Source organism: Antennarius striatus, chromosome 9, assembly GCF_040054535.1.
Source record: "Antennarius striatus isolate MH-2024 chromosome 9, ASM4005453v1, whole genome shotgun sequence".
NCBI classification, from domain to species: Eukaryota; Metazoa; Chordata; class Actinopteri; order Lophiiformes; family Antennariidae; genus Antennarius; species Antennarius striatus.
This window is the reverse complement of record NC_090784.1, coordinates 609,679-753,857: the sequence shown is the minus strand read 5'-3', so window position 1 is coordinate 753,857 and position 144,179 is coordinate 609,679. Positions and strand designations below refer to the sequence as shown.

Sequence of the window (144,179 nt, the reverse complement as noted above, 5' to 3'; positions counted from 1 at the left end):
ATCTCAAATGATCCAGGACGGATGGGATGACGAGCCAGACACAGTCACTGACTCAGATTCTGACGTCTCAGATATGGAAGACCCAGCCTACTGTCCCCCCACTGAACAAGGGCTGTCAGACACACACGAGTCCCCTGACGAGTCGTCTGAAGAGACCGTGGATGTTGTACCGGACCGACGGAGCCACAAGGGCTGATACTGGACAGAGTTAGCCCCCAGACAGGCTGCAGCACCAAGTCACAGTTTGATACGTGTTCAGCCAGAACCTGTACTTGGGTTTAGGACTGTCTCCCCAATAGATGCATGGAAGGAGTTCATGTCTGATGATGTAATAGAAGAGATGACATGCACTAACAAGAGGGAAAGAGGGAGAGGAGAGACACAGGGAGAGAGTGGAGACATGTAACCAAAGATGAGCTGGTGGCCTTCATTGGATTGACCGTTCCTGCAGGAAGTGAGAAGAACTGTGATGTGCCAGTACATACGCTTTTCGGGAGTCCTCTGCAAAACCCGTTGTTCAGGTCACTATGTCAATTCAAAGTTTTGAAGACATTCGCTGACTGCAAATAGATCCCCTGGCAGCTTTTGGACACATATGGGACCTGTTCCTGATCAACTGCCAGTTCAAATTCATCCCCAGTGATTGTTTGACAGTGGATGAACAACTCGTGCCTTTCAGAGGGAGGACCCAGCTTCTGCAGTACATGCTGAGCAAGCCCACCAAGTATGGCATACAGATCTGGGTTTGTGATGCACGTAGCCCATATGCAGTTGATGGGATCGAGTACCTAGGGAGACAACCAGGGAAAATGTCCAGAAGAATCTGGGGGAAAACATTGTCCATCAGTTGTGCAGTGGATTCAGACACACAGGTCGCAACATCACCACTGACAACTTTTTCACCAGTGTGCCTCTTTTATGGTCTTAGGCCAATGGAATATTCTTGACTGGAATGGAGACGACTGGTATGACCAGTATGATGAGTAGTATAAGTTACTTAACAGGTCATCTCGCACAATGCTTGTGAAAGACTAATCAAATTACAATGGATTACTAAAAAAATAATGTCCCTACAATTAGTAACCTATTTAAATACATATAACATCATGTATTTACGTGGTTTTATTTGTATAGAAGATCAGGGCTGAAATGATAAGTAGAGAGGTTGCTAAATGTTCAGGAAACTCAGCTCAAAGAGATGGATATATGGGTTTTCCTAGATTTTCTTTTGTGTTATATTCAATGTTTATTTCTATTTATGTTTCTTTATTACTTACAATGTTTTCTTTTGTAAATTCACGATACACATTGTTGTAGGTAGCCAGAGAATTTGAAATCTTAGCACCTAGACTCCCTGGGCACTTTATTAGGCACACCTGTCAAACTGCTCAATAACCTGAATTTCTAATCAGCCAATCACATGCCAGCAACTCAATGCAAGGCATGAAATCATGGTCAAGATGATCTGCTGCAGTTCAAACCAAGCATCAGAATGGGGAGGAAATGTGATTTAAGTGATTTTTAACGTGACATGGTTGTTGGTGCTGGACGAGCTGGTCTGAGTATTTCAAAAACTGCTGATCTACTGGGATTTTCACCAACAACCATCTTTAAGATTTACAGAGAATGGTTCGAAAAAGAGAAGATATCCAGTGAGCGGCAGGTCTGTGGGCAAAAATGCCCAGTTGGTACCAGAGGTCAGAGAAGAATGGCCAGACTGGTTTGAACTGATAGAAAGGTAACAGCAACTGAAATAGCCACTTGTTACAACAGAGGTAGGCAGAAGAGCATCTCTAAAAGCACAATACGTCAAACCATGAGGCAGATGGGTTACAGCAGCAGAAGACCACCCCTGGTGCCCCTCCTGTCAGCTAAGAACAGGAAACTGAGACTAAAATTCGCACAGGATCACTAGAATCAAGCAAAAGATTTAAAAATCATTGCCTGATCTGATGAATATTGATTTCTGCTGCAACATTCAGTTGGTCGGGTCAGAGTTTGGTGTGAAAGCCTGGATCCATCCTGCTGTGAATCAACGGTTCAGGCTGGTGGTGGTGTAATGGTGTGGGGGATAGTTTCTTGGTAGACTTTGGGCCGCTCAGTACCAGCTGAGCATCGTTGCTACGCAACAACCTGTCTGAGCATTGCTGCTGACCATAACGCCCCATGTCATAAAGCTCAAACCATCTCAGACTGGTGTCTTGAACATGACAGTAACTTCACTGTATGTAAATGGTCTCCACAGTCACCAGATCTCAATCCAATAGAGCACCTTAGGGATGATGGGCAACAGGAGATTCACATCATGTATGTGCATCCAACAATCTGCTGTCAGGACCGAGACAGGAGCGGAGACCAGGTGCGTCTGAACTAAAGTCTTTATTCCAGCAAAGGCACACGAGGGAAGCACGGGAAAGACCGGTGCACGAGTCCAGGGAAACAGAGCGGGACGGGGGCGTGCAGACATGGGAGGATACAGACAGGACTTATGGGGAAACAGGCAGGCAGGCAGAGGTACAAGTCTGAGAGGCAGAGTTCGTGGTCGGGGACAAAGCAGAGTTCTAATACTGGTCCAGGCAGGCAGGTCGGGGTCAAAAAACAATCCGGTATCAAGGTAGGAGTCGGGATGAACTGGTGACAAACAAGGCATCTACACAGAGGATATGATGCTGGGTCCATGCTCAAGTCAGGTCTTCATAGTCCGTGATCAGGGGTAAAACTGTGGCAGGTGTGTCTGGGATGATCGGACACAGGTGTGGGATCTGTGCCGCGGGAAACCCAGCGCGAGGCTGGGGGCGGACCCCGAGCCGGGTCGTGACATCTGCAGCAACTGTCTGATGCTATCATGTCAACATGGACCAAACTCTGAGGAATATTTCTAGTACCTTGTGGAATCTATACCAATACGAATTAAGGCAGTTCTGAAGACAAAAGAGGGACCAACCCAGTACAAGCAAGGTTTACCTCATAAAGTGGCCAGTGACTATATATTTGAATCCACTATCCATCAGATACATATGAATAATAATCCAAACTTTTTTTTTTCATTTTATTTTAATGTATCTCTATACAGATTTGAGGATAGTAGACACTCTACACAGAGGCCTACCCAGGGAACGGGAGGACTAGCTCCAGATCCCCACAGGTTCAGCCAGACCATCACTTGGAGCTCTAGAGAACTAGAGACGACCCTGACACTGCCCATTGTATAAAGTTTGATTACATCTCAATTGTCCCTTAATGTTACACTTGCTCTATTTGAGGATGTAATATTACATACTATTCATGTTAGCAACCTATCCAATTTTTTCATGTAGATGAAGTTGTGCTGAACAAAAAGATACCAAGAATGAGTATGTTAAACATGTTCTTTTTTTATGTGGTATATAGCGAGAAAAAACAAAAGTATGGCCAAAATAGGCACAAGGCCCAGAGTGTTCAGACTATGGAGTTGCTGGGTGGGAGGATGAGGCTTTCAGTTTTCTCTGAGATGTTGATCTCAATGTCAACGTGACAGGACAGGACAGGACAGGAGTCTTTCATGGATAGAGAATTTGTACATTAACTTGAAAGATTCATATTAAAAAAGAAGAGTGCATACCTGTATGCCAAAATCTTTTTTCTACCAGATGTCCTGGTGCTATCCAAACCTAAAGAACAGTAGAAGACTTCAGGTGTGAAGTAATCTCTCCAGGAATTGCAATGATCAAGGTGTCATATTATATATTTGCGTTTTTTTTCTATGTTTCTGCGTGTATTTTTCTAACGTAAAATTAGATAATGTATAGTAATATGCTAGTGTACTCCAGGGAGGAGTTGATGTCCATGAGGGTCAAAGGAGACCCAGCAACACGCGATCTCATCCCCGCTGAGCTCCGACGGAGGTATCGCGGATGCCGAGCAGGTCGCGTTGAAAGGACTAGACTAACGGCTAGAGCCGCTAACCGGAGGAGAGTCAAGCCCTCCGTCCCCTCCGTCATCATGGGGAACGTGAACTCTCTACCCAACAAGGTGGACGAACTGACGGCGCTGTGCAGGACTGATCATCGCTACCGGGAGACCAGCTTGTTGGTGTTCTCAGAGTCGTGGCTAACTGGCGACGTGCCAGACGCTAACGTTCGACTAGCCGGCTTCTCCTCCGTCCGAGCGGACCGGGACACGAACACCGCCGGTAAGAAGAAAGGAGGTGGATTAATCATCTATACCAACGATAGATGGTGCCATCCGGGACATGTGACGGTGAAATCAACACTGTGTAACCGCGACCTGGAGCTAACAGCTGTTAGCATCAGACCCTACTACCTGGCGCGTGAATTCTCACACGTCATCGTCCTCGCCGTCTACATCCCTCCACGGGCGGACCCTGAGACGGCACGAGAGACCATCTGTGGGACCACCTCTGCTCTTCGGACCCGGCACCCGGAGGCGCTCGTCATCATCACCGGTGACTTTAATCACGTCACCCTGGACTCATCTCTCCCCACAATGGTCCAGTGTGTAGACTGTCCCACACGGAAGAACAGAACCATCGATCTGTTCTACGCTAATGCTAAGGAGGCATACACCGCCACCCCCCTCCCTCCACTAGGTAAATCAGACCACAACCTAGTGTACCTACAGCCCACCTACATCCCGCTGGTGAAACGGCTGCCAGCAACAACACGACAGGTCAGGAGGTGGTCCCCGGAAACAGAGGAGATGCTGAGGAACTGCTTCCAGATCACCGATTGGGATGTTATTGTGGGCTCACATGGGGAAGACATTGAGGGGGCAGCTCAGTGTTTTACAGACTACATAAACTTCTGTGTGGACACCGTGGCCCCTGTCAGGACAATCAGGTGTTACCCCAACAACAAACCATGGGTAACCAAGGAAGTCAAGGCTGTCCTGAACAGGAAGAAGCGGGCGTTCAGGAGCAAGAACAAGGAGGAGATGAGGAAGGCCCAGAAGGAAGTGAGACTCTGCCTGAGGGAGGCCAAGGAGGCGTACAGGAGGAAGCTGGAGAAGCAGCTGGGGCGCAACCAAGTGCGGGAGGTCTGGAATGGGATGAGAACCATCACCGGACACGGGAAAGGGCGCAGCACTGTGGAGGGGAATATTGAACGAGCGAATGAACTTAACAGCTTTTTCAATCGGTTCAGCTCCCCCACCACTCCCGGCTCCTCGTCCCAGGCCTCTCCTGGCCTACAGACCTCTCCTGGCCTACAGGCCTCTCCTGGCCCTACAGACCGCTCCACTGATGCTCCCTCCTCCTGTGCTTCCTCTCCTTCCACCCCTGCCACTTCTCCCGAGCCCACTCCAAGAAGTGCGAAGCTCAACGGCCCCACCTCAACCACTGGACTTCCAACCTCGCCACAACCTCCTGCTCCCACCACGACCGAGACCATCATCACTGCAGACCTGGTGACGACAACGCTGAGGCTCCGTCCCTACAAGGCGGCTGGACCAGATAAGGTCTCCCCAAGACTCCTCCGAGCCTGTGCTTCGGAACTAGGGGACCCCCTGCAACAATTGTTCAACCTCAGTCTGCGGCTGGGGAGGGTCCCGTCACTGTGGAAGACCTCCTGCATTGTCCCTGTACCCAAGAAAGGACGCCCTACTGAGCTCAACGACCACCGACCGGTCGCTCTTACCTCCCACGTAATGAAGACCCTAGAGCGACTGGTCCTGGAGCTCATGCGTCCACAGGTGCAGGGTGCTATGGACCCTCTCCAGTTTGCCTATCAGGCCAAGGTTGGGGTTGACGATGCTGTCATGTACCTCCTCCACCGCACACTCTCCTACCTGGACGCCGGGGGCTGTGCCGTCAGAGTGCTCTTCTTCGACTTTTCGAGTGCCTTCAACACCATCCAGCCCCAGCTCCTGCAGGATAAACTGACCTCCATGGCTGTGGACCCCTACCTCGTGAGCTGGATTACAGACTACCTAACGGACAGACCCCAGTACGTCCGTATGGGGGACTGCTTGTCTTCTATGGTGACCAGCAGCACGGGGGCGCCACAGGGGACCGTTCTATCCCCCATTCTCTTCACCCTCTACACATCAGACTTCAAGCACAACTCGGATACATGCCACATACAGAAGTACTCCGATGACACCGCGATAGTGGCATGTATCCGGGAGGGTTATGAGGGGGGGTACAGGGCATTGGTGGCTGATTTCGTGGAGTGGTGCCAACAGAACCAGCTCCAGCTCAACGTCTCCAAGACAAAGGAGATGGTTCTGGATTTCCGGCGGGCACCTCCCTCTCCACAGCCGGTGATCATCAATGGCAGTGAGGTGGAGGTGGTAGAAAACTATAAGTACCTGGGACTGCAGCTAGACAGCAGACTGGACTGGTCACTCAACTCCAACTGTGTGTACAAGAAGGGGCAGAGCAGGATGTACTTCCTAAGGAGGCTGGCCTCCTTCAACATCTGTCCTAAGCTCCTTTTCATGTTCTATCAGTCCGTAGTCTCCAGTGTGCTGTCATACGCCATTGTGTGTTGGGGTGGGGGGGCCAGGAAAAGAGATATGGACCGTCTGAACAGACTCATCCGCAGAGCGGGCTCAGTGGTCGGGCTGAGCCTGGACTCTGTGGATATGCTTCTGGAGAGCAGGACCATGTCTAAAATTAAGGCCATCATGAACAACACCAGCCACCCCCTACACACCACCTTCTCCCAGCAGAGAAGCACCTTCAGCGGCAGACTGCTGTCACACAGCGCCTCCACAGAGAGGCTGAGGTCCTCCTTCGTGCCCCGTGCCATCAGGGGGTACAATGACTCTCTCAGGAGGAGCGGGGGGGAGGTGGCGAGGTCAGCACGGGGTTGAAAATGGATTTAATTTAATTTAAATTTAATTTTATACTGTTGTATATATATATATATATAAAATTTATTTATTTATTTTTTATACTGTTTTTATATTTTAATTCAATTTTATACTGTTTAGATTTTATTTTATACTGTTTATATTTTAATACTGTAATATTTTTAAATTTTATACTGTTTATATTTTAGTTATAGTTTAGTATATAAGTCCTGTTAGTGCTGCATGTGTCTGTCTGTTAGTGTAATGTATGTCTTGTGGTATGTCCTGTGATGTCAGTGTTTCCTTTTCTCCTGGTGTTTATCCAGTATTATTTGTTATGTAATGCCTGAGCAGTGGATATATGCAATTTCCTCCGGGATTAATAAAGTATCTATCTATCTATCTATCTATCTATCTATCTATCTATCTATCTATCTATCTATCTATCTATCTATCTATCTATCTATCTATCTATCTATCTATCTATCTATCTATCTATCTATCTATCTATCTACCAGTAACTCATTCCTTCCTTGATATTTGTCCCACACCAAAAATGGTGGGAAGTTAAGGGAATATTTATGTCTAAGTGTATTTTATCTTGTAAAAATGGATATTAAAACGTGTATATTAGTAATTGAAATTATTATTTATTTTATGTAAAAAAGAACAAAAAAGGTATATTAAACTTTTCTATGACATATCTTTTGAGAACCTGAAAGGACGACGCGGACCCAACCTCCGATGGACTTACCACCGACTGAGGGAACCGTAGGGGACGGGTGAAGTGTGGATTAGGTGGCAGTCGACAGCATGGGGATAAATGACCCAGAAAAGGAGTTGTCTCTTGGGACATGGAATGTCACATCGCTGGGGGGAAAGGAGCCGTAGCTTGTGAGGGAGGTTGAGAGGTAGTAGATATAATCGGAGTCACCTCCACCCATAGGTTGGGTTCTGGAACTGAAACCCTTGAGAGGGGTTCGAATCTTCACTTGTCTAGTGTTGCCCAAGGTGAGAGGTGCCATATGTTGGCAAAAGGCAGTGCAGAATACCCGGCCTTCTTGGATTCCCTGGGAGATTTACTAAATAGTGCTATGACTGGGGACTCCATGGTTCTCCTTGGGGACTTCAACGCTTTCGTGGGCAATGACAGTGAGACCTGGAAAGGGGTAACTGGAATGAACAACCTCCCCAATCTGATCATGTGGTGTTCTGTTATTGGACTTCTGTGCTGGTCACAGTTTGTCCATAACTAACACCTTGTTCAACCACAGGGATGTCCATAAGTGCACATGGTACCAGGACACCCTAGGCCGGAGGTCGATGATCGACTTTGTTGTGTTGGACACTCGGGTGAAAAGAGGGGCAGAGCTGCCAACTGTTCATGGCAGTTTGCTCGAGGGTTCATGGGAGTTTGCTCGAGGGTTCATGGGAGTTTTCCCAACCAGTCCACATGTGTTTTGTGGGTCTGGAGAAAGCATTCAATCATGTCCCTCGTGGTATCTTGTGGGGAGTGCCTCGGGAGTATGGGGTTCGAGGCGCTTTACTGAGGGCTGTTCCTGTATGACCAAAGCCAGAACTTGATTCGCGTTGCCAGCAGTAAGTCAGACCTGTTCCAGGTGCATGTTGGACTCCGGCAGGGCTGCCCTCTATTACCGGTTCTGTTCATAATCTTTATGGACAGAATTTCTAGGCACAGCCAGGATCCGGAGGGAGTCCAGTTTGGGGACCAAAGGATTTCATCTCTGCTTTTTGCCGACGATGTTGTCCTGTTGGCCTCATCAAACCTGGACCTTCAGCTGCACTGGGACGGTTCGCAGCTGAGTGTGACGTGAGTGGGATGAGGATCAGCACCTCTAAATCTGAGGCCATGCTTCTCGACCGGAAAAGGGGGGTGTGGCCTCTTCACGTCGGTGGAGAATCTTTGCCCCAAGTGGAGGAGTTTAAGTATCTTTGGGTCTTGTTCACGAGTGAGAGAAGAACGGAACGTGAGATTGACAGACGGATTGGTGCAGCTTCTGCAGTCGCTGTGTAGGTCTGTCATGGTCAGGAAGGAGCTGAGTTGTAAGACAATCTTTCATTCATAAATAAAGTATTCACAGTGAATGGTAAACAACACTGAATTGTATTTGTAAATTTAGATTTTTTTTTCTGAGCTATCCATCCATCCATCCATTAGGGACGCCTCCTTGGGGAGGTGCTTGGGGCATCTCCTACATGGAGAAGGCCTCGGGGAAGGACACCCTGTCTCTGGGCTGGCCTGGGAACACCTCTAGATCCCCTCTGGAAGACCTGGAAGAGGTTTTTGAGGAGAAGGAAGTATGGGCATCCCTGCTGAACTTATTGCTTCTGTAACCTGGCTCCGAATAAGCAGTTGGGGATAGATGGATGGATCTTTTGAGATGCATGCGTACTGCCTGTCTGCATTTGTGTTTTGACTACTAGCCAACGAAAGAGCCTGCAAGACCAAAATATTCATTCATTCATTCATTCACTCATTCATTCACTCTTTCATTCATTCATTCACTCATTCATTCATTCATTCATTTATTCATTCATTTACTAGACCTGCTCCATCCACTGTCATGGGTGCTGGAGCCTATGCCAGCCGACTGGGGGCATAAGGCAGGGGACACTCTGGTTGCGACGCCAGTGCACTGCAGAGCCACACACATACACGGACAAACACACACGCACACACTTACACCTATGGTCAAATAAATCAATTGGGCTTAGGCAGTTAGATAATGCTAAGTTGTAGCACATTCAGCCAATCAATGTACAAAGAGTCAGCTAGATAATTGTCAGTGTACACGACTTATGTAATATCCAGAGAGGCTGAGAATATATTGGATCGAACCACTGCAGCAGAGATGAATTTTTAACAAGCAGGTGCCTTTTATGCAAACTAACAAAAATGACTACTGAAAAATTATGAAGAATTAAAATACATAATAACCTAAGAAAATGACAATGAAGCTCCCACAACCGAAACCAGGGACAAAGATCAGCAAAAACACAACAAACAATTTTAATTGTAAGAGGCACAATGCTGTCTCTGAGCTAAACAATGCCATCTTTTCTTTATTCATTAAAAAATAAAAAGATGAAAACCAAAACATGAATAAGTTAAATATTCTGATTTGATACAACCTAATCATAGGTGATTAAAATACACAATCACAATCACATTGTTTAATCATCTCAGCTTTTGTCACTGTGCTATTAACATAATAATGTAGCTAATATTAAACAATTTGTGAACATTTGATTGACATTTTATGCCATATAGCGCCAACTCCCTTATAGAAGGTATTTTATTCATCTTCTTGATGACATGACCACTGTAATCACCTGAAGTCACCTGTGTCACTGCAGCCTATCACAGCTGAGTACGAGCAAGAGGTGGGATATGTACCAGATTGCTGGATGGAACCTGTTCCTGGGCCAACCTGACCTGGAACATGGAGATGGACAGAGTACTTGATCCCAGTACTTGAGTAAGAGTACAAATACTTCTGGTCAAAATTTACTCCGCTACAAGTAAGAGTAGCCCAGTCAATACATTACTTGAGTAAGAGTAAAAAAGTACTTGCTTTTAAATGTACTTAAGTATTCAAGAGTAAATGCTTTTAAATGTACTTAAAGTAAGAGTCAGAGTAAAATTCCTTTTTTTTTTATCTTTGATGAGAATGGACCTGACTGAATTACTGTCATTTTACAGTTTTATATATAGTACCTTGTAAGTCTTGTTTCAGAGAAAACTCTTTGAAACCACCTGCACTGATGGTCTTGCCTGTAGAACCATCATGTTATACTGAACCAAGCCCTCCCCAACATCTATAACAATGGAAATAAAATTAATGGAATCATCAAAGAGGACAATAATGTCCTTTTCACATTTTATTAAACAATTCCCCCCCCTTCCATACACACACAAGACCAAATGGAGCCATACAGGCCCAACCAACTGGTTTAACTGGGGACCAACTGGAACCCCTAAAGGACACCCTGGTGGACCACTGGTTGAGAACCACTGCTTTACAACAAACTAAATCTCTGCTTTCAACAACTCAATGTTTACAGGAAGGACATATCCCAGTACCACAATATTGTCTCCCCCCACCCGTCTGTCTGTCTGTCTCCCCCCCCAATCTGTGTGTCTCCCCCTGCCCCCCAGTCTGTGTGGCCCTGTGTCCTCCAGTCTCTGTCAGTCTGTAGTTCTGTAAAATGAAGTGACCAGAGGTCTCTAGGTGTGACTTTTGTTAGTTTTTCTTCAGCGAACACAATAAGTATTTGAAAATGTACTTTTTCTTGTCTGAGTCTCCGTTGTCCTTTTTCACTTCTACAAACATATCTTTAAGATGATCAGATTCAACGGAGGCTTCTTCGGCAGTCGCCACCGTGGTCTAGTTTTGAGCTGATTGGGTAGGGGATGACGTATTTCCGCTTTTACGTAAATCCCAGTTGAGAACGTGTACTGTGATAGGTTTCCTTCTTTGACGAATATTGCGTGTGGCCAATCGCATTTTGGGGGGGGGGCAAAAACAACAACAGGCAAACTAAAAGTAACGAGTATTCATGAGCCTTCTCAGAAATTAACTCGAGTAAGAGCAAAAATCTTTGCCTTGGAAATGTATTTGAGTACGAGTAATAAGTATGAAAGAATTCTGGTATTTGAGTAAAGTAAAAATCCTCAGAATCTGTACTTAAGTACAGTACTTAAGTAAATTTATTCCGTTACTGTCCACCCCTGAACATAGATTCCTGCAGTGCCTCCCAGGGTGGAGGAGTGTTAGTAGGCAGTGGTTGGGTTGGGGGTGCCACATGCCTGTCCTAACCTTTTGAACAACAGAGAAATGAGAAGGGACAGTTTATTAGATTACGACTGATTTCTGTTGATGGACGACCCTCCAGATATTATGAGACAGACTCATTTACAGCTTAACGGTGCCACCAAGTGGAGACAGTACCTCCTACATATCTACCGTTAAATGTTCAAGCATTTGCATTGGGTAACAGTGTCTGAACCAGTGCAAAGCAGCAATGTGCAATACTTGGAGATGGTCCTCATCAATAAATACTATATAATGTAACTATTGATAAGATAAGATAAGAGCAGTGCTGATTGTTAAGTCAGTAGAAGAAATTACTTGTCCACTCTGGTGTTAGTTATTTTTTTGGTGTTAATTCAAGTGCATACACACACACACACACACATACACACACACACACACACACACACGCACACAAAGGGGCCTGTAGGCATACAGGCAGAGGTAGAGCAGCAGCCAGCTCCATCGTGGTGCGCCCAATGAGCAACTTATAAAGGGGACGACGCATTGCTTGAGGGCACCTCGGCAGTGATCAGGAGGTGAATTCACACCTCTCCACTGCCGGTTCACACTCCAAAATGTTTTTGCCCAACGTGGGTCTTGACAGGCCACCCTCTGGCCCCCAGTCTAAGACTTACTGGACCGAGCCATCCAGCCATCGTCCTCCTCCCCACCACCTCCCTGGGGGGCCTCCAGGGACCCAGCTGGCCCTTCTAACCAGTCCGTCCAGTGTCTTTCTGTCCTGTGATGTTGCTGACAGTTGATCAAATCTATTGAAGAATTTGTTCAGCTTACCTGCCTATTTTTGGTCCCCAGCAGCCTGGTGGGGGGGGTCCTTATGGCCAGAGATGGCTTTCAGGCCTCTCCCCACTCCACTGATGTTGTTCCGCTGAAGCTTGGTGCTCCATGTTGCTTCTGGAGATGTTCTTCCTCGCTCTGATCTTCCTCATCAGCTTCCTCTGGTTGGCCTTCATTTAGCAGACCCCAACTCCTGGAGGATGGTCGTCTGCCTTGACCAGTTGAACGTACAGAGAGGAGGAGAGGGAGGGGGACAGAGAGGGGGGGTAGCAGTGAATGAGTGAGTGACCCACTGACATAAGATAATTTAAGATAAGATATACTTTATTAATCCCAAACTGGAAAATTCTCATGATGCAGCAGCATTCAGACAAACAGAAACAGGGAGAATATACACTGAAGAAAATGAAGACATCAGGGGAAAGAGAATAATAATAATGATAATAATAATAATAATGATAATAATAATAATAATAATAGTAATAATAATAATAATAATAATAATAATGATAATAATAATAATGATAATAATAATGATAATAATAATAATAATGATGATGATGATGATGATGATGATGATGATGATGATGATGATGATGATGATGATGATGATGATAATAATAATGATAATAATGATAATGATAATAATAATAATAATAATGATGATGATGATGATGATAATAATAATATAATAATAATAATAATAATAATAGTAATAATAATGATGATGATGATGATGATAATGATAATAATAATAACAATAATAATAATAATAATAATAATGATAATAATAATAATAATAATAATGATGATGATGATGATGATGATGATGATGATGATGATGATGATAATAATAATAATGATAATAATGATAATAATGATAATCCTTCCATCCATCTTCTGAACCACTTTTATCTGCTGTTGCGTGGAGCTGGAGCCTATCCCAGCTGGTTTAGGGTGTAAGGCGGGGGAAACTCCGGGCGTGACGCCAGCGCATCGCAGAGCTATACAGAGACAAACACACACACACACACACACCTACGGTCAATTTGGGACCGACTAATCAGCCTGAAGCGCATGTTTGTGGAGGTAGGAGGAAGCCGGAGAACCTGGAGAGAACCCAACAATTATAATATTACCCTAGCATAACAAATATAAAGTTATTAATAAGTGTGGAACTCGGAACACACAGGACTTAGTGATAAGCCATGTCCAAACATCAGACTGGTGTCACTGTGATTTGTTAGAGCTGTTGTACTCAGCTCGTTGGGTCTGTCGGTTTCTTTAATGCACTGAAGTCACTGTGTTCGAGATTCAGGAAACGCAGCGCGCGCACTAATTCAGTCAGCCAATAGCATGCGCATACAGTATCACGTGACTACCTACTTAAAAATCTGCGATGTACATAAGCCGTGCAACTTAAAGCGCAGCAGGAAGGGAATCACACAATAGCTGAACAACAACAGTTATCAGGCAGTGGTCAGAGAGGAGAGGGTTTGTGGAAAGACAAGTAGCTCTTCAGTTTCCATCCCATAAATCAGCACTAAATCCAGATTGATTAAATTGGTGAGTGGGTTCACACTGATTGAAACCTATGGAATCTAGTACTGACATGGATGCACTACTGAGGCTATCATCGCTGTCGTCCATGTGAATATTGAAGTCACAAACAGTTTTAAGGACTAGACTAGTTAGGAAGTCAGCAAACTCAGACAGAGTCACTGTGTGTGACCCTGTGTGAGGACGATGGGCTGTGACCAACAGCAAAGGCTGTAGTTGGCTGTGGGTTGGGTTTGGTAGGCGAAGACTCATCAAATGAGTTCAAGTTCATTTTAGGTTTAGGGTTCCGTTGTCGACAGGCATTAAAAATGGCTTTCCTCTGGGCTGTACGCCGTCTCTCCCTATAAGACTGGAGTTTTCCCCAAAAATACACCAATTATCTACAAACTGAATGTCATTAGCAGGACACCAGTGAAGACGTGGCTAAACATGTCATCACTGGTCAGATTGGGGGGGAACAGAGAACACTACGAAGTCCAACATTGTTTTAGCAAAGCTGCACACCGAGTCAATGTGGATTTTAGTGACCTCTGATTGGCTTAACCAGTTGTCATTACTACCGACATGAATTACTATCTTACCGTAATTACGGTTATTTTTAGCCATCAGTTTTAAAGTAGACTCGATGTCTCCTGGAATACACTTCACTATGGTCGCTGGTGTCTCTAACTTAACATTCTGCACCACAGAGCTGCCAGTAACCCGTGTCTTTCTCAGCAGGTGTGTCGCTGAGCGGGGAAAAACTATTAGAGACATGAAGTGGTTTCTGTGGCTGGTGGTGAATCTGAGGCTTTATCCTGCCACTGTGTTTCCTTTGAACTGTACCCGCTGCTCCTGTTTCCTGACTGCATGGGAGCTGCTGGGGGACGGCTCACCTGGGCTAACCTGGGCTAACCTGGGCTGGGGAGTGGCTAACCTGAGCTGGGGAGTGGCTAACCTGGGCTAACCTGAGCTGGGGAGTGGCTAACCTGAGCTAACCTGGGCTGGGGAGTGGCTAACCTGAGCTAACCTGGGCTGGGGAGTGGCTAACCTGAGCTAACCTGGGCTGGGGAGTGGCTAACCTGAGCTGGGGAGTGGCTAACCTGAGCTGGGGAGTGGCTAACCTGAGCTAACCTGGGCTGGGGAGTGGCTAACCTGAGCTGACCTGAGCTGGGGAGTGGCTAACCTGAGCTAACCTGGGCTGGGGAGTGGCTAACCTGAGCTAACCTGGGCTGGGGAGTGACTAACCTGAGCTGGGGAGTGGCTAACCTGGGCTAACCTGAGCTGGGGAGTGGCTAACCTGAGCTAACCTGGGCTGGGGAGTGGCTAACCTGACCTAACCTGGCCTGGGTTGTGGCTAATCTGAGCTAACCTGGCCTGGGGAGTGGCTAACCTGAGCTGGGGAGTGGCTAACCTGAGCTAACCTGAGCTGGGGAGTGGCTAACCTGAGCTAACCTGGGCTGGGGCGGGGGACACTCCGGGCACGACACCAGTGCACAGCAGAGCCACATACAAAGACATATAAAGACGCACACACACACTGACTCCTACGGGCAATTTAGGACCGGCCAATCAACCTGAAGCGCGTGTTTCTGGAGGGGGGAGGAAGCTGGAGAACCCGGAGAGAACCCACGCAGGTCGAAAGTGTGCTTTGACCAAAACTACATTTCCCACAATGCAGTAATTCAGCCAGTTTGAACTCTGACTAAACGTAGTGAACAAAGTTAATGGTCTAACTTGTATCTGGTGTTATTTCTCTTTATTGATTGATAGTTTGATCCTTGATTGATGGAGTTCTGTGGGTTTAATAACCTGACAAATGAAAAGGATTTATGTTAGAACAGAGAAACAAACAAACATGTTTTTTCTGTCTAACTGTAATGTTTGGAACTAGAATCAGTCAGAAATTCAGTTATTTAACATTAAGGAGTAGTTACATTTAGTTACATTACACTGAGTTACATTTAGTTACATTTATTAGTTACATTAAGGAGTAGTTACATTTAGTTACATTACACTGAGTTACATTTAGTTACATTTATTAGTTACATTAAGGAGTAGTTACATTTAGTTACATTACACTGAGTTAAATTTAGTGACATTTATTAGTTACATTAAGGAGTAGTTACATTTAGTTACATTACACTGAGTTACATTTAGTTACATTTATTAGTTACATTAAGGAGTAGTTACATTTAGTTACATTACACTGAGTTACATTTAGTTACATTTATTAGTTACATTAAGGAGTAGTTACATTTAGTTACATTACACTGAGTTACATTTAGTTACATTTATTAGTTACATTAAGGAGTAGTTACATTTAGTTACATTACACTGAGTTACATTTAGTTACATTTATTAGTTACATTAAGGAGTAGTTACATTTAGTTACATTACACTGAGTTACATTTAGTTACATTTATTAGTTACATTAAGGAGTAGTTACATTTAGTTACATTACACTGAGTTACATTTAGTTACATTTATTAGTTACATTAAGGAGTAGTTACATTTAGTTACATTACACTGAGTTACATTTAGTTACATTTATTAGTTACATTAAGGAGTAGTTACATTTAGTTACATTACACTGAGTTACATTTAGTTACATTTATTAGTTACATTAAGGAGTAGTTACATTTAGTTACATTACACTGAGTTACATTTAGTTACATTTATTAGTTACATTAAGGAGTAGTTACATTTAGTTACATTACACTGAGTTACATTTAGTTAAATTCATTAGTTACATCTGGTTCTTTGAGAACAGCTGTTATGCTGATGTGGCCCCCAGTGGAATTGAGTTTGACCCCCCGATCTAAAATGACATGAGACGTTAACATTGATTATACAACAACACTGAACCAAGTTGCTGCCGTCAAACAAACAGAACAGGAAATGACATAAACGTTTACTGTAACAGGAGGTTGTGCCAGTCAACCTGTCTGTTTATCTCTGTGATGAAGGCCGAGTTTTGTTTGGGGGGGGGGTGTAGATCAAGATTATTGTAACAGAGAAAGGGGGCTTTGATATAAATGCCAGGCATCCAAAAAGAACAATATGAAGGCCGTGCCTCACCTGTCTCCCCTGACCGCACGTCACTGCTGTCAGTGTTGTGGTCCTGGATGATGTAGGATTAATCAGGGACTGAATATTTAAAACTTCAACTATGACTTTGTTGAGGTGGTGTGGGGTTGTAAGGGTCGGAAAATGCTGGAATCCACTCCCCGTCCTCTGTCCAGCCTGCTTTGTGACAGTCTCAGTGTTTCCAGTGAGAGGAAAGCCAGTAGAGGCAGCACTCTGGTGACGTGTCAGGAATCCAGGTGGACAGCATGCGTTGATCATGGTGCCAGTGGTACACAAATTTTCCGCGATAACTTCTGTGGACATAGCGTGGCTGAGTTCCGAGTTCTGAGTTCCGAGACCCGCTCCCGCCCAAAAAACACCTGGAGATGAGCTGACAGTGGGAGGTGTCACCTCCCCCTGCATACAAATCTCATCATACCATGTATAGGGGCAATAAAAGGCTTTATATTCTATGCGTAGAGGCCCCCTGTGTGTGTTTGTGTGTTCAGGGCCTGTACACACATTTATATGCATGTTTTCAACTAACTAGAGAGTTCCACTAATTTCTCTTTGGGGGTTAATCAAAAAAATAATCCCCAAAGTATATAAAAATAAAGAATAAAAAAAATCTCAGGTGAATGGGTTGGTTCCAAATTGACTGTAGTTATGAGAGTGAAGATGATGAAGATGAAGAATACTCTAATCCCGACGAGGAATTATTACCGCAAAAGAGGAAGCAGATAAAGATGAATGAATGAATGAATGAATGAATGAATGAATGAATGAATGAATGAATGAATGCTTCTTCTTGATCTGGTAGAATAAAGTGTAATTACATGTCCGCTACAGTAGAGGGCAGCAGCGCTGTGCTGTCTTCACGTAGCGTCCGCCCCGAGTCTTCGCTCCTCTGCCCTTGTGTGTGTGTGTGTGGGGGGGGGGTTTAATCCTTCGCTGGATTTTAATGACTTTTTTTTGCCAGCCAATCAAATTGGGAACGTGGCCCCGGACCGTCCAATCAGAACAAACTACGGAAGTGAGCGCTCCCGTTAGAGGCTAACGTGTTCTCCTGCTAGCTTGTTGCTACGTCTCTGAGGCGTTCAGGGACCGACGGAGAGCTCCGGTAAACCCCCGACCGTCTGACGGGCTGAAGGAACGCCTGCTCTGATTGGCTGTCACCCCGGAAAACACCGGAAGTTGCGTTTGAGGACTTTCTTCAAAATCCTGGGCTCCGATGTAACGATGGCGTGTTTCAGCCAGCAGAGAGACGGTTCCTCCTGCCGGAGCAGCTCCAGTCAGCAGGAGGGAGGTCGTTCCACTCGTTGAAATGGTATTTATGACTTCTCCTCCTGCAGAACCAGCAGCATATACTGTACAGTATGATGTCTATGTACTGTATGTTCTGTTTACTGTAGTATATACTGTACAGTATGATGTCTATGTACTGTATGTTCTGTTTACTGTAGTATATACTGTACAGTATGATGTCTATGTACTGTATGTTCTGTTTACTGTAGTTGGACGAGGAATGAGTTATAATCGATCACCGGGGGGGGGGGGGTCGCTGCATGTTGTGTTCATATTGATAACAGACCGGCTGATCGATGATCGATGTCGCTGTTTCTGTGGAGTTGTAGTTTTTAGTGTGAAGAGTCTCACGGGGGGTCACTGTTCAGGGGTCACCGGGGTCCTGAGAGAAGACCCGGGTCCAGCCGATGACCGGGTCCAGAGGTTCTGGGTCACCTGTTCATTAGGAGGTCTCTGTGTGACCAGGAATCATCAGGTAGCGTTCCTCCTTCGTGACGACATTCTGGGTAGTACACCTTTGTACACTCAGGAACCGGATCAGATGGACAAGGGAGAAGGCCAGTGTGAGTAAGACCATAGATCAACGTTAGTGCTTTGATCAATGACAGTAGGTTAGGCACTAGCTTTGATCTTTGACCTATGCAAGTAGGTCCGGGTACATGTTTGAATTCAGGGGTGTCGCGGGATGTTGCAGGTTGTGACTGTTGCTTCTGGTCACAGCTGCAGACGCATTCGTGTGTTTATAATACGTCTGTTTTTTGGAGGATATTTTTAACATTCTAGTTACATGTTGATGTCTCACTCTACTGCGTTCTACTGCGGAGGGACCACTCTATCGGGGAGTGTTTAAGGCTTCTGACTCTGATTCTAAGCTAACCTTTAACTAAGGTGCATCGTGTGGTTTATCAGAGTGTTGTCCATCATTATGTCCAAAATATCTGTTTAAAACACAGTGAAAAGACGCTAGCGTCTCCGTCAGAGCATTATTCCTTTCATCTGTCACACGCTTGCGTGAAAACTGTACCAGCTTGTAAACCGGAAAATTTGGTGATTTAAATTAGCTCAAATGATGATTAATTTTTGAAATTTCATAAATAGCGACTTATGAACAATTCAAATTGCAAACAACCTCTGAGAAGCAATTATGTTTGTATGTTGAGGACTGCCTGTATAACTTTTCTCAGCCACCTTAACTCTGGTCGTGTGTTCTGGGTAATAGATTTATTTTTTAACATCCAACATTGATATCAATTTAAAAAAGAAAGCCTCTCTGCAAAACGGGCTCTAAAACATGAACACCTCCCTGAGAGCAAAAACAGCAAAGTAAAGGTTTAACCTTCAGGAATCGCACCGTGAATCCTCACATCTTTTCAGTAACTGCTGTGGGCTTCATGCTGCAGATCTTTTCAAATCTTGGTCACAATTTTGACATTACCCCCAAGAGTTCACTTTCAATGTCCAGCTGTGATCTGGACATTGATCTGTACAAGATTACTGCCCTCCTTCAAAAGATGTGGATTTTATGTCAAAGACCCTGGACAGCACCTTCCCTACATACAGTACATATATATATATATATATATATATATATATATATATATATATATATATATATATACTGTATATATACTGTATATATACAGTAGGTATTTGTTTTTCATAATAGGACCCATTTAAATGTTTTGTCATTACCATGGTAATGGGAGGTTTTTGAGGTGAACCTTAGGGGTGATGTGTCTCATGCTGTGTTGAGAATTGTATATATATTTTTTTATATTCTATGGAAAACTTATGTTTACTCTAAATGTTTGTCATTTTCTCCATAATATGAAACTATTAAATGTTTTGTGTAAGCTCATAGAAAAATAGGACTTTAAATAGAACAACCCAGAGGTTGACTTTGACCAGCATCTGGAGGAACTTGGAGTCCGGGCAGCTGGAGCTCAGGGGGAAACCAGTCAGGCAGCACCAGCAACAGGACAAGGGAGGGACTCATGGAGGCTGTAACAGCAACAAAAGCACAATACTTTACCAAAGTCTAGGCTCACCATGTGACCTCACCATGAATGATGGGCATTTGATGTCCAAAGTAAATGTCAGCTTCAGCTGATTTTTATTTGATTGTGTTGAAGTAACAAAAATATTTGGAGTGGCTTAGAACTTTAAAAATGGTATTTTATCATCAAACAAGACCTGTTTTTTTTCACTGTAGAATCATCACACATTGGCTTCCATGTGTGTTCTCATTTCAGATATTTGTGCCGATTCTGAAATGATCCCAGCAGTGAATGTGTCCAGCTCTGGTTTGGACTCTCTGGAAGAAGAAGAAGAAAAGTTCAGGGTTTTTGCCCAACTAGAGACAGGAGTTTCATCACCTATAGATTACTCTGAGCTGAACAGAGGACTGGATTCAACAAACTCTACATTTGGTGCAGACCTCAGGTGTGGAAACAGCCATTCACTACTATTAAAGCTGTAAATGCTGTTACTGCGTTCCACCTGCAAAAAACAGAATTCTGCGATAGAGCGACAAACTATTTACTTTATTATGTACTGTAATTAAAACATTTCTAAACCCCCACACTGATAGTAAACCACCTCCTTTCTGTATTACCGTTTCCCACACTCTGATAGACTGTTTAAAACACTTTTGTGTTAAAGAAAAGTGTTTGTTTAACCCTCAGGGACCTATTAAAATGACTACACACATTACCTAAGCGGGTCATAAAAGGGCCGACTCATAAAAGTGTAAAAAACAAATGTAATACAGATTTTTTTTCTTTCAATGCATCAGATCGTTTCCATTACTTCAGACATATCCATAGATATAAAGTTTGTTATATTTCTTTTATTATCATAATTGTTTATAGGGAATTTGCCATTAGACCCTTTTTTTCTTCCAATGGGAAAAACACAAAAATATGGAATACTTCCAAGTTATGCACAGTTTATTACCTCTGATAAAGATATTACAACTATTGGATGAATGTTTTTGCAGGTGTGTGAACATTCATTGTGAGTATTTTACTATTCTTGCAGATGTGCAAAACGTTCCTCTTGAATATGTCATAACAAGAGACCCAGACTTGTTCATGGGATCATTGATCTGCTTTAAGCATCAAAGGTTGTGACAGGGGGGTAACCGGAATGGCTGTTGTCCCTTCAGGAGGCTGGGCAGAGCAGTGGAGCAGGACAGAGGTGTTCCAGGGGACGCCAGAGCGTCAGGGGCCATCAGCACGTCCTCTGGTAGAGTAACGCCCCAGCGGAGGACTGTCTTCCTTCCCCCATGAGTCTGAACAGCTCTGTTCTCCCACGGCTTTTACAGGATCAACACGTCACAGTGATGGTTTGGAAAAAGAAGAGAATGCTGAAGAGTTCCTGGAAAAGGTCTGGAGTCAAAGTCTAACGTAACCTAACGACAGTCTGTCTGAATGTCTGTCTGTCTGTGGACACACCTTGTCAGTGTCTGAGGATTTCTTCAGGGGTGGTGTTTTGGTTGTTAGGATGGTTCTACTTTGATTAATGTAAAGAATGAGTTTATTTTGGATTGGGGGGGTTGGGTAGAGAATATAAACGGTAGAAGGTGGTGATGTCATGATCCTGACTGCTTTTACCTGACGTGTTAGAACAGATGGAATCCGATTTTTCTTTCTTGTGCTGTAAAATGTTTTCCAGATGTTACCTGCAATGAAATCAATTATATATTGATCCCTCGTTCTTTACGGCTAATACGATTGAGGAATCCACGATCGAGATCGCATTCTATTTATCGTATTATTTATGGTAATGTAAACGTTTGTGGACCCCCCCATACTGATCTTAAACCACCTCCTATCTGTATCACCTTTAAAACACTCTGACTGCTTGAAGCACTTTAGTGTCTCATGGAAGTCAGAGACTCTCAGAACGTAGCACACTTCAGGATGCTGTCAGCCAATAGAATGTGAGTACGGTATCACATGACTACCTGCTAAAAATCTACGATGAGGTGATGCAAATGCAACCTTATACATCTCTGAGCACATCGTGGTTAAATGTCAGAATGCCACATGGAATTATTCATGCTAAAAAACCAAACAAAACACGAAGCCAGAATCAAATTTAAAAACATGAAGTTTGTATTTTCCACATGAGCAGAAGTGTACTGATCTTGATCCTTTAGTTTTCTTTACTATATTATGATCCAAAGCAGAGCCCCCATCATCACTCATTTCGCGTTATTCATTTCTGTAAATAATAGATCAAAATAAAATCCCAAAATAGATGATGACGTTTTGGACAGCAATGCTGGGTTCTGTCATGAATTCTGGAAGGATTATGTTAACAACCTGTCAGTAGATATAACTGAGGGGAAGGTGTAAATCTCTGTCCGTGTTGCTGGTGTTGTGCCTGGGGTGTCCCCCGCCTCATGCCCCTAGCCAGCTGGAGTAGACTCCAGCGCCCCGTGACAGCAGATAAAAGCGGCTTGAAGATGAATGAATGAATGAATAGAAACCCTCCCCTTTGATAAAGCCCACGTTTAAAAACACCAGGTTCTACTGGATAAGCTGCTGTAGTTCCAGACTGCTGAGGGTATTTTCCTACAGTAGTCAGTGTAACCCCCCCATTAAAGGGGGCCACACTGACTACTTGCTCTCTGTATTTCTGTCGTTCTTTTCCCGTCTCTATCTTCAGTGAATTTCCTTTCCCACCCAATTAGACAAAGTGGATGACCACCCTCCAGAGTCTGGGTCCTGCCCGGAGTTTCTTCCTCAATGAGGGAAGAAGTACTTCCTGTACGCTTGTGCTGGAGGGTTCTGTTGTATTTCTCTCTCTCTGTTAAAGCGCTTTGAAATATCTGCTGATGTGATTGAGTGTTATACAATAAAAAACAGTTCATTGTGTGAAAATTGAACATTTTAAACGTTGTATGTTAGGTTGGATTGACTGTTGCTGTCTGACCCACAGAGGGAGGGGGACAGCTGTCTGGGGGAAGAGCTGGCGGCCAGGCTGGTCCAGAGAGAGAGAGAACTGCAGACCATAAGGGACAAAGCGAAGGACCTCAGCTCCCTCAGACAACACAACTACCTGCCGCCGAGCAAAGTGCACAAACACTCACAAGTTAGTGTCATTTTATGTCGCTGGTGGTGAACACAGGAGACCGAACAACCACTGAAACAAGACTGCTTGACTGCAGGGACTTTTCTTTGTACACACAAACAATCTGGAAGTGAGATCTTTTCACAAGCCTTCTTGTTAGTGCAAAGCATTGAAGACGAACAGGGACTGCCTATATTTTCAAAATAGGAAGTTAACTTTTCATTGAAAAGCTTTTTGTTGGTACAGCGTAGACCTCAGAGACGCCAATCAAGTGGAACAACAGGATACCACTGCTGGGGGAGAAGGGGCTCCGGGGCATCAGCCTGTATAACAGTCAAGCCCTCTTACATACTGTATCTTCCAAGGCTTGTTGACAATATGTTACTTCTTCTATCTTCAGGTTATCCATGTTCAGATAACCCCCTGAGTCTCAGTACACAACAATACAAATGTCACTGACGCAGAAAAAGAAAATAAACCTCCTGAGGACGTGGCATCATAGTTCATAAAAGCTATTCAAACGTTGAGTCTTCAGAGTCAAGTCCATTTTAAATACGAGTAGAAGGTTTTGGGTGTTCGTGGATCCAGTGAAGGAGGATTTCTCTTTTGATGGCAGTTGTTATGTATGGCTATCGTCGATCTGTGTCCACAGACAGCTCCATGAAATGTTTCTGTCACAGTGAAGGGTGACAAGGACTGGTGTGATGAGGTCATTTGTCCTAGAGAGTGTTTTGTATCAGAGGTGGTCTTTTATTGCCTCGCCTGCTAACGCAGGAATAAAGCGCACTGCATTAATGTAGTCTGGAAGAAACATTTCTGTATCAGAGGATGAGTCAAGTTAGAACTAGCCCCTGTGTTTTGATCGCTTTCTGAACAAAACTAGATCAGGACCCAGACTAGTGGGCAAATGTGGTAGGAAAACATGGGTTGTTGTATTTCATTTGGATTTAAACTCATTTAGTTTCAGGAAGGTTGTGGCCATCCATATTTAAAATCACACTCAGGACACAACACAGGATGTGCTGGTGGCTCGAGGCTCTAACCGTGTCATCTGCATAGCATTGGACATCAGTACCATAGCTACACATGGTTTGTCCTTGAAGTTAAACATACAGCGTATGTAATGAATGAAAAGGGGCCCAAAACAGGCTCTTGGGGACAGAAGCAGAAGCAGATGAACCCCTTCAGAAGGAAAAGCTCCTTCATTGGTATTTCCTCTCTACTTAAAGTGGAACTACCAGTGTGTGTCGGGCTGAGACGAAACATTCTTTATAAAACAAAAACGCTTTATTTACAGAACAGTGGCACCATGCTATGCTGCATATATAATTAGAATATGTGAAAATATAAAATTAAAAGACAAGAAGTCAAACTTTACTGAAAAACTCACCGTGGTTTCAGGTAGGTTGTTAATCCTCAGTTTGTTTTTGAAAAACTCTGGGATTGTCACCTTTCTGTTTGATCCAAGGAATGTGTGTGTCTTACTTTCCCTATGTCACACACCAAAAACAGATTTGGTTTGGGAGGTAGGAGATGATGGAACACTGCACTGTGATCAGACATGACAAAAACAACCAGACTCACATCATTGACACAGAAACCAGGGGAGCACAGGGACACTTCACGCGTCACTATTTAGTAGTATGGTTACGTGTTACATTATTGAGTTCCACAAGGTCTTCATTTACATTTCAAGGTGAATACCAGCGAAAGAGAAGTTGTTTCCAGTACATAGGTAGAGTAGATAGAACGTCATAAATCTAGTGTTGAGACACCCCCAGGAAAAAAATTAACTATCTCAGAATTATCTAGACTCAGGTGTTTTTGATTGCTACTCTGTTGGGCCGTGACATCAAGCTGTAAAAGCCTATGGATTAATGGTGTGTCAGGAGGAGGCAGAGAGCCCCTACCTACAGCAGACACACACACACACACACACACACACACACACACACACACACACACGGCAGAGACTCAGTGATGCTCTGGGGCTCATCTGTCCACTGTTAACCTGCATTGAGTGAAGAGTGAAAAAGGATTCAATTATTGGGTCATGTGAGGAGAAAACTTCTCGTCATCCGTGAGGCTGAACCCTGGATGTCATCAGATGTTCCAACAGTCCAAGGCTTGTTTTCAGGAGAGATCCTGGATCCTTTCAGAGGGACGGTCACAGTCAGCTGACTGCAGACCCATACTGATCCCGAGTCTGATCTGAAACTTCAGTTTTCACGTCTTAAACAAATAATTCTTATTTATAATCCTAAGGTTATTTTTTTAAAAGTCTTTTCTTTTTTATGGACATACTGACTATACTGTATGTCTTGCATGGTTTTATGCAGATGAAGATCACATATAGACATGTGTAGCAACAACAACGGTGCATCAGAACACATGTGGTAAAGTAAATGGTCTGTTTGTTTCTGTTTTTAGCTGCGAAATCCAGAAGAAGGCAGCCAGAAGAGACGGGCGGATGTTACTGACTCTACTGCACAGGAGTGGCTCCAACAGATTGATAAAAAAATACAAGAGCAAGAAATGCTACTGAAAGGTTACCAACAGGTTTGTTCCTTCAGTGTCTGAACATCTCCAGTGTTTCTGTTTTTGATCTAAATGTCCAACGTTTGCTGTAAAGTCAGACCTAAATCTGGAATTGACGGTTTTAACTACATCATATTCTAAATTCCCGTAACAACCTTGTTTTGTCCAGGAGAATGAGAGGCTCTATTTTCATGTGAAGGATCTGCAGAACAAACAAAAAACCAGTGAGGACACCATGATTCATGGAAACCAGAGGCCAATGGAGGAACTTACTTTCACAAGGTGGGTGAAGAAAACGTTTTAGTGAAAGTGTCATGAAGAAAACACACGGGGAAGACCTGATGACTCCACACAGGGAAAAATTAATCATCTTCTACTGTTGCCTCCTCCATAGTCCTCAAGCCCCATCCATCCATTCAGTGAAGTCTATTAAAACCATTGTGAGGTATTCCACTAAACATGTAATAGTCTACAACGTTTTGCTTTTTACTTGTCCAAACAGACACAGGGACAGGTCAACATCCTGGGTGCATCAACATTTAATTTTGAGATTTACAGGAAATTTACTATGTTCAACCCCAAATAATGAGGGTTTTACTTCAAATCTGAAACATCCACATTGAGATGTCATCAGTTAAAGATCTTCATGGTTATTCTTGTAAAGGAGATGCGTGCTGCTGATATACTCGGTTATCACGGTCAGTGATGCCAGCCTGAACCCTAAAAGAGTGTTTGTGCGGACTTGTCATCAGAGGGAGTTTTTACAGAACACGGTCAGCTCAGTGCAGCAGCGTGAGCCTTTCAACTACCAATAGGGGAACAAAACTGAGAAAGGAAGGTATGTGGATGAATTGAATTAAGTCACAAAGGCAAAATATATATCCAGCAGTCAGGTAGTCAACAAGGCTGATCGCTACCAGGCAGAAATGATTGGTGATCTGATATCAGGAAGTAGGATTCATTCAGTTTTGTAGTGGATTACTTGATGCAGTGGTTATTCATGTGCTGATTTCCATTCTACCAGCTTATTATCATTCCATTAAGTGAGATGCACAAGGTTTAGAAGTAATGTGTACCGTATATGTTGTATACAATATTTGTAAATCACACACATGAAATGTCCTGTTCTAGAGAGTGTACTGTGTGATCTGTGACAGATTTGTGATTAATTAAATGCCTTTTCTCTTTATCTGTTCTTGAGTTTTCAGCCTAATAGAACACTTTTTAGATCTTCTTGGAGTGTCATGTTTTTTAGATAGAAAGGGATTTATTTTTGTGGTTCAAATAACTGCCACAAATGGTTATTTTTGTATTATTGCTTGTGTTTGGCTTCATTTGTATATTTAAATTTCTTTTTCTGAATCCTAATTCAATTAGTTTTCAAATCTAAACTAATTAATTCCCATCATTAACAGGCAGCAGTTGAATAAAAATTCATTGTCTTTGGGAAATGTCTCCCCCATGGATCACACTCATCATTTTACACACTTAGCTTCAGTAAGTAAGTTTCAGGTAAGTACTCCGACTAGAATGCAGTAACACTACTCTACAATTAATTTGATTCAGCTCCTTCATTACCTGAGAGTTGTTTTTTTGTGCAGGTGAATGAAGCCAAACTATCTGAGGAAATCCAGAAGCTGAGGCAAGAAAAGCAGAATCTGGACATGGAGCTCCAGCAAACGAAGAAAGAGAGAGACCTAGCCCGAGCTCAGGCCTTATCTACCCAGGGTAAACCTGGACACATAACAGTGTTGGTGGGATTTAAGTCCCAAGCACGAAACCCTTAAAGGAACCTGTATACATTACCTTTCTACTACATAGGAATGACTGATCTTTGGTGTTGTTGATGGTGCGTGTCCGTGTTTAATGTGGCAGCTGACAGGGCCCGTCAGGAGGAACGGCACACACAGGAAGTGGGATCTCTGATGAAGAAACTGCAGTGGTTTGCTGAAAACCAGGAGCTGCTGGAGAAAGATGGTGTCCGACTGCAGGCTGCTGGAGCTGAGATCCTCCGACTCAAAGAGCAGGTGAGGGCACACAGCCGGTCCAGGTACAAAGCTTCTCTGCTTGTAGAAACACCACAACTCATAGCACTTCAAATAGCCTCTGGGAGGAAAGACAGTGTTGATATGAGATTATGAATGTTTGGGTTAAGGTTAGGGGTTGGGGTTAGGGGTTGAGATTAGGGTTAGTTTGTTACAGGGTTGATCTTAAGTTATCCATTACCAACAAATCAGAGGAGAAATCTGCAAGTAGTCTGTGCAGCTCTGTACAGGTGTTTGGTCTAGATTATCTGGTGAGGCGATTGGGTTACAGGTCCAGGACTAAACACTGAACTCATTACTCATTGAGCTGCCTTGGTAATACAGAACATATTTGTAAATCTACAACAGCCAATGAGACAGACATTTTTTGAAATTAGCAAACTACCTGATGTCCTTTCAATCATTATTGCTGTTTCAGTTGGAGGACAATTCATCAATTCTCCCCTGTCTGATTATACAGCTCTCATATCACCTACACTTTTGATCAATGGAAGTTCTTTATAAGTTATGACTGAGCTCCTCACCCTATCTCTCAGGGTGCCCCCCCCCCACTGTACGGAGGAAAGTCATTTCAGCCGCTTGTATCAGGGATCTTATCCTTTCAGTCATGACCCAAAGCTCCTGACCATAGGTGAGAGTAGGAACGTAGATTGACCGGTAAATCCAGAGCTTCGTCTTACGACTCAGCTCCTTTACCAGAATTTCTTCGAGGCTGACCGATAGTCTTCCTCCATGGCCTCCCCAAACTCTTCCCAGACCTGAGTTTTTGCCTCTGTGACTACCCAAGCTGCAGTATGCCTTCCTCGGGGATTAAGTGTCTATCTATATAACTGTCTATATGTCCATCCAGCCATCCAATCTGTCAGCTGCCTCCAGAGCCCCACAATTTAACAAGATCTGATAGAACTCCTTCATCAGCTTGACGGTATCCCTTACTTCTGGTGTCCACCACTGGGTTCGGGGGTTACCGCTGCGACAGGCACCAGAGACCTTGTGACCACAGCTCCAAGCAGCCGCTTCGACAATGGAGGCAGAGAACATGGTCCACTCTGACTCAATGTCCCCAGCCTCCTGCAGGATCTGGGAGAAGGTCTCCCGGAGGTGGGAGTTGAAGACCTCACTGACAGAGGGTTCTGCCAGACGTCCCCAACAGACTCAAAACACCTTTGGCCCTGCCGAGTCTGTCCGGCCTCCTGCTCTGCCAGCGGATCCAGCTCACCACCAGGTGGTGATGGGTTGACAGCTCCGCCCCTCTCTTCACCCGAGTATCCAACACACGTGGTCGGAGGTCTGATGATACGACAACGAAGTCGATCATCGACCTCTGGCCTAGGGTGTCCTGGTGCCATGTGCACTGATGGACATCCCTGTGGTTGAACAAGGTGTTCGTTATGGACAAACTGTGACCAGCACAGAAGTCCAATAACAGAGCACCACTCATGTTCAGATCGGGGGGGGCGTTCATCCCAGTCACCCCTTTCCAGGTCTCACTGTCATTGCCCACGTGAGTGCTGAAGTCCCCAAGGAGAACAATGGAGTCCCCAGTCAGAGCAATATTCTGTACACCCCCCCCCCCCCAGACACTCCAAGAAGGCCGGATATTCCACACTGCTGTTTGGCCCATAGGCCGAAACGACAGTGAGACACCTGTCCCCAACCCGAAGGCGCAGGGACATGACCCTTCGTTCACCGGGGTGAACTCCAACATATGAAGGCTGAGCTGTGGGGCTATAAGCAAGCCCACACCAGCCCCCCAGCCTTTCACCTTGGGCAACACCAGAAAAGTGGAGAGTCCAGCCCCTCTCAAGGGTTTGGGTTCCAGAGCCCAAGCTGTGGGTGGAGGTGAACCCGACTATATCTAGTCGGTACCTCTCAACCTCCCTCACAAGCTCTGGCTGCTTTCCCCCCAGCGAGGTGACATTCCATGTCCCCAGAGCTAGACTCTTTGTCTGGGGGTTGGGTCGTCGGGCCCCATGCTGACGACTGCCACCCAGTCCACACTGCACCCATCCCCTACGGTTTCCTTGGTGGGGGGTGAGTTCACCGGAGGTTAGGCTCGCGCTGTTCTTTTGGGTGGGCAGAGACCTGGCTACAAGGCACTCACATAGAGCCCTAACCCGGGCCTGGCTCCAGGGTGGGGCCCTGCTTGCACCATATCACAGCCCTTGTTATTTTTGTCATCACTGGGGTTTTGCTACTCTCTTAGTCTGGCCCGTCTCCCAGTACCTGTTTGCCAAGGGAGCCCCTAGCAGGAGCATAAAGCCCATAAACATAGCTCCTGGGATCATTCAGTCAGTCAGACTCCCCCACTATGATAAGGGGGCAGTTCTAGGAGGAGAGATTTGGATTATTTACCCCTATATGAACATAATCTTTATCTCATCAGATCAAGGATCTGGAGCAGATACTGAGGCATCGAGAACCAAATTCCCAGCATGCTCAGATCTACGCTGCAGCTACAGCTGGCGATGAAGAGCACACAGAAGCTTCCAAGACGTCACCACCCAGCAGAACCAGTGTCCTACTGGAACGCAGAATCCAGCATCTGGAGGCTGAACTAGAGAAGCACGATGAGGAGGCCAAGGGCAGCCTTCGTGCTTTGGAACAACAGTTCCACAGTATAAAGGTAACACTAAGTCCAATGGGATGTTTCATGAATTTAATATCTGCTGTATGTAGATTTTTAGACATTAAGGGTACTGACTTGACTGCGGGACGATGTGTAGAGTGAATACTTTACTTATATACCAGATTATTTTGATGATTATAAAGACAGGACACATAGAAAGGCCTCATATTTACTTTGAATATTAAATGATTTGTTTATTCTTCTTTGGATTAGGTTCTTGTTGTTTTGCATTTTTAATAATTGGATGGTAAAATCATTCTAGTTCCCGTGTGACAGTTCTGTTTTATGTTATTAGCTCTGCTACGAGCAGCAGATCTCTGAACTGGAACAGAAGCTGAATGTTGAAGGTTCAACAGCTGCAACCAGACCAAAGACGTCTCGGGTTCAAATGCTGGAGAAAGAGCTGCAACGCTTGAAGGAAAGCCACCAGGAAAAAGAGAAGTCCCTTCAGGACCACATTGGGTCTCTGCAGCAGCAGCTGAAACAGAAGGTTGCTGAGACAGACATTGCCTAACTACTCCTTACCTTCAGACTAGTCCTAGCTTGTGATGTAATCCTTCCCAACACAGGCCCATCCAAGTCCAGGACGACTCCAGCTTCAAACCGAGGAAGCCTTTGGCCTTCGGATAGAGCGTCTGAACCGAGAGCTCGGCATCAAGACGCGCTGCATTCAGGAGCTGAGCCGCACTGTGGACAGACTCCAGAAGGAGAGGAGGAATATGTTGACCGGCTCACACCCAAGACTAGAAACCCGTTCTGGAAACAGACGACATCCAGGCTCATCAAAAACAGCCTGTCCTGCAGGAGAAACATGTGTGGGGCAAGAAATGTTTCCAGCTGTCAGCAGTGAGAAGACCTATGAGCCCATGTTCTTTACAGGTATGAGTGTAAGGTCAAGGCAATCTTTATTTATCCCCAAATCATAAGGGCTGTAGCACCAGCATCAGATGTGGGAGGTCAAGGAACATCGTCCCCATTTAAAATAACTAAAATCATTTTCATCCATTTCAGCCTTTTAAAAAAGCTCAAGTTGTGAAAAAACCCCACATTTGTCCAACTAATGGACATGTATACTTTACCTGTGCTTCATTCATTATGTATAAGTTATGGAAACAATGCATTCTGTTAAAGTGAGTTGTGTTGAAGCTTCACAACACTCAGATGTTTATACTGACAGAGTATTGGTTCCAGTTTTCATCACAGATGGGATCTAAGTTCACGACCCTCATTCTGTGTGAAATTCATTTTTTAGTTCTTCCAGATTTAATATGGACTTCGACAGTCTGAGTGAGAACATCATGACGAAATATTTGAAGTAACTTTTATAATGTGGTCCACAGTTACTGTAGGATAGCAACACAAGATGTCAATGAATTTAACTTCAATTCATTGAGCTTAAATCCTTAAATCTAACAGGAGGGGTCAGCGTGGCCTAAGGTTTTCGTACACACAGGTTTTGTGGCTCTGTTTTTTCCTTTTGATTATCCAGAAGAAGAAATTCTTCTCTGGATTTGAGCCATCACCAAGAGACCCTTTAAATACAATCAATCAATCAATCAAGTTTTATTTATATATCTCTTAATCATGACAGCAGACATTTCAAAGCGCTTTAACAGACAGAAACCCAACTGAACCCTCCAGAGCATCAGAGACAGTGGAGGGAAAAACTCCCTCATTGAGGAAGAAACTCCGGACAGGACCCAGACTCTTTTGGGGGCCATCCGCCTCGACCGGTTGGGTGGAGAAGAAATCAAAGGAAGATAAGAACAGGGTCAGAGAGAGAGAGAGAGAGAGAGAGAGAGACAGAGAGAGAGTGAGACAGGCCAGACAGAGACAGTATCAATATGGTTCAGGTTGATAAAGTCAAGGCACAACTACAGCTGATTGGATGACTGTATGGAGGAAGGAGGAGGAAAGGAAGCAGGACCCCAGCTGATGGATGGATGAGGGGGGGTACTGGTGGGCTTGGAGGGGCAGGTCCACAGAGGAAGGTCCACGGCGGCTGGGCGGATGAGGAGTGGAACAGTAAGATGACACCAAGGAAGAGAGGCAGCAGGACCCCAGTCAATGGGTAGGTGAGGGGTGATACTGGTGGATGGGAGGTGCAGGTCCACAGCAGATGGTCCACAGCGGATGGGTGGATGAGGGGTGGAACAGTATGGTGGCGCGGAGGAAAAAGGAAGCCAGACCCCAGCTGATAATTAGGTTAGGGGTGGTACTGGTGGGATGGGAAGAGCAGGTCCATAGCAGATGGGTGGATGAGGGGTGAACCTGAGAAAAACCTGTGAGAACATAGAGCACAGAGACTCCAGGGAAGAAGTTTAGTTAGTAGGGTGTGATTGGAGACTTGGAGAGTGAGATCAGAGAGGAGGAGGAGTAACAGAGATGGTTGGAGAGAAGGGGGAGGAGAGAGGAACTCAGTGAGTCTGGATGTTGAGTCTCCACCAGTGTAGGTCTATATGAATATAAACGTAGTAACATAAGTTGCCTTAATTGTAAAATTTATGAAAAAGAAAAGTTTTAAGTCTAGTCTTAAATAGTGAGAGGGTGTCTGCCCCCCGAACTGAGGGAGGGGGGTGGTTCCACAATAGAGAGGCTTGATAGCAAAAGGCTCTAGCCCCCGTCCTACTTTTATAAATTCTAGGAACCACCAGTAGGCCAGTATGTTGAGAGCGTAATGCTCTAGATGGATTATAAGGAACTAAAGTTCCCTCAGGTAGGTCGGTGCCACCAAGGGCTTTGGAAGTGAGGAGGAGTATTTTAACATCTATCCTAGCTTCACAGGAAGCCAGTGCAGAGAAGCAACACAGGAGAAACATGGTCTCTGGTACTGGTCCTGGTCAGAACCTGGTCTCTGGTACTGGTCCTGGTCAGAACCTGGTCTCTGGTACTGGTCCTGGTCAGAACCTGGTCTCTGGTACTGGTCCTGGTCAGAACCTGGTCTCTGGTACTGGTCCTGGTCAGAACCTGGTCTTTGGTACTGGTACTGCTCAGAACATGGTCTCTGGTATTGGTCCTGGTCAGAACAGGGACAGCAGCATTCTGAATTAGTTGAAGACTCTTCAGCGACTTTTTGGGGCAGCCTGAAAAAAGTGCGTTACAGTGATCTAGTCTGGAAGTGATGAAAGCGTGGATTAATTTCTCTGCATCACTCCGTTTTAAAATATGTCTGATTTTAGCAATGTTTGAGATGGAAAAAGGCCGTTCTAGAAACCTGCTTCATGTGTGTGTTAAACCAGAGATCCTGATCAAAGATGACACCTAGGTTCCTCGCAGTGGTTTTGGCCTCAAACGTGATGCCATCCAAGGTTATTAGATCACTTGGCACTACATCCCTAACAGTTTTTGGGCCGAGCAAAATGACCTCAGTTTTATCGGAATTTAGATGCAAAAAGTTATTCGTCATCCAATCTTTAATCCCTTTGATACACGCCTGTAATTTGCACAACTGGCTGACTTCGTCAGGTTTAATCCAGAGATATAATTGTGTATCATCAGCATAACAATGGAAGTTGATGGAGTGTTTCCTTATCAAATTACCCAGAGGAAGCATGTACAAGATAAACAGTATTGGACCAAGAACCGAGCCTTGAGGAACTCCATAACTAACTGTAGTTGACTGAGAGGAGTTGTTATTAACGTGAACAAACTGGGAACGGTCAGTTAAATAGGACTTAAGCCACATCAGTGCTGATCCCTTAATACCAATTGTTTGGTCCAGACGTGCCAGAAGAATATTGTGGTCAGTTGTGTCAAACGCCGCACTGAGGTCCAAGAGAACCAGTAGAGAAACAAGTCCTCTGTCTGAAGCGGTTAGAAGGTCGTTGCTAACCTTGACAAGTGCTGTTTCCGTACTATGATGTTTCCTGAAACCTGACTGGAAATTCTCGAATAAACTGTTGGATTTAAGGAAATCACATAACTGATTAGCGACTATTTTCTCCAAGATCTTAGATAAAAACGGGAGATTTGAGATGGGTCGATAATTATTTAGAACAGTAGGGTCCAGGTTAGGTGTTTTGAGAAGTGGCTTAATTACAGCTACTTTAAAGGACCGTGGTACATATCCAGTAGATAAAGACATGTTAATTATATTATATTAAGGAAGTGGTTGCCAAGTAAAGGCAGGGCTTCTCTGATGAGTTTAGTTGGAATTTAGTTGGAACCCAGGCAGTTTGAGCTTCCATCAGCACGTAGACTGGGGGGGCCTGGGACTTTAAACAGTGACCTTCCTGTGAGCTGACATCCTTTCTGGCTGGTTGTGGACAGACACTCACATCTCTGAGGTTCTTCGGGACAATGAGGTTCTGAAGAAGCGTCTGGAACAGCTGGAGCTGCAGGACGAGCAGGACAAGGAGGCGCTGAGGTCTGAAGCCTTCCGAGCCAGAGAGGAGCTGCACAGGTGTGTTCACCGCATGGACACAGCTCTGCTGCAGAGCCTGGGGGGATGGTGAAGTGACTGTCATGTGACTGTCATGTGACTGATGTGTTAGACAGCAGCAGCACTGTGAAGAGCAGCTTTCCTCCCTGAAGGCAGAACACCTCAGGGTGTTGGACCAGCTGCACGTCACACACGCCCTGGAAAACTCCTCCTCCAAGGTGGCTGAACTGACCAATGAGCTCCACTCTCAGGAGGTACTGCGTCATCAGGTGCTCCAAACATGCAGCAGGAAGTCCAGAAGGTAACTCTGTTGATTTGACCTCACATCTACCTGCAGATAAAAGCCAAGTATCTCCAAACCCAAGTGGACGAGCTGCGGGGAACTAAAGACGCTCTGGAGGTGTCCCGGACCCGAGAGGACGCCCTGCAGAAGCAGGTGGAGGTTAAACATCTCAACATGTTAACAGAAGTCATGAGGTCTCACAAAGGCCTTGTAGAGCCACACAGGAAGTGTCCTCACGTGGTCGGTTTACACGTCTATGAACATTTAACTTGGATCATTTTCATGTTAGTTTCACATTATGAATAATTTTATGGTTTATTTCGGTTCTTTTTCAAGCAGCAGGAATGTCATGCTGAATTCAAGACACAATTACTGAATGATGGATTTAGTAGAAAAGTCTTGATTTATGATTTTATCTTTCATTTAAGAAAAGCTGCGTTTGGTTTTTTTGGGGAAATGAAACCTGATGTTCAGACGTTCAGTTAGATTGTGCTGCACGCTGTTTAAATAAAGGTTTATGATGATGATTCCACCTGACAGACCTGAGTGCTGCTCAGTCAGGAGCGACAGCTGATGGTTGAATAATACAACTTCAGTCGTGTTTTACTTCATTTAAAATCATCTTGTTAAAAGTATAACATTCTCATGTGGCAAAAGATTAAGGAACAGGAAGAAATATAAGTGTTAATGAAGAAAATGCTTTTAAAAGCAGCTTCTGCGTTCTTATTTTTCAGTCATCGTAAGGATAAATAGAACAAAATGTGTTACCTCCTCTAAATCTGTTAAATTCATTCCATTTATACTCCATTAATCTAGAAGCTTAAGTTGGTTCTTTGTGTGATTATTTTTTGTGCAGGATTATCAGATATTTTAAATGAAGATTACAGGTATTTTCTCCAGTATATTTAACATTGATTGTTTCCGTCCTGTAACAGCTGATCAGACTACTGACAGAGCTGAAGGACGTGAAGGAAGCTCAGTGTCCAGAGGTGAACCTCCTGTCTAACCTGGAGAAGAAGCTCCTCAGCATGGAGTTCAGTCACCAGCACAGAGACAGAGAGCTGCAGCAGGTAGTTTTACATGGTTCATACTCATCATGGATAGGAGCACCTTCAACAGTTCAGTGGGTTTAACACTCTTGTTTCACACTGGAGCCTTGTGTACAACACTGAGGGACCAGCGTACCCTGAGGTAAAAGTCTAGTCACTCCACTCACCCCTCATGTTGAATGACAGTTGAGCAAATTTAAAAAACATGAATGGAACAGCAATTCAGCGTTCTCCTAAACAACTGATGAAGTCGTAGAGTTTTAAAGAATCAATCTCACGTACGAAGTGACTCGTACCGCGTCATCCGAGTCTGATTCCAGCAGGACTTGGATCAGACCGTTCTCTAAAACGTGAAACCTTCACTGTAGCCGTTAAGCCTCTAAACATCCACAGAAGACACGCTCTGACAGTTCCATAGGTCGTAGATTATTGGTGATTAATCAAAGGCGTTTAAAGGATTCCAGCAGAGCTCATGATTGTTACCCTGAAAGGCAACATTAAGGTTCTCATACTGACCAGAACCACTGGCTGTCCCCCGTCCTCCTGCAGGTGATTCAGGGGTCACGGCAAATGTTGGGTGATGATCAGCAGTCAGAGGTGGAGCGCTGGAAGCGTGTAGCTCAGGACAAGACCAGAGAGCTGGAAGCTTTCCGGCTGGAGCTGGACTCCATCCTGGACATCCTGAGACACCTCCAGAGACAGAGGTCCTGGTGCACCTGATGAAGGTCCTGGTGCACCTGATGGAGGTCCTGGTGCACCTGATGAAGGTCCTGATGCACCTGATGGAGGTCCTGGTGCACCTGATGAAGGTCCTGATGCACCTGATGGAGGTCCTGGTGCACCTGATGAAGGTCCTGGTGCACCTGATGGAGGTCCTGATGCACCTGATGGAGGTCCTGGTGCACCTGATGGAGGTCCTGATGCACCTGATGGAGGTCCTGGTGCACCTGATGGAGGACCTCCTGGGGGTTGACTCAGACTGCGTTCATGTGAGGATCATCCCATCGGTTGGGTGTTCAGTGCCTGTCAGAGGTGATGATACAAACGGTTCCACATGAAGACGTTCACAATCGTCTCTTCATGAATCTTCACTGAACGTCTCGTTTGTGAACCCACCTGTTTTTCTTTTGTGTCTTAAACGTGTCATAAACATTTTTCAGGTCTGTACCTTGGTTGAATTTATGACCTCCATTGATGCACACACTCATCCCCAGAACACAGAACGCAGTAACATCCAACCGCTGGGGGGTATGTTTTTAAGATTAGGATGGAATCTTGTCTGCCCCCCCTCCAGAAACATGCTTAAAGCTACTCAGCCAGTCCCAAATTGACCGAAGGAGTGATTGAAGGTGTGTGTACATGTTTGTCTGTGTCACTGTGTGACGTCGCACCCAGAGTGTCCCCCGCCTCACTCCCAACCCAGCTGGGATAGGCTCTAGCCCCCGCAAGGAAGAGGTATAGGAAAGGGATGGATGGGGTAACACACACAGATGAAACAGACGGAAGTGGCCCCAGAACAGACCCCTGAGGGTCCCACAACAAAGACCCTCCCTCTGGACATTATTACTGACATGAACAAACTGACGTCGGTCAGACATGATCTGAACCAGTTTAATGCTGGGTGTTTAATCCCCACTTCATCTTCTGGTCTCCAGAGAAGAACATTGTGATCAACGTGTCAAACAGGTCTAATAAAACGAAACCAGAAGACCTTTCTGTGATGCTATTAAGAGGTCATTTATAACTCCATACCGGTATGTTTGTTAGCCCGGCTACGGTGCTGAAAAGAAACCGAGGGTTTTTATTTTCCTCTGTTAATGAGAGCCGTGTTTCTACTGTACAGAGACGCTCCTTTGTGCTTTAAAGTTGGTTTTCCAGGTACATTTGAGCTGTAAGACAATTTGCCCACGGGGATCACTACACTGTAAAAAAAATCAAAGATCAAAATGATCAATTTCCACAGTGCACTGGCGTCCTACTCAGAGTGTCCCCCGTCCCCCTCAAGTCAGCTGGGATAGGCTCCAGCAATGGAGCCACCAGTGGTTGATAGGTACTGGTGTGTGGAGCCACCAGTGGTTGATAGGTACTGGTGTGTGGAGCCACCAGTGGTTGATAGGTACTGGTGTGTGGAGCCACCAGTGGTTGATAGGTACTGGTGTGTGGAGCCACCAGTGGTTGATAGGTACTGGTGTGTGGAGCCACCAGTGGTTGATAGGTACTGGTGTGTGGAGCCACCAGTGGCTGATAGGTACTGGTGTGTGGAGCCACTGGAGTACAGTATCTAACACACCTGGAACAGAGCAAACATCAGGGCCCCTGTCAGGTAAACACGGAGGTCCCTGATGGGCATCATCACCGGTTGACAGCCTTGAGAACGTAGCTGCTGGCTGACCAATCAGACGCAGTGGGTGTAAGTTTAGACGATAAAGGTTAAAAAACAAACATGAATCTATGACTGTAATCCAGGACAACTTTAACTCAGAATTAAATACAATAAAACTTCTCTGTCCTGCTACATGTCCATCGTATTACCTCACGTTTCCAGGTCTGTCTTCTCCCTCAGCAGAGACACCGTCTTAAAGCGCCCTTATTCTGCTTTGTGTATGTCCTGTCATTCAGCTGCCAGACGTCCTACACTGTGTTTGAAATGTCTTGCCCCAAACTGATCCATGGTCATCAATATCTTTGATTGAATATTGATCAAATCATCTCCGTCCCCAAACGCTCTGTGTTAATGGAACGTAGCTCTCAGCTCCCTGTCTCCACCCCCTCCACCTCTGAGCTGCCTCTATCTAGATCTCCCTCCCCCTCTGAGCTACCTCTATCTACACCCCCCTCCCCCTCTGAGCTGCCTCTATCTACACCCCCTCCCCCCTCTGGCTCACATGCGTTTTGTCTACATGCCCCCACGTGAACGTTCGTGCACTTGCGTTCCGTTTGGAACTTTTTTAACTTTCAGTGACTTTATTACGTATTTGGCTCTTTTTTCCTGGTGTTTGTCTCTCGTTCATCACTGTTGATGTCTCTGCGCTGGGCGTAGAGACACTTTCTCAGTCCGCTGAACGTGACTCCGTTGTTCACTATGTAAACACTACATGGGCTGGTCCTACTGAAACCACCAGTAAACACAGTGTTTGTTAATGGGACAAAAATCAGTGGAGATGACAACAGATGTTTACAGACAGGAAGTAACTACAGCTGTTTCCTGACAATCGCCACAGACAATGAGATCGCTGGGAGCGAAAATAACGCAGTTTAAATGAAACACGGGAGAGGTAAGCCAAAGCGTTGGAGTTCTTATATTGAACTGACTGTTGAGCGCCGTCCCTGTTTTCCCTGCTCTGCATCCGCTGACCTACAGCGAGGAAAACCCTCTTCATGTCTGGATTATTTCTCATCAGGCTTCATGTCAGCTGAACGTAACCCCTGACTGGTGACAGTGAAAATCTGTTAGGCTGTAAATAACGGCTGAGGCTGTTTGTTAGTGAGCGGTGTGGACACACACAGCTGTGTTCACTATGACGATGAGGATACACCTTTAGCAAGGACACACACACACGACTGAAGCGGAGCTAACTAGTTAGCCAAATGCTAGCTGACTTCAACAGTTCGTGAGGAACTTTCAGTGTGTATCTCTGATCCCGGCCGTTGGCACACACTGCTACCGTTAGTAATGTGACATTCCGTATCAAAGCTTTAAAGCGTGTGTCGAGTAGGGGAGGGGCGTTCCTGCTAAGCGTGTATCAAGGCTTGCTTTTGAAAGGACATGGTTGTAAATGGGAGAAAGGTGATGTCACAGACCCCCCCCTGTTCAGAGATGGCTTCTCCACTTTGACGTGGATGGCCTCTTTCACTCCTCTCTCAAACCATTTACCTTCCCTGTCCAGGATCTGAACATCTGTGTCCTGAAATGAGTGTCCCTCTTCCTTGGGGGGGGGCAGACTGCTGAGTCCTGACCTGATGGCTCTTCTGTGTTGAGTCATGCTCTTGGCCCAGAAGAGAAACGTCTTCAAGAAACTTTGATAAAGTCCAGTGGACTGATTTAAACAGCTTTGATAACCAGGACCTGTTTATTGAGAACCAGCACAAAGACGAGGGAGAAGGCCAGCGTAAAACCATAGATCAAAGCGCTAGCTTTGATCTATAGTCAAAGCTATGCACTAGTCAGGTACTATTTTCAGGGTACTCAAGAGATGTAAATACATGCTATTCCTTAATTTGCTGGCTGCAGAAGTGTTTAGTTTTAATCATACAATAAACTTTTCCATCACTCTGTCTCAGTAAATTTTCACACACTTGAACTCATCTAATTTGACACATACTCATAAATACACACACACACATAGACACACACACACACACACACATACATACATACATACAGACACACGGTTGCAGAGGCAGTTCCATTTGGAGGACGTAGGCAAATTTATCTAATCTGACACACACACACACACACATATACTACACACACAAGGTAACAGTTCCATTTATGGAAGTCTTCACACTTATGGGGTGATCAGGATGAGACCGGAGACGGAAACTACGTCGAGAAGATGCAGCCGGAAACCTGTCACGATCTGATTGGTCCAGAAGACACCACATCCCCTCATGTATAATCTTAAACTGATTTGTTTAAATCTGACCGGGCCAAGATAGAATTGCTGTTCTTCAGCTGCGTCTGGTGTCAGACCCGTGTAGTACCAGCAGTCAGGGACTGTGGAGAGCCTGGATATCTGTTTAGACTTGTTGTCAGGAATAAACTTTTTAAACTTATGACGATCGGCTAAGTCTCCTACTTTACCTCAATAACAAGAACCCACCGAATAAAGAAGCTGTGAAAAGACTTTGCTTCAGTTTTTGGCGCCACATGGTGAGAAGGGGAGACGAAGGATCGTCAACTCTGTGACGACAGCGGCGACAGCGGCCGTGAACAGCAACGACGACCTCGGATGATCCGGTCCAAAACATTGTTCTTCATCTCCCAGTGGCCACTGGTTACCTTAACTAAGGTAAGCAGAAAACCTGTTGAAAGAAACAAATTTCTGCAATTGGACTGACTAAATTAAAGGAGATGTTGTAAGATCGGTTTAGTTAGAAGACAAGAAGGTTGGAGTCCTTCCGGTAAAGTACCATTGTGGGGTTAGAGTCACTCTGAACTGCGATGTCATTTAATATTCTTGGGTTTAAGTCCTTCCGGCGGCGATTCGGTAGACGTGATAATGTGTTTAATTGAGTACCGGTTAGGGTTGACGATGCTGTCTTGTACCTCCTCCACCGTGTGCTCTCCTACCTGGACGCCGGGGGCTGTGCCGTCAGAGTGCTCTTCTTTGACTTTTCGAGTGCCTTTCAACACCATCCAGCCCCGGCTCCTGCAGGATAAACTGACCTCCATGGCTGTGGACCCCTACCTCGTGAGCTGGATCACGGACTACCTAATGGACAGACCCCAGTACGTCCGTATGGGGGACTGTTTGTTTTCTATGGTGACCAGCAGCACGGGGGCGCCACAGGGGACCGTGCTCTCCCCCATTCTCTTCACCCTCTACACATCAGACTTCAAGCACAACTCTGATACATGCCACATACAGAAGTACTCCGATGACACTGCAATAATGGCATGTATCCGGGAGGGTGATGAGGGGGGGTACAGGGCATTGGTGGCTGTATGAGGGGGGGGGGGTACAGGGCATTGGTGGCTGACTTCGTGGAGTGGTGCCAACAGAACCAGCTCCAGCTCAACGTCTCCAAGACCAAGGAGATGGTGCTGGATTTCCGTTGGGCACCTCCCTCTCCACAGCCGGTGATCATCAAAGGCAGTGAGGTGGAGGTGGTAGAAAACTATCAGTACCTGGGACTGCAGCTAGACAGCAGACTGGACTGGTCACTCAACTCCAACTGTGTGTACAAGAAGGGGCAGAGCAGGATGTACTTCCTAAGGAGGCTGGCCTCCTTCAACATCTGTCCTAAGCTCCTTTTCATGTTCTATCAGTCCGTAGTCTCCAGTGTGCTGTCATACGCCATTGTGTGTTGGGTTGGGGGGGCCAGGAAAAGAGATATGGACCGTCTGAACAGACTCATCCGCAGAGCGGGCTCAGTGGTCGGGCTGAGCCTGGACTCTGTGGAGACAGTTCTGGGGAGCAGGACCATGTCTAAAATTAAGGCCATCATGAACAACACCAGCCCCCCCCTCACACCACCTTCTCCCAGCAGAGGAGCACCTCCAGCGACTGACTGCTGTCACACAGCGCCTCCACAGAGAGGCTGAGGTCCTCCTTCGTGCCATCAGGGGGTACAATGACTCTCTCAGGAGGAGCGGGGGGGACGTCAGCACGGGGTTAAATGGATTTAATTTTATACTGTTTATATTTTAGTTATAGTTTAGTATATGTACTGTTAATGCTACAAGTGTGTGTTAGTGTAGTGTATGTCTTACGGTTTGTCCTGTGATGTCAGCGTTTCTTTTTCCCCCTGGTGTTTACCCAGTATTTATTCATCATGTAATGCCTGAGCAGTGGATGTGTGCAATTTCCTCCGGGATTATTGAAGTATATCTATCTATCTATCTATCTATCTATCTATCTATCTATCTATCGTATGAAAGGGAAGGTGAACTTGACTGTGAATGTGTGAAATGAATTTCAGTATTTCAGTTGTCAGGATGTCTCTTGCATTCATGGCGACACTACAAGCACTTGTAAAAGAGTTCTCCACAGCTGTTTAAATCAGTCCACTGGACTTTAAGACGTTTCTCCTCTCATCCCAGAGGCTCCTTCAGTTCTACAACAAGACTCACACATCTTACAGTAAATAGAATTTATTTTCATTGTTGAAACAACAAACAGATAGAAAAAGTACGTCAGCTGAAGGCCTTCTCAGCAGCCACACCCGTGCCCCACCCATTAGTGGGGGCATCAGGGGGGCCTGTGGGAGCTCATTTGCGCTGAACTTGTGTGAAGGAGGAGGGCAGCTGGATGGACTGGAAGGCCTGGACCTGTTTCTTCCGTGAGTCTGGGGAGACTCTCTGGAACGACAGGGGCAGAAGCTGGTTCCGTTTGATGATCTGCAGGGCCAGCTGGGTGTTTCCTGGAGAAGCAGACCAGAGAATCATCTTATTTACAGGCCACACACCGACGAAGAACCCTAACCCTCACCCTCACCCAAAGAAGCACATCCTTCATCCAGCTGTTAGGGTTTAAAGCTCATCCCTGGACTGATTTACAAACAGTCACACCAAAAGGAGTCTAAATCATGTGTTGTAGACCCACAATACTGTCCAAAAACTCTTTTCATACATTTAAAAAATGTATAGAATTAAAAAATTGAGGTCTAAATTAAAGGCTATTGGACTGAAGACGAGAACCATCAGCATTCCAACTTGCCTAAGATATCTGCCACAAGCTGTCATCCTGGAAGCAGTTCAACCATTTAGTTTTACAGTGATGAAACTTAATGTTTTAAATAAGACTAACCAAAGGTCACAGCTTTGTGTTTGTCACCTCTGAACTAAGTCTTTCATTCTGTGGGAAGACTTTTGTTACAGAAGACTGTTGCTGTGATGTCACCGTGTGAACATTTCTTATGCCTGTTAAACCACAGCCCAGCGGTGACTAACTTTACAGTGGGTGTTGGTGGAGCTGACCGTTCTGTAGTTCTAGATAGACTCCCAGCAGGATGGCCTCAGGTGGAGTATCCTTGGTGTTGACCATAGATGCAGCCTGTTGAAGTAAATTAAAGTTGTTGAAGAAAACTTTTGGAGTATCAGTGATGAACTTGATGAACTCGTGACAGAGCTGTGTGATGAGAGCAATATTTAAATATTTATTGTCCTCTTTAAAGACGACACCCTTCTGTTTCTTCCTTCAGCAGCTGCTTTGTCTTTTCTTTCAAATGGGATCTGTTACAGACGACCGATCCTTGTCAGATTTATCAAAAGTATTCCCACATTCCCTGGGGGGTCGAGACAAACTGATTTCTCTTTCATGTCCTTTGACTGTGTGTATTTGCTCATCTCTCATCTGATGGACAGCTCAGGAGAAATTCAGAACATATTTAACAACCTCATCCCCCCCATCTGTGCACAAACTTCAACATCCTACAGAGAAAATTTTTTTATTTCACCCAAAATGGACAATTTATACTCCTAAAGCCGTTGTTGTGTTTATCATCAGGTATAAAAAGAATGCCCCTGTGGAAGACACAACGTACTACGACGTCGAGACTTCAGATCATCTTCCAGTGAATAACAGCTTCATTCAAAACATTGCAGGTTTGTGACTGTAAAAATCAGCCTGTCTAAAAAGAATAACCCACAGGTCTGAAGGGCCCGTCCTGTGGGGACTTTCAGGGTTTCAATGTCCAACAACATGTGAACAACTCCGGTCAGGATGAAGGAATCCTGTGAGGGGCGACTGAACCGTCACACCGCTGACACGCGTGTGATCCGAACACTAAACACGAGGCTCACGTGATGTCACGTCTGTCCCGAGTCGATAAAGACACGCGGGTTCCTGCAGCACTGATGGACTTCAATGTTTTCATTTGACGCCCAGGTAAACAGACAACCAATCACACGCTGCCAAACTGCCCTGGGCGTGGCCAATGACAAAACCGATGACAGGATGTGTGGCATTCCATTTGTGAGGCCAACGACTTCCACCTCCACCCTCTTAGGGGGCAGTAGCTCAGTGTGGGAGGGGGTAGTTCACCTCTGAGCGCTGCCGAAGTGCCCCTGAGCAAACAGCTTGGTTTGGCTACCAGCCACAACTAAACAGTAGCACCTTTACAAAGACCTCTATTAACACACACACACACACACACACACACACACACACACACACACACACACACACACACACACACACACACACACACACACACACACACACACACACACACACACACACACACACACACACACACACACACACACACACACACACACACACGTGTATTGTGGATCAATTCCCATACCTTGGCAGCCTTCTATTATCTAAAGCATGAGTCAAACTCAATGCCCGGGGGCCAAATGTGGCCCTCCACATCATTTTGTGTGGCCTGTGGGAGCAGAAAAGGTCAGAGCGTCCAAAAACAAGTATAAACATATTTTGTTCTGTGCAACTGTAACGTTAGCTTAGATTACATGTAGTTACATTTAGTTACATTTATTAGTTACATCTGGCCCTTTGAGGACAGTCGTTATACTGATGTGGCCCTCAGTGAAAATGGGTTTGACCCCCCTGACCTACAGCCATCGATGAGGAGGTCCACCACCGCCGTAGCTGCACCAGTGGGACATACTCCAGACTGAAGACAAGGGTGTTGGAGAACAGAGATCTTCAGTTTAAGACCAAACTCCAGGTCTACCAATCCTCAGGATTACCTGTAAGGATGGACCAACCAACAGCAGCGTCCTGGAGGGGGCTGGCATTCCTACCATCACTGCCATCACCGCCCAACACCAGCTCAGATGGACTGGTCACGTCATCTCCTACCCAAAACAGTCCTGTATTCACAGCTTGACCATGGTGAAACTGCTCCAGGAGGCCAAAAGGTACAAGAACAACATCATAGACCACTACAGGAAGTGCCACACATCTCTAAACGCCTGGGGGGCTACAGCAAAGAGCACATCTGCCTGGAGAGAAGCTGTTAGAGAAGGGGCCACACAATAGAATGACCATCTCCTCAGTCCACCTCCACCAATAAGGTTCCACCAACACCCACAACTACCACTGCCCACCCACGTCCACACTGCACCAAAGTATGTGGGTCCAGGATTGACCTCTTTGCGCACCTGAACACCCACCAGGACCAAGAAGGAGGACATACTCCAACACGAGGATCTGCTGATGATGGTGTGTGTTTAGAGGGCCTGTGTACACGTATGTACACGTCTAAATGTATATAAATGAACATGAGTGAGATAAACAAGAGGGATCAATAAAGTCCATTTCTTCTTCTGTACTCTGTCTAAGGGTAACTTGGAGGGTAGGTTAAAGGACCTGTGCCCCCCTGTGATGTTAAACCCACATTCTCAGGCCTTACCTGATGGAGACACTTGCGAGCCTTGTCGTACTCGCTCCTCAGGCAGTAGGCGTTGCCCAGGTTGAAGAGCATCATGGTCCGAGCCGAGGTGACACTGCTGGGGTAACACATGGGGGTTTGTTTCCCTGCTGGACACACAACAGCAGGACTGGCCGTTACATTTGTGTTGGATTAATGAACTCAGCTTGTCACTCGTGAAACTACTTTATTTCAGTCAAATTATATAATATCAGTGTCATCAAATTTAAAAACATCTCCTGATCAGATGTAGAATTGTTTTTAAGTTAAACTCACAGGACTCAACCGTCTCGTCTCCTTTGTCAGACCCTGTTGGGGAAACACAGTCAGTACTAACTAAACCAGAGCTCATCCTGAGTCTAACAGTCCTGTGTAGACCTTCATACCCTGGTCCTGCTCATTGGTCGACACTCCAACCAACACATCGCTCACGTTCTCTGGATTGAGGTGAGCAATGGCGTCTGATATCCTGTCCAATGAGATGAGGGCTTCAGCAGCGTAGAGATGACCCAGAAACCTGAAGAGGACACCCCCCAGGTGAGAAGCAGGAGGACACACATCTGATGAGAGCAGACAGATCTCACTGACTTCAGGGATCCAGACAGCCTGGGCTGGTGGAGCAGCTTCTCTGCGTGGTTCAAAGCCATCAGGTTGTCTCCCAGCGCCAACGCCACGAACGCACTGCAGGCCAGGATGGAGCACCTGCACAACAGTCACATGACGCGTTACTGGGAAGTTATTCTCCAGTTAGTGCAACGTTACTCCAGTTAGTACAGTGTTACTCCAGTTAGTACAGTGTTACTGCAGTTAGTGCAGTGTTACTCCAGTTAGTACAGTGTTACTCCAGTTAGTACAGTGTTACTCCAGTTAGTACAGTGTTACTCCAGTTAGTACAGTGTTACTGCAGTTAGTACAGTGTTACTCCAGTTACTACAGTGTTACTCCAGTTAGTACAGTGTTACTCCAGTTAGTACAGTGTTACTCCAGTTAGTACAGTGTTACTCCAGTTAGTACAGTGTTACTCCAGTTAGTACAGTGTTACTCCAGTTAGTACAGTGTTACTCCAGTTGGTACAGTGTTACTCCAGTTAGATAGATAGATAGATAGATAGATAGATAGATAGATAGATAGATAGATAGATAGATAGATAGATACTTTATTAATCCCGGAGGAAATTGCATGTACAGTGTTACTCCAGTTGGTACAGTGTTACTCCAGTTAGTACAGTGTTACTCCAGTTAGTACAGTGTTACTCCAGTTAGTACAGTGTTACTGCAGGTGGTACAGTGTTACTCCAGTTAGTACAGTGTTACTCCAGTTAGTACAGTGTTACTCCAGTTAGTACAGTGTTACTCCAGTTAGTACAGTGTTACTCCAGTTAGTACAGTGTTACTCCAGTTAGTACAGTGTTACTCCAGTTAGTACAGTGTTACTCCAGTTAGTACAGTGTTACTCCAGTTAGTACAGTGTTACTCCAGTTAGTACAGTGTTACTCCAGTTAGTACAGTGTTACTCCAGTTAGTACAGTGTTACTCCAGTTAGTACAGTGTTACTCCAGTTAGTACAGTGTTACTCCAGTTAGTACAGTGTTACTCCAGTTAGTACAGTGTTACTCCAGTTAGTACAGTGTTACTCCAGTTAGTACAGTGTTACTCCAGTTAGTACAGTGTTACTGCAGTTAGTAGTGTTACTGAACAACTGCCAGATGAAACGAGAGCAGAAGAGAAACAAAGAACAACACTACAGGTTTCAGAAGACGTGTTCTCACCGGAGGTTTTCTACTTCCTGCTTCCTGAGAGGAGACGATGGAGCTGCAGACAGGAACTTATCCTCCTGACCTTTAGCACTAGAAACAAACACAACATCATTCACCTGCTGTACACACCTGTCAGCTGGAACAGACCTTCTGGTTTGGGCAGCTTATGTTAAGAGTCACTGAAGAAAGGTGTGGGTGTGTGTGTCTGTGTGGGTGTGTGTGTGTGTGTGTGTGTGTGTGTGTGTGTGTGTGTGTGTGTGTGTGTGTGTCTGTGTGTGTGTGTGTGTGTGTGTGTGCGTGCGTGTGCGTCTGTGTGTGTGTGTGTGTGCGTCTGTGTGAGTGTGCGTCTGTGTGTGTGTGTGCGTCTGTGTGTGTGTGTGAGTGTGTGTGTGTGTGTGTGTGTGTGTGTGTCTGTGTGTGTGTGTGTGTGTGTGTGTGTGTGTGTGTGTGTGTGTCAGACCTGCAGGCGTCACTGACATCACTGCCCGTCTCCGTGCTCCCTGATTGGCTGCCGGCCTTGGAGCAGGTGTCTGTCTTGCCGTCCTGTTGCTGGTGCTCTGGAAGCAGCAGCAGAGCGTTCCTGAGGCAGATGGCTGCAAACTCCATGCTGGCTACTGGGATGGCTGCTGATTGGCCCTCGCTGTCCACACAACACACAACCACAACGGGTCATTCAGGGAGGAGAGAAGCAGCCAGAAACAGCAGCCAGAAACAGCAGCCTGTCACCGACGTAGAACCGCGAGGCTCATGTCGTCTCTGCTGTTTGAAATCCTCACGCCTGAGTGAAGTTATTACTTTAAACGGAATCTTTTTGAGAACCAGGTGAGTCGAGGGCTGCTTCTCTGCTGCGCTGGACCAACAGGTGTGGACAGACTGGACACAATACACACTGATGTCTTCTCTTTGATAGCTTTTATCTCTTTTTAAACTCATTACAAATTGAATTCCTCATTTAAACATTTATACAATGTTGTGATGTTGAAGTAGCTCTTCTACTTCTTCTTCATCACAAACATTGATCAAACATAACATGACCACCCCCTAGTGGCTGGGATGTGTTCAGCAGCAAACCGACTGCTAACTGTTTCATTGTGTGGTTGACGGGTGCCAAACGGGAGAAAACAAGGAACCGTTAATGAAAAGCACTGCTGCCCTCTGCTGGCCGTACAGGTGAACGTCAGATGAGCACTGTTCTGTAGGGAGGGGGACGCTGAGTGAACTGACCTGTGGATGGTGTTCTGGGTGGACTGGGAGGCCAGAATGATCTTACGATGGTAGCCCTGGCCAACAACAGACTGAAGGATCCCTTTCTTACAGGGCAGACCTTTGTTCTCCTGCTCCGACCCCTGGAAACACCAACACTCATCTGTACATGTGACGGACAATCATGTAGTGTCAAAAAGAGCCCCGGAGAGGACCTCCATCCACCACGACATACCCCCTTGTTGGCAGACACGCAGCACTCTGCCAGCCGCAGCCACAGGCGGGGGTTGGAGTGGTAGACCTGGACGGCCTCCATCAGACACTCGAACGCCGCCAGAGGACGGCCGATGTGCAGCAGCTGGATGCCACAGTTATACAGCAGCTCGTAGCGCTTGTTAGCTAGCAGAGCACACATGGGGATACCAGAGAACTTCTTCACCGCTGGGGACAGAAACAGAGATGTGTGTTACCGCTGGAGACACACAACACCCCCACGGACATCCGTGGACCCCATCACCATCAGCATTATGGGAGAAACGCCACTGAAGAGACGTTTGACCAGTGTGGTCTCTGGAGACCAGGGGGAACAGACAAGTTTACTTCCTGTTTGAAAGAGCATCGATCAATCAACCAATCAGCTTTCGATTGTAAACGCTGGAACAAACATTCTACATTCATCTTTAGTTTACACAACTTGACCACATGCTTAGACAGCTTAGCCTAGCTTAGCTTAGCCAGCCAGCAGCTTCCACTGGGACCCCGTTACCGTTGCTGCAGTCTCCCAGTTTGGCACAGGTGTGGTCGTTCTCCTGCAGAGCCTTCTTGAAGTAGAAAACGCCCAGATTATGTTTCCCCATCGCAAAGTGAATGCAGCCCAGGTTGTTCCAGAACATACAGCGAACACATTCACCTGGAACAGAGACACGCCCACTTATCCACTAACAAAGTCACAGCGAACACATTCACCTGGATGACACAGACACACAAACCAGTCATGTGTTTGCCTTCTTACTGCCTGTTTCAACAGGTTTCCTGCCTGACAGTAACACCAAGGCTGTTGCGTCGACACAAACTGAATAAACGTGCAAACAGCGACATTCATTATTTATCTTACATTGACTTTAGAAGCCACTCACTTTCTTTTCGCACTGATTTCATCGGTTACATAGATTTAATGTACAGAAGCCAGTTAATGAGTGTAAACGAGTCACAGCTCATTATTTCAGTCCACAGTAACAAAGAGGACCCTTACGTCACCAGAATGGAACGTCACCTGAACAAAGACCCTGAGTCTGGATAGAAGGAGCACAAGTTTAGTGAAATGCTGTCTATGAAAACTTCTGAATTATTTGGGCTATTTCTCCAAATCTGCGTGTCCCTTGAAGACAATCAGACCAGCTGCATGTGTTCCACACCAGCCTGTCAGGAGACATAAACCTGTTAGAACACGGGGGGGCGGGGGGTTCACCTGTCTTGATGGGCCCAGGATGCTCTGCGATGTTGGAGCTGTTCAGCAGCTTCACTGCTTTGCGGTAGTTCCCCCTCAGGTACTCAAAGTTACTCTTGAGGAAGAGTGAAGGTGTGGACTGATGGACAGGAAACGCAGGTCAGTCAGATGCTGGGGGGGGGGTTCCAGAAGATACACATGGACACAAACTAACACACTTTTAACTGAAGTATCTGGTCTACAAGAACTTAATAATCACCAAACTAATCCCCCCTGTGGTCTGAGGCCACGCCCACACAGACGGGGGCCGGCCCCAATGTTTTCCCTCCGCTTAGAAAAAACAAACGAATCCACACGACTTTGTTTTTAGAAAAGTCTCCGTCCACACGTCACCACACGTGTGTCGATCGACACGTTTAAGCAGAGCGAGTCCCACAATGACAGGAGAGGACGGGGACGAGCGGACTCTCTCACGCCGTTCTCCTGGAGGAGCACCTCCACCTCAGGGTTCTCCACCAGGGGGCAGCGCGTCCCAGTCCGACCCATGACTGGTGAGGAACACGTCTGAGACGTGGAGTCTATCTGTCAGAAAACAGCCCCCCTTCATCTGAGCTTAATGTGACGCAAGAAACGTCTGGACAACTGTTACCACCAACATCGTTCTGAATGTGAACACACACACGCACACACACACACACACACACACACACACACACATACACACGAGAACACAAGACAGAAACTTGGTCTTACTGGTAAAATCCCATGTTTCATTAGCTTAGCTCCCGTGTTATCCAGCATCTCTCATTGTCCATGACGATGTTCAGAAAACACGGCTCTAACAATCAACTCTCTAACAATGATGTCACCGGCCGGTCTGATCATGTTTACACAATGAGCCACAAGTCTTTGTTCAGCAAAGACGAAGCAGGTCCACGCTTAGAAATCAACCGACATATCATGAAAAACAAGAGTGGAAAACACGAGAATTAGAGCGAAATCTGTAGCGCTGAAGTTACTGGAAGTTACAAAGACTATGTCGATCGATTGATCTGTCATGCAGGCGCGTTCCAGCGGCGCAAGTAAACAAACACACGTGAACGCGCGGGGGAGGGCAATGTTGATTGGTCAGCTGAGAGGGGGGAGGAGAGACAGAGCTGAGAGCTACACCCTGTTAAAACAGACCTTCACAGAGCAGAAGAACATTGATCAATATTCAATCAAAGGTACTGAGGACCACAGATCAGTTTGGGGCAAAGCTTTCCACACACAGAGGCTGGACGTCTGGCAGCCCAATGACAGGAATGACCCGGGACCTTTAAAAACCAGCGTCTGTTTTTTTTGTGTTGTCATGGCAACGATGGGCCTAAAATGTATTCGCTGCGGGAAACACCTGACTACGTGTGGACTAGGTGTGGACTACGTGTGGACCAGGTGTGGACCAGGTGTGGACTAGAAGTGGACTAGGTGTGGACCAGGTGTGGACCAGGCGTGGACTAGGTGTGGACTAGGTGTGGACCAGGTGTGGACCAGGCGTGGACTAGGTGTGGACTAGGTGTGGACCAGGTGTGGACCAGGTGTGGACTAGGTGTGGACCAGGTGTGGACTAGGTGTGGACTAGGTGTGGACCAGGCGTGGACCAGGTGTGGACCAGGTGTGGACCAGGCGTGGACTAGGTGTGGACTAGGTGTGGACTAGGTGTGGACTACGTGTGGACCAGGTGTGGACCAGGTGTGGACTAGAAGTGGACTAGGTGTGGACCAGGTGTGGACCAGGTGTGGACCAGGCGTGGACTAGGTGTGGACTAGGTGTGGACCAGGTGTGGACCAGGTGTGGACCAGGTGTGGACCAGGTGTGGACCAGGTGTGGACTAGGTGTGGACTAGAAGTGGACTAGGTGTGGACCAGGTGTGGACCAGGTGTGGACCAGGTGTGGACCAGGTGTGGACCAGGTGTGGACCAGGTGTGGACCAGGCGTGGACTAGGTGTGGACTAGGTGTGGACCAGGTGTGGACAAGGCGTGGACTAGGTGTGGACCAGGTGTGGACCAGGCGTGGACTAGGTGTGGACTAGGTGTGGACCAGGTGTGGACCAGGCGTGGACTAGGCGTGGACCAGGTGTGGACCAGGTGTGGACCAGGCGTGGACCAGGTGTACACCAGGTGTGGACCAGGTGTGGACCAGGTGTGGACCAGGTGTGGACCAGGTGTGGACCAGGTGTGGACTAGGTGTGGACCAGGTGTGGACCAGGCGTGGACTAGGTGTGGACCAGGTGTGGACCAGGTGTGGACCAGGCGTGGACTAGGTGTGGACTAGGTGTGGACCAGGTGTGGACCAGGCGTGGACTAGGTGTGGACTAGGAGTGGACCAGGTGTGGACCAGGCGTGGACTAGGTGTGGACTAGGAGTGGACCAGGTGTGGACCAGGCGTGGACTAGGTGTGGACTAGGAGTGGACCAGGTGTGGACCAGGTGTGGACCAGGCGTGGACTAGGTGTGGACTAGGAGTGGACCAGGTGTGGACCAGGTGTGGACTAGGTGTGGACTAGGAGTGGACCAGGTGTGGACCAGGCGTGGACTAGGTGTGGACTAGGAGTGGACCAGGTGTGGACCAGGTGTGGACCAGGCGTGGACTAGAAGTGGACTAGGAGTGGACCAGGTGTGGACCATGCGTGGACTAGGTGTGGACCAGGTGTGGACCAGGCGTGGACTAGGTGTGGACTAGGAGTGGACCAGGTGTGGACCAGGCGTGGACTAGGTGTGGACCAGGTGTGGACCAGGCGTGGACCAGGTGTGGACCAGGTGTGGACCAGGCGTGGACTAGGTGTGGACTAGGAGTGGACCAGGCGTGGACTAGGTGTGGACCAGGCGTGGACTAGGTGTGGACCAGGTGTGGACCAGGCGTGGACTAGGTGTGGACTAGGAGTGGACCAGGTGTGGACCAGGCGTGGACTAGGAGTGGACCAGGTGTGGACCAGGTGTGGACCAGGCGTGGACTAGGTGTGGACTAGGAGTGGACCAGGTGTGGACCAGGTGTGGACTAGGTGTGGACTAGGAGTGGACCAGGTGTGGACCAGGCGTGGACTAGGTGTGGACTAGGAGTGGACCAGGTGTGGACCAGGTGTGGACCAGGCGTGGACTAGAAGTGGACTAGGAGTGGACCAGGTGTGGACCAGGCGTGGACCAGGTGTGGACTAGGTGTGGACTAGAAGTGGACTAGGTGTGGACCAGGTGTGGACCAGGTGTGGACCAGGTGTGGACCAGGTGTGGACCAGGTGTGGACCAGGCGTGGACTAGGTGTGGACTAGGTGTGGACCAGGTGTGGACAAGGCGTGGACTAGGTGTGGACCAGGTGTGGACCAGGCGTGGACTAGGTGTGGACTAGGTGTGGACCAGGTGTGGACCAGGCGTGGACTAGGCGTGGACCAGGTGTGGACCAGGTGTGGACCAGGCGTGGACCAGGTGTACACCAGGTGTGGACCAGGTGTGGACCAGGTGTGGACCAGGTGTGGACCAGGTGTGGACCAGGTGTGGACTAGGTGTGGACCAGGTGTGGACCAGGCGTGGACTAGGTGTGGACCAGGTGTGGACCAGGTGTGGACCAGGCGTGGACTAGGTGTGGACTAGGTGTGGACCAGGTGTGGACCAGGCGTGGACTAGGTGTGGACTAGGAGTGGACCAGGTGTGGACCAGGCGTGGACTAGGTGTGGACTAGGAGTGGACCAGGTGTGGACCAGGCGTGGACTAGGTGTGGACTAGGAGTGGACCAGGTGTGGACCAGGTGTGGACCAGGCGTGGACTAGGTGTGGACTAGGAGTGGACCAGGTGTGGACCAGGTGTGGACTAGGTGTGGACTAGGAGTGGACCAGGTGTGGACCAGGCGTGGACTAGGTGTGGACTAGGAGTGGACCAGGTGTGGACCAGGTGTGGACCAGGCGTGGACTAGAAGTGGACTAGGAGTGGACCAGGTGTGGACCATGCGTGGACTAGGTGTGGACCAGGTGTGGACCAGGCGTGGACTAGGTGTGGACTAGGAGTGGACCAGGTGTGGACCAGGCGTGGACTAGGTGTGGACCAGGTGTGGACCAGGCGTGGACCAGGTGTGGACCAGGTGTGGACCAGGCGTGGACTAGGTGTGGACTAGGAGTGGACCAGGCGTGGACTAGGTGTGGACCAGGCGTGGACTAGGTGTGGACCAGGTGTGGACCAGGCGTGGACTAGGTGTGGACTAGGAGTGGACCAGGTGTGGACCAGGCGTGGACTAGGAGTGGACCAGGTGTGGACCAGGTGTGGACCAGGCGTGGACTAGGTGTGGACTAGGAGTGGACCAGGTGTGGACCAGGTGTGGACTAGGTGTGGACTAGGAGTGGACCAGGTGTGGACCAGGCGTGGACTAGGTGTGGACTAGGAGTGGACCAGGTGTGGACCAGGTGTGGACCAGGCGTGGACTAGAAGTGGACTAGGAGTGGACCAGGTGTGGACCAGGCGTGGACTAGGTGTGGACCAGGTGTGGACCAGGCGTGGACTAGGTGTGGACTAGGAGTGGACCAGGTGTGGACCAGGCGTGGACTAGGTGTGGACCAGGTGTGGACCAGGCGTGGACTAGGTGTGGACTAGGAGTGGACCAGGTGTGGACCAGGTGTGGACCAGGCGTGGACTAGAAGTGGACTAGGAGTGGACCAGGTGTGGACCAGGCGTGGACTAGGTGTGGACCAGGTGTGGACCAGGCGTGGACTAGGTGTGGACTAGGAGTGGACCAGGTGTGGACCAGGCGTGGACTAGGTGTGGACCAGGTGTGGACCAGGCGTGGACTAGGTGTGGACCAGGTGTGGACCAGGCGTGGACCAGGTGTGGACCAGGTGTGGACCAGGTGTGGACCAGGTGTGGACCAGGCGTGGACTAGGTGTGGACTAGGAGTGGACCAGGCGTGGACTAGGTGGGGACCAGGCGTGGACTAGGTGTGGACCAGGTGTGGACCAGGCGTGGACTAGGTGTGGACTAGGAGTGGACCAGGTGTGGACCAGGCGTGGACTAGGTGTGGACTAGGAGTGGACAAGGTGTGGACCAGGCGTGGACTAGGTGTGGACCAGGTGTGGACCAGGCGTGGACTAGGTGTGGACTAGGAGTGGACCAGGTGTGGACCAGGCGTGGACCAGGTGTGGACCAGGCGTGGACTAGGTGTGGACTAGGTGTGGACCAGGTGTGGACCAGGCGTGGACTAGGTGTGGACTAGGAGTGGACCAGGTGTGGACCAGGCGTGGACTAGGTGTGGACTAGGAGTGGACCAGGTGTGGACCAGGCGTGGACTAGGTGTGGACTAGGAGTGGACCAGGTGTGGACCAGGTGTGGACCAGGCGTGGACTAGGTGTGGACTAGGAGTGGACCAGGTGTGGACCAGGTGTGGACCAGGCGTGGACTAGGTGTGGACTAGGTGTGGACCAGGTGTGGACCAGGCGTGGACTAGGCGTGGACCAGGTGTGGACCAGGTGTGGACCAGGCGTGGACCAGGTGTACACCAGGTGTGGACCAGGTGTGGACCAGGTGTGGACCAGGTGTGGACCAGGTGTGGACCAGGTGTGGACTAGGTGTGGACCAGGTGTGGACCAGGCGTGGACTAGGTGTGGACCAGGTGTGGACCAGGTGTGGACCAGGCGTGGACTAGGTGTGGACTAGGTGTGGACCAGGTGTGGACCAGGCGTGGACTAGGTGTGGACTAGGAGTGGACCAGGTGTGGACCAGGCGTGGACTAGGTGTGGACTAGGAGTGGACCAGGTGTGGACCAGGCGTGGACTAGGTGTGGACTAGGAGTGGACCAGGTGTGGACCAGGTGTGGACCAGGCGTGGACTAGGTGTGGACTAGGAGTGGACCAGGTGTGGACCAGGTGTGGACTAGGTGTGGACTAGGAGTGGACCAGGTGTGGACCAGGCGTGGACTAGGTGTGGACTAGGAGTGGACCAGGTGTGGACCAGGTGTGGACCAGGCGTGGACTAGAAGTGGACTAGGAGTGGACCAGGTGTGGACCATGCGTGGACTAGGTGTGGACCAGGTGTGGACCAGGCGTGGACTAGGTGTGGACTAGGAGTGGACCAGGTGTGGACCAGGCGTGGACTAGGTGTGGACCAGGTGTGGACCAGGCGTGGACCAGGTGTGGACCAGGTGTGGACCAGGCGTGGACTAGGTGTGGACTAGGAGTGGACCAGGCGTGGACTAGGTGTGGACCAGGCGTGGACTAGGTGTGGACCAGGTGTGGACCAGGCGTGGACTAGGTGTGGACTAGGAGTGGACCAGGTGTGGACCAGGCGTGGACTAGGAGTGGACCAGGTGTGGACCAGGTGTGGACCAGGCGTGGACTAGGTGTGGACTAGGAGTGGACCAGGTGTGGACCAGGTGTGGACTAGGTGTGGACTAGGAGTGGACCAGGTGTGGACCAGGCGTGGACTAGGTGTGGACTAGGAGTGGACCAGGTGTGGACCAGGTGTGGACCAGGCGTGGACTAGAAGTGGACTAGGAGTGGACCAGGTGTGGACCAGGCGTGGACTAGGTGTGGACCAGGTGTGGACCAGGCGTGGACTAGGTGTGGACTAGGAGTGGACCAGGTGTGGACCAGGCGTGGACTAGGTGTGGACCAGGTGTGGACCAGGCGTGGACTAGGTGTGGACTAGGAGTGGACCAGGTGTGGACCAGGTGTGGACCAGGCGTGGACTAGAAGTGGACTAGGAGTGGACCAGGTGTGGACCAGGCGTGGACTAGGTGTGGACCAGGTGTGGACCAGGCGTGGACTAGGTGTGGACTAGGAGTGGACCAGGTGTGGACCAGGCGTGGACTAGGTGTGGACCAGGTGTGGACCAGGCGTGGACTAGGTGTGGACCAGGTGTGGACCAGGCGTGGACCAGGTGTGGACCAGGTGTGGACCAGGTGTGGACCAGGTGTGGACCAGGCGTGGACTAGGTGTGGACTAGGAGTGGACCAGGCGTGGACTAGGTGGGGACCAGGCGTGGACTAGGTGTGGACCAGGTGTGGACCAGGCGTGGACTAGGTGTGGACTAGGAGTGGACCAGGTGTGGACCAGGCGTGGACTAGGTGTGGACTAGGAGTGGACCAGGTGTGGACCAGGCGTGGACTAGGTGTGGACCAGGTGTGGACCAGGCGTGGACTAGGTGTGGACTAGGAGTGGACCAGGTGTGGACCAGGCGTGGACCAGGTGTGGACCAGGCGTGGACTAGGTGTGGACTAGGTGTGGACCAGGTGTGGACCAGGCGTGGACTAGGTGTGGACTAGGAGTGGACCAGGTGTGGACCAGGCGTGGACTAGGTGTGGACTAGGAGTGGACCAGGTGTGGACCAGGCGTGGACTAGGTGTGGACTAGGAGTGGACCAGGTGTGGACCAGGTGTGGACCAGGCGTGGACTAGGTGTGGACTAGGAGTGGACCAGGTGTGGACCAGGTGTGGACTAGGTGTGGACTAGGAGTGGACCAGGTGTGGACCAGGCGTGGACTAGGTGTGGACTAGGAGTGGACCAGGTGTGGACCAGGTGTGGACTAGGCGTGGACTAGAAGTGGACTAGGAGTGGACCAGGTGTGGACCATGCGTGGACTAGGTGTGGACCAGGTGTGGACCAGGCGTGGACTAGGTGTGGACTAGGAGTGGACCAGGTGTGGACCAGGCGTGGACTAGGTGTGGACCAGGTGTGGACCAGGCGTGGACCAGGTGTGGACCAGGTGTGGACCAGGTGTGGACCAGGCGTGGACTAGGTGTGGACTAGGAGTGGACCAGGCGTGGACTAGGTGTGGACCAGGCGTGGACTAGGTGTGGACCAGGTGTGGACCAGGCGTGGACTAGGTGTGGACTAGGAGTGGACCAGGTGTGGACCAGGCGTGGACTAGGAGTGGACCAGGTGTGGACCAGGTGTGGACCAGGCGTGGACTAGGTGTGGACTAGGAGTGGACCAGGTGTGGACCAGTTGTGGACTAGGTGTGGACTAGGAGTAGACCAGGTGTGGACCAGGCGTGGACTAGGTGTGGACTAGGAGTGGACCAGGTGTGGACCAGGTGTGGACCAGGCGTGGACTAGAAGTGGACTAGGAGTGGACCAGGTGTGGACCAGGCGTGGACTAGGTGTGGACCAGGTGTGGACCAGGCGTGGACTAGGTGTGGACTAGGAGTGGACCAGGTGTGGACCAGGCGTGGACTAGGTGTGGACCAGGTGTGGACCAGGCGTGGACTAGGTGTGGACTAGGAGTGGACCAGGTGTGGACCAGGCGTGGACTAGGTGTGGACCAGGTGTGGACCAGGCGTGGACTAGGTGTGGACTAGGAGTGGACCAGGTGTGGACCAGGTGTGGACCAGGTGTGGACCAGGCGTGGACTAGGTGTGGACTAGGAGTGGACCAGGTGTGGACCAGGTGTGGACCAGGTGTGGACCAAGTGTGGACCAGGTGTGGACCAGGTGTGGACCAGGCGTGGACTAGGTGACACGAGGCAGTAACAGATACTCACGTTCCCCGCTGTGTTCATCACGGACTTGATCTCTCTCTTACAGGCCTTGGAGGACTTCATCTGGATGTACGCCCTCACCTTGTACTGGACCAATCAGAGCGTCAGCACACGAGCGTCCGACAGAGAACACCTTCAGACGTCAGCTCTTACCTGGTGCATCTTCGACTTGGCCGTCTCCACCAGTGCTGTGAACTCAGCCTTCTGGTTCCAGTCTTTGTTTGAACTGTTGTTCTGGAAACCAGCAGAGAACACAATTAATGTTTGAAGGACTTTTATTGTTTTTTGACGAGAAACATCTTCAAACCGTAGCCCTAGACAGTATTATGGGCTGGATTCAATTATTTCTGGTTGAAGCTCATCAATAAGCACTGCTCAATGGTAAATATGAATCAGTAAACCCTCTGATGTAAGCCAGGCGTGTCTGATCCTCTCTGAACCCCCGGTGTCGTGACTCACCTCCCCTTTGCCGTTCTTACTGCCCCCCTGCACCGACAGTTTGTCCAGCACAGCCAGCAGGTGGAGGGCCTTCTCTGGCTGGAAGGTGAGCAGGTACAGGTCCACCAGCAGGAAGCACACCGCCTGGGCGAACTTCTCTTCTAGGACAAATAACACAATGACTCCAGGCCAAACCCCAGGAGGAAAAACCAGCACACGTGTCAGCGACGTCTGAACACAGGGGACGCTTGTGCTACACGCGTGAAACAGGAACACCCCCCAAGATGACCTCAGGTCCCAGAAACCCTGCAAACAATTCAGCACACATGACTAAACCACTTTGAGACTGACGTGAAATGATTCTGATTTATTTTTGTATTATTGTGCAGCTTCTGTGTCAGACGAGACATTTCCTGTTTGCTGATCTGTCCGCCGTAAACACAATACCCCCCAGGAGTAAAATCCCTCAAACACAAGTGTACCTACAGGACAGAAGCCTCCAATGGACATTTAATTATTTTAAAATCTGTAATATTTTCACATCAGACTGTTTTGAACACAGTTTTCTACTCAGGATAACGTTAACAACGGGTACTCCTCGTCCTCCACACAGGTCACTACAGGGGTTGTACCAGCGTCCATTATAAACTCTTCCACAAGTCATACTGGTCGTACTGGTGTTCTCCACGTACCAAAGGGCTCCAGGAACTGGTAGAGCCTCTCCCCGATGGCGATGGCCTCAGAGAACTGCCTCATGTGGTAGTGGATGATGGCCTGGTTGTAGTACAGCAGGCTGTTCTCCACGTCGTCCAGCCCGTCCACATCCTCCGATGTGTGGACCTGGACACAGACAGGAAGTGATGACACGTCACGCAGCCGTCACTGGGACACGTTCAGCACCTCTCCATCTTTACCTGGTTCTTCATCGCCATCAGAGACTGCTTCAGAGCGCTCGTGGTCGTCTGACCCGTCTTGTAGAACTTGACCACGGCTTTGTTCATGGCGATCTTGTAGTCGTCCTTGTTGAGCTCCTGCAGCGCCTCCAGGTGCTTCAGGGCCTCGTCGTACTGCCCTCCCTGAGAGGAGCAGCGCCGTACAACAACTTCAAGACGTGACGGAACTTCATCTCGTGTTAACACTAAAGTAGCGCAGTCCCTAAAGAAACACAACTGCTTGCTTGGACACACAAACAAAAAGCCCTTTTAGCTCGGTTGGTTTAAAGTGTTCATGTGCGTGTTAACGGTGGTCTTTTTGTATTTGTCACTGTAGGGTAAGTCAGTGGGGGCCATGACACCTGCATATAAATCAGTGGGCCCTGTAGTGACCGGGGGCTTCATGCTAAAGCAGAAACTCAGACCACACGACAAATGTTTGCCCACAGACACCAGACGACACTCAGTTTAACATCAGAGCCCTAAAAACGAGGAGACTGACACAAACCTCTGCAGAGCAGGACCCCAACAAACACCAATGACCCCCCCAACGCCTGGTCAAGAACTGTTCAGAACGTTTGGAATAAACGTAATAAACACATACAACCCCCCCACACAGACAGGCCTAGGTCTATGATGGGTTACAGCTGACTGTTTCAGTATTTCAGTACCAGGAAGGCTTCATGAGCGCTCGCTGCCACTTCCTTCTCCTGGCTGGTCGTTCCAGGAGATGATGGGATGTCCTGCTTGGGCTCACTGGGTTCTGAAACAAGAAAATGAAAGAAGAGGTGGTCATGTGGGGTGGTTTCCACTGGGGGGCATCACTTTTCAGCCTGCTGCCATCAGGTAGGAGACTGCAGAGTCTGGGGCACGAACCAGCAGGATCAAGGACAGTTTCTGTCACCAGGCGGTCAGGAGGCTCAACTCCCTCCCTGCTCTGCCCCCTGCCACAGCCTTGAACTCTACCCTCACCCTGCCCTGTCCCCCCCAGCACCTGACTACCTATCTCTCTCTCCCCCCGTCAGCTCAGAGACTGGTCACACGTCACTTCCCCTATGAGATTAAGAGTGTATAGAGATGTTAACCATCCCTTGTATTGTACTGCCTGTTGTACTGCCTGTTGTACTGTCTGTGTTGTACTGCCTGTTGTACTGTCTGTTGTACTGTGTGTGTTGTACTGTCTGTGTTGTACTGTCTGTGTTGTACTGCCTGTTGTACTGCCTGTGTTGTACTGCCTGTGTTGTACTGCCTGTTGTACTGCCTGTTGTACTGTCTGTTGTACTGTCTGTTGTACTGTGTGTGTTGTACTGTCTGTGTTGTACTGCCTGTGTTGTACTGCCTGTTGTACTGCCTGTTGTACTGTCTGTTGTACAACCTGTGTTGTACTGCCTGTTGTACTGCCTGTTGTACTGTCTGTGTTGTACTGCCTGTTGTACTGTCTGTTGTACTGCCTGTTGTACTGTCTGTGTTGTACTGCCTGTTGTACTGTCAGTTGTACTGCCTGTTGTACCGTCTGTGTTGTACTGCCTGTTGTACTGTCTGTGTTGTACTGTCTGTGTTGTACTGCCTATTGTACTGCCTGTTGTACTGCCTGTTTACCGTGGGTCACATCTGTGCTGTATGCGGTACATACAGGACATGGTACACCTGACAATAAAGCTGACGTTGACTCTACCAGTCTGTGGGGTAAAGACAGAACTTCTGCCCGGGGCCAGGCTCCCCATGTACCACTGTCTGGCCCCCAGTCTGCTCTGGGGGCCTGAGCTCTGGACCAGAAGGGCTGAAGGGACAACCCCTCTGGTCAGGGGCCGGACTCAGACTCCCCGCAGAGGCTCAGGGTGGAGCTCGCTGCGCCTCCACCACAGGTGCTCCGGCGCGCCCCCTGGAGGCATTCCCAGGAACTGTCCGTCTGGAAGAAGAGCCAGAGGTGGTTGGCCTGGGGGCACCATGGGACCCCCCAGAGGAGAGGGTGGACGTGGCTGGGGGGCGGGGGGGGGCGTCTGGGCTTCCCTGTCCATACCCCTCAGTGGGGAAATCCAGAATGGATTATCAAAAACAGTTTCAATATGTGTCAGAATGAGACAGAACTTTTCTGTGAATACCTGCAGTTTAGAAAAACTATTGATTCATTGAAGGGTTATAAATAAAGTTTTATAAACAGTTTGTCTGAGCTGACAGTCAGAAACTCTGGAGCGCTGGAGAAACATCAGACGGTACCAGGTACCGTCAGGAGTACGACATGAGAACACAGTAGTAACAGTCTACCTTCACTCTAGTGTGTGTGTGTGTGTGTGTGTGTGTGTGTGTGTGTGTGTGTGTGTGTGTGTGTGTGTGTCTGTGTAAAACACAGGAGTGTGTCGCCTCCACATGTCTTCACACACACAGGTTTATCCTCACTGGTTATTAACCACACTGAAGGTTCAGCAGGTGCACACACACACACACACACACACACACACACACACACACACACACACAGCTGTCGATTCACAACCTCATGACAGGTGTTAGGTGACCCTCTAGGGGGGGGGGGCTCCAGAACGTCTCATCCTGGGTCTTCTTCTTCTTTTCCTTTCGTCTTTTCCCTTCAGGGTCTCCACAGCCAATCAGTGTCCTCCATCTAACCCTGTCTTCTCATCCTCTTCTCTCACACCAACTACCTTCATGTCCTCTTTCACTACATCCATAAACCTCCTCTTTGGTCTTCCTCTAGGCCTCCTGCCTGGCAGTTCAGAACTCAACATCCTTCTACCAATATATTCACTATCTCTCCTCTGGACATGTCCAAACCATCTCAGTCTGGCCTCTCTGACTTTATCTCCAGAACCTCTAACATGTGCTGTCCCTCTGATGTACTCATTCCTGATCCTATCCATCCTGGTCACTCCCAGAGAGAACCTCAGCATCTTCATCTCTGCTACCTCCAGCTCTGTCTCCTGTCTTTTCCTCAGTGACACTGTCTCTAGACCAAACATCATCGCTGGTCTCACCACAGTTTTGTACACCTTTCCTTTCATTTTAGCTGAAACTCTTCTATCACACATCACACCTGACACTTTCCTCCACCCGTTCCATCCTGCCTGGACACGCTTCTTCACCTCTTTTCCACACTCTCCATTGCTCTGGACTGTTGAGCCTAAGTACTTCAGATCCTCCACCTTCTTGATCTCTTCTCCCTGTAACCTCACTCTTCCACTTGGGTCCCTCTCATTCACACACATGTACTCTGTCTTACTGCGGCTAACCTTCATTCCTCTCCTTTCCAGGACAAACCTCCACCTCTCTAGCTTCTCCTCCACCTGTTCCCTGCTCTCACTGCAGATCACAATGTCATCTGCAAACATCATAGTCCATGGAGATTCCTGTCTAGCCTCGTCTGTCAGCCTGTCCATCACCATAGCAACAAGAAGGGGCTCAGAGCTGATCCCTGATGCAGTCCCACCTCCACCTTGAACTCCTCTGTCACACCTACACACACCTCACCACTGTCTTACAGTCCTCATACATGTCCTGCACCGCTTTGGGTCTGGTCTCATTTATTCACAATGAATGAATGAATGAATGACGTTTATTTCACACCGCATCAAAACACAAATGGAAAAGTAACAAAATAACAAAATAACAAAATAACAGACAAACGTTCTGATGGAGCTGAAGCTGAAGCTGAAGCTGGATCCCTGACATCACAGACTAGCTAATGCTAACGCTAGCTAGCATCAGCGCCACCACACCCACCTTGGTGTTCTGACATCCTGGTGTCTTCTGGGTGGTTCCACGATGTTCGCAGCTCCGATTAGAAACAGTTCTGCTTCCGGTGAAAAGGAATTTAAAATCCTGTGTGACTGAAGACCAGTCCGTGTTTCAGACCGACACGGCTAGCTGTTAGCTGTTGGTCCGCTCCGCTCTTCCTCTCTCTCTCCGGGCGGTGCTCTCATCGGCTCAGCGCTCAGCACCGCCCCCTGCTGGCAGGGCGGCGTCAGCGCGTCAGCATCCATCTGGACCCCAGAGAGCAGCTGGGTCCCACTAAAGACACTGTGTCTCACTAGTCACTGTGTCTCACTACAGTCACTGTGTCTCAATACAGTCACTGTGTCTCACTACAGTCACTGTGTCTCAATACAGTCACTGTGTCTCACTAAAGACACTGTGTCTCACTACAGTCACTGTGTCTCACTACAGTCACTGTGTCTCACTACAGTCACTGTGTCTCACTACAGTCACTGTGTCTCACTAGTCACTGTGTCTCACTAGTCACTGTGTCTCACTACAGTCACTGTGTCTCAATACAGTCACTGTGTCTCACTACAGTCACTGTGTCTCACTACAGTCACTGTGTCTCACTAGTCACTGTGTCTCACTACAGTCACTGTGTCTCACTACAGTCACTGTGTCTCACTACAGTCACTGTGTCTCACTACAGTCACTGTGTCTCAATACAGTCACTGTGTCTCACTACAGTCACTGTGTCTCACTACAGTCACTGTGTCTCACTACAGTCACTGTGTCTCACTACAGTCACTGTGTCTCACTAGTCACTGTGTCTCACTACAGTCACTGTGTCTCACTACAGTCACTGTGTCTCACTACAGTCACTGTGTCTCAATACAGTCACTGTGTCTCACTACAGTCACTGTGTCTCACTAGTCACTGTGTCTCAATACAGTCACTGTGTCTCACTAGAGTCACTGTGTCTCACTACAGTCACTGTGTCTCACTACAGACACTGTGTCTCACTACAGTGTGTCTCACTAGAGTCACTGTGTCTCACTAGTCACTGTGTCTCACTACATTCACCGTGTCTCACTACAGTCACTGTGTCTCACTACAGTCACTGTGTCTCATTAATCCCTGTGTCTCACTACAGTCACTGTGTCTCACTAGTCACTGTGTCTCACTACAGTCACTGTGTCTCACTAGAGTCACTGTGTCTCACTAGTCACTGTGTCTCACTACAGTCACTGTGTCTCACTATTCACTGTGTCTCACTAGTCACTGTGTCTCACTACAGTGTGTCTCACTAGAGTCACTGTGTCTCACTACAGTCACTGTGTCTCACTAGTCACTGTGTGTCACTACAGTCACTGTGTCTCACTACAGTCAGTGTCTCACTAGTCACTGTGTCTCTCTAGTGTCTCACTAGAGTCACTGTGTCTCACTACAGTGTCTCACTAGTCACTGTGTCTCACTACAGTCAGTGTCTCACTAGTCACTGTGTCTCACTATAGACACTGTGTCTCACTACAGTCACTGTGTCTCACTAGTCAATGTGTCTCACTAATAACTGTGTCTCACTAGTCACTGTGTCTCACTACAGTGTGTCTCACTAGAGCCACTGTGTCTCACTACAGTCACTGTGTCTCACTACAGTGTGTCTCACTAGAGTCACTGTGTCTCACTAGTCACTGTGTCTCACTACAGTCACTGTGTCTCACTACAGTCACTGTGTCTCACTACAGTGTGTCTCACTAGAGTCACTGTGTCTCACTACAGTCACTGTGTCTCACTAGTCAGTGTCTCACTACAGTCACTGTGTCTCACTACATTCACCGTGTCTCACTACAGTCACTGTGTCTCACTACAGTCACTGAATCTCACTAGTCACTGTGTTTCACTACAGACACTGTGTCTCACTACAGTGTGTCTCACTAGAGTCACTGTGTCTCACTAGTCACTGTGTCTCACTACATTCACCGTGTCTCACTACAGTCACTGTGTCTCACTACAGTCACTGTGTCTCACTACAGTCACTGAATCTCACTAGTCACTGTGTTTCACTACAGACACTGTGTCTCACTACAGTGTGTCTCACTACAGTCACTGTGTCTCATTAATCACTGTGTCTCACTACAGTCACTGTGTCTCACTAGTCACTGTGTCTCACTACAGTCACTGTGTCTCACTAGTCACTGTGTCTCACTACAGTCACTGTGTCTCACTAGTCTCTGTGTCTCACTACAGTCAATGTGTCTCACTACAGTCACTGTGTCTCACTACAGTCACTGTGTCTCACTATAGTCACTGTGTCTCACTACAGACACTGTGTCTCACTACAGTGTGTCTCACTAGTGACTGTGTCTCACTACAGTCACTGTGTCTCACTACAGTCACTGTGTTTCACTACAGTCACTGTGTCTCACTAGTCACTGTGTCTCACTACAGACACTGTGTCTCACTACAGTGTGTCTCACTAGTCACTGTGTCTCACTACACTGTCTCACTACAGTCACTGTGTCTCACTAGTCACTGTGTCTCACTACAGTCACTGTGTCTCACTACACTGTGTCTCACTACAGTCACTGTGTCTCACTAGTCACTGTGTCTCACTACAGTCACTGTGTCTCACTAGTCTCTGTGTCTCACTACAGTCAATGTGTCTCACTACAGTCACTGTGTCTCACTACAGTCACTGTGTCTCACTATAGTCACTGTGTCTCACTACAGACACTGTGTCTCACTACAGTGTGTCTCACTAGTGACTGTGTCTCACTACAGTCACTGTGTCTCACTACAGTCACTGTGTTTCACTACAGTCACTGTGTCTCACTAGTCACTGTGTCTCACTACAGACACTGTGTCTCACTAGTGTGTCTCACTAGTCACTGTGTCTCACTACACTGTCTCACTACAGTCACTGTGTCTCACTAGTCACTGTGTCTCACTACAGTCACTGTGTCTCACTACACTGTGTCTTACTACAGTCACTGTGTCTCACTAGTCAGTGTCTCACTACACTGTGTCTCACTACAGTCACTGTGTCTCACCATTTTCACTGTGTGTCACTACAGTGTGTCTCACTAGTCACTGTGTCTCACTAGTCACTGTGTCTCACTACAGTCACTGTGTCTCACTACAGTCACTGTGTCTCACTAGTCAGTGTCTCACTATAGTCACTGTGTCTCACTACAGTCACTGTGTTTCACTAGTCACTGTGTCTCACTACAGTCACTGTGTCTCACTAGTCACCGTGTGTCACTACAGTCACTGTGTCTCACTACAGTCAGTGTCTCACTAGTCACTGTGTCTCTCTAGTGTCTCACTAGAGTCACTGTGTCTCACTACAGTCACTGTGTCTCACTACAGTCACTGTGTCTCACTACAGTCACTGAATCTCACTAGTCACTGTGTTTCACTACAGACACTGTGTCTCACTACAGTGTGTCTCACTACAGTCACTGTGTCTCATTAATCACTGTGTCTCACTACAGTCACTGTGTCTCACTAGTCACTGTGTCTCACTACAGTCACTGTGTCTCACTAGTCACTGTGTCTCACTACAGTCACTGTGTCTCACTAGTCTCTGTGTCTCACTACAGTCAATGTGTCTCACTACAGTCACTGTGTCTCACTATAGTCACTGTGTCTCACTACAGACACTGTGTCTCACTACAGTGTGTCTCACTAGTCACTGTGTCTCACTACAGTCACTGTGTCTCACTACAGTCACTGTGTTTCACTACAGTCACTGTGTCTCACTAGTCACTGTGTCTCACTACAGACACTGTGTCTCACTACAGTGTGTCTCACTAGTCACTGTGTCTCACTACACTGTCTCACTACAGTCACTGTGTCTCACTAGTCACTGTGTCTCACTACAGTCACTGTGTCTCACTAGTCACTGTGTCTCACTACACTGTGTCTCACTACAGTCACTGTGTCTCACCATTTTCACTGTGTGTCACTACAGTGTGTCTCACTAGTCACTGTGTCTCACTAGTCACTGTCTCACTACAGTCACTGTGTCTCACTACAGTCACTGTGTCTCACTAGTCAGTGTCTCACTATAGTCACTGTGTCTCACTACAGTCACTGTGTTTCACTAGTCACTGTGTCTCACTAGTCACTGTGTCTCACTACAGACACTGTGTCTCACTACAGTGTGTCTCACTAGTCACTGTGTCTCACTACACTGTCTCACTACAGTCACTGTGTCTCACTAGTCACTGTGTCTCACTACAGTCACTGTGTCTCACTACACTGTGTCTTACTACAGTCACTGTGTCTCACTACACTGTGTCTCACCATTTTCACTGTGTGTCACTACAGTAGGACACCAGCCCGATGAGCCTCACCATGGATTGATCAATGACTCCACCAGCTGTGCTGGTAGCTATACAGTGAAACCCTAATGTTATCTCTCTATATGTCGCTGTTTAAATGTTCAAATATTTTGTTCTATGAACTAAATTTCCTTAATTTATCTAATGTACATAATGTTGTGTTTTTTGTCAACAACAGCATGTGTGTAACGTCTTTCTGGAGTTGAGCGGTCCTGAAACCGCTGGGAAAAGACATGAAGTGAGGCACGCAGTTCTCCCGCCTCATGGTAGGGAGCGCTGCTGATCCCAGGGATTCTTGTCGGGACTCCTTGGTCGTAGAACTGACAGTAAACTACAATCTGTAGTCAGCGAGACAAGAGCAGCCATTCATTAGTTTTCCTCTCGCCTTGTCTTACGATAAAAATGGAGGATTACGTATCTAAACACAAAATGTTTTCGCTGCTTTTGTTCTGAAGGAGCGGCGCGTGGACTTCATTTATAAGTAAACGTATAAACAAACGTGTCGGAAACAACATAACGGTTTTTTAATCAAATGTGCTAATTGTGTTGGTTTGTACGTGTAAATAATTCTGCTATGAGACTTCAAAAATAACCGACTCACTGTTGATAATTAAATAAACTCAATAAGCTGCAGTGTAGGTTCATGTGTTTGTAAATCTGATTAAGATGAAGTCAGTGCCCCCCCAGCATGAACCTCACCACACGCCACTGAACACCAGTGCACTGCAGAGCCATTCAATCCAACTACCACAGAATTGATGTCCCAGGCAGAAGTAACAGAAACAAAAGCATGTGTTCCTTTGTCTTCACGCTGCACTTTCTAGACACAAAGACCAACACACAAAACTGTCACGATTCATTTCTGGGCGGTACGGTGGAGCAGTGGGTGGCACTGTCGCCGCACAGCACGGCGGTTCCGGGTTGGAGTCCCACTCTGTGTGGAGTTTGCATGTTCTCCCCGTGTCTGGGGGGGTTCTCTCCGGGTTCTCCTGCTTCCTCCCCACTCCAGAAACATTAGTCGATCGGTCCCAAGCTGATCATAGTCGTGCGTGTGTTTGTCTGTGTGTACAGTGGCAAGAAGTTTGGACACCCCTGATAATTTTCCAGATTTTCCTTTATGAATCACTGGTCGTTGGGATCAATCATTCCAGTTAAATACATCATGTAGCAGACAAACAGTGTTTGAGAAGCTAAAAGAAGTTCAGGATTTACACAAAGTGTGCAATAATTATTTCAACAGAAGCAGGCAGGTGCATAAATTTGGCCACCCTTGTGGTTTCATTGATTTGAATGACTTTCACTAATTATTGGAACACACACTTTGTTTAGTACGCTCATTGACCCTCGACCTACATACAAAGGTGAAGCCAATCATGAGAAAGGGTATTTACGGTGACCGGTTACAACGGTCTTCCCATGGGCTCACCACCTGTGGGAGGGGCCATAGGGGTCGGGTGCATTGTGAGCTGGGCGGTGGCCGAAGGCAGGGACCTTGGCGATCCGATCCCCGGCTACAGAAGCTGGCTCTTGGGACGTGGAATGTCACCTCTCTGGCAGGGAAGGAGCCTGAGCTGGTGTGTGAGGTTGAGAAGTTCCGACTAGATATAGTCGGGCTCACCTCCACACACAGTTTGGGCTCTGGTACCAGTCCTCTCCAGAGGGGTTGGACTCTCTTCCACTCTGGAGTTGCCCATGGTGAGAGACGCCGAGCAGGTGTGGGTATACTTGTAGCCCCCCGGCTTGGTGCCTATACATTGGGGTTCACCCCGGTGGACGAGAGGGTAGCCTCCCTCCGCCTTCGGGTGGGGGGCCGGGTCCTGACTGTTGTTTGTGCGTATGCACCAAACAGCAGTTCAGAGTATCCACCCTTTTTGGAGTCCTTGGAGGGGGTGCTGGAGAGCGCTCCCACTGGGGACTCCATCGTTCTGCTGGGGGACTTCAATGCTCACGTGGGCAATGACAGTGAGACCTGGAAGGGTGTGATTGGGAGGAACGGCCCCCCCGATCAGAACCCGAGCGGTGTTCAGTTGTTGGACTTCTGTGCTCGTCACGGACTGTCCATAACGAACACCATGTTCAGACATAAGGGTGTCCATATGTGCACTTGGCACCAGGACACCCTAGGCCGCAGTTCGATGATCGACTTTGTGGTCGTGTCATCGGACTTGCGGCCGCATGTCTTGGACACTCGGGTGAAGAGAGGGGCGGAGCTGTCAACCGATCACCACCTGGTGGTGTGTTGGCTCCGATGGTGGGGGAAGATGCCGGTCCGACCTGGCAGACCCAAACGTATTGTGAGGGTCTGCTGGGAACGCCTGGCGGAATCCCCTGTCAGAAGGAGTTTCAACTCCCACCTCCGGCAGAACTTCACTCACGTTCCGGGGGAGGCGGGGGACATTGAGTCTGAGTGGACCATGTTCCGCGCCTCCATTGTCGAGGCGGCCGACCGCAGCTGCGGCCGTAAGGTGGTCGGTGCCTGTCGTGGCGGCAACCCCAGAACCCGTTGGTGGACATCAGCGGTAAGGGATGCCGTCAAGCTGAAGAAGGAGTCCTATCGGGCCTTTTTGGCCTGTGGGACTCCTGAAGCAGCTGATAGGTACCGGCAGGCCAAGCGGAATGCGGCTTTGGTGGTTGCTGAGGCAAAAACCCGGGCGTGGGAGGAGTTCGGTGAGGCCTTGGAGGACGACTTCAAGACGGCTTCGAAGAGATTCTGGTCCACCATCAGGCGTCTCGGGAGGGGGAAGCAGTGCAGCATCCACACTGTATATAGTGGGGATGGGGAGCTGCTGACCTCAACTCGGGACGTTGTGACTCGGTGGGGAGAATACTTCGAAGACCTCCTCAATCCCGCAGACACGCCTTCCCATGAGGAAGCAGAGTCTGGGTTCTCTGAGGCGGGCTCTCCTATCTCTGGGGTTGAGGTCACCGAGGTAGTTAAAAAGCTCCTCGGTGGCAGGGCCCCGGGGGTGGATGAGATCCGCCCGGAGTTCCTAAAGGCTCTGGATGTTGTGGGGCTGTCCTGGTTGACACGCCTCTGCAACATCGCGTGGACTTCGGGGACAGTGCCTCTGGATTGGCAGACTGGGGTGGTGGTCCCCCTTTTTAAGAAGGGGGACAGGAGGGTGTGCTCCAACTACAGGGGCATCACACTCCTCAGCCTCCCTGGTAAGGTCTATTCAGGGGTTCTGGAGAGGAGGGTCCGTCGGGAAGTCGAATCTCGGATTCAGGAGGAGCAGTGTGGTTTTCGTCCTGGCCGTGGAACAGTGGACCAGCTCTACACCCTCCGCAGGGTCCTTGAGGGGGCATGGGAGTTCGCCCAACCAGTCTACATGTGTTTTGTGGACTTGGAGAAGGCGTTCGACCGTGTTCCTCGGGGGGTTCTGTGGGGGGTGCTTCGGGAGTATGGGGTACCGGACCCCTTGATAAGGGCTGTTCGGTCCCTGTACGACCAATGTCAGAGTTTGGTCCGCGTTGCCGGCAGTAAGTCGGATTCGTTTCCAGTGAGGGTTGGACTCCGCCAAGGCTGCCCTTTGTCACCGATTCTGTTCATAACTTTTATGGACAGAATTTCTAGGCGCAGCCAAGGCGTTGAGGGTGTTCGGTGTGGTGGCCTCAGTATCGCGTCTCTGCTTTTTGCAGACGACGTGGTGCTGTTGGCTTCATCAAGCCGTGATCTCCAACTCTCACTGGAACGGTTCGCAGCCGAGTGTGAAGCGGTTGGGATGAGAATCAGCACCTCCAAATCTGAGACCATGGTCCTCAGTCGGAAAAGGGTGGAGTGCCCTCTCCAGGTTGGGGATGAGATCCTGCCCCAAGTGGAGGAGTTCAAGTATCTTGGGGTCTCGTTCACGAGTGAGGGTACAATGGAACGGGAGATCGACAGGCGGATCGGTGCAGCGTCTGCAGTGATGCGGACTCTGTATCGGTCTGTCGTGGTGAAGAAGGAGCTGAGCCGAAAGGCAAAGCTCTCGATTTACCGGTCGATCTACGTTCCTACCCTCACCTATGGTCACGAGCTATGGGTCGTGACCGAAAGAACGAGATCCCGGATACAAGCGGCCGAAATGAGTTTCCTCCGTAGGGTGTCTGGACTCTCCCTTAGAGATAGGGTGAGGAGTTCGGCCATCCGGGAGGGACTCAGAGTCGAGCCGCTGCTCCTCCGCATCGAGAGGAGCCAGATGAGGTGGCTCGGGCATCTGGTTAGGATGCCTCCTGGACGCCTCCCTGGTGAGGTGTTCCGGGCACGTCCTACCGGGAGGAGGCCCCGGGGACGACCCAGGACACGCTGGAGAGACTATGTCTCCCGGCTGGCCTGGGAACGCCTTGGGATTCTCCCGGAGGAGCTGGATGAAGTGGCTAGGGAGAGGGAAGTCTGGGCTTCCCTGCTTAAGCTGCTGCCCCCGCGACCCGACCCCGGATAAGCGGAAGAGAATGGATGGATGGATGGATGGACGGTTACAACGGGGGAGCCTCAAATGACTGTCACATGACCTGAAAACAAAGATTGTCCAACATCATGGTTTAGGGGCAGGTCCTTTGTTTTCTACTTTTTCAGCGTGTGTCACAGGATGGGGACAAACTGGTGGCGTTGAGTGTGTGTGTGATTACTGCGTACGAGAGCGAGCTAATATCCGTCTGGGGATGATTCAAGTAGACTAAATAAATAATACAAACGTCTATCAAATGATCCAACGACGAGCCTAAAAAACATTTAACTGTTAAAAATGTTTATTTCCAACACTGGTGTGGTGTACATCCAGCAGTGTGTGTCCAGCTCACGTCTTCCAGCTCCAGGGGATACACAGGTCCCCGTCCTGCAGGACGGAGTAGAAGTGAGAAACACACAGGTGGAGGCCCTTCATCAGGGGCCCCTGCTGCTCCATCAGTCGTCTGCAGCACAGGATCATCTGCGTGGAGCTGACACTGGGCTCCTTGGACAGACCCCTTAAGGACAGACTGTGGACACACTCCTCCACGATGGCGTCCTCCTCCACCTGTAGTCTAACACAGAGGAGGGACACGTTCACAACACAGATGGTGAGCCGCTGTGAGCTGTGTAGTATCTGTGACGTAACACTGATGTAACACACGTCTGATGTAACACACGTCTGATGTAACACGCGTCTGACGTAACACGCGTCTGACGTAACACACGTCTGATGTAACACACGTCTGACGTAACACGCGTCTGACGTAACACACGTCTGATGTAACACGCGTCTGACGTAACACACGTGTGACGTAACACGCGTATGACGTAACACATGTCTGACGTAACAAACGTCTGATGTAACACGCGTCTGACGTAACACGCGTCTGACGTAACACACGTCTGATGTAACACACGTCTGACGTAACACGCGTCTGACGTAACACACGTCTGATGTAACACGCGTCTGACGTAACACACGTGTGACGTAACACGCGTATGACGTAACACATGTCTGACGTAACACACGTCTGATGTAACACACGTCTGATGTAACACACGTATGACGTAACACACGTCTGATGTAACACACATCTGACGTAACACACGTCTGACGTAACACGCGTCTGACGTAACACGCGTCTGACGTAACAAGGGGTCTGACGTAACACGCGTCTGACGTAACACACTTCTGACATAACACGCGTCTGACGTAACACACGTCTGACGTAACACGCTTCTGACGTAACACGTGTCTGACGTAACACGCGTCTGACATAACACACGTGTGACGTAACACGCGTATGACGTAACACATGTCTGACGTAACACACGTCTGATGTAACACACGTCTGACGTAACACACGTATGACGTAACACACGTCTGATGTAACACACGTCTGACGTAACACACGTCTGACGTAACACGCGTCTGACGTAACACGCGTCTGACGTAACAAGGGGTCTGACGTAACACGCGTCTGACGTAACACACTTCTGACATAACACGCGTCTGACGTAACACACGTCTGACGTAACACACTTCTGACGTAACACGTGTCTGACGTAACACGCGTCTGACGTAACACACGTCTGATGTAACACGCGTCTGACGTAACACGCATCTGACGTAACACTCTTCTGATGTAACACGCGTCTGACGTAACACGCGTCTGACGTAACACGCGTCTGACGTAACACGCGTCTGACTTAACACGTCTGACGTAACACGTCTGACGTAACACGCGTCTGACGTAACACGCGTCTGACGTAACACGCGTCTGACGTAACACGCGTCTGACGTAACACGTCTGACGTAACACGCGTCTGACGTAACACGCGTCTGACGTAACACACGTCTGATGTAACACACGTCAGATGTAACACACCTCTGTGTTCTCCTCTCACACCCTGTCCTGATACATCACCTTGTTCCATTTACACTTATTCACATTAGCCTCAATAAATAATGACTTATAAACTTTTTAATAACTACATTTTACTTATTAAAGGGAGAGTTCAGAAACACGTACCCTATACGGACTAGAACCAGAGGTCTTTGAAGGACACACGGGACCACGTAGGGTTTTACACACAGTAACATTTAGCACCCACCCAGTTCTGACTACACTACTGAAAGACACACCACCCTATTAGATATGAGCAGCTGCTCCCTGACAGTCAGTTATGTACCAAAGTATTTCAATTAGCTGTAAATTACCCATTGTTAAAAAGTGTACACTGGACCTTGAGGTCTTGTTCTACTATAGTTCAGTATCTAACTTTCTCTTTCTGTCTAAAATCCAGGAGCAAGAAGATCAATTGTGTGATTTTCTACAAAATCTGAAGTCTTCCAGTCAGGCTTTGGAGAACATTACAGAACACAGTCTGCATTTCTCAAAGTTACAAATGAGCTTTTAATTAAAAGCACAATTAAAAAACAATGTCTGTTTTCACTGGTTAACTTCCAGTAGATTTTCATTTATTATTACTTCTCTCAGATTCAGGTTGTTTCGGTGACTATTGTGGGTTTTTCTTTGGCTGAGACAGGGGGACCAACACTTTAGTTAACGTGTGCTTGTGTTTTTTTGTGATAAATGCTGCTGAGCCAGTGGAGAGAGGGGTTCTGAACATCTGCTGCAGCCTGTGCTGCGGAGTAATTAAATGCTCACCGTTGTTTCTCTGAATAAATAAAATTAACATTTTATGCTAATGTTGGTCTTGGGTGGATTTCCAAGAAATGAGGGGAGTGGTCAAGAGAAAGGTCCTCCAATCCATTCAAAGGTGACTGAACTCTGAGTTGTTCCATGCTCTCTGACCTGACCCCCATGATGAGCCTGAAGCAACACGTCCAACTTTATGTTGGAAGTGGATCGTGAGTTCTGATTGGATGTCCTTTGATTCTACTGATGAGAAATCACTCTGTTGAGGATGACGACAATATCTTAAATTCTATTGTTTTACTAATACATTATTAAATTCTTGCCCCTGACCATAACTGGTGTTCACATATTTACATCTCAACATTTGTCTCAAACTGCCATCCCAGGAACACCAGGTCCTCATCAGCGTTTATTCATGTACGTTTCTACGTAAGGACTTCAAAATAAAGGAGACGCACTAGAAGTAGGTCCCATAAACAGTAATGTTAATAAAATGTTAACGTGTACACTTCTGAACGCCTGAGACCCTCTGCTAGATTTACGTCACTGATCATAAACACACACACACACCAACATTATAGACAGAACTGATCACAGTCTGCTCTCTGCTTTACCCATCATGCTCCTGGGGTCGTGTCTGTGCACATATTCCCAGCAGTAAGGGTCTTTCTCTTGTCAGTTCTTATGCTTCCTGCTTTTATTCTCATCACTTTCCATCTATCAGCTGGATAGAGTTTATGGATCCCAGCTCAGGGCTGATCAACTCAATGTTTCTATAGGAAACAAGAGTAATTCTCTTGTTTTCTGTAGAAAGCAGTGAATGACTGTTATTAGGAATATCCCCAGGACTTGTCCTCACACCAAACATCCAACTAGGTGTTAAACAGCCTTACAGGATGGCGACTGGGTGTGCTCTGCCTGAACTGGGCTAATCTGATGCTTCTTGTGTGCTGAGTGCTATACTGTGTCTGATTCACTGGTTTTTGCGCAGCGTGCGCCGTCGGGCCTCAGGAGCGTTTCTCTGGAGGAAGACCTGCAGCCTGGGGACGTCACAGGTGGTGGGGATGATGAAGTGCCCCAAGTCATGCAGTCTGGGGTCGGAGCGGTCACTGAAATCAACAGAAGAAACAATCACTGGTTCCCTCAGTAGAGCACACAGTAGTGAATCATGTTTTTCAGGCAAGCAGCCCATAATGTGACGTGAGGTATACTTCAACATCATGGTGAGTCCCAGCAGACTCCTGGGGTGCAGGCAGAGGTGCTGGGACATCAGGTTCTTGTGGAAGGTGCTGAGGGTGCTGTAGTGCTCGGCGATGGGCTGGACGGGTCCGAATGGCTCCGGGTGGATGACTTCTATCCCACACAGGAGGAGGCTGATCCTCTCCTTCAGCCACTCTGTCTGCTGGTGCAGATGGCGGTAGCTGGACAGCTGCTCACACAGCTGGACACACGGTCAGGGGTCAGAGGTCAGAGGGTCAGAACACAGAGGTCTCTGGCAGCAGAAGCTCTGCAGCTCCTCACCTCGGCCCACTGGTGATGAACATCCATGGTTCCCAGCAGGACGTGTCCAGACGCACTCATTCCTGATTGGTCAGCAAACATCACAGTGTGTCCTGGGGGGGTGGGGGGGTGGACACCAGCAGGGGCTCAGGTTAGAATTTAAATAATTAACACACCCATTGTTGGTTCTTATGGTTGTGTGATCACTCAGTTAACAGTGGATCAACGTGTCTCCATGAACTCACTCCTACGCTGGTGAACTCACAGTGCGGCTGATGAAGGGTTAACTTTGGCCTTTAAATCTCCTATAGCCCACACAGATTTTTGATTTTCACAGAAACACTTCATTCAACTAATTTACAGTTTTACAGAACATGAAAGTGGAAAAAGTGCTTCAGGGGCTAAAATCATCAATATAAATAAATACAATTTAAAAAGATATGTTAGCGCATTACATCAGAAAATTTGCAAATGTAAGTCAATCTTAAACCACAGTCCACAGAACGTTTTCGTGGCACCACATGTTGGTCAAACCGTCCCGGTCTTTTGTCATTTTATAAAAACAAACTACTTCCAGACGACATCTGATATGTAGCTGCGTCTTAAAATATACTCATTTCAAATTTATTTTGCTGGTCACATAAGTTGCCAGTTTAGCTTCACCAGACATGAAATTTAAAGGCTGCCACTTTTTTTGATTCTCTTTGTTGTACCCAGCACCAAAATTAAAAATTCTGATATTAAAATTTTAACTGAACGGATTAAAAACATTTGTGAGAGTAAAGAGCACCACAAGTCTGTGACACTCACTAAAAACAGGACAAACTGTCTCTTGAAGGGGACCGAAGGGACACTGGCTTCACACAGCACAGGTATTAACGGAGATTAAAACATGTGGGGACATTCCAACGTGTCCCCACAAGGTGGCGGTAGAGTCACGTTTGGAATCATGGGGAGCGAGCTGGTCGACCCTTCAGGGTCCCCAAAGGTGTGAACATGACCTCTGAAATGGTGCTGACTCTGCTTGTCGTAACAAAAGAATGGTTCATGACACTTCACCGTCTCATCATTGGCTATGAAACCCTTGGCCTCCATCCTCCTCTGACCTCAAGCCTGTTGAGAACCTCTGGAGCGTCCTGAAGAAAAGCTCTGTGACAGAGGAGGCAGTCCACACCCACACAGCAGCTCTAGAAGCCCTCCTGATGTCCTTCAAGGACATTCAAGCAGAAACTCTCCTAAAACTAAAGGTTCAATGGAGGCACGACTTGAAGCTGCTATCAGATCAGGAGTCCTGTGTTAACATGTCACTGACATGGATGTTTTTGATTAAAATAGCTTTTCATTTCACTAAATATGACCTCCTAATGCTGCAAACTCAACAAATGACCATTTTTCAGTTCTTTACAACTTATAAAATGCTTTGAAGCTCTGTTGTGCATAATAATTTGGAACAGTGCATTAACAGTGCAAAAAAAAAGAGTTATTATTTCAATAATATTTGAATGATACTCTACCGGTAAATGACTTGAAAGTGATGCTGACTATCATTGGTATCGACTATTTAGAAAAATTAGAGAACTTATGATTTGTACAATAATTGTGAACGTGCTTTATGTTGACTATCTATTCAGCAGGAGCAGACGTCTGCCTTCTGTCTCCTGCTGTCTCTCTCTAACTCAAACTCCCACTGACTCTCTGCAGTAATAAAACGACCCTAACCCGAAGGAAAAACAAGGAGTATGGAAGCAAAAATAATGAAGGATAATCTAGACTGGATCTGTGCTTCTATGGAAAAGTTAAGGAGTGACCTCACAGAAGACTTTGAAGAAAAGTTGGAAGAAAAGTTCAAACCGGTGCGAGACGAACGAATGAGGAACGAAATGAAGAAAATGTGGAAAGATATGGAAGAAAAAGAAACAGAAGAAAAAGACCGGCGCAGTGTCTTAGAACAGGGACAACAAAGAATAATATAAATAATATATAAATGATGTGATCTTCACTGGCATTAAATCCAACCATGGAACTACACACATGCTGTGACCAGAGGAGAGGGAACTGAACACAACTCTGACACCGATACTGTGGAGCTACAGGTGAGATCTCAGCTGAGGGATCTGGAGATAACTATGGATCAGACCAGATGGAGACATGTCACCCATCACCATCTGGAGGTAGGAGACCACCTGATACAATTCAACAATCGTAAACACAAGATAGCTCTTCTGAAACAAGGCTTCAAACTGAAAGGAAAAAATGTCTACATTAATGAGAATCTCACTAAAAAGAATGCAGATATCGCTAAAGAAGCTCCACAACTGAAGAAGAATGGACTGATGGACAACACCTGGACCAACACCTGGACCAACACCTGGACCAACACCTGGACCAACACCTGGACCAACACCTGGACCAACACCTGCAGGATCTTCATCAGAACAAAGGGGCTTTCTCCAGACCAGATGAAAACAATGGTGATCAGGAGTGCAGAGGAGTTGGTGAAATATGATCAATAAAGACGGACAAGAGTTGTTACTACACCAGAGATCAATACAACAGAGTCACTTCAATATTGGGAGCTCTACGATTTTGGACACGTCAAGTATTTCATGGAACAGTCGAAAAAATCAACATCATTGATGTCAGAAACATGGACTAATGAACAAAACAACATGGATTTCTATTTGGAGGGATAACATTAAGTTTGAGACTTTAAAGAGCGCGTTGATATCTGTTGATAATATAATGGAATGTATAACTGTTAACGTGTAACAAACTGGTTGATTCTTGGATAAACACTGGCTGCTGAAAGAGGTTAATATGATCATTACATTCTCGTGGAGGTCAACTTCCTGTTTGACCATCTATGATGTTACAAACCTTGTTGTTCCAGAATGTAAACATGGTTCTGCTCTAGGTTATATCTGGGACAAAGGCTAGTATCTGGAAGTGGATGAGGGTATGAACGTCTGTCAGAATTCATTGGATGAACTGGTTGAAAACATTTAATGTCTGACTTAGCTGACAACATGTTGTGATGAGAGAGATGTTTGTTGATTCTGGGGGAATTTCACGAGCCTATTGGCTTCTACCCATCAGCCCATCCTGGTCACTCCCAGAGAGAACCTCAGCATCTTCATCTCTGCTACCTCCAGCTCTGTCTCCTGTCTTTTCCTCAGTGACACTGTCTCTAGACCAAACATCATCGCTGGTCTCACCACAGTTTTGTACACCTTTCCTTTCATTTTAGCTGAAACTCTTCTATTGCACATCACACCTGACACTTTCCTCCACCCGTTCCATCCTGCCTGGACACGCTTCTTCACCTCTTTTCCACACTCTCCATTGCTCTGGACTGTTGACCCTAAGTACTTCAAATCCTCCACCTTCTTGATCTCTTCTCCCTGTAACCTCACTCTTCCACTTGGGTCCCTCTCATTCACACACATGTACTCTGTCTTACTGCGGCTAACCTTCATTCCTCTCCTTTCCAGGACAAACCTCCACCTCTCTAGCTTCTCCTCCACCTGTTCCCTGCTCTCACTGCAGATCACAATGTCATCTGCAAACATCATAGTCCATGGAGATTCCTGTCTAACCTCGTCTGTCAGCCTTTCCATCACCATAGCAACAAGAAGGGGCTCAGAGCTGATCCCTGATGCAGTCCCACCTCCACCTTGAACTCCTCTGTCACACCTACACACACCTCACCACTGTCTTACAGTCCTCATACATGTCCTGCACCGCTCTAACATACTTCTCTGCCACTCCAGACTTCCTCATACAATACCACAGTTCCTCTCTGGGCACCCTGTCATCAGCTTTCTCCAGATCTACAAAAACACAATGCAGCTCCCTCTGGCCTTCTCTGTACTTCTCTATCAATATCCTCAAAGCAAATACTGCATCTGTAGTACTCTTTTTTGGCATGAAACCATACTGCTGCTCACAAATGTTCACTTCTGCCCTTAGTCTAGCTTCCACTACTCTCTCCCATAACTTCATTGTATGGCTCATCAGCTTTATTCCTCTGTAGTTGCCACAACTCTGCACATCTCCCTTGTTCTTAAAAATGGGCACCAGCACACTTCTCCTCCATTCCTCAGGCATCTTCTCACTATCTAAGATCCTGTTGAACAACCCAGTCAGAAACTCTACTGCCACCTCTCCTAGACACTTCCAAACCTCTACAGGTATATCATCAGGACCGACTGCCTTTCCACTCTTCATCCTCTTCAGTGCCCTCCTCACTTCATCCTGACTAATCTTTACTACTTCCTGGTCCACAACAGTCACCTCTTCTAGTCTTTGTTCTCTCTCATTTTCCACGTTCATCAACTCTTCAAAGTACTCTTTCCATCTTCCCATCACACTACTGGCACCTGTCAATAGACTTCCATCCCTATCCTTAATCACCCTAACCTGCTGCACGTCCTTCCCATCTCTATCTCTCTGTCTTGCCAACCGGTAAAGATCAGTCTCTCCCTCCTTACTGTCCAACCTAGCATACAAGTCATCATAAGCTTCTTGTTTGGCCTTTGCTACCTCTACCTTCACCTTACGCTGCATCTCCCTGTACTCCTGTCTACTCTCCTCAGTCCTCTCAGTGTCCCACTTCCTCTTGGCTAACCTCTTTCTCTGTATACACTCCTGTACCTCCTCATTCCACCACCAAGTCTCCTTATCTACTTTCCTTCCAGATGACACACCAAGTACTCTCCTACCTGTCTCCCTGATCACATTAGCTGTAGTTGTCCAGTCATCTGGAAGCACCTCCTGACCACCCAGAGCCTGTCTTAACTCCTCCCTAAAAGTCATGCAACACTCTTCCTTTTTCAGCTTCCACCATTTCATCTTCTGCTCTGCCTTTGCCCTCTTCATCTTCCTCACCACCAGAGTCATCCTACACACCACCATCCTATGCTGTTAACTGCCTCAGATACCACTGTATCATTATAAATGGTATTTCATTGTTTTTACTGTTTAAATTTGTATTGTTTTTTGTCAGTATTTCTATTTTCAGTCCATGAAAGTGTCAAACTCCTGAAACCTCACTTCATTCAAATGTCTTCTGTTTAGACCTGTTTTAATTGTGAGTGAGTGACCTGGTCTTTCATTTCCATAGCGACTCATGTCATTGGGCTTTCTCTTTAATCTGGTTGGAAGTCACATGACCACAGCTGTCCTATCCTCCATGGGAACGCTCACCTTGCATGTTGATCAGGGCCTCAGGGTTCTGCTGAGACAGGCGGCTCAGACTCTGGAGCTGACTGCACCTGTGAGCCAATCCCCAGCTGCGCAGCCACCTGCAGCGGACGTCATGGCAACAGCTTCAGTTTGGTTACAAACAAAACTACATACAGTCAACATCTGCCTGACCCCACATGTGGTTCTCCACTCAGAGCCCTTCATTGGAGCTGGTTAGAGAGCCGTGATTACATGACTGGACAACATGATTGTTCAGATAGAGGACGCTGATGTTCGCAGCTCCCACAACGTTAACACAGCGTTAAATGAACATCCTACCTGATGTCAGCCAGATTAAATCTGTGACAAAGTTCTCCCTTCAGTCTGCTGAGCTCCTTCCTCCGAGGAAGACTAGCGTGATGCTTTTCTGTTGCCTCAGTCACGTTGTTTCTCAGCCACAAGCTGCCAATGAAAAGGCAAGATGAAATACAATGAGGTCAAACAGAACTCACCATTCTGCTTCCCCTCTGCTCACAGACGAGAGGCCTGAAATCACATTTCTGCTGGGCTACTGTGAGCACCAAGTAAAGGTCAGGAGGTCGGTGATGGATGACCATGAAGACTGGAGGCTGAAGACAAACACTTAGCCGGCTACATCCAAAGCATAGCAGAACAGAAATGTGTGCAGCATTTGAATCCAGCAGCTTGTGTGCTCAGACATTCCCTACAGTTAATCATAACGATGGACGACTGTGGTCATAGCGAGACAAAACGGATTCTGAGTCCAGCTCTACATCATGTGGAGTTCCAGTGATGTGAGGAACAGACCTGAGCGTTGGCTCCACCCTCCTGGCCTGCTGCAGCTCCTGCTCAGGGTCTCTGAAGCCAGTGAAGGTGTAGTAGCTCTTGTCCCATTTTATAGGCCTGCCGGAGGGCGTTCCTGCCCCCGCTGGTCTCGGAGATGTCTCTGCACTGGCTTTCAGTGCCCTTACGTGATCCCCAGAGAGGTTGCAGGACTTCAAGACGCCCATCACTGTGCTCCAGACGTCTTTGGTGTGCAGGGTGAAATTTACTGAGCGGAACCCTGAGAAAGGGGGAGAAGTTTTAGGTTTCTAAAGGATAAATTCATAAAAAATTCACCTAACAGAAATCCAAAGTGTACCAGAGGGGTGGAGGTCTGGCTGCAAACCCCCACCGTCCTGTGTGCCCCTGACGTAAAAGGTGAGCTTCACCGGCTGCAGGGAGTGTGAGCCGGGCCTCTGAAGGTTGTCCAGATAGTTGTTCAGCCTCTTCAGTGAATTCTCATTAACTTCCTGTAAAGCAAGACACCAAGACCCCGTTCAGACTGCAGACATCAGATCTCCCTCCAGATCTGATCTTTAGGGCTGACTGTTCACACTGTTTTATCAAGTGTCCAAATGCGATCTGGCTCTGTTCTGACTGGGCCACATTATTGGCCAATCTGACAGGTTGCTGTAGCAACGATGTTGGGGCGGAGTCGTCGTTCACTGCACGTAATGTGTGAGGTCATATAATTGCGACGGGGGCAACAACAACAAGTTTTGTTACCTTAGTGTATTGGTGACATCACTGTCTGGTAGAGGTGGAGAAAACACACTCACACACACACATATATATTTGAAGAAGCTCACTTGAAAGTCTCACGCTGTCACAAACTCCACCCACTACCTGTCAATCAAGCGCCCAACCAATCACAGCCATCTGCCAGCAGGAATCATGTGACCAACATGTCGTCAGACATCTGCTCCGTCAGGAGCAGAAACACCTGTGATGGTCTCCAGGTAACACCATCTAGAGTCAGAACTGTTAACAATGTTCATGTTCAGAGCAGAGAGTCCAAACAGAACGACACACAGAACAACCATTAGTGAGTGAAACTAGCTGCTAGCACCAACAGTCTGTCCAGATATGGTTTCTGTTTGGAATGGAACAATCCATGTAGTACCCACAATGCTCCTGGGGGGGCTGACAGAAACACTCTTTAGTAACTCCATACAGTTGTGTTCATGTAGTCACTAACAGAACCCTCACTTCTCTAACATTTCTTTAACACCTGCTCTTTGGACAGGAGCCTTTTCCTTTAGCGTTAGCTCCTCTCCCAGTCTCACCAGTAGTTAGCTTTCTTTCTCCAGTTAGCCTGCTAGCATTCATCTACGGCTTCACAATGCCCGCCCAGCACCATCCATGATTAGCCAACACAACGTCGTTACGTCACCACGGTGAGGTTTGACTACGTTGGTGATCTTGGTTATAATACAACTACATTTGTTTTATATGTTTGGAGTGAAGTCTGATGTCATTGTTTTACCGTGGAATTTACACGGGATCCCGCTAGTATAAATATATTTAAATATATTTAAGGAAAATGCATTAAAATATAATTAACTTTCATCATAAATATTATAAATATAATATATTTGTAATGTATTATGTTAGGCCAGCAGAGGAGGCTTTGCTGGCCCTGACCCCCCACCTCTGACTGTAGCACTACTGTCAGGGTACTGTTGGGACATTTGGATCCTACTGATGACTTAATCATCAACCTCTTATGTTTTAGGTATGTGTGAACTAATCGGGTGTAGAGCACAGGAGACCTACCCGTTCTTTGGGATGCTGACCAAAGAAGTCCGGATGAACAGCAAAATAAAAGGGTCTGAGAGCATGGACAGCATCTGCCCCTGACAAGCCCCTCTGCTGAACGCCAGAGGTCACGTGTCTCCACGACAGCCTATCAGAACGAGAAGAACCAGAAGACACGGGCTCACCTCAGCTGGCCTAACGCACAAAATACAAATGTTACCATGAACCCATTCAGAGAGTGAATGAACATGGACACACAGGAAACAGTAGTGGTAGAACGAGACCACCAGTGTGTCTGTACAAGTGACAGAAACACCCGTTTAACCCTGTGGCGCCAGAACGATGAGATGTTAAAGACATTATGAGTCAATAGACCAAAGGTTGACTTTATCAACATTAACCATATTGATACTGTCTCTCTCTGGCCTGTCTGTCTCTCTCTCTGTCTCTCTCTCTCTGACCCTGTTCTTATCTTCCTTTGATTTCTTCTCCACCCAACCGGTCGAGGCGGATGGCCCCCAAAAGAGTCTGGGTCCTGCCCGGAGTTTCTTCCTCAATGAGGGAGTTTTTCCCTCCACTGTCTCTGATGCTCTGGAGGGTTCAGTTGGGTTTCTGTCTGTTAAAGTGCTTTGAAATGTCTGCTGTCATGATTAAGAGATATATCAATAAAACTTGATTGATTGAATAGAGAGGACAGCAGCCTGTGGTGTCTTCTGTCCACAGCCAGGTAGAGACAGACAGACTGGTCCACAGACAGGTAGAGACAGACAGACTGGTCCACAGACAGGTAGAGACAGACAGACTGGTCCACAGACAGGTAGAGACAGACTGACTGGTCCACAGACAGGTAGAGACAGACTGACTGGTCCACAGACAGGTAGAGACAGACAGACTGGTCCACAGACAGGTAGAGACAGACTGACTGGTCCACAGACAGGTAGAGACAGACAGACTGGTCCACAGACAGGTAGAGACAGACTGACTGGTCCACAGACAGGTAGAGACAGACAGACTGGTCCACAGACAGGTAGAGACAGACAGACTGGTCCACAGACAGGTAGAGACAGACTGACTGGTCCACAGACAGGTAGAGATAGACTGACTGGTCCACAGACAGGTAGAGACAGACTGACTGGTCCACAGACAGGTAGAGACAGACTGACTGGTCCACAGACAGGTAGAGATAGACTGACTGGTCCACAGACAGGTAGAGACAGACTGACTGGTCCACAGACAGGTAGAGACAGACAGACTGGTCCACAGACAGGTAGAGACAGACTGACTGGTCCACAGACAGGTAGAGACAGACAGACTGGTCCACAGACAGGTAGAGACAGACAGACTGGTCCACAGACAGGTAGAGACAGACTGACTGGTCCACAGACAGGTAGAGACAGACTGACTGGTCCACAGACAGGTAGAGACAGACTGACTGGTCCACAGACAGGTAGAGACAGACAGACTGGTCCACAGGCAGGTAGAGACAGACTGACTGGTCCACAGACAGGTAGAGACAGACTGACTGGTCCACAGACAGGTAGAGACAGACAGACTGGTCCACAGACAGGTAGAGACAGACTGACTGGTCCACAGACAGGTAGAGACAGACAGACTGGTCCACAGACAGGTAGAGACAGACTGACTGGTCCACAGACAGGTAGAGACAGACAGACTGGTCCACAGACAGGTAGAGACAGACAGACTGGTCCATCATGGGGGACAGCCGTACCTGATGCTGCGTCGCAGGACAGTGATGGACATCCCTGGTCCTGGTCTCATGTCCTCTCCAGCAGGTCCATCAGCTCTGCTGACACACAGCAGGATGTTTGAACTCTGACCTGATGAACATCAGACGTTAGTCTCGGGGGTCCGCAGCCGATCAGGAGGGAATCGATCCATCCCAGCTGTGATCGACACTAGTTACAGTAAGAGATGCCCCTCCGGAGACGGACCGACGGAGACCGAAGGTAAAGTCCTCCCGGTGCCCTCATCCATCACCAGTCACTTCTGTCGGGGTTCGGGGTAACTCACGTACATTTTGCTTACCTTCCATCGTTTCACATTACCTGTTTGTGTCACTTCCTGTTTGCGTGAATCTCTGTTGGATTTTGTGTCAACGTGACTATCATGGACAGTATTTTGTTTTTATGAATAAAGGTGATTATAAAAATCAAAACAACCTTCTTCTTCTTCTTCTTCTTCTTCTTCTTCTCCTTCTTCTTCTTCTTTTTCTTCTTCTTCTTCCTCTTCTATTTCCTTTTGTCAACGAGCTTTAAAGAGCATTACTGCCACCGCTGGAGAAAAAGGGGTACTGCACCACCATACTGTCAGTCTCCTTTTTGGCAGTCATTGTGTAAACGGACATACTTTTTGTGTACCCCGCATTCTTTGGCTCTGGCTAAGTAGTACTTTTCTTCTTGATGCAATCCTTTCCTTTCTTTCAGTCGGAATTTTGCTCAGAATTCGTTGCGTTTTCTCTGTCGTTCCTGCTGTTTGGACTTTCTACTCAAAAACATGGCTGGAACAGTTATGACACTGTAAAATTATGTTAACTGAGGTCCATCTATAGTTATTTCTTCTCCCAACATAGCAGATGCCTTACGCCATATTGTTCATGTGATTCCTTCTGGCGGATGCGCCGTGTTTGGTTGGGCTCCGTGATTGACAGGTAGTGGGTGGAGTTGGTGACAGCATGAGACTTTCAAGTGAGCTTATTCAAATATATATATATATATATATATATATATATTGATTCATTCATTCATCTTCCAACCCCCTTAATCCGCTAACGCAGGTCGCGGGGTAGCCAGTGCCTATCCTGGCAGTCTCAGGGCGTGAGGCGGGGGACACTCCGGGCACGACGCCAGTGTACCGCGGAGCCACATAGAAACAAACAAACAATCATTCACACACACACTCACTCCTATGGTCAATTTGGGACCGGCCAATCAACCTGAAGCGCATGCTTTTGGAGGTGGGAGGAAGCCGGAGAACCCGGAGAGAACCCACGCAGACACGGGAGAGCATGCGAACTCCGCACAGAGCGGGACTCAAACCCGGGTCCGCCGTGTTGTGAGGCAGCAGCGCTAACCACTGCGCCACCGTGCCGCACATATATATATATATATATATATATATATATATATATATATATATATATATATATATATATATATATATATATATATATATATATATATATATATATATATATATATATATATATACACACAAATGTCCCTCTCACCCTTTCAGGGTGGTATCTGTGTGTCATCCTTAAACTCCGGTCCTCTACCAGAGGCCTGGGAGTCTGAGGGTTCTGTCAGTATCTTAGCTGTTCCTAGGACTGCGCTCTTCTGGACTGAGGCTTCAGATGTTGTTCCAGGAATCTGCTGGAGCCACTCTTCCAGTTTGGGGGTCACTGCCCCAAGTGCTCCTACTACCACGGGGACCACATTAACCTTAACCTTCCACATCTGTTCCAGCTGTTCTTTCAACCCTTGATATTTCTCAATCTTTTCGTGTTCCTTCTTCCTGATGTTGGCGTCAGCTGGAATCTCCACATCTATCACCACTGCTCTCTTCTGCTCTTTGTCCATCACCACAATGTCCGGTTTGTTAGCCAGCAGCTGTTTGTCGGTCTGGAAGCTGAAGTCCCACAGGATCTTAGCCTTGCCATTCTCAACCACCTTCGGTGGTGTGTCCCATTGGGATTTGGGTACTTCTAGTCCATACCGGGTACAGATGTTCCTGTACACTATCACAGCTACTTGGTTGTGCCTTTCCATGTATGCTGAGCTGGCGAGCATCTTACACCCTGCTACCACATGCTGGACTGACTCTGGGGCTTCTTTACATAGCCTGCACCTTGGGTCAGATCTACTGTGGTAGATATTGGCCTCTATTGCCCTTGTACTTAGGGCCTGTTCTTGTGCTGCCATGATCAGTGCCTCTGTGCTGTCTGTAAGTCCAGCTTTATTCAGCCATTGGTAGGTCTTCTTGATATCAGCCACTTCCTCTATGTGACGGTGGTACATGCCGTGTAGGGGCTTGTCCCTCCATGTTGTCTCCTCCTCCTCCTCTTCCTCCTCAGGCTTCTGCTGTCTAAGACATTCACTGAGCAGTTCATCTGTTGGGGCCATCTTCCTGATGTACTCTTGGATTTTTGATGTCTCATCCTGGACAGTGGCCCTGATGCTCCCTCTTTCCGCTTAGTGTACAGCCTCAGGATGCTGGACTTGGGGTGAAACCCTCCATGCATGGTGAGGAGCTTTCTAGTCTTGATATCTGTGGCTTCTATCTCCTTCTTTGGCCAGTTTATGATCCCAGCGGGGTATCTGATGACAGGCAGTGCATACATGTTGATGGCTCGGACCTTGTTCTTGCCATTCAGCTGACTTCTCAGGACTTGCCTTACTCTCTGGAGGTATTTGGCTGTGGATGACTTCCTTGCGGCCTCCTCATTGTTGCCATTAGCCTGTGGGATTCCAAGGTATTTGTAGCTGTCCTTGATGTCTTCTATCCTGCCCCCTGGTAGGTTGACCCCTTCAGTTCTGATCATCTTGCCTCTTCTTGCCTCTTCTTGATACCATCCGGCCACATTGGTATCAATTATATACCACATTATATATATATATATACACACACACACACACACATACACTGGTCTCTCTGGTGGTGAGGAAGATGAAGAGGACAAAGGCAGAGCAGAAGACGAAATGGTGGAAGCTGAAAAAGGAAGAGTGTTGCATGACTTTTAGGAAGGAGTTAAGACAGGCTCTGGGTGGTCAGGAGGTGCTTCCAGATGACTGGACAACTACAGCTAATGTGATCAGGGAGACAGGTAGGAGAGTACTTGGTGTGTCATCTGGAAGGAAAGTAGATAAGGAGACTTGGTGGTGGAATGAGGAGGTACAGGAGTGTATACAGAGAAAGAGGTTAGCTAAGAAGAAGTGGGACACTGAGAGGACTGAGGAGAGTAGACAGGAGTACAGGGAGATGCAGCGTAAGGTGAAGGTAGAGGTAGCAAAGGCCAAACAAGAAGCTTATGATGACTTGTATGCTAGGTTGGACAGTAAGGAGGGAGAGACTGATCTATACCGGTTGGCAAGACAGAGAGACAGAGATGGGAAGGACGTGCAGCAGGTTAGGGTGATTAAGGATAGGGATGGAAGTCTATTGACAGGTGCCAGTAGTGTGATGGGAAGATGGAAAGAGTACTTTGAAGAGTTGATGAACCTGGAAAATGAGAGAGAACAAAGACTAGAAGAGATGACTGTTGTGGACCAGGAAGTAGCAAAGATTAGTCAGGATGAAGTGAGGAGGGCATTGAAGAGGATGAAGAGTGGAAAGGCAGTCGGTCCTGATGATATACCTGTAAGGTATGGAAGTGTCTAGGAGAGGTGGCAGTAGAGTTTCTGACTGGGTTGTTCAACAGGATCTTAGATAGTGAGAAGATGCCTGAGGAATGGAGGAGAAGTGTGCTGGTGCCCATTTTTAAGAACAAGGGAGATGTGCAGAGTTGTGGCAACTACAGAGGAATAAAGCTGAGGACCCATACAATGAAGTTATGGGAAAGAGTAGTGGAAGCTAGACCAGTGGTTCTTAACCTTGTTGGAGGTTTGTTTGTTTTTTTTTTAAATTTAAGACATAAGTATATGTTTTACTGGTGTATTTAATGAATTGTGCATTAGTGTCATCTTTTTCAAAGACCAAAACCAAGACAGGGCATGAACTCACATGAAATGACCTACCTGCAAATCAGTGTGACTTCTGCTGTTGTAGGTTGTAGGTAAGTGATTCACTGTGGCGACCCCTGAAGGAAAAAGGCCAAAGGAAAAGAAGAAGATATAGGGAGAATTGTGGATGGCCAGGGATTGAATGGATGGCTACAGATGTTTTGGAATGTTGAGGAAGCCTTTGGTCACACATATGACCAAGATAAAGTGGACAAAGAGAACCATTGAATTTAGCCTGTATATGTGAATTCTCAATATTACAGGGGAAAGAGAGAGGTTGGTGTGGGATATAATGGGTTGGTTGTTGGTTTGGTCGGGTTTCCAGAGACACATGGGGACAGACTGTTTGTGTAGTAAATGTAAGAGAGGATAATAATGAAATGGGAGGGAAATGTAGGGTTTCATAATACATATGAAACAGTAGACAAAAAAGTATTATAGGCTTGGGTATAACGTATTCAGCTGCCAGTGTTCCTTGACTGTCTGGCCTTGAAGTTAATGTAACTTTACACCACTTGTTGTAATAAAAGTTACTCAGTCTCCAAAAAATGATGTAAGGATCCCAACAACAAAACCCACCACAACACCAACAACTCCGCTGAAGCAACAGCCACTACCACAATCACCCAGAACTAAACCCAGAGAAATTACAACTACTATCTATCTATCTATCTATCTATCTATCTATCTATCTATCTATCTATCTATCTATCTATCTATCTATCTATCTATCTATCTATCTATCTATCTATCTATCTATCTATCTATCTATCTATCTATCTATCTATCTATCTATCTATCTATCTATCTATCTATCTATCTATCTATCTATCTATCTATTGACACTATTACTGTGACAATATATGTCACATTGTTGACTGGTGTTATTGGAACAGTTCTGAGATTAAGAGATGGAGCTGGAGACTTAGTGACTAAGGTGAGGGAGTTTGTTGGTAGTCACTATTTATTTATAGTGTATTTCTTTATAGTATTTTTTTCTGATACTAGGGTTTCTACTCTATTGTTGTATTCTAATGATGAGGTCAACGTTGATACATAGATTGAAGAAGCAGATGTTAGTCTTGGCTATGGAACCACCTAATATTTCAGTTCTGTTCCCAATACCTGACTGGGAGGATATGGAAGACATGAACAGAGAACCTTCCAGTTATGAGAATAATGAGGACAACGACTGAGGCTGTGGGTCAGAAAAAAAGGGAAGGGGTGAAATAGTGCCCTTCCCCAACATGGTACCTAAAAACCCAGCAAAGTGGCATGCAGGCAGGTGGCCTGTGCCACCAACGAGGGAGCTACACAAGTGAGTGAATCATCTCTATTGTACACTATTAAATCATGGAGTCACCAGAGTGTTTCCATATATTGGGGTGGCAGTGGCTCAGCGGTAGAGCAATCGTCTTGAAGACAGGATCGCCCAGAAATCGGTTGAATTCCGCTCCCGCCAGAACATCCAACCGAGTGTGAGTCGACGGTGGGAGGCGTCGGGTCACCTCCCAGCCACTGCTGAGGCACCCCTGAGCAAGGCGCCGTCCCCCCTACAAGATGCTCATTGGGGCGCGACCCTCGTGCATGACCCGTCACTCTATTAGTACTCTATTGTATTCTATTAGTCCTCTCTTGACTAATTGTGTGCCTACAGGCCCCTAGTGGGTGCTGTGTTCAGGGGCCTGTAACCTGTAACCCCATGTGTGTAATTAACACATATATGTACATGTGTGAAGTGTGAGTGTAAAAAGAATTTCCCCAAGAGGGATGATTAAAGTATAGATTATTATTATTATTATTATTATTATTATTATTATTATTATTATTATTATTATTATTATTATTATTATTATTATTATTATTATTATCATCACTACATTACCATATTCAATTTTTCAGTGATTACTCAATATTAATTCCATAACAGTAGTACTGGTACTCCATTCAGTGCAAAATCTCCAGCAACAATTATGCAACAACTTGCAGTCATAAGTTCATATTCATATCAGAAGTGAGTATCCTGGATTGAATATTATCTATAATACATCTATTGTCATTTTCTGACACACCTGTCTATAAGCTGCATACATTGAGATGTTGTAACATGAGATGTTTAGACCGAAAGATGGTACACAGAAAGATCTTTAAACGTTTTAATTTCAGGTTTTTTTTCCAGAACAGTGCCTGTAACATGGCTATAAAAAATGCCATGTCCAACGTGTTGATACCAATTCATGATGCAGAGCTTACGTGCAGCAGCTTTTCTGCTTCAACAGCCAAATCGATTGTCCAATTAAAAGCTGTGGTAAAAGCAAACTACGGTAGCATTTTCCTTGGCACATTATCTCTTTCATCTGTGTCATGCTTGTGTGAAAGAAGTAGCGGCCTATTGACGAGGAAATTCGGTTCATACTCATACAATTCAGCGATGCTCATCTGTGTATGTTATGTTCATTTTAAATTGCTTTCTCATCATTTCATCGTTTTGTCATTCAAGGCTATTAATTCTCTGGCTTTTCTGCTGGCTTTTCTGCAGGTGCATAGTGATCCCTCAGTGAGGGTCATGAAAGAATTTTCTCCCTTGAAAGCCAATAGCTGATCTCCAATTATTTAAATTTTTAATTATAATTTTTTACGCATTTAAAAAGGCAGCATCAACATACCATAATAATACAAGATAATAATGGTTTCATTTTTCACCTCAGAAACAAACTTTTGGTCATTTCCTCCGTGTTTTTCAATGTGGCTCCTCTTTCACCTGAGCCTGTGTTACCATTATTTAATGGGATTGATGTAAAAAAAAGTACAAATAATCGTATGGAACAAAGGTTACGGGTTGGTGACACATTTTCTCTGAAGTCCATGTGATACCTAATCTCTTCAAGTTAGGCAAAAAGGTGAATAAAGGATAATTGTCTAATGAGTGTTTTATTTTGAAGGGAAGCGGAAGTGTTGCGTGTGAGTGTGTGGTGACACTCTTCTGTTCCGTGTATTCTGCGGAAAACACCCAAGACCCGCGACGAGCGAGGCAGAGACGTCTGGAGCGACTTTCCGTGAGGCGTTTGGTTCGGTCCCAGATGGAGGCCAACGAACCCGGTTCTGGAGCGTCACCGAGGGAGAGCCGGATCCCTGCCCGGTAAGCCGGGACGCGTCGGTCCGCCAGCCTCTGCTGAGGTGAGCATCACAGCCGCTGGAAAGGCAACAAGCGGGATACCTGGTGATGAAGCAGCAGATCAAGCAACCCGATTACAGAGAGATCGGATTCACACCGGGTTGGCTTCACCTGCGTGTCCGGAGGAGAGGAGGGTCCGCCGGGGGACATGGCAGCTGTGATCCGCTGGCTCTCTGGACAGCAGGAGCCTCTCTGTCCGCGGTGTGACCAACACTCAGGGCAGGCCTGCAGACCCCCGGGGGTCTGTCCGTCCATTATCGCTCCTGCTCTACGTCAGCAGGGCATTTGTGTCAAATTGTCTCGTCGAATTTATTCAATTTTGATTCTGGGGCTTCAATTTGTGTAAATGAAAAACCCAAACTGATCTGGATCTTATTGAAATGTTTATTAAATATGAATAAATGTCAAATGAAAAGTAAAAAAAGTGTGATTCCAACAAGTCATGTGCAGAGTTGTAATGTTTCAAACGCTGTAGCTGATTTGTCAGATTCTAGTGGCGTTTTAACCACATGTTGCAATTTCCTCCGGGATTAATAAAGTATCTATCTATCTATCTATCTATCTATCTATCTATCTATCTATCTATCTATCTATCTATCTATCTATCTATCTATCTATCTATCTATCTGTCTTTACATTTCTTTCCAAATCACCTGACTGTTTTGCTAGATGAGATGCAGGGACATTTTCATGAGAAACTTTATCAAATTATACTGAAAGGAAAAATTTAGTGGGTTGGATTTAGGTTTCTTAAATTGTGTTTAATCAATGTATTCAGTATAATTATGGCAGGAGCGGAAATCCCAGATCAATAGCTAATATCTACCTGTTTATGGTGAGAGATGATGAGTTTCTTTCTTATGTCTCTTTTCATTCAGGCCATGTGAGCTGTGACAATAGAAGACCAACAAGCACAAAGCTCTCAAACCCAGAGGAATGATGGAGACGGAGGACATTATGCAGACACAAGCGTAGTTGATCCAACACTAATCAATGCCACAACTCTGACACGGTACAATGGTGGAAAGGAGCTGATGAAAGAATCCCATTTGTGAAGCTGAACTAGAAAGAAGAGATGCATGTTCTCTGGATCTACTAGGTGTGCTTGATGTGTATGAGACACAAGCCCAGCTGTCTACACACTCACCAGAGGGACCAAAGATGTAAGAGGACATTTCTCAGATGAAGTCAGGACTGTGATGTGATGCCATCAGTTCTCTCAGTGTTTAGTCTACCGGAGGAAGTCAAATAGCCTCACATTTTTTGGGAGTCAGCAAGCAGAAGCTCACGATGCCTCGGAACCGAGCGTTTTCAGAGCCAGAGTACTCTGCTGAGTATTCTGCCGACTGCTCGGTGACTCTGCCTTCAGACCCGGGTCAGGCTGTTGGGGTGACACATGAAGTCACCGTCCGGAGCTCAGGGTGCTGCCTCTGCCTGCCTCGGTTCATGCGCCTCACCTTCGCGCCCGAGTCGCTGGAGAACCTCTACCAGACCTACTTCAGACGGCAGAGACATGAAACCCTCCTGGTCCTCGTTGTCTTCGCCGCTCTTTTCGACAGTTATGTCATTGTCATGTGTGCAGTTGTCTATGCCACTGACAAGCTAGCTTCTGTTTTAGTGGCATCGGTGGGACTGGCAGCAGATATCGTTTTGTACTTTTTGTGCCGCTTCGGGCTGTTGCCAGATCGCATCTCCAGACGGGTGGTGCCCTACGCCCTGTGGCTGCTCATAGCAGCTCAGATCTTCTGTTACCTGGGCCTGAACTTTGCTCGCTTCCACCAGGCCAGTGACACGGTGGGCTGGCAGGCTTTTTTCAGCTTCTCCTTTTTCTTGACCCTACCTTTGAGGCTAACACCCATTGTGCTCATCACCACTGTATCCTGTGGGGTCCACACCCTGGTCCTTGGTGTCACCATTGCCCAGCAGCAACAGGAGGCTATACAGGGCCCTGCACTTGGTAGACAGGTAAGACTGGATAGAGATGTATGTTTAGATGCTGATCCTCTGAACAGCAGGTACCTTATATGTCATGTACCCAGATAAGTCCATGGATGTATTTAGCACTGAAAACATACAGATAATAACCCACAGCCGTTTCTAGGTTCCAGTGAACCAGGGGCCAATCTGCAAAAGAAGATTACTGTTATATGCAAAAAAAAGGTTTTGTAGTTGTTGTTGTTTCTGCATGGACAGGAGAGCTTTGAGTGGAGGAGACAGAGTAGAATACTAAGGAGAAACATCATTCTTCTAGGTGATTAATGGTGTGGTCTGCCTGGAGACTCAGACAGCCATGTAGCTCATGATACTTGCAATAATAATTTTTTAAAAATATTTTATTAATCCCTGTAGAGAAATTGTTAGCACACACTGTTAGTTTTAATTGCATGCATAGTGTGTACAGGCCAGTAGCACACACACAAGGGGCCTGTGGCCATGTGGTGGGGGTGGGGTGGGGTGGCCGGTAGTTGTTTTCATGGTGCACTCTAATGAACAACTTATAAAGGGGACGGCACCTTGCTCAAGGATGCCTTGCTCAAGGACGCCTTGCTCAGGGGCATCTCAGCAGTGCTCGGGGGCTGAGCTGACACCTCCCACTGTCAGCTCACACTCCGGGGTGGCTGGGGGTGAGTGGAAGTAGAGCCGCTGATCCTGTGATCATTGGACGAGCCACTCTAGCGCCCCTAGTGGTGGCAGTGGCTCATTCACCATGACTTTCTACGCCCCACAGCATGTCTTTGTCTACTGTAGTACCGTTACTGTGTCTGTTACTGTTCACCACTGTGCCTCTAATGACTGTGATTGGCCGTCCTCTAAGGACTTAAGCATGAAGGATCACCCTTAGAAATTTTATTTCAGACTTCAGCTGGAAGCTCCACTGCAATCAGAAATGGAATTCATGGGAGACGTGTAAAAGATGTGGTCATTATGACACGAAGAGCGGTTTAATTCAGAAAGAATCACGACCAGCTACTTAGAAATGAAGTCTACCTCGAAACCTTAATACTTGTAGCTGTTGCTGCCTATTAAACTGTGATTGAGCATTAGTTCACGAAATATTCATCCTAAACTGTTTCATTCTTTGTTTTAAAGCTGCTGGCCAACATTGTGATCTACACCTGTGCCATCACTGTGGGCGTCATGTCCTACTACATGGCTGACAGGAAGCATCGGAAAGCCTTTCTGGAGGCAAGACAGTCACTGGAGGTCAAACTCAACCTGGAGGAACAGAGCCAGCAACAGGTCAGCGCAACATTTTGGGGCTCTATGTGTGAGTTACATATATGTGTGCACGTGTGTGTACTTCTATGTGTGTACTTGTACTGTGTATCGACAGTTGTCTGAGTCGATATTCCAAAGCCAATTGCTTTCATGTCATTGCTTGAACAGTTGTAGCATCTGCACATTCAAATCCAATAGATAGATGTGCACATTTAAATCTGGTTTGCACTCCATCATCAAACCCACAGCAGAACAGTGGCGTATGCAGTTGTTGACAATAGAGAATGTGTTTGGAGAGGAAATGAAGTAATTAGTTATCTGAATTAGCTGGAAAAAATCCATATTGTGGATCCCTTTTGGAGGTCAGCGGAATGACTGACATCACCAGTCCAATACGTTGGTCTGACACCAAACACACAAACTGCGCAGATGTTATCCTCAGTTACATTTTGTGTGAGTGCTGCCGAGAGCTGATTGGTGAACTACTGGTGAAATGTTCAGTGTGCGTCATCTTACGAGACAATGTGGTACAAAGAAGAGTGGTAGTGTGGTAGCGTTCTTTACCAGAGCAGAGCTCGGCTATTACAGTATTCACCATTTTCAACATAGGTCATATACCTTGTTATTTAGAAATGTGCTTGTCCATTTGCCAGGTGAGATTTTCCATGGCATTTAATGTTTTTTAACTAACCTACTCCTTAGTTAAAAAACTAAGGAGTAGGTTTTTAATTTTTCACGGTACTACTTTACTAAGGATATTATTGTTTGGTTAGTTTCTGTAGGAAACTCCAGTCCCACACAAGGCTGGCACAAACAATTAGTGTCATCTGAGGAAACACCTGGTGGTTGTGAATAACCAAAGACAAAAAGAAACATAAACAACTTAACCAACATCATGCAATTAATTGGTTGGACTTGTGAATGATGGTGTTAGCATAGGATTTTTACTAGTCTGAGCCAAAAATCCCAATTCTCAACCAACGTCTGATTATTTTAGAAAGTCTCCACCAATGTTAAATGTAATTGGTTAAAACCCTGGTTAAGATTTATGTCTGACACCTTCATTTGAATTCATTAGTAAATCAGTTAGAAATACTATTAAAGGAGAAAAGTTAGCCATGTTGTATTTACAGTCATGTTATTGTCAATATAACATCATGCTTTGTCCATGCAGGTGACCCTAGGGCTTCTTCTTTGTGAATAAAGCAGACTAAACTCTACAGTGACATGCTGCTGTCTGCTTCTGATTATTTTGGTTGATCCCTTCAACATTTTTTAATCCACTAGTGTGATGATATTCCATGACTTTATTTAGAAGTGAGTGGACTCGTCTGTGACTCACATGGTTTATTTTTTTGTATTTTTTATTTATTAATTTTTTTTTTTGACATGTCATTACAACAAACGTCCCCACCTGCATCTCATTTGAAACATCAACAACATCCGAAAAAAAAAAGGCTGATGGGTAGAAGCCGTCTGACTTGTTTGGTTACCCACATCAGAATGGAACACCTCTCATTACATTCCGCTTCAAAGCGGTGATGTGTTTAATTGTTAGTATTCGTGTGTTTGTCCATCCATCAGTTCATCTGTCCGTTACTCCACCAAATATCTTCACAGCCGCTGCAGATAGAAATATGAAAGAAAAAGCACATGACTCAGGCAGCAGAGGGGATGAAATGAGATGATGACCTTGACCTTGAAAAAACTAGGTCAAGGTCAAATTTCAACTTGTGTACACTCAGGAACTGGATAAAATAGAAAGAGGAGGGAGAAGGCCAGTGTGATTAAGACCATAGATCAAAGCTATTCCTTTGATCAATGACAGTAGGTCAGACCACTAGCTTTGATTTTTGACCTATGACAGTAGGTCAGGGTAAAATTTTGTATTCAGCTGTGTCGCAGGATGTTGCAGTCTGTGACTGTGTTGGTTCTTGTTACAATATTTTAAACCAATAAATACAATAAAGTTTGACAGTCATTGTGGCACGTTGCTGTTTCAAACCGTCCAATCAGTCCCAATAGACTTATGTGTCTTCACTCGTCTTCATCAGTTCCTTTGGTGAGCGAAAGTTGTTTTGTGACCTTTAGTAGCTCCGATGTGACCCAGTGCATGGTGACATTCACATTCTCCAAAAGAACAGCAAGTTTTGTCAATGTTATAGATGGTCAGAACAAGAAGCTGATCCTGGCAGTGTTCTTACAGTTTCTGTATAACAGTTTTATGATCATATTAACCAATAACCATATCAACAGTTAACCAACGTCTGTGGTATTAGTATTCTGTCCAGTCTGTAGTCATACTGGTGTCAGTAGATGTTTTTGCTACACATTAGTTGAACAGGTGTCTCAAGTCTGTGTCCCTCACTGGTGTGAGGAACAGAGCTGGGATTTCTCCCTCCATTGGTATCAAAGTGGTCCCAGTGCTGGGGAGAGACTGGAATGTTTTTAGCCAGCTTAGGCCCAACACACAAAGAAGTCAGTAATTTATTTGCAACTTCTTCCCAGTCATCTACCTTCTTATTTTTAACATTAAAGTACTCTTCACAATCTTGTGATTAATTCTTGATAATAAATTTCCCACACATTCAGTGAAGACTTCTGTTTTAGAATGTGGTGCCCTGTAAATACAGCTGACACTACAACAGTTACACATTCCATTATACTGTCAACAGATGTCAGCATACTCTTTAAAGTCTCGAACTTCCATACTCCCCCCACCTTTATTAGGTCTATTCACACAGACCATGTTACATCTCTCTAAGCAGAAATCCATGCCTTTGTTTTCATTTATCCGAGTTTCTGAGACAGCAATAATGTTGAGTTGATTAAGTTGAGTTGACTGATTGATTGATTGATTGATTGATTGGTTTTTCAAACTGTTTTGTGTAATCTTTGATGTGTCCAAATTTGTTGTAGAGGCTCATGGCTTATTGTTCGTATTTTGCCACCCCCTAACACTCTTGGTCACCATTGTTTTCATCTGCTCTGGAGAAAACCCCTTTGTTTTGATGAAGATCCTACAGTTGTTCATCCAGGTGTTGTCAAATAGTCCATTCTTCAGTTGTCGAGCTTTTTTGGCAATATCAGCATTCTCTTGTCCCAGTCTGGTCCAGACCCATAGTTATCTCCAGATCTCTGAGTTGAGAAATCACCTGTTGCTCCACTGTCAGCATTGTGCTCTGTGGCCTGTCCACTTCCCCTGGCACAGCATGGGAATAAGTGCGCAGCTTTTTATTCTGGTGATGATCATGTCATTCATGCAAACACTTTGCTCCAAATAATCCATTCTTTGTCGTCACTGCTCCAAGACAACAATGCGTCTCTTTTTCTTTCCGCATTTGCTTCATCTCATTCCTCATTTCTTCCATGGCGTCCCGCATCGGCTTAAATTCCGTCTTTAACTCTTCTGTATAAGAGGAGATGTGGTCTAGAGTGTCCTTCAGCTTCATCTCTTCATACTCCTACACTTTTTCTTTTACTTTCATCAATTTTATATTAGTTGGTGAGAGTCATTGAGTTAGAAAGTTACCCAGGTGTTAACTGCATCAGTTTGTGCAACTAGATCCATGTCCAAAAAATGATCTGTCATGATCTGTGTAGAGATTGCATCTATTTCATCTCGTCATCTTTTCCATCTCCCAGCACCTGAGACATGCACCAGATGATAGCTGTTCTTTTAAAATACACTTGTGCGTGTGTGTGCATTGGTTTGTTTAGAGAACTAATGTCTGTTTGAGCTGGAACTGTGTCAGCAGTCAGCTCCCTTCCTCTTCTAACATGAGTTGCCACTGGGCAGTCGCCGTTATTACTATTTATGGAACAGATGGTTTGAGCCATGGAGAATAAGGGATAAAGGAAAAAGAGCAAGACTGATTACTAAGGAGACTGTATAAGTGGTGGAAGGGAATGGATGAGAAAAAAAAGGCAAGAACCACGGTTCATAACATTTAGAATGGTTTATTGAGGATGTTATTTTTTGATGGCTAGTTCTAAATTTGTAAGCCAAAATAATTAAAAACTGATGTATAGTAGAATGGTAAAACATTCCTTTAAAAAATTCCTAAATCCCAATTCTAATACAGATCAACACAAAAATATAATGACTTTTAAGATATGAAAAGGTCCATGTTTAGTGAAAATTTTATGACAACGTGTTCATTAGTTTTCATGTAATCCTGCTAATAAACTGGACCAATCACAGAACCTCCTTGACGGACACAAGAAGAGGTGATGAAACCACAAATACAAAAACCTCCCAGAATACTAATGCAGAAGCAATGGCTTCTGGGACACAAGGATCTGCTAACCAATCAAAGAGTATCCAGTCGCTTCTGGTACCATGGCAACTAGCCTCCTGAGACAGAGTCAGATGTAATCAAAGAGCCAACCTCTTTAACCGTTTGTGGACTTGGCTCCTGTCCGTAGGTAGACATTTGTGGGATGGTGCATCCTGTCACCTGTCTACCAGTGAACCAGTTACCAGTGGACCTGTCTACAAGTGGACCTGTCTACCAGAGGCCCTGTCTACCAGTGGACCTGTCTACCAGTGGACCTGTCTACCAGAGGCCCTGTCTACCAGTGGACCTGTCTACAAGTGAAGCTGTCTACCACTGAACCTGTTACCAGTGAACCTGTTACCAGTGGACCTGTTACCAGTGAATACCAGTGGACCTGTCTACCAGAGGCCCTGTCTACCAGTGGACCTGTCTACATGTGAAGCTGTCTACCAGTGAACCTGTTACCAGTGAACCTGTTACCAGTGGACCTGTTACCAGTGAATACCAGTGGACCTGTCTACCAGTGGACCTGTCCACCAGTGGACCTGTTACCAGGGGACCTGTCTACCAGAGGCCCTGTCTACCAGTGGACCTGTTACCAGTGAACCTGTTACCAGTGGACCTGTTACCAGTGAATACCAGTGGACCTGTCTACCAGTGGACCTGTGTACCAGTGGACCTGTTACCAGGGGACCTGTCTACCAGAGGCCCTGTCTACCAGTGGACCTGTTACCAGAGGCTCTGTCTACCTGTGGACCTGTTACCAGGGGACCTGTCTACCAGAGGCCCTGTCTACCAGTGGACCTGTCTACCAGTAGACCTGTCTACCAGTGGACCTGTTACCAGTGAATACCAGTGGACCTGTCTACCAGTGGACCTGTCTACCAGTGAAGCTGTCTACCAGTGAACCTGTTACCAGTGGACCTGTTACCAGTGAATACCAGTGGACCTGTTACCAGTAAATACCAGTGGATCTGTCTATTAGTGGACCTGTCTACTAGTCAACCCATAAACCAGTGGACCTGTAAACCAGTGAACCTGTAAACCAGTGAACCTGTAAACTAGTGGACCTGTAAACCAGTGGATCTTTAAACCAGTGAACCTGTAAACCAGTGGACCTGTAAACCAGTGAACCTGTAAACCAGTGAACCTGTAAACCAGTGGACCTGTAAACCAGTGAACCTGTAAACCAGTGAACCTGTAAACCTGTAAACCAGTGTCGACACAGAAAGAGAACAACCAGCTTCAGAACGTGGTAATACTATTACTGCGTTTTGCTGTTCTCAGCTGCATAATTGTTAATTTACTTACTTTTGATTTAACGTTTGACACCAGAGTTTCAGCACAAGATGAAGGTAGACCTGTAGCACCTAAGACCTTTATTATTAGCCGTATTTTTTGTTGAATAGAGTATTTATTATGTATGTATGATGTGTGCCAAAGTTTACATAATTATTTCCCAAATAAGACCAAAGTCCTGAACAGGACACATGAATTACACATAACTGTCCCAACAGACAACATTTTCAGAAGTCATTTCATTTTTATTAAGCACATAATAAAAGTTATAATTTTGTATAATATTATGTATGTAATAAAAAGTTAATATGGGAAGACTGAATTAAAGCTTTTGGTTATCTCTGCATATTATAATGCAGCCCAGTGCAGACATTTATAACCAGGTTTAAACCATATGTCACAATGTTGACATGAGCAAACTGCTGTCTATTTCTAAATAGTTTTCAACAATATATGAATATATTGATTTTATGGATTTAATAAGGGCAGGAGTCGACCAATTTCTATCCGTGAACCCAGCAATACAGTAACACTGTTTCAGAGATGTATTTGTGTTGGCAGGTTTTTGGTCTGGAGGATCACTCCAGTTAACCCTAGACAGACAGACAGACAGACAGACAGACAGACAGACAGACAAATATTTTATTGATCTGGAGGGAAATCTTTTATATCATCTGCTCACAATAAATACATAGACATAACAGTTACACAATAACAACAGAGAAAAAACACAGTACAACGATAATTGCAGCTAGGGAGCTAAAAGGCAGAAGTATTGGTATCCAAATGCATAGAGCAGGTGTCCAGTAAGTGTGTTCTGAGGGCCACAGGTCCAGTTTGGCGTGTTTGTCTGCCCGTCACCAGGCACCAGCTCACAGTGGAAATCATTTGACTTCTCTAAATAATGTCAGTTTGATCTAGAGCAGCTACATGTGGAATGTCATGAGATAACATCTGTGATGACTTGGTGTTTTACATGTCAAATGGAACTGAATTTAAAAAGGAGCCCAGTCTTAATGTTAAACCAGTGGAGTCGTCTGTGTGTGTGTTAAACTTAGAAACGCAGCTGAATATTTCACAATATGAGGCCTTTTTGTGAGCCCTTGTGCTGTTTATTAACCTTTGGGCCAGAGTGGGGGGGCATACAGGAATGGATATTGAAGCGTGACTCTTAATTATAATTTTGCTTTTATGTTTTGTCTTAGAGACTCAACAGGTTTTCTGTTTAAACCATTGGGGAAGTTAAGATAGGGAACTGTGGTTCGTTTAACATGTAATGTTTGGACTGATTTTGAAAATGTCCTCTGACGTGTTTTTGCAGCAGTGACTACATGTCCTTCCTAAAGCTGCACTAACCCATCAGTGATGCTGATTGGACGGCTCAGATGTGTGTTTGTCCACCACAGGAGCGTCTGCTGCTGTCCATCCTCCCCAAACACATCGCTGACGAGATGCTTCAGGACATGAAGAAGGAGCCCAGTCAGAAGGAGATGCAGCAGTTCAACACCATGTACATGTACAGACACGAGAATGTCAGGTAGCTGCTGGTCTGACCTGTTCAACCTCCACAACACGTTTGTTCTGAGCTGGAATCCTCGGCAGAGTGTCAGCTGGGAGTCAGATTACATGTTAATGTGAACAGAATGAATCCACATAAACACTGATCCTCACCAAAACGCTCTGGTTACAGTTACAGACAGTGTTCTGTAATGGTTCATTAGGAACATTATAACCCAGAAACAACACAAAGAGTTCAGACATGTCTAAACATCAGTGTGTATACTAGCATACTAGTATAGTAGTATAGTATAGTATACCAGTATACTAGTATGCTAGTGCAGTGGTACCTCTACTTACGAAATTAATTGGTTCCGGAAGAAATTACATAAGTAGAAAATTTCGTAAGTAGAGACGCGTTTTCCTTGCAAATGTCCTAATCCGTTACAAGACCACAAAAATTCAGACATAAATGTTTAATAAAGCATTAATTTTATTTATTTAACCTTTATTTAACCAGGCAAGCAATTAAGAACAGGTTCTTATTTACAAATGCTGCCTGAGCCAAGAGCAGTGGCTCTTAGAGGTGTGGGGGTGGGGAGGAAGTCTAAAATAAACACAAAAACATACACTGTTCAGAAAATATAAGAAAAATAAATACAAGACAAGAGAACGAGGCCGAGAAAGAGAGAGAGAGAAAGAGAGAGAGAGACACTCAACGAGTGCAGCTGTCAGCTACAATTTCATGTAGGTTTTGTTTAAAGCAGTGAGTGATGTGGGGACAGTGAGTTTGAGGCAGTTTTGAAAATTGTTCCAATAATTAGCTGCAGCGAATCGAAAGGCACTGCGACCAAAGACAGTAGGGGCTTTAGGGATGGAGAGTTTGATGAGCTTACTGGACCTAAGATTGGGGGCAGGATGGGAGAGGTGTAGAAGGGAGGAGAGATAGGGAGGTGTTTTTCCTAGTATGGATTTGTAAATGAGGTGAAGCCGGTGGTGGAGCCGTCTGGTGTGGAGGGATGTCCAGTCTACCAGGTTGTACAGGTCACAGTGGTGAGTTCTGAATGGAGCTCCTGTGGCAAAACGGATGGCAGAGTGGTGGAGAGTGTCCAGTTTGCTAAGAGTAGATTGGGAAGCCATCCTATAGATGGTGTCACCATAATCAAATATGGGCAGGATGGTCATTTTCACAAGTGTGTGTTTGGCTGAACGGGTGAAGGAGGCCTTGTTGCGGTAGAGGAAGCTCAGGCGAGCTTTGACTTTTGATTGCAGGTGCTTGATGTGGGTGGAGAAGGAGAGGGATGAGTCCAACCAGAGACCAAGGTATTTATAGCTGGTCACAAACTCCAGTTCAGAGCCATCGGCACAGAGGATTTTAGGGGCAGCGGTGGAATCCTGTTTCCGATCAAAAATAATGCATTTGGTTTTTTTGGAATTGAGTGAGAGATGAAGGCCATGAAAGTACTGCTCGACAGAAGTGAGACTGAGTTGGAGTGTGGATGCAGCAGAGTGGAGAGAAGGGCCCTCTGAGTATAAGATGGTATCATCAGCATATAGGTGAAACTTACCGGCAAACTTGGCTACATGGTTGATGTAGATGGAGAACAACGTTGGGCCCAGGATGGAACCTTGAGGCACCCCTTTGATGATGGGAAGAGGGTCAGACAAGACATTTACAGACTTAACTTGCTGAACTCTGTTGTTTAGGTAGCTAGCGAACCAGTTGCAGGAGTGTGATGACAGACCAATGCTAGTGAGCCTCTGCAGGAGGATGGAGTGGATGACAGAGTCGAAGGCTTTGGATAAGTCAATAAAGGCAGCAATGCAGATCTGTTTGGAGTCCAAGGAGGTAACAACATCATCCAGAACCTTCAGAGTGGCTGTAGTGCACCCGTGGCCAGGCCGGAAACCAGACTGTAGGTTGGACAGAATATCGTTAGAAGCAATGAAGTGGCTGAGCTGTCTATGAACCAATTTTTCTGGGTCTTGGCCAAGCACAGCAGGATGGATATAGGTCTGTAACAGTTGGGATCAGAGCTAGAGCCACCTTTAAAAAGTGGAACGACCAAGGCAGATTTCCAATCTGAAGGAAAAACAGACAGCTCCAGAGACAAGTTGAATAGATACGAGATGGGGGTGACAATGACAGGAGCAGAAACTTTTAAAAATAAGGGGTCGAGCCCATCAGAGCCAGCTGACTTGTTAGGGTCGAGTTTGGTGAGTTCCTCTAAAACCTCCGAGGTCAGGATGGGACTAAAGGAGAAGGTGCCTGAGCAGGAAGGTGTAGGTGAAAATGAGGGGGCAGTAGTGGGGGACTTGGCAGAAGAGACATGGGCTGAGTTGACTGAGATTGAGAAGTGAAGCCATGTGAGACTTATCAGTGACAACAGTGTCACCAAAGGTCATTGCACTAGGAAAACGGGGTGGGGTAAGCTTATTTTCCATGGACTTGACCGTTTTCCATAATGTCTTGGGATCAGAACCACAGGATGCAAATTTTTCCAGATAATGAGTGACTTTGGCTTTTCTGACAGCCTGAGTGCATTTGTTCCTGCACTGCCTAAAGGCAAGCCAGTCGACAGGTGACTGGGAGGAACGGGCTTTGCGCCATAAGGTGTTCTTCTGGTGGATTAAAGTGGCTAAGTCACGGGAAAACCAGGGGCTGAAGCGATCCTTGATTTGAGATTTTATGAGAGGAGCGTGATTGTTGATGATCTGACTGAAGGTCAACTTAAAGTAGGACCAGGCAGCATCCATAGTTGGAAACGTATTAATTCTATCCCAGTTCACTGCAGCAATGTCATGGAGAAAGGTGTCTCGGTTAAACTTCTTCATGGAGCGTCTGGTTACAGTCACAGGTGGACGTTTAACTGAGGAACCAGAGCGTATGCAGGCAATAGCATAATGATCACTCAGATCTTGACTAAAGACGCCAGATATATAATTAGAAGGGGTGTTTGTGAGGATCACATCTAACAGAGATGCAGACGATGGAGATTTCAAATTATGTCTGGTGGGCTCTGAAATAATTTGGAAGAGGTTTAGGGCATCAAATTGTTGCATGACCATATCTGAGGGGTTAGACATGTCCCAATTTAGGTCACCCAGTAGAATAAACTCAGAGGAGATTTACGGGGCAAGAAGTTCACTGAGTACAGCTAGAGAGCATGGTGGGGCAGAGGGTGGTCTATAACAGACAGCAACAGAAAGAGAAAAATTATTTGACAGATTGATTTTTAACACCAGCAGTTCGAGATACTTGGGAATAGTCTTTGACAATAAAATAGAGCATTGCAGATGGTCCCTCACAAAGAGAGCCACGCCCCCACCCTTGGAAGCTCTGTCCTGGCGAAAGACATTATAACCTGGAATTAAAGTGTCAACATCCGCAATGCTCCTTCTAAGTCATGTTTCAGAAATCGCTAAAACATCAGGATTTGCAGTGTGTATCCAGGATTTTAGCAAATCAAGTTTAGGTAAAAGACTACGGATATTGATGTGTAAAAAGCCCAGGGATTTCCGTTCACAAAAATCATCAAACGACAGACTAGGAGCAGTAGGACTAACATTAACTGTAGCAGGCCCTGGATTTGAATGAACATTGCCAGAAACGGCCAACATGAGAATGATTAACAAACGACAAAAAGCAGTGCTAAAACGTTGAGAGAATTTATCTTTCATTAGGGGCTTGGTTGAGATGACAGAATTGGAACTACGTAGGTGTTGCAATAGCAGGATCGAATACAATGGAACAAGAGCTGTTACACACCGAGTAGGAAGACCAACAGACATTGTAGTCCAAAGGGAAGACATCCCTAGGTGGAAAAGTGAAGTCCAATGTACCACGGCCATAGGATGACAATCGAGGTAATAATGTCTCTTGAACAGGAGATTCCCTGGGGGTAGTAAGGGTCCCAGTATCCCGGGCATTTAGAAGGAAGAGTAAGATGATGAAAAGAGACATCTTTAAACACCCAGCAGTATCTGACTCACATGAAGCGTTGTGGAGTTCTCTAACCGCGGGGGGCTTCGGCCACACGGACCACTTCCTGCTCGGCCGGCGCCGACATTTGCTCCTGACGGTCTGCGCGCAGGTCTCACACAAGCAGGACTTTTCGTTCACGTTAGAATCCGGGAAGACCCTCTGTTCACTTGAGCTTGATCCAGAGAAACTTTACTGCTGCGCCGCGTCCTCTGGCTGGAGCGTCCAATCTCCGCTCGCACCTCGACCAGCAACCGTCAGCCTCCACGCCCTCCAATGCGCGGTTCACGTCCTCTGCTCCGGCCCGGTTCCGACCTCCGCTGTCCGTCACTGCCCGCTGCACCCGCGGTGCTAGTAGTAGCTCTTCTGGATCCCATCCATGTTTTCCCTGCTGGAGCCTGCTCACTGTCGTGATGGTGATTGCACAATGCAACAAAACATGTAACAAATACATGTTACAATTAGATTATTACACAATAAATGAGAGTTGTGTATAACGTAAAAAACAAAGAATAGAGTAAAGAATAATAATGATGGTCATTTACCTTTGAACTGCCGACCTCATTGTTTTTTGCCCTCTTTGGTCCATATTATTGGTTTCTATGAAGTACTCATGAAGTAGCATTGTAGTCCACCTACAATGCTCCTCATTGTCCTGTATTGATGGTTCTTTTTCATGAGGGTTTGAGTGACCAGCAGCCTGGCGGAGGTCCTGGTGTGTTTCTTGACGTGTGATTTGTTGTGCAGCATTCTGTTTGCGGACATTGTGGGCTTCACACAGCTGTCGTCGTCCTGCAGCGCTCAGGAGTTGGTCAAGATGCTCAACGAGCTCTTTGCTCGCTTCGACAAACTGGCTGCTGTGAGTCCACATTATTATGACATAACAATCATCTTATCACACATATTTAATTGTAATATATATTTAGCAAGTTTCATTATAATGTTAATCATTTTGTCATTGTACAATTATATTTTAGAATTTATATCATTATTTCAATCATTTTTGGTGTTACAATTCAGTCAGTTACATAAAAAGATGTAGTGGTTAGGGCTACGCTGATGTTGTGTAGGGATGACTGTCCACATTATTTATTTTACAGTGGATTTCTCCAATGAAAAAAGCAATAATTTGACCCAAAACCAGGAAATCTATTTTTTGTAATTCTCCAGATCTCATGTAAAAACAAACTTTTAGTTTGAATGAATGGTTTTGGTGCTTTAAATTAGAAGATTAAAGATTTACAATGGTTCACCAAACTCTCACAATAAAAGTGGTGCATATTTGAATAAAATTAAAGTACAGTACAGTAGTACCTTGAGGTATGACTTCGTAAGTCAAACAAAATTTTCCCATCTAAAATAACAAAAATCATGTTAATCCATTCCAGGCTTGTAAAAAAGCCCCAAAGCCCCTCAACCAATAGACATGCAGATTTTACCTGAGCATAATTAACTATATACATATAATGTATATAGAACCTATGTAAACAATGATAAAGTATGGAAAGAAATGGCAAAGTCACAAGAACATCCACCAACACGTGGTAAAGAACGAGATTCGGTCTCACTGATGTTGTTTCCATCCACCAACACGTGGTAAAGAACGAGATCCGGTCTCACTGATGTCTTATCCATCCGCCAACACGTGGTAAAGAACGAGATCCGGTCTCACTGATGTCGTATCCATCCACCAACACGTGGTAAAGAACGAGATCCGGTCTCACTGATGTCGTATCCATCCACCAACACGCGGTAAAGAACGAGATCCGGTCTCACTGATGTTGTTTCCATCCACCAACACGCGGTAAAGAACGAGATCCGGTCTCACTGATGTCATATCCATCCACCAACACGTGGTAAAGAACGAGATCCGGTCTCACTGATGTTGTTTCCATCCACCAACATGTGGTAAAGAACGAGATTCGGTCTCACTGATGTTGTTTCCATCCACCAACACGCGGTAAAGAACGAGATCCGGTCTCACTGATGTTGTTTCCATCCACCAACACGTGGTAAAGAACAAGATCCAGTCTCACTGATGTTGTATCCATCCACCAACTAGCGGTGACGTCCTGAAACACGACTCGTATCTCAGATTTTGATTATATGTATATTTACTGTATATGGACAGAGCGACGGCTTGTATTTAGAAAAGCTTGTCCGTGGAGCGACTGGTGTCTCAGTGTGCTGATGGAGGTCGATTAGAAATCACTAAAATAACTTGATTTTAAATAACTTATTTTTAAATAGATGTCTATTTATCTATCACTTTGATTTCACCTATTGTTTGAGAGATTGTGAGGTGAAATTGAACTGACCAATAAGTTCACACAACCAATGTAGAGTTGTGTTTTGTGTCGAAGTAAAAAAAAACTTTATACATTTTCAGTCACATATTTTTCTTAACCAGCTGCTATCTGAAAGCTGTAGGGTCCACATGTGACCAGAGTCAGTCCAACAGACCCCACCTCTCCAACATGTTTTCTCTAATGGTTAAATGTATGACAGCTGGTTGGATGAGGTTGGATGAGGTTGTAGAATCAGCGAATGTTGGTGGTTGGTCTCTGACTGGATCCTCTCCACTCATCAGAAATATCACCAGCTGAGGATCAAGATCCTGGGGGACTGCTACTACTGCATCTGTGGGCTGCCCGACTACAGGGAGGACCACGCTGCCTGCTCCATCATGATGGGCCTGGCCATGGTGGAGGCCATATCGTGAGTGGGGGGGTCGAAGCAGAGGTTCTCTAGAGTCACATCCGATGTGATGAAGACGAACGGCTTCTGACTTGAAACAGATCAGTTGGGCTGATTGGGTCCCAGACGTGTCCTGACCGGGGGGGTCAGAGCTGCTCCTTTGGTTCTCACTAGAACTGATGGTGACAGAAACCGTACGATTGTGTGTCCATGTTTGTAATGACATTACTTTGTGTGATCACCCAAAGGTATGTCCGGGAGAAGACCCAGACAGATGTGGACATGCGGGTGGGGGTGCACAGCGGGACGGTCCTGGGGGGAGTGCTGGGCCAGAAGCGCTGGCAGTACGACGTGTGGTCTACAGACGTCACCGTGGCCAACAAGATGGAGGCTGGAGGAATACCAGGGTACCAACCTCCGGTTCAGTCCTCCTCCGTGTTTAGATGAGACCTCTGAGAGTGTAGACGCCCCCCAGACCGAAAGTCTCACCTTTCCTGTCATAGTGGTGTGTGTCCAACACGTCCACACACTGACCTACCGCAGGAAAACTGTCTGATACTGGAATAATGATGTTGGCCTGGTCAAGTTCATGTCAAATAAAAAGAACCACACATCTAAGAGAATGAAATCCCTTTTCAGAAATGACTTCATTCTGTTTAAAGCTTGACCTTGAAGCCCTGAAGACTTTTCTCACTTCATCTGAAAAAAATGTACATTAAAGTTCTCATTTGAGGGGCGGGTCTATGACATCATTTGTGATGTCACAGGTAGTCGTACGCTCTTCCTGGCCCTGTTCCCTAACTCAAACCGTACTCAAACCCTCTATTTTATGTCCCAATAAGTCTCAAAAAGACTTTGCAGTCAGACGAGGTGCTCTGGTCTGCTCCTGTGTGCATTAATGGGCACTAACGGGGGGGTGGCACTAACGAGGGGGCACTAACAGGTAGTCTCACACCCAGATTCCTTCAATAGAGGGCTAACTGTACAGAGCAACATGACACATTTTAAGTCACTGTGTTTGAAGGGCTACAGCTGGGAGATGTCTGTCTAACCCTTGACCTCTTTGACCTTACCCCCAGCCGGGTGCACATCTCTCAGAGCACCATGGAGTGTCTTCATGGTGAGTTTGACGTGGAGGCCGGTCATGGGGGAGACCGCTGTGACTACCTGAGGGAGAGGGGCATAGAGACCTACCTGGTGGTAGTTCCTAAAGCCCCTGTGAGGAAGAATGGCATCAATGGTGTGGTGAGTCAACCTGCAGATCTGTTGATGTTCACATGTTGGATCACGTTTATCCAGCCTGATGCACCCTGATGGAATATCACACTCAGTCTGCTGTGTCGTCTCAGAAGCTGTCTGTCACCTCGTCCAATGGGAACTCCCCTCTGCTGATCAACACCACCGAGTGCAACGGCAGCGTGACTGCGTGCACCTCCCCAGAGGAACCAGAGGAGCTGGACACCAGGGTAACCAGCACATGGTCTACCAGACACACTGGTTCCCATCCAGGCAGCAGAGAATGAATCCACCTAATAGTAAAGACCGTTCTCCTCCTCGCGGTGACACACAGTTCTCATGACGTTGGCTTTGATATAAGCCGTGTTTTGCGTCCTTCTGCGTGGTCATGTGACAACACCTAGAGTATTTACCTCACAGGGCTTTTAGCTGTCTCCAGGCTTCACCAACACACACGTCATCTACACGTCATGTCACACTAGTGGAGACGACAGGATGAGAGGACAGAGCTCTGATGTTTTTGGATCAAAACTTAGTTTTCTGAAGAGCAGCAGCTGATCTAACGTGACCTCCGTACGTAAGCGTCTAATGTGGAGACGTCACACTGGTGTCACACTGGTGTCACACTGGTTTCACACTGGTGTCACACTGGTGTCACACTGGTGTCTGACTGGTGTCACACTGGTGTGTAACTGGTGTCACACTGGTGTCACACTGGTGTCACACTGGTGTGTGACTGGTGTCACACTGGTGTGTGACTGGTGTCACACTGGTGTCACACTGGTGTGACAGGTGTCTGAATAGTGTCACACTGGTGTCACACTGGTGTCACACTGGTTTCACACTGGTGTCACACTGGTGTCTGACTGGTGTCACACTGGTGTGTGACTGGTGTCACACTGGTGTCACACTGGTGTGACAGGTGTCTGAATAGTGTCACACTGGTGTCACACTGGTGTCACACTGGTGTCACACTGGTGTCTGAATAGTGTCACACTGGTGTCGAACTGGTGTCACACTGGTGTCTGACTGGTGTCACGCTGGTGTCTGACTGGTGTCACACTGGTGTCTGACTGGTGTCACACTGGTGTCACACTGGTGTCACACTGGTGTGACAGGTGTCTGAATAGTGTCACACTGGTGTCACACTGGTGTCACACTGGTGTCACACTGGTGTCAAACTGGTGTCACACTGGTGTCTGAATAGTGTCACACTGGTGTCACACTGGTGTCGAACTGGTGTCACACTGGTGTCTGACTGGTGTCACACTGGTGTCAAATTGGTGTCTGAATGGTGTCACACTGGTGTCTGACTGGTGTCTGAATGGTGTCACACTGGTGTCACACTGGTGTCACACTGGTGTCTGACTGGTGTCACCCTGGTGTGTGACTGGTGTCACACTGGTGTCTCACTGGTGTCACACTGGTGTCTGACTGGTGTCACACTGGTGTCGCACTGGTGTCTGAATGGTGTCACACTGGTGTCTGACTGGTGTCACACTGGTGTCACACTGGTGTCTGAATAGTGTCACACTGGTGTCACACTGGTGTCTGAATAGTGTCCCACTGGTGTGACAGGTGTCTTACTGGTGTCACACTGGTGTCTGACTGGTGTCACACTGGTGTCTGACTGGTGTCACAGTGGTGTGTGACTGGTGTCACACTGGTGTCTCACTGGTGTCACACTGGTGTCTGACTGGTGTCACACTGGTGTCGCACTGGTGTCTGAATGGTGTCACACTGGTGTCTGACTGGTGTCACACTGGTGTCACACTGGTGTCTGAATAGTGTCACACTGGTGTCACACTGGTGTCTGAATAGTGTCCCACTGGTGTGACAGGTGTCTTACTGGTGTCACACTGGTGTCACACTGGTGTCTGACTGGTGTCACACTGGTGTCACACTGGTGTCTGAATAGTGTCACACTGGTGTCACACTGGTGTCACACTGGTGTCTGAATAGTGTCCCATTGGTGTGACAGGTGTCTTACCGGTGTCACACTGGTGTCTGAATAGTGTCACACTGGTGTCACACTGGTGTCACACTGGTGTCTGACTGGTGTCACACTGGTGTCGAACTGGTGTCACACTGGTGTCTGACTGGTGTCTGAATAGTGTCACACTGGTGTCACACTGGTGTCTGAATAGTGTCACACTGGTGTCAAACTGGTGTCACACTGGTGTCTGACTGTTGTCCCACTGGTGTCGAACTGGTGTCACACTGGTGTCGAACTGGTGTCACGCTGGTGCCTGACTGGTGTCACACTGGTGTCTGAATGGTGTCACACTGGTGTCTGAATGGTGTCACACTGGTGTCACACTGGTGTCACACTGGTGTCTGACTGGTGTCACACTGGTGTCACATTGGAGTCACACTAGTGTCTTGACTGGTGTCACACTGGTGTCTGACTGGTGTCACACTGGTGTCTGAGTGGAGTCACACTGGTGTCTGACTGGTGTCACACTGGTGTCTGACGGGTTTCTGACTGGTGTCACACTGGAGTCACACTGGAGTCACACTAGTGTCTGACTGGTGTCACACTGGTGTCTGACTGGTGTCTGACCGGTGTCACACTGGTGTCTGAGTGGAGTCACACTGGTGTCACGCTGGTGTCTGACTGGTTTCTGACTGGTGTCACACTGGTGTCACACTGGTGTCTGAGTGGTGTCACACTGGTGTCTGACTGGTGTCACACTGGTGTCACACTGGTGTCACACTGGTGTCTGACTGTTGTCCCACTGGTGTCGAACTGGTGTCACACTGGTGTCGAACTGGTGTCACGCTGGTGCCTGACTGGTGTCACACTGGTGTCTGAATGGTGTCACACTGGTGTCTGAATGGTGTCACACTGGTGTCACACTGGTGTCACACTGGTGTCTGACTGGTGTCACACTGGTGTCACATTGGAGTCACACTAGTGTCTTGACTGGTGTCACACTGGTGTCTGAATATTGTCACACTGGTGTCGAACTGGTGTCACACTGGTGTCTGACTGGTGTCACGCTGGTGTCTGACTGGTGTCACACTGGTGTCTGACTGGTGTCACACTGGTGTCACATTGGTGTCTGAATGGTGTCACACTGGTGTCTGACTGGTGTCTGAATGGTGTCACACTGGTGTCACACTGGTGTCACACTGGTGTCTGACTGGTGTCACCCTGGTGTGTGACTGGTGTCACACTGGTGTCACACTGGTGTGACAGGTGTCTGAATAGTGTCACACTGGTGTCACACTGGTTTCACACTGGTGTCACACTGGTGTCTGACTGGTGTCACACTGGTGTGTGACTGGTGTCACACTGGTGTCACACTGGTGTGACAGGTGTCTGAATAGTGTCACACTGGTGTCACACTGGTGTCACACTGGTGTCACACTGGTGTCAAACTGGTGTCACACTGGTGTCACACTGGTGTCTGAATAGTGTCACACTGGTGTCACACTGGTGTCGAACTGGTGTCACACTGGTGTCTGACTGGTGTCACACTGGTGTCAAATTGGTGTCTGAATGGTGTCACACTGGTGTCTGACTGGTGTCTGAATGGTGTCACACTGGTGTCACACTGGTGTCACACTGGTGTCTGACTGGTGTCACCCTGGTGTGTGACTGGTGTCACACTGGTGTCTCACTGGTGTCACACTGGTGTCTGACTGGTGTCACACTGGTGTCGCACTGGTGTCTGAATGGTGTCACACTGGTGTCTGACTGGTGTCACACTGGTGTCACACTGGTGTCTGAATAGTGTCCCACTGGTGTGACAGGTGTCTTACTGGTGTCACACTGGTGTCTGACTGGTGTCACACTGGTGTCTGACTGGTGTCACAGTGGTGTGTGACTGGTGTCACACTGGTGTCTCACTGGTGTCACACTGGTGTCTGACTGGTGTCACACTGGTGTCGCACTGGTGTCTGAATGGTGTCACACTGGTGTCTGACTGGTGTCACACTGGTGTCACACTGGTGTCTGAATAGTGTCACACTGGTGTCACACTGGTGTCTGAATAGTGTCCCACTGGTGTGACAGGTGTCTTACTGGTGTCACACTGGTGTCACACTGGTGTCTGACTGGTGTCACACTGGTGTCACACTGGTGTCTGAATAGTGTCACACTGGTGTCACACTGGTGTCACACTGGTGTCTGAATAGTGTCCCATTGGTGTGACAGGTGTCTTACCGGTGTCACACTGGTGTCTGAATAGTGTCACACTGGTGTCACACTGGTGTCACACTGGTGTCTGACTGGTGTCACACTGGTGTCGAACTGGTGTCACACTGGTGTCTGACTGGTGTCTGAATAGTGTCACACTGGTGTCACACTGGTGTCTGAATAGTGTCACACTGGTGTCAAACTGGTGTCACACTGGTGTCTGACTGTTGTCCCACTGGTGTCGAACTGGTGTCACACTGGTGTCGAACTGGTGTCACGCTGGTGCCTGACTGGTGTCACACTGGTGTCTGAATGGTGTCACACTGGTGTCTGAATGGTGTCACACTGGTGTCACACTGGTGTCACACTGGTGTCTGACTGGTGTCACACTGGTGTCACATTGGAGTCACACTAGTGTCTTGACTGGTGTCACACTGGTGTCTGACTGGTGTCACACTGGTGTCTGAGTGGAGTCACACTGGTGTCTGACTGGTGTCACACTGGTGTCTGACGGGTTTCTGACTGGTGTCACACTGGAGTCACACTGGAGTCACACTAGTGTCTGACTGGTGTCACACTGGTGTCTGACTGGTGTCTGACTGGTGTCACACTGGTGTCTGAGTGGAGTCACACTGGTGTCACGCTGGTGTCTGACTGGTTTCTGACTGGTGTCACACTGGTGTCACACTGGTGTCTGAGTGGTGTCACACTGGTGTCTGACTGGTGTCACACTGGTGTCACACTGGTGTCACACTGGTGTCTGACTGTTGTCCCACTGGTGTCGAACTGGTGTCACACTGGTGTCGAACTGGTGTCACGCTGGTGCCTGACTGGTGTCACACTGGTGTCTGAATGGTGTCACACTGGTGTCTGAATGGTGTCACACTGGTGTCACACTGGTGTCACACTGGTGTCTGACTGGTGTCACACTGGTGTCACATTGGAGTCACACTAGTGTCTTGACTGGTGTCACACTGGTGTCTGACTGGTGTCACACTGGTGTCTGAGTGGAGTCACACTGGTGTCTGACTGGTGTCACACTGGTGTCTGACGGGTTTCTGACTGGTGTCACACTGGAGTCACACTGGACTCACACTAGTGTCTGACTGGTGTCACACTGGTGTCTGACTGGTGTCTGACTGGTGTCACACTGGTGTCTGAGTGGAGTCACACTGGTGTCACGCTGGTGTCTGACTGGTTTCTGACTGGTGTCACACTGGTGTCACACTGGTGTCTGAGTGGTGTCACACTGGTGTCTGACTGGTGTCACACTAGTGTCACACTGGAGTCACACTGGTGTCACACTGGTGTCACACTGGTGTCTGACTGGTGTCACACTGGTGTCACACTGGTGTCTGACTGGTGTCACACTGGTGTCTGACTGGTGTCACACTGGTGTCACACTGGTGTCACGCTGGTGCGTGACTGGTGTCACACTGGTGTCACACTGGTGTCTGACTGGTGTCACACTGGTGTCTGACTGGTGTCACACTGGTGTCACACTGGTGTCTGACTGGTGTCACACTGGTGTCACACTGGTGTCTGACTGGTGTCACACTGGTGTCACACTAGTGTCACACTGGTGTCTACCTGATGGATTTAGTTTGTTGTCGTCTTGGAAACATCTACAGTCATCCCTTTGGGCCCTGATGTTAACCAATGGGATGTTGTAGTGGCTGTAGTTCCAGCTGCTGGTTTAACTCTGAGCCAGTCCTAACTGAAGGGTTCCATCCCGTTCTTCTTGGACTCCAGGTTGTGAACCCGTCCTTTCCAAACCCTCGCAGAAGGTTACGTCTGAGAGACCTGGCTGAGAGGGTGATCGACGCCCAGGAGAACGAACAGGAGCTCAACAAACTACTGAATGAAGCTCTACTGGAGAGAGAAACCATCCAGGTGTAAGTGACCTTCACTACTGCTACTGCTAGTAGTACTATAACTACTACTACTGCTACTACTGGAGAGAGAAACCATCCAGGTGTAAGTGACCTTCACTACTGCTACTGCTACTAGTACTATAACTACTACTACTGCTACTACTGGAGAGAGAAACCATCCAGGTGTAAGTGACCTCTAGTGTGGTGGTGGTACTACTACTACTACTACTACTACTACTACTACTACTACTATTACGACTACTACTACTACTACTACTACTGATACTACTACTGATACTGTTACTACTACTGCTACTACTACTATTACTGCTACTACTACTGCTATTACTACTACTACTGCTACTAATACTAATACTACTACTGCTACTACGACTACTACTACTACTACTCCTGCTGCTAGTACTAATACTACTACTGCTACTACTACTACTACTGCTGCTACCACTACTGCTACTACGACTACTACTACTACTGCTGCTACTACTACTACTACTACTGCTGCTACTGCTACTACTGCTGCTACTACTACTACTGCTACCATTAATACTACTAGTACTACTACTGCTACTACTACTACTACTGCTACCATTACTATTGCTACTACTGCTACTGCGACTACTACTGCTACTACTACTACTACTAGTGCTCCTGCTTCTAGTACTACTACTGCTACTACAACTATTACTACTACTGCTACTACTACTACTGCTACTGCTACTACTGGTACTGCTACTACTACTACTACTAATACTGTACTGCTACTACTGCTACTACATTTTTTTTGTCTTGTCTGCATGTATTCTCACAGTTTAACCCCATAGAAGGGGGTCAACCTTTTATCAGATCAATGATTATTTTAGTCTTGCAGCAGAATCTTTTATACATTTTAATGTGTACATGTGACCGTCACCAGTCCTCTCTGGGAACTAAATAATTAGTCTTTATTAGAGTGTCCTATTGTGAGCCAGAGGGGGGGGGGTGCTGCACCTCTGTGAGTTGAGGGGGGAGAAAAAGGAGACAGGGAGAGAAAACACAGACAAGGTAGTGGATAGACAGGCAGTGCTGTTGGAGTGAAAAAGGTTTGGGCTGTTTTATCCTATCTAAGAACTGATGTCTCAACACCAACGTTACAAAACACCAGACTAGTGGAGGTCCTGACAGTATAGAATAGACCACCAGAGGAGACCAGTGTAGGAGGAAGACAGAGGGCATCACATTGTGATGACTGAAGAGAGACTCATCACGTTCTGACGGGACCCAATGGTTCTCAATAATTGGACTCAACAGGAGCTGGTAAACCCTGACCCAACATGAATGTGTGATGAAACCAACACCCAGATAGGCTACCAGAACTCAACAGGGCCATTCTAGCCGAGTACCCCCAACCCCGGCAGCCAGGAGCATCCAGAAGTCATTACCCCTAGAGCCACCGGGGGCACCGAGAACCACGTAGACCCCAGACCAGAGGAGGCAACGGCCGCCACCGCCAGGGCGCACGGGACAGGCCCAAGGGGCACGGGGCAATGAGACCCCCCACCACACCACACCCCCCAATCCCCCACCCCCATCCGCTACGCCCACATCCCGCCCGCCCACCCATCCTCAGGAGACAGGGACACCCCCCGCAGCCCATGGGGCCAGCCGCAGTGACCAAGCGACATGTGACCCACCCCCCTCCATTTCCCCTAGTCTTGCAGTCCCATATGCCCGTCAGGGCCCCCGAAAGCCCGGGCAGACCAGAGATACTACTGTAGCTACTGCTAGTACTAGTACTGCTACTACTACTACTACTACTACTATTACTACAACTACTACTTCTGCTACTGTTACTGCTACTGCTACTACTACTGCTACTACTACTACTACTACTACTACTACTACTACTACTACTACTACAAGAACTACAAGAATAAGAAAAGACAAATAAAGATGTCACTACTGTTGGTAATTCTGTGACAGTGGAGTTGGTTTCTTCATCGGTTGATAATAATAAAATTACATTAGATTTAACTAGTAGATACACACATACACACACGCATGCACACACGCACACACACACACACACACACACACACACACACACACACACACACACACTCACTTGTATGGGTAATTAAGAACCGGCTAACTTACCTGAAGTACATGTTTCTGGAGGGGGAAGCCAGAGAACCCGGAGAGAACCCCCCCAGACACAAGGAGAACATTCAAACTCCACACAGAGCAGGACTCGAACCCAGAACCACCTTGCTGTACAGCGACAGCGCCACCCACTGGCCACCGTCATGCTATATGTTTACTATGATCTTGGTAAATCAGTGTTCACGATAGAGCTGAATTCAAATGAACAAACACAGCTGTAGACGTTCAGTCCACACAATCATCAGACTTTCGTCAGGAGGTGATTGTTTGAAAGGAGCGTATTGCATGTTTTTAACCATAAAGCACTACTTAATGATTTATTTATCTCATTATTATGGGATGGCGTCATGGCAGTGATGGTCAGAGTAGCACTGATGTGTTGTGTGTTTGTGTGTGTTGTAATAATGGTATTTCATTATAAATCATCCTGAAGTGGAACACCAACACTTCCTGTTCAGACCAAAGTTCTGTGAACAGGAAGTGTTGAACTTGCAGCTGCTCCATCAGGTGTCCAGTGAAACCAGTTTGTTCCAGTGCATCTATTCTAGACAGAGGATTAGTGTGTTTCCAGCTTGTTGCTGATCCTCTGTTTTCACTATTCACTAGTCAGTGTCAAACACAAGGAACCGTTACGTGTTGAAACTTAAATTCTAAACCTACCAATGACTTGAAACCCTGAGTCACAAGTAACACCTTCAGCCACGCTGAGTCAGCCTCAGATCAACCAGTTCCAGTTTCTTCAAATGTCATATCAGTGTTGAACGTGTGCTGATGTTCACGTGTGTCACCAGTCTGAAGGGGAAACACACCAACAGGCTGTCCCTGAGGTTTGTGGACCCGGACCTGGAGACCCGCTACTCAGTGGAGAAGGAGAAGCAGAGCGGGGCAGCCTTCTGCTGCTCCTGTGTGGTCCTGATCTTCACCACGGCCACAGAGGCCCTCATAGACCCCTGGTCAGTGTGTGTGTGTGTGTGTGTGTGTGTGTGTGCACCTCCTTTCTGTATGGTTGTCTACATGCAGTTATTCCTGACTCAGCTGTTTGTGATTTTGACCAGCACTACTTTTTCTGTGTTCTTGGGCTGCGGCTCAGGCTGATGGCGAACTACATCACCTTTGCGGTGGGGGAGGTCCTGCTGCTCATCCTGATGGTCTGTTCTCTGGCTGCCATCTTCCCCAGGGTGAGTTACACACCAGGGTGAGTTACACACCAGGGTGAGTTACACACCAGGGTGAGTTACACACCAGGGTGAGTTACACACCAGGGTGAGTTACACACCCCTGACTATGAAATGTTTTGTCGATCATTTGCGTTACCATGAACCGGTGTCAGTGTGGCCCCTGGTGGTCTTGTTACCATGAACCGGTGTCAGTGAGGTCCCTGGTGGTCTCGTTACCATGAACCGGTGTCAGTGAGGCCCCTGGTGGTCTCGTTACCATGAACCGGTGTCAGTGAGGCCCCTGGTGGTCTCGTTACCATGAACCGGTGTCAGTGAGGCCCCTGGTGGTCTCGTTACCATGAACCGGTGTCAGTGAGGCCCCTGGTGGTCTCGTTACCATGAACCGGTGTCAGTGAGGCCCCTGGTGGTCTCGTTACCATGAATCGGTGTCAGTGAGGCCCCTGGTGGTCTCGTTACCATGAACCGGTGTCAGTGAGGCCCCTGGTGGTCTCGTTACCATGAACCGGTGTCAGTGAGGCCCCTGGTGGTCTCGTTACCATGAACCGGTGTCAGTGAGGCCCCTGGTGGTCTCGTTACCATGAACCGGTGTCAGTGAGGCCCCTGGTGGTCTCTCCTCCAGTCTGTAGTGAACGCTCTGTCAGGTCAGGTGTTGCCAACAGAGAGGAGATAACCAGCTAACTTGTTCTCTTGTGTCCTTCACATGAACAGTTGTAAACGTATCCGTATGTAGAGAAAAACATGACCACGTTTGTAACAAAGTGTAGCAGTTTATTGTTACTTCTGGGGATTTTCAACAAAATGTTTCCTAAAAAAAGTATTGGCATGAATATTTAGGGTTTTTTTTAATCAATCATTGTATCTGGATTTCAACTTCTGATCATATTTGTCAGTAATTCATTTTGTACTGTCTGTGTCTGGTTGTCAGTTTCAGCTGTCTGGTTTATGGGCCCCCCAGCATAAAGAAGTAACAGCATGGCACACGTGTTGTCCCTCGTGTCCCACTGACATTTCATTACAAACCTTCATTACAAACCTTCATTACATTAAAACCTTAAAACCTTAAAAAATTAAAACCTTCATTACATTACATTCATTACATTACATTACATTTCATTACAAACCTAGTGTTAAAATACCAAATAAACGTTCACCTCTCTGTACACCCATGGGGGTGTTGATCAGATAACAGTTTGTGGTGAAAGTACTGGACGCTGTCCCCCCTGTTTACAGCAGAGAAGGTTTCTCTATATAAAAACTCTATGCGCCCCTGTTCAAATGCCAGATTTTCATGATGTAAAGAATGACATCAAGACATATATTTCCACAAATTTTTCTAACTTTATTGCGACCTTTAACCTGTACAATATAACTGAAAACAAACAAAATCCTTGGTAGGTGAAGTAAAATAAACAACTGAGATTATGTGGTTGTATAAGTGTGTTCACCCTGTCGTAACTGGGGATGTGGCTGTGTTCAGATTGGACCAGTAACATTCAAACTCATGTTTGACTGGTGTCAGCACTCACCTCTCACCAACGAAGGTTCCTCTGATCAGCCCTAAATAAAGTTCAGCTGTTTGTAGCCACATGTTCCAGAACAAACCAGGTTCCACAGAGAGCTTCCAAAGTGTCAGATGGGTCTTATTAGATAGATAGATAGATAGATAGATAGATAGATAGATAGATAGATAGATAGATAGATAGATAGATAGATAGATAGATATCTATCTATCTAACAGACACATGTAGCACTAACAGGACGCATACTAAACTAAAATATAAACAGTATAAAATAGAATAAAAAGTGAAGGTGAAAATAGCAGGAGGTCCACATGGTGGGTAAGCCTGCTCTGTGGATGAGTCTGTTCAGACGGTCCATATCTCTTTTCCTGGCCCCCCCACCCCAACACACAATGGCGTATGACAGCACACTGGAGACTACGGACTGATAGAACATGAGAAGGAGCTTAGGACAGATGTTGAAGGAGGCCAGCCTCCTCAGGAAGTACATCCTGCTCTGCCCCTTCTTGTACACACAGTCCCAGTTGAGTGACCAGTCCAGTCTGTTGTCTAGCTGCAGTCCCAGGTACTTATAGTTACCTACCACCCCCACCTCACTGCCCTCCATGATCATTGGCTGTGGAGAGGGAGGTGCCCAACGGAAATCCAGCACCATATCCTTGGTCTTGGAGACGTTGAGCTGGAGCTGGTTCTGTTGGCACCACTCCATGAAGTCAGCCACCAATGCCCTGTACCCCCCCTCATCACCCTCCCGGATACATGCCACTATCGCGGTGTCATCGGAGTACTTCTGTATGTGGCATGTATCCGAGTTGTGCTTGAAGTCCGATGTGTAGAGGGTGAAGAGAATGGGGGATAGAACGGTCCCCTGTGGTGCCCCCGTGCTGCTGGTCACCATAGAAGACAAACAGTCCCCCATACGGACGTACTGGGGTCTGTCCGTTAGGTAGTCCGTGATCCAGCTCACGTGGTAGGGGTCCACAGCCATGGAGGTCAGTTTGTCCTGTAGGAGCCGGGGCTGGATGGTGTCGAAGGTGCTCGGAAAGTCAAATAAGAGCACCCTGACGGCACAGCCCCCGGCGTCCAGGTAGGAGAGCACACGGTGGAGGAGGTACAAGACAGCGTCATTCATCCCAACCTGGGCCTGATAGGCGAACTGGAGAGGGTCCATCGCACCCTGCACCTGTGGACGCATGAGCTCCAGGACCAGTCACTCTAGGGTCTTCATACTATTCAAAGACATCAATCAGGGGAAGGTTCCAAAAGAATTTCCAAAGAATTAAATATACCATGGAACACGGTGAAGACCATCATCATCAAGTGGAGAAAGTATGGCACAACAGTGACATTACCACCAACAGGACGTCCATCCAAAATTGATGACGACAAGAAGAAACTAGTCAGAGAGGCTGTCAAGAGGCCAACAGCCACTCTGAAGGAGTTACAGAAATATCTGGCGAGTACTGGCTGTATATTACATGTGACAACAATCTCCCGTGTTCTTCATATGTCTGGGCTATGGGGTAGGAGAGCAAGATGGAAGCCTTATTTAACAAAGAAAAATGTCAGAGCCCGGCTGGATTTTACTAGAAGACATCTCCAGTCTCCCAAACACTTGTGTGAAAATGTGTTATGGTCTGATGAAACCAAGGTTGAACTTTTTGGACATCATTCCGAAAGGTGTGTTTGGCGCAAAATAACAGCACATCACCAACAAAACACCATACCTCCATTGAAGCATGGTGGTGGCAGCATCAGGCTTTGGGGCTGTTTTTCTTCTGGAACTGGGGCCTCAGAGTGGAAGGAATTATGAACAGTTCCTAATACCAGTCAGTGTTGGCACGAAACCTTCAGACCCCTGTTAGAAAGCTGAAGAAGAAGAAGAATTTCATGTTTCAGCACGACAATGACCCAAAGCACACATCCAAATCCACAGAAGAATGGCTTCACCGGAACAAGATTAAAGGTTTGGAATGGCCCAGCCAGAGTCCAGACCTGAATCCCATCCAACATCTCTGGGGTGATCTGAAAAGGGCTGTGCAGAGGAGATGCCCTCACAATCTGAAAGATTTGGAGCAGCTTTGCAAAGAAGAGTGGGCAAATATTTGTACCTCAAGATGTGCCACGCTGATAGACTCCTACCAAAAAAGACTGAGTGCTGTAATAAAAGCCAAAGGTGCTGCAACAAAGTGTTAGTTTGAGGGTGTGTATATTCATGCAACCAGGTTGTTTGAAGTTTTTTATTTTATATTTTTTCTTAAAGGTTTCAGTTTGTTTTTCAGTTGCCTTGTACAACTTAAAGGTCACATTAAAGATGGAAAAAGTTGTGAAATCATTTGTCTTGATTTCGTTTTTTTACATCACGAAAACCTGGCATTTGAACAGGGGTGTGTAGACTTATATCCACTGTATTTACGTTTCATACTTGACACGCTGTTGACCACAGGGTAACTACCCCTGTGTCTGTCACTGTTTCTGTCTGTCTGCTTGTACCTGGTTCTCTTGACTGCGGTGCAATCTGCTAACAAAGTGGTTGCACAATGTGTGATTGAAAATTGGATCTTTGTGTGTCAGTGTTTGGCACGGACCAGTATTTTCATTCAGTCTTGTCATGGAAAGTCAAAAGTATTGATAGCAGTGGACAGGCCGTTATTGACGGCAGCACTCAGCGGGGGTCAGTCAGGAACACACTCTGGTAGTCACGTGGAATGGAAATGTCGTCAGGCTCAGGGCCCCTCAGTGTCCCTTCAAATATCACTATGTAACACCCCTGCAGTTCATTTCCAATGACCCCACAGTCCAGTCCCACAGATTATTTCTTTGTTTCTTTAACGTTACTTTTCAAATGTCAGTGGGGTTCTTGTATACTTCATGTCACCTGCGGCCTAATATGAGTTCATTAGGACATTTCATATGTTTGTTCACCCTCAGAGATGTAAAACTGCCATCATAACTACAACCAACAGATCAGTGATCATCATTAGTGTGAACCAGGATTTCACTAATGGTGGTTTTCTTCATGAACTACAGCGATCCCTCGTTCCTCGTGGTTAATGTGCTCTAGAAACCACACGTGATTAACGAAATTCTGCGATATAGCGACAAACTATTTTATTATTTATGGTAATTTAAATGTTTCTGAACCCCCCCCCCCATACTGATATTAAACCACCTTCTATCTGTATTACCTTTAAAACACTCTGATAGACTGTTTAAAACACTTTTGTGTCTCACGGAAGTCCAAGACTCACGGAACGTAGCGCACTTCAGGATGCTGCCAGCCAATAGGATGCGAGTACGGTATCACATGACTGCCTACTGAAAATCATTCTGGATCAGAGGGTCATCCATCCATCCATCCATTTTCAGATTTTTTAATTTCCCTGTCATTAATTAACTTCTCCACCCAACCGGTCGAGGCGGATGGCCGCCAAAAGAGTCTGGGTCCTGCCCGGAGTTTCTTCCTCAATGAGGGAGTTTTTCCCACCACTGTCTCTGATGCTCTGAAGGGTTCAGTTGGGTTTCTCTGTCTGTTAAAGCGCTTTGAAATGTCTGTTGCCATAATTAAGCGCTATATAAATAAAACTTGATTGATTGATTGATTAACTTCTCCATATTTTTAGAGCTAGCTTAAACATCCACCAGGTTTCCATTGAAATGCAGAGTTTCTCCTTTCTTCCAAACCAAAGACGTCGGAGTCGTGCTGTTACCGTCCTGATTGAGTTGTATTTTTGTCAGGTCTTTCCCAAAAAGCTTGTGTCTTTCTCCACCTGGATCGACCACACCCGCTGGGCTCGTAACACGTGGGCCATGGCCGCCATCTTCATCCTCACCATGGCGGACGTGATGGACATGGTGAGTCTCTGAGCCGCCTTTGGCCCCAGACCGAAGTCGTGTGAGTATTTGTGTTTGTTCTAGTGGAGTCTGTATGGAAAAGCAGAAGTTCACCCAGGTTCCTACCCAGCTCCAGGCATACCTGCCCCCCACAAACACACACACCTAGAACAATGGACTGGAGAGCCTTTAGCTGTGTGTTGCTGCTAGCGCTAGCTGTTGGTACAGATAATTATAATAATGCTTCTGGTTGTTTCTTGTCTAGCTGAGCTGCTTGCCTGGAGTCCCAGACTTGAACAGCGCTACGACGGCCCTCCCCTCCTCATCCTCCTCCTTGTCTGGTCCTGATGGTTGCCTGGACAACCCCAAATATTACAGCTACATTGCTGTGTTGGCGCTGATGGCCACCACCATGCTGGTTCAGGTCAGTCACATGGTGAAGCTCACCCTGATGCTGCTGATCACGGGGGCCACCGGCGTGGTGAACATCTACAGCTGGAGGGACATCTTCGACCGCTACGACACCACCCGCTTCCAGGACTACAGGTCAGCCACAGAGAGCGCCGTGTCATCAGCGTGACATACAACACCCCAGCCCCTGTATGTACATTCATTTACTGCCCCCCCATGAGCAAAGTGAGGAGCAGCATGTCATTGTTGTGGGTACACGTTAGACTGAGTCCTGTCTGGTTGTGTTTAGAGAACTCTAGAGTTCTTCACACGGAGCGACCAGGTCTGAAGCGTTTCTCGTGTAGTTTGTGTAACCGGAGCTGGGGGGGGGGGGTGTTTCACTCCGATGAGGATTTCCAGGTCATAACTCAAAGACAGTTCAGTATTTATTCTGTAAAAAAAAATCCTCTTTATGAGTCTTATGTCCTTGAAAGGTATAAACTCTTCTTTTAATCCTATATTTTTTAATGTTTTTGCTGACATGTAATTACCAACAATGACGAAGGATGAATCATTTGCTGGTCGTCTTTGTGAAAAACAAAACACCCCCCTGGCAGTGGACCCAGCTTGGTTCATGTTGGTTATAGTAGGTGGTGGGTGATGGCCCAAATGGTTCCAGTAGTTCTGTAATGATACCAGCAGGTGTGGTGGAGTCTTACTGGTTCCAGAGAAACAGACTGGTTTCTATTACCAACAATGAACTGAATGAATTTAATGACCTTCTCCTTCACAGGTCGTACCTGGTGCCCTCCAAGGTCACGATGACAGTGATGATCTTTATAATGATGGTCAGCTTCTATTATTTTTCCAGACATGTGAGTTCACCTCTATCACTACATCATTAAGCTATTTGTTGAATGCTTTCAAAGGGCTAAAACTTTGAGAAAATATTTTTCATAATGTGAATTTAAACCAAAATCTAAAATGTAATTGTGTTTTTGACTGTTTTAGATCACATCCACCATCATCTAACATTAACCCCTAACTTTAAACCTAAACCCTAACCCAACCCTAATCCTTACTTAATAACAAGTTCACTGCGTTCCGTCTCTGAATGCAGTGAACTCCCAGATGCTGTCGGCCAATAGAATGCGTGTACGGTGTCACGTGACTACCTATTAAAAATCGGCGATGAGGTGAAGCCGTGCATCTTGAAGCGTGAATACGTGAGGTGTTTACAGGTAGTTGGACATCTGGCAGCTGAAGGACATGAATTAAAAAAAGCAGAATACGGGAGCTTTAAATGTAGCCGCAAGAGGACACAAGCCAGTGTCTTATTGTGCCGGTCCCAAGCCCGGATAAATACAGAGGGTTGCGTCAGGAAGGGCATCCGGCGTAAAACTTTTGCCAAATCAAATATGCGAATCAAACCTATGACTTCCATACCGGATCGGTCGAGGCCCGGGTTAACAACGACCGCCATCTGCGCTGTTGACCTACAGGGCGCCGGTGGAAATTGGATTACTGTTGGTCGAAGAAGGAGAGGAGGAAAGTGCGTTCGCTCGAAGAAAGAGAAGAGGAACACCAAGAGTATAGGACTGAGAGTAGGGACGTTGAATGTTGGAACTATGACAGGAAAAGGTAGAGAGTTGGTTGACATGATGCAGAGAAGGAAGGTAGACATACTGTGTGTCCAGGAGACCAGGTGGAAAGGTAGCAAGGCTAGAAGTTTAGGAGCAGGGTTCAAGTTGTTCTATCATGGTGTAGATGGGAAGAGAAATGGAGTAGGAGTTATCTTGAAGGAGGAGTTTGTTAGGAATGTCCTGGAGGTAAAAAGAGTGTCGGATAGAGTGATGAGTCTGAAGCTAGAAATAGAAGGTGTGATGTTCAATGTTGTCAGTGGGTATGCTCCATAGGTAGGATGTGAGCTGGAGGAGAAGGAGAAATTCTGGCTGGACTTTGATGAAGTGATGCAGAACATGCCTAGAAGTGAGAGAGTTGTCATTGGAGCAGACTTCAATGGACATGTTGGTGCAGGAAACAGAGGTGATGAGGAGGTGATGGGCAGGTTTGGTATCCAGGAGAGGAACGCAGAAGGACAGATGGTAGTTGACTTTGAAAAAAGGATGGAAATGGCTGTAGTGAATACTTTCTTCCAGAAGAGGCAGGAACATAGAGTGACCTATAAGAGTGGAGGTAGGAGCACACAGGTAGACTACATTTGGTGTAGACGGTGTAACCTGAAAGAGATCAGCGACTGCAAAGTAGTGGTAGGTGAGAGTGTAGCCAAACAGCATAGGATGGTGGTGTGTAGGATGACTCTGGTGGTGAGGAAGATCAAGAGGGCAAAGGCAGAGCAGAAGATGACATGGTGGAAGCTGAAAAAGGAAGAGTGTTGCATGACTTTTAGGAAGGAGTTAAGACAGGCTCTGGGTGGTCAGGAGGTGCTTCCAGATGACTGGACAACTACAGCTAATGTGATCAGGGAGACAGGTAGGAGAGTACTTGGTGTGTCATCTGGAAGGAAAGTAGATAAGGAGACTTGGTGGTGGAATGAGGAGGTACAGGAGTGTATACAGAGAAAGAGGTTAGCCAAGAGGAAGTGGGACACTGAGAGGACTGAGGAGAGTAGACAGGAGTACAGGGAGATGCAGCGTAAGGTGAAGGTAGAGGTAGCAAAGGCCAAACAAGAAGCTTATGATGACTTGTATGCTAGGTTGGACAGTAAGGAGGGAGAGACTGATCTATACCGGTTGGCAAACAGAGAGACAGAGATGGGAAGGACGTGCAGCAGGTTAGGGTGATTAAGGATAGGGATGGAAGTCTATTGACAGGTGCCAGTAGTGTGATGGGAAGATGGAAAGAGTACTTTGAAGAGTTGATGAACGTGGAAAATGAGAGAGAACAAAGACTAGAAGAGGTGACTGTTGTGGACCAGGAAGTAGAAAAGATTAGTCAGGATGAAGTGAGGAGGGCACTGAAGAGGATGAAGAGTGTAAAGGCAGTCGGTCCTGATGATATACCTGTAAGGTATGGAAGTGTCTAGGAGAGGTGGCAGTAGAGTTTCTGACTGGGTTGTTCAACAGGATCTTAGATAGTGAGAAGATGCCTGAGGAATGGAGGAGAAGTGTGCTGGTGCCCATTTTTAAGAACAAGGGAGATGTGCAGAGTTGTGGCAACTACAGAGGAATAAAGCTGATGAGCCATACAATGAAGTTATGGGAGAGAGTAGTGGAAGCTAGACTAAGGGCAGAAGTGAACATTTGTGAGCAGCAGTATGGTTTCATGCCAAAACAGAGTACTACAGATGTAGTATTTGCTTTGAGGATGTTGATAGAGAAGTACAGAGAAGGCCAGAGGGAGCTGCATTGTGTTTTTGTAGATCTGGAGAAAGCTGATGACAGGGTGTCCAGAGAGGAACTGTGGTATTGTATGAGGAAGTCTGGAGTGGCAGAGAAGTATGTTAGAGCGGTGCAGGACATGTATGAGGACTGTAAGACAGTGGTGAGGTGTGCTGTAGGTGTGACAGAGGAGTTCAAGGTGGAGGTGGGACTGCATCAGGGACCAGCTCTGAGCCCCTTCTTGTTGCTATGGTGATGGACAGGCTGACAGACGAGGTTAGACAGGAATCTCCATGGACTATGATGTTTGCAGATGACATTGTGATCTGTAGTGAGAGCAGGGAACAGGTGGAGGAGAAGCTAGAGAGGTGGAGGTTTGTCCTGGAAAGGAGAGGAATGAAGGTTAGCCGCAGTAAGACAGAGTACATGTGTGTGAATGAGAGGGACCCAAGTGGAAGAGTGAGGTTACAGGGAGAAGAGATCAGGAAGGTGGAGGATTTGAAGTACTTAGGGTCAACAGTCCAGAGCAATGGAGAGTGTGGAAAAGAGGTGAAGAAGCGTGTCCAGGCAGGATGGAATGGGTGGAGGAAAGTGTCAGGTGTGATGTGTGATAGAAGAGTTTCAGCTAAAATGAAAGGAAAGGTGTACAAAACTGTGGTGAGACCAGCGATGTTGTTTGGTCTAGAGACAGTGTCCCTGAGGAAAAGACAGGAGACAGAGCTGGAGGTAGCAGAGATGAAGATGCTGAGGTTCTCTCTGGGAGTGACCAGGATGGATAGGATCAGGAATGAGTACATCAGAGGGACAGCACATGTTAGAGGTTCTGGAGATAAAGTCAGAGAGGCCAGACTGAGATGGTTTGGACATGTCCAGAGGAGAGATAGTGAATATATTGGTAGAAGGATGCTGAGTTCTGAACTGCCAGGCAGGAGGCCTAGAGGAAGACCAAAGAGGAGGTTTATGGATGTAATGAGGGAAGACATGAAGGTAGTTGGTGTGAGAGAAGAGGATTCAAAGGACAGGGCTAGATGGAGGAAATTGATTCGCTGTGGAGACCCCTGAAGGGAAAAGCCGAAAGGAAAAGAAGAAGAATACGGGAGCTTTAAATGTTAATGTCGTCAAAGGAAACGCGTGAACACAACATTCAGTTTCTCAATGACGGCTTTTATTATTAAAGACAAAGAAAACCTAAACCTACGTGACCCTGTGTGAAGAAGTGACGCCCCCCCCCCGAAACCAAATAACTGACTGCCCCCCTCAGCAGCAACAACTGCCATTACTCGAATGTCGTACATCCCACTCCTCTTTACTGTAATACTGTTAAAAGTATTGCATGGCGAGAATCATTTGTAGTTTTCCTCTGGTGAATTGTCTTCACGTGTTGTTTTAGTGAGAACCAGCTGCTCTGAAACAGCCTCACACGTCAGGAGAACCAGGCAGGGCTCACCTGGACGTGGGCGGGTCCAAGCGCCATCCCAGATTACGTTGTGTAGTGAAGCATCCATTCTCACACCTGCTGATGTCATCATACAGTGTTTAGGACATCACAATGATTTTATACAAATTTGATCAATAGGAGTTCATCAGTACTTGTAATATGACAGAAACAGGTGTTCATAGTTTTCCAGTAGTTACATGGACTCACTCTGGTCTACTGGTCAGACTCTAATCAGTTGTTGTTGGCTGGAGGTGGAGAAGCTGGCCCGCACCCTGTTCCTGTGGAAGATCGACGTCCACGAACAGAAGGAGAAGGTGTACGAGATGAGGCGCTGGAACGAGGCTCTGGTGACCAACATGCTGCCTGAACACGTCGCCCGACACTTTCTGGGCTCCAAAAAGAGGGACGAGGTAACTTCCTAAACACATCGGTCCGTTCTCGTTTGAAAGAACGTTGGTTCATATTATTGAGTTTCAGGTAGGTGACGATGTCTTCCCTGACGTATTCTTGTCTTCTAAAACGTGATCGTAGTATTTGTAACAGCGGGGTTGTTGTCTATGAACCTCGTCCCGTTGCTGTGACCTGTTGCAGGAGTTGTACAGCCAGTCCTACGATGAGATCGGGGTCATGTTCGCCTCAATCCCCAACTTCTCTGACTTCTACACGGAGGAGAGCATCAACAACGGAGGGATCGAATGCTTACGCTTCCTCAATGAGATCATCTCAGACTTTGACAGTGTAAGCCACACCCTCACCCCTGGCTGTAGGGTCGGACCCAGAGGTCACCGGTCCCTGACCTGGGGTCAGCTGTGCATTAGGTTCACAATGTGTTGAGTCGTAGCTATTCTGTCGTGTTCTTTAAACACAGATTTAATTGAAACCTCAGTCCAGAGCTTCAGTTTGGTTTGTGCTCCCAAACGGTAACGCTGCACCACAGTTTCCTGTTTTCCTGTTAAAGGCCTGCAGATTTGTAAAGATATTAAATATCAGATCATTTTAAATCCAATCCAGGTCAAACAACAGCCCTAAAAAAGATCAAATATTTCAATATTGAAAAATATTCACACGGAAGTTCTGCCTCCTGAAGAGCCTCGTCACTCACTCTTTTTGTTAGCTTTAGCTGCTATCATCTGTCTGTGTACAGTACCAGTACACACCCACCAGTACACACCCACCAGTACACACCCACCAGTACACCCCCCCCCACGCTGATTGATTTATTAATGATGCATCAGTGGCTCAGCTGTGAAGCTGAATGGTTTGATCTCCACCCATACAGGCCCCTGTTTGAAAGAAAGAAGAGATAAATTGGCTGTATTAATGCCCCCCAGGGGAAAACATTATTGTCAAGTGTTAGTTCATGTTAGACACACACACACACACACACATGTGTGTGTCTCTGGGTGAGAAGCCAGTGGTTTCTCCACTGGTGTGAGTGATGGTGTGAATGGTTCCTGCTGATATTGAGCAGGTGTCATATTGCATGTTACGTATGCCTCCACTGTGTGTTTGTGGGCATCAATCAATCAAGATTTATTTATATAGCGCTTAATCATGGTAACAGACATTTCAAAGTGTTTTAACAGACAGAGAAACCCAACTGAACCCTCCAGAGCATAAGCGACAAAAACTCCCTCATTGAGGAAGAAACTCCGAGCAGGACCCAGACTGTTTTGGGCGACCATCCGCCTCGACAGGTTGGGTGGAAAATAAATAAAATGAAGATCAGGACAGGGTCAGAGAGAGAGAAACAGAGAGAGAGTCAGATAGTCCAGATAGAGTCAGTGTCTTTATGGTCATAGGTAGAACATTTGATGCAGGAGCTGAATTGAGGACAGGAAAGTCAGGCTGTGTTCACCGACTCCTGGGTTGTTGTCTTCATACATGTTCACCATCAGGGCGTTGGTAAATTCAAGGCACAATTACAGCTGATTGGATGACTGTATGATGGAAGGAGGAAGAAAGGCAGCAGGACCCCAGCAGATGGATGGATGAGGGGTGATACATGAGAGAAGACAGTCCATTTGCCATTTTTTATACGTTTAGTGTTACGTTATGCATTTTAAAATGCTGTTTCTTGGCCAATAAAGGCCGAATCAGGAGCAAGACTGCAAATACGTCATGGATAGAAGTTATAATAACAATGGATTAGATTTATGTAGCGCAAAGGAAAAGGAAGCTGCAGTAACTGTTGTTGTGATGGGACCTTTGACCTCTGTCCAGCTGCTGGATGAGCCTCAGTTCCGCTGCATCACAAAAATCAAGACGATCGGCAGCACCTACATGGCGGCGTCGGGGGTCACGCCAGACGTGAGCATCGGATACGCCTGCATGAAGGTGGGCCGGGTCACACTGATGGACAGAATGAAGATGTTCCAAAAAGTAAAATGTGTTCAGGTGTTGTAGATAAAGCAGCTGTGTGTGTGTGTGTGTGTGTGTGTGTGTGTGTGTGTGTGTGCGTGTGTGTGTGTGTGTGTGACAGAAGGAGGACCCCCCTGACGGAGAGAGCTGGCAGCACCTCGCTGACCTGGCTGACTTCGCTCTGGCCATGAAGGTCACGCTGATGAACATCAACTACCAGTCGTTCAACAACTTCATGCTGCGCATCGGTACGTGTTCGCTGTCCGCTGGAGGAACCAGAGGCACAACTAACCTGATGTACTCGTGTGATGGTGATTCATGTTACTGATGTGAGAATCGTTGTTCTCTGCTTTTAAACGTGTGTCTCTGAAGCCGAGCACTGGCATTGTTCATGTAACGGATTAGTGTCGTGAACTTGAAACCCATATTTCACAGCACAAAGACATATTTAAGATTACAAAATAGAATGATTTCACTTGGAGTTTATATTCGTATTAATAATCTGCATTGGGACAGGGTCATGTTCACCACTGTGAGGTCACATGGTTTTGCATTATTTTTCTGTATATGTGCTTTGGACACACTTTTGCACCATTCTAATCACACACACATGAAATGGAAGGCTGAACCACAGATGGAAGGACAGACTAGTTGTTTATTTATATGTTCCTGTGTGTGTGTGTGTGTGTGTGTGTGTTTATTTATCTTGAGTGTAATTGTCTCTTGTGTGTATTTATCGTCAGCTGTATTACTTGTTCCTCACTGCTGTTTTGTGGATCCTGTGTTTGTCTGACAGCAAATCATATACAGGATTTCCTCTGGGATGAATGAGATGAGCCTTTACCCACGTTAAATCAGCTCCAGTCTGATTTAACGGGGGTAAAATGTTCTTTAGTTTTGTAAGGCACCTGTGTGTACGAGTGTATCTGTGTATATATGAGTGTATCCTTGTATACACGAGTGTATCCTTGTATACACGAGTGTATCCGTGTATATACGAGTGTATCCGTGTATATACGAGTGTATCTGTGTATATACGAGTGTATCCGTGTATATAGGACTGTATCCATGTATATACGAGTGTATCTGTGTATATACGAGTGTATCCATGTATATACGAGTGTATCCGTGTATATACGAGTGCATCCGTGTATATACGATTGCATCCGTGTATATATGAGTGTATCCGTGTATATACGAGTGTATCCGTGTATATACGAGTGTATCTGTGTATATACGAGTGTATCCGTGTATATACGAGTGTATCCATGTATATACGAGTGTGTCTGTGTATATACGAGTGTATCCATGTATATACGAGTGTATCCGTGTATATACGAGTGTATCCGTGTGTATACGAGTGCATCCGTGTATATACGATTGCATCCGTGTATATATGAGTGCATCCGTGTATATATGAGTGTATCTGTGTATATATGAGTGTATCTGTATATATGAGTGAATCTGTGTATATATGAGTGTATCTGTGTATATACGAGTGTATCTGTGTATATACGAGTGAGTCTGTGTATATACGAGTGAGTCTGTGGTGATCAAATGTTCCATTAACTCAAAGACAGGATGGACAGAACCGTAGGGAACGTGTCTTGAGTTTTTCCATCATTGCACATATTCAGTGTTAATGTATGACTTTTCTCCAGGTCTGAATAAAGGGGGGGTGTTAGCCGGAGTGATTGGTGCCCGAAAACCCCACTTTGACATCTGGGGCAACACTGTGAACGTGGCCAGTCGTATGGAGTCCACGGGGGTCATGGGAAACATCCAGGTGAAGCACACAGACTAAAGAAACACAACGCTGGTGAAGTTCATGTTCAGGTGCAACAAATTGTTAAGGATAAAACACAATGTCATTAATCCAAAGCACCCAAAGTGTTGTGTCTGTTTATATGTGATTTTTTTCAGATAATGACTCAGATACATGTTCACCTCTGTATTCAGCAGGTTTCTGTGACACTACACTGAAACAAGATGAAAAAGAAACTCAAAACAGGCATTTAAGTAACACCACAATAAATACAATACAAGTGGACCCTGAATGTGGTATAAATATATATCTAACTTTGCATTAATCACACACACTGTATGAGTGTGTCCCAGACTGACTGCATACATGACATTTTAACCTGTCGTAGCTGGAAGTGAACAGGTTAAATGATTGTGAGAGCATTCAGGGTGACATGGGATGTGGGGCTGATTTTCAGTCAGTTCTGTTCAAATCAAACACATCTGACCTTCAGACCCGCTAAAGGACACCTAGAGGGTTTATTCCAGGTATATGATGGTGTGAAAAGAACTGCTTTCTTTAATTTGCCTGTTTGTTCATATAAAGACACATTTTCACATTATGGTCTGCTGTGATTCTGGCTGCTGGTATGTTGTTATAAGTGTCCTGACTTTGTCCTGATGCTGGATGTCGGCACATTTTTCTTTTCTGAATTGACTTCCAGAGCTCATTTTACCTCTAGAAAGTAGTGCATCCCTGGGACGCGCTTCAGGAACAAATTGTGAAATCTAACATGAAGTTTATGCATCCCAAAAGTAATTACAGAATACAGTGCGTCCTCGTTCTTTGTGGTTAATGCGTTCCAGGAACCACACGCCATTGTGGAATCCGCGATCGACTTCGCGATCTGTTTATCTTATTATTTAGGGTGATTTAAACGTTTCTGAACCCCCCCATACTGATATTAAACCACCTTCTATCTGTATTACCTTTAAAACACTCTGATAGACTGTTTGAAGCACACTTTTGTGTCTCATGGAAGTCCGAGACTCACAGAACGTAGCACACTTCCTGATGTCGTCATCCAGTAGAATGAGAGTACGGTATCACATGACTTCTTCTTTTCCTTTCGGCTTTTCCCTTCAGGGGTCGCCACAGCGAATCAATTTCCTCCATCTAGCCCTGTCCTTTGAATCCTCTTCTCTCACACCAACTACCTTCATGTCCTCTTTCACTACATCCATAAACCTCCTCTTTGGTCTTCCTCTAGGCCTCCTGCCTGGCAGTTCAGAACTCAGCATCCTTCTACCAATATATTCACTATCTCTCCTCTGGACATGTCCAAACCATCTCAGTCTGGCCTCTCTGACTTTATCTCCACAACCTCTAACATGTGCTGTCCCTCTGATGTACTCATTCCTGATCCTATCCATCCTGGTCACTCCCAGAGAGAACCTCAGCATCTTCATCTCTGCTACCTCCAGCTCTGTCTCCTGTCTTTTCCTCAGGGACACTGTCTCTAGACCAAACAACATCTCTGGTCTCACCACAGTTTTGTACACCTTTCCTTTCATTTTAGCTGAAACTCTTCTATCACACATCACACCTGACACTTTCCTCCACCCGTTCCATCCTGCCTGGACACGCTTCTTCACCTCTTTTCCACACTCTCCATTGCTCTGGACTGTTGAGCCTAAGTACGGTATCACATGACTGCCTACCAAAAATACGCGAGCGTTGATGCGGGAATGCGTGAGGGCGCACTGTATACAGTAGAAGCTATATGCAAAGATTAAGTTTTGCCAATAGGACAATTAAAAAATTTTTTTTTTTTTAATTTTAATGGTTTTATTAATAACAACGTCAAAGCGGCGATGTGTTGTGATGTCAGTGTTGGTGTGTCCGTCCATTAGTCCACCAAATATGTTCACAACCGTTCAGATAGAAAGATGAAACAAAAGCACATGACTCAGGCAGCAGAGGGGATGAAGATGAGATGATGACCTTGAGAAAACTAGGTCAAGGTCAAATTTCAACTTTTGTACACTCAGGACGTAAGATAGAAAGACGAGGGAGAAGGCCAGTGTGACTAAGACCATAGATCAAAGCTAGTGCTTTGATCAATGACAGTAGGTCAGAGCACTAGCTTTGATCTTTGACCTATGACAGTGGGTCAGGGTAACATTTGAATTCAGGGTTGTCGTGATGTATGGTGAATACCCACCGTAGTGGATTTCACACAATGAAGAGCTGGGTCCCACTCAGACCTTCGTGGGCGTCTTTAGTCGTCCTGACGGTGCCCGTCCACAGCACACATGGGGTTTGTCCGTATGGTGGGGACGTCTGTTTGCTCTCACACAAAATCCGTCCATCCATTTTTCTGTGGACTAGATGACGATAATCTGGTCTAGTAACGGACCAACGGACCGTCTGCTGTGTTCTTTAGAACCAAACACTACGTAGTGACCCTATGTGTGTGTGTGTGTGTGTGTGTGTGTGTGTGTGTGTGTGTGTGTGTGTGTGTGTGTGTGTGTGTGTGTGTGTGTGTATGTGTGTGTGTGTGTGTGTGTGTGTGTGTGTGTGTGTGTGTGTGTGTGTGTGTGTGTGCTCCCCAGGTGGTGGAGGACTGCTACAACATCCTGAAGGAGTACGGCTTCCGTTTTGTGAGGCGGGGGCCCGTCTTTGTGAAGGGGAAGGGGGAACTTCTCACATATTTCCTGAAGGGCAGAGAGAAACAGGGATCGTTCATCAACGGCTCGTCTGTCACACTGCCCCACCAGGTGGTGGACAGCTAAGGACCCCCGACACACACACACACACACACACACACACACACACACACACACACACACACACACACACACACACACACACACACATACATATGAGACAAAGCTATCACTTCAAAGTGAAATGACTCTGGGGGGGTTCTGGATTAAATAATGCTGGGATACCAAAATGAGGAGCTCCCCACTGACCCTCCCGGTGGAGATGGAGCAGTGGGACCGGATCTGAGTCGGGGTGACCCAGACCCACGTGGGTCACTGTCGTCAGGATGACTGAAGTAAAGCGTCACAAACAGGACAGAAAATAATAACATGAGTCATTAAAAAACATTTTCTTTCATGTTCAGAAACCAACCTGGTCCTCTTTTCCTCAGGACCCCCCCGCCCACTGACACATGACATGGAGTGTTATTTCTACCTGTAGAATATTTTCTTTCGGTCCTGTCATGAAAACGTAGGTCAGGCCTGTGGCAGCCGATGGTCGCCACGGCAACAGATTAGTTCATCCACGTCTGTGCCACGCAGGAGCATAAACTAATCAAAATAAGTCTTCTGTTCAATTTATTGAATTTATTCAACTTATTGTATGATTAGCAGGGCACTGAGGCGCAGGTGAGCAGCAGTTTAACCTTTGAACCCATTTGAATAATTACTGAAGGTGTGGTCTGATCGTTTAGGGCGTGTCCTTTAGAGTCAGTCTGGGTGCAAACTAAAGCGTTCAGTCTCTATCCTTCAGACGTATATTCAACCAGTCGGAGTGATCTCTTCATTCCCTTTAACAGCCACTTGTGCCTTAAATTCCTGTTTCATGAACAATCAGATCCTTTTCACTCCAGCACTACTTCCTGTCACCTGACTGTAGCTGTCATGTGACTGAGAACCATCATGCCATTGGGTCTCTGAGCCAGCCTGCATTGTTTGGTGAAGACTGGACCGTGATGACCCGGGGGGTCAGGTGTTCCAGTTAAACATGTCTCAAACCAGAGTCCAGACAGGGACAGTCAGGTGACCACTCTGTTTCTGATCATGTGACCCGTTTTAACCACCAGAACCTTTTATTAGTTAAATTTGAGGTAGATTTAAAAATAAGGCTACATTTAAAATGGACACCCTCCTGGTGGGTTCAGGTCCAACCACATCGGTTACTGAAGGAGTCCAGTCACCCCCCCCAGCCTGAGGGTTTAACATCTGGCTTCTGTTCGATTATCAGTATTTTAACAACAGCAGCAACTGCTTGTTTTAACAATGGATCATCAATAATCATCTGAGATGTGGAGGGTTCAGTCACTGGTTAGACCAACGCTAAGGCTTTTATTTTCATGGTAGGATCAACTCATTTACATTTAGATGTGGATATAACCCCACCCTGTGTTTACTGTCCGCACCGACGCTGAACTGAAGCAGCAGAGAGACGGACGGGATTGGACCGATGAGCATCAGACTCTGTGACGACAAAAACAGGATCTGATTTGATCACAGGGATCTGCTTCTTCTGTTAGGAACTACGAGCTCAGCATACGATTACATACACACACACACGCACGCACGCACACACACACACGCACATACACACACACACACATTGAACCAACACGATGTGCATGTTGGACACCAAGACTTGAAGGTAGACGTGGTTCCTTGGTATCTGAAGTCCCGATGCAGACAGAGGAGCAGTGTCCACACCTGAGCAGGTGTTTCCTCTAAGCTGAAGATGAAGGTCACACACACTTCTGTGCACTTCATTGTGTTTTGTGCGAAGTGCCGATCACAGCTGTGGTCAGTGATTTTATTCAGGAATGCCAGCAGGGAGAGACAACTTTCCAATCCATGTAAAGGATGATTCCAGTTTGCTTGAAGTAGTTCAGATCAGAAGGTGAATCTGGTTGGACTGAAGTGTTTGGACACACCCTGTTTATGTACTATGAAGGGTTTTTTAATGCCCCTGAAGACGTGGACATACAACCCCTGGCAATAATGATGGAATGTGAGGATCTGAGGAAGTTCATTCAGTTGTATAATTTTGTAGAAAAAAGACATGACACAAAACTAAAATCATGTCAAATGGCATCTCGCTGGCTTTAAGAAACACTAAAAGAAATGAAAAAGGTTGTGGCAGTCAGTAACAGTCACTTTTTTTATTCCAAGCAGAGGGGAAAGAATTACGGAATCAATCAATTTTTGAGGAAGAAAAATCTTCAGCCCACCACGAGTGCTTTGATGCCCCACCTGTGGCTGTTCTAACAGTCTGGGGGGGCCGGACCAGATGAGGGACCAGCAGACCTTCATCAGTTCTCTGACTGCTGACGGTGCAGCTGCAGGTTGGAGCCCCCGAAGGGAACATTTTCGTCGACTTCCAGCACACATTTCAGTTGCATTGAGATCTGAACTTTTCTCTGACCTTATGTTGCTTTCTTCCAACATCCTTTTTTCTGTTTAGCTTTTTAATGCTGTATTATTTTTGTGCATTTATGGATGTAAATCCCATTTCCTTCAGGTGTTGTTGTTTTTCTACAGTTCGGTCACAGACCTTGACTCCAGTTTCTTCTTGTTTTGCTGAGTATTTTCTGATTTCAAGACATACTGCTTTAATTTTCTGTCATGACGCTTTGATGTCTTCCTTGGTTCACCAGTATACTTGCCTTTACGATCTTCCCATGTTGTTTGTACTTGATCCAGATTTTAGACACAGTTAAATATGAACAACCAACATCTTTTGCAACACTGCGTGAGGATTTACCCTCTTTTAGAACCTTGTTAATCTCCTTTCTCTCATCTCTCAGTTGGATCCCTGATTCACGTCAGGACACTTGGTGCAACAGCTGGTGTGATCTAGGTGTGATCACTCCTTTTTAACTAAAGACTGACAAGCAGATCTAATCTGATGCGCATGTTCATTTTGGGAATGGAAATTTACATGGTGATTTTGTGCATCAGAATTGAGTGATTCCATTTTTTTTCTCCCTCTGGTCTAAAACAGTAACCACTACTAACTACTACGCTTTTTACTTGAATGCTTTTAGTGTTTTTTAAAGCCAGAAAGTTTCCATTTGTAATGACCTTATCGTGTCATGTGTGTGATCTTGTGTATCATGCATCCAACGTTGCCAAATATTGCCACATGTCCAGGAGCTCACTGACGCCCTGTTTCCAGAGAAATATACAGTATGTATATAATGTGTTTATATGTGTCCATAAAATCTTTATTTGGTACACCTGTTCAGTTGCTCTTTCATGCAAATTGATAACCAGCATTTCAATACATGAAGGTTTTTAGACATAATCAGCTTGTAGTTTACTGTCACTTCTTCTACGGCCAAAGAAGAAGAATCCCTGGGGTCACCAGCGCCCCCTACCATGAGGCAGGAGAACTGCGTGCTGCACTTTATGCCTTGTCCCAGTGGTTTCAGGACCGCTCAACTCCAGAAAGACGTTACACACATGCAGTTGTTGACAAAAAAACACTACATTATATACATTATCTAAATTATTAAATTATATCATATTTGAACATTTTACTGGTGACATATACAGAGATAACATTACAGTCTGACTGTTTAGCTACCAGCACAGCTAGTCGAGTCATTGATCAATCCATGGTGATCAATGACTCACCGCAGGTCTCTGATCAGTGTTTCAGTGGTAAATGTGAAAATTCAGCAATTTTGAGAAGAAATCATCTAAAACATGAGGTTAAACGGATAATAACTTTATAATACACATCACTGGATGAGTATAGCTATTTAATTTATTTATTTCACCTGCCTCCCCTGACAGCACGTCACTGCAAAGAACCATCTCTAAGGTTTTGGCAGGAAGCGGTCCATAAAAAAGGAAATATCCAGTTCTGTGGATGAAAATGCCTTCTGATGTTAGATAGCAATGCCCAGCCTGGTTTGAGCTGCTAATAGAAGCATGTTTCATGAAGCAGATGTGCAGCACCAACAGAAGACCATAGCGGGAGCCACACCTGTCAGCTGAGAAGAGCTCATGGCATGTGGACCATAGAACATTGGAGGAGCAGACAAGACTGCTGCTGATATAACTTTTTAATCAAAAGAGATAATAGACATAGATACACTTTAATGATCCCAATCTAGGAAATTCACAAATAATCTTTTGTTTTGAATATTATACTTTTTCTTTTACTCTGAATGTGTGCTGAAGAATCATGAAATGTAGAATTATTAAATACGTTAATACCACTAACGGAAAGACAGCAGATGTCATTTTTAAATAAATGGAAAAAATGATGCAGTCATCAAGCTGACGGGCATTCATACAAATCAAGTAATGGAATACAATAGTCTAAGGTAAATATTGGAAAAATTGAATATATTTTGCCCCTCCCACTAGAAGTGCCACCCTATGGTAGTGAGGGAGTTTGACAGGAGCCATGCTGTCAGGGGCTTCACCTCCTGGGAGGGTCCCCTTCAGCAAACGGGTCCTGGCTGATGGGCCGGACTAGTATCCAAACCCCTGTGAGTGTTACAGGTCGCCCTCGTGCATTCACGCATCAATGCTCGCAACTTCACCTCATGGCGGATTTTTATTAGGCAGTCACGTGATACCGTACACGCATTCTATTGGCTGATGGCATCCGTGCGCTATGTTCCGTGACTGTTGGACTTACGTGAGACACAAAAGTGTTTTAAACAGTCTATCAGAGTGTTTTAAAGGTAACAGATAGAAGGTGGTTTAATATCAGTATGGGGGGGTTCAGAAACGTTTAAATTACCGTAGATAATAAGATAAATAGTTTGTCGATCTATCGTGGAATTCATTAATCGCGTGTGGTTCCTGGAACGCCTTACCCATAAGGAACGAGGGATCACTGTACATCAAGAACCGTGACATCACCTGGTGTGGTGACACCGGGGCCCCAGCCTGGAGCCGGGGCTCGTATGTGAGCACCTGGTGTCCAGACCTCTCCCCACGGGAATCTGGCTCTGGGGACATGGAATGTCACCTCGCCGGGGGGGAAAGGAGCCAGAGCTTGTGAGGGAGGTTGAGAGGTACCGACTAGATATAGGCAGGCTCACCCCCCCCACAGCTTGGGCTCTGGAACCCAAACCCTTGAGAGGGGCTTGTTCTCCACTTTTCTGTAGTTGCCCAAGGTGAGAGGCGGCGGGGGGGTTGGGGAGGGTGTGGGCTTGCTTACAGCCCCACAGCTCAGTCACATGT

The 144,179-nt window shown here is 46.8% G+C and overlaps 4 protein-coding genes across 20 annotated transcripts; 2 read left to right on the top strand and 2 right to left on the bottom strand.

The window, feature by feature from the left end:
• The first annotated feature begins 18,121 nt into the window (after positions 1-18,121).
• cep162 (centrosomal protein 162) lies at positions 18,122-37,074 on the top strand. Of its 6 annotated transcripts, none has more exons than XM_068322758.1 (19): positions 18,122-18,360; positions 18,707-18,901; positions 20,591-20,780; positions 21,505-21,584; positions 21,664-21,725; positions 23,286-23,438; positions 25,848-25,976; positions 26,125-26,237; positions 27,371-27,452; positions 27,557-27,683; positions 27,831-27,982; positions 30,387-30,626; positions 30,925-31,119; positions 31,199-31,508; positions 34,899-35,031; positions 35,123-35,264; positions 35,348-35,452; positions 36,229-36,363; positions 36,892-37,074. In XM_068322758.1, the coding sequence occupies exons 2-19, from the start codon at positions 18,880-18,882 to the stop codon at positions 37,060-37,062; spliced, it is 2,541 nt and encodes an 846-aa protein (XP_068178859.1). In that variant the 5' UTR covers positions 18,122-18,360; positions 18,707-18,879; the 3' UTR covers positions 37,063-37,074. The 6 variants fall into 6 exon arrangements, with proteins under 6 accessions (XP_068178859.1, XP_068178855.1, XP_068178857.1 ...); XM_068322754.1 differs by having other exon boundaries at positions 27,371-27,467; XM_068322756.1 differs by having other exon boundaries at positions 18,668-18,901; positions 27,371-27,467.
• A 6,075-nt stretch (positions 37,075-43,149) lies between these two features.
• Positions 43,150-64,584, bottom strand: cnot10 (CCR4-NOT transcription complex, subunit 10). Of its 5 annotated transcripts, none has more exons than XM_068323840.1 (19): positions 64,407-64,584; positions 61,343-61,434; positions 60,654-60,915; positions 60,432-60,579; positions 59,761-59,900; positions 59,455-59,535; positions 59,305-59,388; positions 50,835-50,952; positions 50,133-50,276; positions 49,602-49,807; positions 49,388-49,509; positions 48,624-48,803; positions 48,176-48,253; positions 46,996-47,109; positions 46,794-46,924; positions 46,684-46,716; positions 46,390-46,517; positions 43,985-44,060; positions 43,150-43,428 (listed from the first exon to the last, which is right to left on the bottom strand). In XM_068323840.1, the coding sequence occupies exons 2-19, from the start codon at positions 61,354-61,356 to the stop codon at positions 43,277-43,279; spliced, it is 2,211 nt and encodes a 736-aa protein (XP_068179941.1). In that variant the 5' UTR covers positions 61,357-61,434; positions 64,407-64,584; the 3' UTR covers positions 43,150-43,276. The 5 variants fall into 5 exon arrangements, with proteins under 5 accessions (XP_068179941.1, XP_068179943.1, XP_068179942.1 ...); XM_068323842.1 differs by having other exon boundaries at positions 46,390-46,514; XM_068323841.1 differs by having other exon boundaries at positions 59,761-59,897.
• Positions 64,585-73,434: 8,850 nt separating this feature from the next.
• tcaim (T cell activation inhibitor, mitochondrial) lies at positions 73,435-87,321 on the bottom strand. 5 transcript variants are annotated; one of them, XM_068322760.1, is made up of 11 exons: positions 87,172-87,321; positions 86,835-87,009; positions 85,124-85,253; positions 83,667-83,817; positions 83,333-83,588; positions 82,844-82,966; positions 82,526-82,623; positions 77,342-77,433; positions 77,032-77,261; positions 76,798-76,929; positions 73,435-73,729 (listed from the first exon to the last, which is right to left on the bottom strand). In XM_068322760.1, the coding sequence occupies exons 2-11, from the start codon at positions 86,882-86,884 to the stop codon at positions 73,504-73,506; spliced, it is 1,488 nt and encodes a 495-aa protein (XP_068178861.1). In that variant the 5' UTR covers positions 86,885-87,009; positions 87,172-87,321; the 3' UTR covers positions 73,435-73,503. The 5 variants fall into 5 exon arrangements, with proteins under 5 accessions (XP_068178861.1, XP_068178864.1, XP_068178862.1 ...); XM_068322763.1 differs by having other exon boundaries at positions 86,835-86,909; XM_068322761.1 differs by having other exon boundaries at positions 86,835-86,943; positions 87,172-87,316.
• Positions 87,322-93,782: 6,461 nt separating this feature from the next.
• Positions 93,783-142,202, top strand: adcy3a (adenylate cyclase 3a). 4 transcript variants are annotated; one of them, XM_068323345.1, is made up of 21 exons: positions 93,783-93,982; positions 94,897-95,983; positions 97,109-97,258; positions 104,223-104,353; positions 109,043-109,154; positions 110,886-111,013; positions 111,241-111,399; positions 112,072-112,237; positions 112,342-112,458; positions 118,125-118,267; positions 121,198-121,359; positions 121,497-121,584; positions 126,843-126,959; positions 127,204-127,484; positions 128,122-128,203; positions 132,359-132,517; positions 132,699-132,845; positions 134,331-134,444; positions 134,593-134,716; positions 136,130-136,254; positions 138,828-142,202. In XM_068323345.1, the coding sequence occupies exons 2-21, from the start codon at positions 95,309-95,311 to the stop codon at positions 139,005-139,007; spliced, it is 3,360 nt and encodes a 1,119-aa protein (XP_068179446.1). In that variant the 5' UTR covers positions 93,783-93,982; positions 94,897-95,308; the 3' UTR covers positions 139,008-142,202. The 4 variants fall into 4 exon arrangements, with proteins under 4 accessions (XP_068179446.1, XP_068179445.1, XP_068179442.1 ...); XM_068323344.1 differs by having other exon boundaries at positions 93,784-93,982; positions 112,345-112,458; positions 134,590-134,716; XM_068323341.1 differs by having other exon boundaries at positions 93,784-93,982; positions 134,590-134,716.
• The last annotated feature ends 1,977 nt before the right edge of the window (positions 142,203-144,179 follow it).

Coding starts and splice junctions, on each gene's coding strand:
- tcaim (XM_068322760.1), bottom strand. CDS start 86,884: ATGAGACCAGGACCAGGGATGTCCATCACTGTCCTGCGACGCAGCATC. Junction 82,967..83,332: donor AGGGTGGAGCCAACGCTCAG/GTCTGTTCCTCA, acceptor TTTCATTGGCAG/CTTGTGGCTGAGAAACAACG. Junction 76,930..77,031: donor GGACTCACCATGATGTTGAA/GTATACCTCACG, acceptor TGTTGATTTCAG/TGACCGCTCCGACCCCAGAC.
- cnot10 (XM_068323840.1), bottom strand. Junction 46,717..46,793: donor GACCAATGAGCAGGACCAGG/GTATGAAGGTCT, acceptor TTTCCCCAACAG/GGTCTGACAAAGGAGACGAG. Junction 43,429..43,984: donor CTATCTAGAACTACAGAACG/GTCAGCTCCACC, acceptor CTGCTTCTCCAG/GAAACACCCAGCTGGCCCTG.
- cep162 (XM_068322754.1), top strand. CDS start 18,880: ATGGACAAGGGAGAAGGCCAGT. Junction 23,439..25,847: donor AAGTGCACAAACACTCACAA/GTTAGTGTCATT, acceptor TTCTGTTTTTAG/CTGCGAAATCCAGAAGAAGG. Junction 26,238..27,370: donor GAGGAACTTACTTTCACAAG/GTGGGTGAAGAA, acceptor CATCATTAACAG/GCAGCAGTTGAATAAAAATT.
- adcy3a (XM_068323341.1), top strand. CDS start 95,309: ATGCCTCGGAACCGAGCGTTTTCAGAGCCAGAGTACTCTGCTGAGTAT. Junction 111,400..112,071: donor GAGGCTGGAGGAATACCAGG/GTACCAACCTCC, acceptor CCTTACCCCCAG/CCGGGTGCACATCTCTCAGA. Junction 112,459..118,124: donor CAGAGGAGCTGGACACCAGG/GTAACCAGCACA, acceptor CTTGGACTCCAG/GTTGTGAACCCGTCCTTTCC.